Source organism: Staurois parvus, unplaced genomic scaffold (genome assembly GCF_062004578.1).
Source record: "Staurois parvus isolate SC_StPar_1 unplaced genomic scaffold, SC_StPar_1.0 ptg000287l, whole genome shotgun sequence".
NCBI lineage: Eukaryota > Metazoa > Chordata > Amphibia > Anura > Ranidae > Staurois > Staurois parvus.
Window position 1 is genome coordinate 21,288,522 of NW_028318083.1, and position 144,179 is coordinate 21,432,700.

A 144,179-nucleotide genomic window follows, 5' to 3' on the forward strand; every position below is an offset into this window, starting at 1 on the left:
AAAAAAGAACAGCTTAGAGCAGTCCTTTCTAAGCAATAAACAGGTCTAGATCAATCAAACAAAAACTATCATACCAAAAGCAGTTCAGCAGAGGTCACAGATTAATTAGTATATTTTTAACAAGTTGTTAATTAATGGCTTTATAATGCAAATTGTACACACAAGCTTTAGCTGGCTATTGTTCATTGGGAAAGAGTATAACCAATGTATAATATTTTTTATCCAAGTGGCAAAATCATATTCTCACAGTCCTAGAAATAAAATATCTACAACACAAACAGCCACTAAATACATAGTATACCTGATTGCCGATTTATTGATAAATAGGTACAAATCTCATTACACAGAGAACAGATAAAATAATTTCAAGCCGTTTTGCAGTAGTTTCATAACAATACATTTCATACATGATTAAAATATTCCAGTACCAATACATAATTAGATTTGAAAATGCATCCCAAAACTCATTGCGTTTTGTGAATCTCGGTTCGCTTCCTCAGGAGTAGATGCACATATAAATATCTGTAAAGTAGAACATCAATTTTAAAGTATATACAGTAGCATGACTGATAATGAATAGTATTGTTCAAACCTCAAGGACCACCAAAGGGACCCAATACTTACAAATCAGCTAAAATAGAATACACATGACCATATTTTCAAATAGCCATCGCCAGGGATGTCTATACCAGGAGCTGTGGATGTAAGACTCATGAGAAGTCTTACAGAAGGCAGGTGCAACATGAGCAGAGTAAAAGTTCATGCAATCCATAATATTGCCCTGAGTAGTTACTATAAAAAAAATATCTGTTAGACAATAGCCACAAATATTGGCTGGACAGTATGCAAGCAGCTTTTTCTTGAAATAGATATTAGACTATTATTTGAGAGACAATAGCCAGAAATATCTTTGAGTGCTGGAGTGTGATAAAACGCCACAATTTATTTTCTCAAAAAATTAAAAATAAAGACTTCAGGTATGTGTCTGTTAAACAATTACAATTTCTAAAGTTAATCTGGATAGCAGTGACCATAACATGAATTCATTTAATATAAGCTGTAAACAACAAGCACATATTGGAAATATAAACACTTGATTTTCAGAGAGCACATTTTCCAAGGCTGAGAACTGCTCTCCAAGATGTAGACTGGGAGGCTTTATTTTTATCAAAGAACACAGGTCAGGCATGGGAATGTTTCAAATTGACAGTATGCAAATATACTGCACAATATTCTCATTGGCCATACTTTTAAAGAGCTAAAAGTAAAACCTGTGACTTATGGACAAAGTTAAAACAGCTATAAAGAATAAGAAAATGACATTTAAAATATAAAGGGGAACACTGTCTGCACTTGAACATTACAAACAGTATAACAAAATATGTAAAAAGGAAATCTAGGTTGCAAAAATTCTAATCAACCCTCCCAAAATTCTTAAAATATGTTAATAGTAAGTAGGTTAGGTCTGAGTAGGTAGGCCCTTTACAAGATAACTGGTGACTGTGGACGAAGAGAAGGCAAATGTAATAAATACCTTTTTCAACACTGTGTATACAAAAAGGAAAATGGAGGAATTCAAGTCCATAATGGGAATAGTATTGAAATAGCCCTCAAAAGGCTCCACTGGCTCAAAGTTGATATGTTTCAGAAAACTTTGGATACAATAAAGGTGAATAAAGCACCTTGACCATATGCCATGATAAAATGAAACTGTCAGCTGATGTGGCAAAGCTGCTCCAGGCTCTGGAAGGATCGCAGTTGAGAGCCCAAGCCAGTTCCACCTGCCTCTTCTCCAGCCCCATGCTCCAGTGAGCATTTGAGGAGCAGAGCAGAGAGTGAGGACTGACTGTCATTGCTCTCTGCTCTGAGCTGACTGAGCAATCAGCAGTCATGTGATTGCTCAGTGATATGATTAGAGATGTGCGAATCGAACATGACGAAGTGGAATTCGTTTCGAAGATTAGGAAATATTCGATTCGCGCCGAATCCGAAAATTAGCAAACTTCGGATGCACGAATCGAATTTTCCCAAAAATGGCGGCGACATGTGTGGCGACGGAGCGGGGATCGTAATCTGCCATGGGCCCCCGTACCGACTCCTCATGCTGCTGCCAGGCCCGTAATCTGTCATGGGCCCCTGTACCGCCTCCTCATGCTGCTGCCAGGTCCAGAGTGTGTCATGGGTCCCTGTACGGCCTCCCATTGCTGCTGTCTCCATCGCCACACTCTACCATGTCCCACTTTCAGGTCTCCTCACACTGCTGGTGGGTTCCATTTTGTCATAGGGTGCTGTATGGCCTCCCATTGCTGCTGCCAGGCCCGTAATCTGCCATGGGCCCCCGTACCGACTCCTCATGCTGCTGCCAGGCCCGTAATCTGTCATGGGCCCCTGTACCGCCTCCTCATGCTGCTGCCAGGTCCAGAGTGTGTCATGGGTCCCTGTACAGCCTCCCATTGCTGCTGTCTCCATCGCCACACTCTGCCATGTGCCACTTTCAGGTCTCCTCACACTGCTGGTGGGTTCCATTTTGTCATAGGGTGCTGTATGGCCTCCCATTGCTGCTGCCAGGCCCTTAATCTGCCATGGGCCCCCGTACCGACTCCTCATGCTGCTGCCAGGCCCGTAATCTGTCATGGGCCCCTGTACCGCCTCCTCATGCTGCTGCCAGGTCCAGAGTGTGTCATGGGTCACTGTACGGCCTCCCATTGCTGCTGTCTCCATCGCCACACTCTGCAATGTGCCACTTTCAGGTCTCCTCACACTGCTGGTGGGTTCCATTTTGTCATAGGGTGCTGGCAGATTACGGGCCTCCCATTGCTGCTGCCAGGCCCGTAATCTGCCATGGGCCCCCGTACCAACTCCTCATGCTGCTGCCAGGCCCGTAATCTGTCATGGGCCCCTGTACCGCCTCCTCATGCTGCTGCCAGGTCCAGAGTGTGTCATGGGTCCCTGTACGGCCTCCCATTGCTGCTGTCTCCATCGCCACACTCTGCCATGTGCCACTTTCAGGTCTCCTCACACTGCTGGTGGGTTCCATTTTGTCATAGGGTGCTGTATGGCCTCCCATTGCTGCTGCCTCCACCGCCACACTGTGGCTCCACACTCTGGTTTTGGCCCCGTGACTGCCCAAATGAGTGAAGTGTGCGGTGATTCTAAGATCGACGGCACTCATCTGCATGTCATACTGACTGACAGTATTATTTCTCTTCCCCAGCAGACTCCAAGGGCTTTTAAATTAAAGGTACAGTGTTCTGCACTAATATAAAGGCTCTCTGAAGCCTAGAAACACCCTTTTTATAAGTTAAATTCGCAGCGAATATATTCGACTCAAATCGAATTTATTCCGCAAATTCGCCGAATCAGCCGAATCAAATTTTTGAATAATTCGCTCATCTCTAGATATGATGGCAACTCCCATTCTGTGCTTAACTAAAAATACTACATTCATTTCCTCTTACTTTTACCCCTCTAGTGGAGTCTTACACACTCAGTCCTCCAAATTGTAGGGTACTCGGATACCTATTGGGTATTTCCCTATAGTGCGATGACACACTATGGTTTTTTATACCCAATTTTATTATTATGGATATGTTTGAAAATACACTTTCTCAAAGGTCTCTTTGTGAAGACCACAAGGACATTGTAATGCATACACAAAATGTGTAGTGTCATACAAGATAAATTCATGAATCTTAAAAATTTTCATGCCCTGCCTCTAGAAGATGCTGCACAACTACTTTATCCTGCAGCATCTGCTTGCCCCCTACATCCTATTAGGTCTGACATTTTTAATAAAGCAGGTTGCCTAAATTTTTTTTGGTAGCTATGAAAATAGTGGGAATAAATATATAGGTGCTTTGGCGCACAATACTTTACTGCACAAGTATGTGGTGAGGTGCTGCAAACAAAGGGCAGCTTTGCCTGTGTTAGCAACAAGTATGTGCTGAAGACCCTCTTGAACTAAGGGGCATTGGCAAAATAAAATTAAATATACCTTCTCCAAAAAAATTAAACCCTGAGACACTAAACCCCAACCCAACTTTTATAATAAAGCAGAAAATAGTAAAAAATAAATGTATAAATATGCCTAGGAAAAAAAATTAACTCTAATAAAATGACAAAATAAGCCTGAAGGGAGAATCAGCAGCTAAGCACCAATTACAGTTGTTGCTGAAACACACAAAAAGATAGGTAAAAGAACTGTTGGGTTTCTAAACTGTGCCCTTGGGGATGGGGGATACACATAAATATGAAGCCCTCCACACTGCAATCAACAGTATTTAAGCAAAGTATAGCACATTATAGAGCTCAGCTAACTCTCTGTAAACAGACTGCCAGCTCTCTCTATAACGTAATACAACACACAATGACAAATAGCTGCTGGGAACCCCCCCTTTATAGTTAAGGGTCTGGCACACAACAAAGTATTCATTTTTAGCACTTCTATCCACCTGACCTAAGTTCAAAGGTTACATACAGCATTATGGTTGCAAAAAATTAGGCCCAGTGTTTCCCCACACTAGATGGCTAGGAGAGTGAACCTTAAACAAGCAGGATTCACCTAAAAGCCATAGCAGTGCTAAACCTGAGATCCATCCCTAGTCCTAAGTACCCTTATATTGCCTGTCTTTCATTCCTAATGTGTTAGCAATACCCCATGTGACTATGTAAGAAAACACTGAATGGGAGTAACAGATATTATATTGTGAATACTATATGGAGGAATTCCATAGAGTAAAACTATAATGCAGGCCATAAGATTCTAACATTAACTCTCTTATTCTTTTTAAACATTTCGGGCTTCATTACTCTTAGTAATTATCATGTTTCATTTTTTAAATAAAACTGATTGCAAAAGTTTAGTATTTCCTAACTACAGTCTTTAGGGACCTTTAAAGTATATGTAATGCCATGTAGTATTGGATAAAATGTTGTATTTTTTTTTGTCCCCATTGGGAAGATTCATCCTCATTATTTGTCCTTGCAACCATTATCTCTAGTATTATAAATTATTAGAACGCCAACATTTTTTTGAGTTGTCATGTGAGCAATAGGTCAGAGGAAGTCTTTCAGTGAAGAAACTGGTTCTAGTTACATCTGCACAAGTGGGGATATCACCTTGCATTAGAGATCCTTATTTCCATCTGTATTTCTGATGGAACATGCACAGAAAACAATTACAGGTATCTTAACCATTCCCCACTCTAGGCAAAAATTCAAAACTAAATATTTTTTTTTTGGGGGGGGGCGTTACACAATTTAATTGCACCTGTTTGCATGTCCTTCAGTAACAGCAGTAGTGAATTACCTAATAACATGCTAATTATTTTACTGGAAATTTCAGGCATTACTGCTCTGCAGATCTAGTGTGTTTACAAGTGTACCTTCTGTACTAATCAGGGGTGGACTGACAACTCATGGGGCCCCCGGGCAATAAGGGATCATGGGGCCCCTGTGTCCTTTCCCAAACTCAATAAAGCCTATGAAAAAGGTACCAGGGGCATCTCATGGGGCCCCCTACTGACTCCGGGCCCTCGGGCATTGCCCGAGTTTCCAAATGGTCAGTCCGCCCCTGATACTAATCAAATATAAAGATATATTTTAAAGGTTAATTTATAAAGTAATATGTGTATTACACTGTGGCAAACTTGCTCATCAGAATTGGAGCGGAGTTCCCCCTCAACCCTCGTTTTCGTGTTCTATCTGTTTATCTGAGGCATTTCTCAAATCACTCCTCACATCCCCCCTGCATTCCTGTAGGCAGACTTTATCTCCTGGCAAATGGTGTGGGTCAACCAGGTTAAGACATCCTGCGTCCAGCAGTCATAAAGGTTGTAAGTATTTCCTCCCCCATCTTAATCAAGATAAGAAAACTGCACCGTATGTTTCATATCATGGGGGATGAGTTGTAGTTAGTTTAGAGTTCCCCAATGACTACTCCCAAAACGTGTAGTCAGAGCCCCCTCCCTGCCCCTGAGAGGAACCTTTAAGAGAGTAAGTGAGTTAGAGAAACACACACACACACACAGGGATCTCCGAGCAACATCGTAACAAGGGGAGATCAAAGAAGCTTTCTGCTCACAACTTGAATTTGCTAAAACCAGGCAAGGCAAGTAACTTACCCTGTATTTTCTCGCTATTCTATGTTTGCTGTGTCTATATATACATATATATATATTTTTGTGATATCTCTTTGTACATATTTATTTTGCATCCAACGCTTTTAGTAATAAATCTTTCTTTCTGAAAGTGTTAAACTGTTTCTAAGCGCTTACTTGCAATTCACGAATCCCTGCCTTTGAAGAGACGCTACTGTGGTTATATTTCTGTATAGCAGGTCTGCGGGCCGTGCTATAGAGATCAATATTTCAATCATTATAGTGTATATTTGATAACGGGAGTTTCCCAGTCTCCAATAAAAGTGGTGGTGGCAGTAGAAGGGTTAGTTGCGTAACTAACCTGACCCAGTAACAAGCGCATCCAGGCTGCAGGCACCGATTGTAGTCCATTAGCTGGGCAATCGCTGTGTAGGGTGCAGCTGGGTGGGGCCTTGTTACGCGCGTCACACCGCGGTTTTGGATCGGCCGGCCCTTCGGTCACGAGTTTGGTGAGAAGGTCTGGGGTCTGACGCCGTGGGCGTGACGTATTACTGTTAGTCGCGGCTGTGCGATTGTCGCCTGTTGGTGGCGGCGACCGCGGGTTGTGACATATTGTTGGCAGCGTACGTGGGATAATTGCAGTAAGAGCTTCAGTGCAGTGTTAAAAATTGGCTCTGCACTGAAGGATTGTAACCTTTGTGGAAACAGTCCTTAGAAAACAAGCGGTGCATATTTTATTATATATGTGGGTATAGAGAGACACATAGCAACAGCTATTTTCTTTTCCAACTTTTCTCTTCTATCTTATCTTTGCTTGCAATTATGCCTGGTGAAGCAGATTACGAGAAAATGAGCAAAGCTGATTTGAAAGTTGAATGTGCCTCACGAGGATTGGACGTCGGTCGCAAAACTCGTGAAGATTTGGTTAGTGATCTTGTGGAGTATGATATCCGAGCAAATCAGAACTCGGGGGAACTTGAACATAGAGGGGTTCCCGTTACCCACATTGCCAGTGGTTCAGAGACAGCCTCACAGGATGGGCATACAGAGACTGACACTGGAGGATCACCAAAGGTTAACGTCACACCACCGCCTGAGTGCGCTAGCAACGTGGTGCCTGGAACCAGCAGAGACTCTTCTCAGATGCAGGAGGCCTTGAAACGCCTCATGGAGACAGATCTGGAGGCATACCTGCGGTTCATGGAACGCCAAGCAGCGGCTGACAGAGAAACTGCGGAACGCCAGGCTGAGAGAGAGGAACGCCAAGCTCAGAGGGAAGCTGATCGTCGGCACGAGATGGAGATGGCAAGGCTCCAGCAGCGATCGGGTCAGAACCTCGGGTCCCTAGATCACAGGGACGGCACTCTTTCCGTGGGCGCAGCCAAGTTTCCAGTGATGGAAAAGGACAGTGACATTGACACATACTTATTGTCCTTTGAAAAAACGTGCCGTCAGTACCATGTGCCCCAAGCTCAATGGGTTCGGTACCTGACACCAGGGCTACAAGGCAAGGCCCTGGAAGCGTTTGTTGAATTGCCAGAGGGGCAAGATGATAACTATGAACGTTTAAAAGAAGCTATTATCCGGAAGTACCAGATGACCCCGGAAGTGTACCGCAAGCGGTTCAGGTCCATGCAGAAAGGACCTGGGGACTCTTACCCGGATGTGGCAAGTCGCTTACGTACCACATTCCGACAGTGGACTAAGGGACTGAAAGTTGATTCTTATGAATCTTTGGAGGATCTCATGATCCGAGATCAACTCCTGCACATTTGTCCAGCAGACGTCAGACAGTTCGTCTTGGAGAGGGAGCCAGCATCTACTACAGCTGCAGCAGACCTGGCCGATACCTTCGTCCACACGAGAGTGCCTGAACCTCGCAAGGCTCCTCCAAACAGCTGGAAAGGGGGGAGATCGTCCCTAGCAACCTCTCCTACTTCGGTGAGTCAAGCTTCACCTCCGCCCAACCCTGCAGCGCTTGGAGCCAAGCCATTCCTGCCTGACACCCGCAGATGTTTCACCTGTGGGAAAGCCGGACATCTCAGGACGCAGTGTCCTGAGCAGAAGCAGATGACATCATCTGGCCAGCCGGCCAGCAACTCTTCTTCTGTGCTGTTCGTTCGCAGGAAGATGCGGGTAAACCCCGCCAACTTGCAGCCCGTTACCGTGGGCAACCGGTCTGCAACTGGTTTCCGGGACACCGGGGCAGACGTCACTTTGATCCGGCCAGAGCTGATTGAGCCACAGAACCTCATCCCAGGAAAGTTCCTGACCCTCACAGGAGTTGGGGGGACCCGTTCACGCACACCCTGTGCAAAGGTATTCCTAGATTGGGGTGCGGGGAGGGGGATGAGGGAGGTGGGGGTCTCGGATAAACTGCCCACCCCTGTTTTGTTGGGTGCTGACCTAGGCACTCTTCTTTCGTATTACGCTCCTGCCGAGAAGACCCGGAAGGGCCCTCTGGAACTCTCTGGACCAGCCAAGGAACTGGGGACAGATATTGGGGTAATGTCTGGGCCACCGGTGGATGGACAGAGGGAGGGGGCTGGGAATGGTGTGGGGCTACAGGAGTCTCCATTAGCTGGAGAACCAGAAGAAATCCCCTGGCCTGGGGAGGTATTGGACTTATGTGTCCCTGATATTATGAACATGACTGTTGAGGATCATTGTGGTGACACTGAGGGTGATCTTACTAATGTTAGTAACATTGGGAATACAGTCTGGAATGTCAGTAATAATATCAGTAGCATTGATAGGAATGTCATTGATAATGTTTGTATTGTTGACGGCAATGTTGGTAATGCTAACAATGAGATTTGTGCTGAAACAAAGAATGCGTTTTCAGTGTTGGGGGCTGAGGTACAGTCTCTGGAGGCTGAGCAAGGGGATTGTCTGGATAGGTCTGTCCCTTGCCCAGGCTCAGAAGATTGTGCCTTGATAAGTGCCCAGCCATTGGCCTTGCATAGGACTAGGCAGCTGGCTGAGACTTGTAGTCCCACGCCTCCGGCAGCACTGAAAAGCGATTCCCAACGGAGCTTCAGAGGCCCGCTAGCTGTGAGTTACCCTGCTAAAGAAGGCACACCACAGCTGGCTGGGACTTGTAGTTCCCCACTTCAGGCAGCCCTGAAAAGTGAGTCCCAAAGGACCTTCAGAGGTAAGCTGGCTGGGACTTGCAGTTTCACACTTCAGGCAGCCCTGAAAAGTGAGTCCCAAAGGACCTTCAGAGGTAAGCTGGCTGGGACTTGCAGTTTCACACTTCAGGCAGCCCTGAAAAGTGAGTCTCAAAGGACCTTCAGAGATAAGCTAAATGAGCTTTGTAGTCCCACAGGGAAGACTGCTCTGGAAAGCCATTCAGATGGAAATTTTAGTCCAGGGCTAGGTGTGAGCCCCCCTGCTGAGGAGAGTAAACAAACAAGCAAGGAGGCTAGAATGACTGGCCTAGTCAGTGGGGGCTGGGAGCCTGAAAGCCTGTCAGTTAATTTTACTTGTCAAGGTGTGTTCACAGGCAGACAGACAGAGGTCAGAGGCAGCAGGCCTGGATTACGAGTGGAAGGAAGGTTGATGCTTGGGTTACAGAGAGAGGGCCTCCGGGCCCAGACCCAATCACCCTTCCCTAGCACTCGAGGTCCGGAGCGGCTGCCCAGGCCTCCGATAGATGGTGTCTGGATTCAGAAGGTGGCGGCTGATTGGGCCACAGAGGCAAAGGGAATGGCACAGTCAGGAATCCAGGGATCAGCTAGAGTCTGGGCAGTCCTAATGGTCGCGGTCCTCCAGCAGGATACGATGACCAGGCTTTCTGAGAGCCTTGGGAAACTGAACACCAGCCCTGGGTTTGTGGCCTACCCCATGCCCAGGAGCCATGAGGCAATGGAGCATCCGGAAGGTGCCTACTGTTTTGCCATCATGGGCCTGAGCAAGGAGCCTGGGCCACCATCTCTAACCCAGCAAGCTCCAGACGAGCCAGCCTTCACTACCCCATGTGGCTTGCCTGAATCCTTGGGAAAGCTAGTTGGGGTTGAGAAGGCACTGACAGCCACTCCTGCGGTCAGGAGTGGCCCGCAATGCGCAGTGGACATGGGTGCAGTTGTCCACTTTAGGGGCCTCACGGTGCTCGGCCCTGTCTGGGAAGAGCCACTTGGGCCCCTGTCACTAGGCTCGAACAAACCGCCTGTGCCCAGTCCGACAGCCAAGAAGGGTAACTGTCAGAGGGGCATGTCAGTGGTTCAGTTTAGGAACCCATCAGTAAGAAGAGACCCCCAGAGGTCTGGGCATGGGGAGACCGAGGCAGTTGAGGCCTGGTCTGCTCCCCAGGCCAAGAAGCAGGTTACATCAGTCGCGGGTACAGCTGGCTATGGTAAGACGCCTGGATGCGATGATCATGGCTCAGCTGGACCTGTGACTGACCTGGCAGACAGGAAACTGGAGGAACTGGTATCCTGGATGCTAGCAGGTAACGAGGATTGTCCATCTTGGATGAAGGTACCTGCGGACACCACTGGGAGGCGAGGCCCAGAATTCGCCTGTCCGGTTCCGGTGCCCACGGGCGCTACTACCTTCAGGCATGATGTAGTCCTAAGCCTGAGGAAGAAGGTAGGAGAGGGAAATCTTCTTCTCTACCTTGATAAGAAGCTACATATTAATATGTTAGCAAAGGACACCCCTGAGCCAAAGTGTTTTGTGGACAGGTGGGCACCCCGGCAGTTGCCACGGGATTCGGATGTCCACAGCCGACTGGTACCCACCCGTGACCACTCACTTGGTCGGCCCAGCAGTGCTGCTGGGGAGAACGGCTTCCGGTTCAGACGGACTTCGGTTCTCCCGCCGTACAGCAGTACCACGACGTCCCAAGAGGAACCTCTGGACAGATGTCGGTTGCGTCAGGAGAGAACTTGTAGCTCACTCCTTGGCAACCACTTAAGGGGGAGGTGTGGCAAACTTGCTCATCAGAATTGGAGCGGAGTTCCCCCTCAACCCTCGTTTTCGTGTTCTATCTGTTTATCTGAGGCATTTCTCAAATCACTCCTCACATCCCCCCTGCATTCCTGTAGGCAGACTTTATCTCCTGGCAAATGGTGTGGGTCAACCAGGTTAAGACATCCTGCGTCCAGCAGTCATAAAGGTTGTAAGTATTTCCTCCCCCATCTTAATCAAGATAAGAAAACTGCACCGTATGTTTCATATCATGGGGGATGAGTTGTAGTTAGTTTAGAGTTCCCCAATGACTACTCCCAAAACGTGTAGTCAGAGCCCCCTCCCTGCCCCTGAGAGGAACCTTTAAGAGAGTAAGTGAGTTAGAGAAACACACACACACACACAGGGATCTCCGAGCAACATCGTAACAAGGGGAGATCAAAGAAGCTTTCTGCTCACAACTTGAATTTGCTAAAACCAGGCAAGGCAAGTAACTTACCCTGTATTTTCTCGCTATTCTATGTTTGCTGTGTCTATATATACATATATATATATTTTTGTGATATCTCTTTGTACATATTTATTTTGCATCCAACGCTTTTAGTAATAAATCTTTCTTTCTGAAAGTGTTAAACTGTTTCTAAGCGCTTACTTGCAATTCACGAATCCCTGCCTTTGAAGAGACGCTACTGTGGTTATATTTCTGTATAGCAGGTCTGCGGGCCGTGCTATAGAGATCAATATTTCAATCATTATAGTGTATATTTGATAACGGGAGTTTCCCAGTCTCCAATAAAAGTGGTGGTGGCAGTAGAAGGGTTAGTTGCGTAACTAACCTGACCCAGTAACAAGCGCATCCAGGCTGCAGGCACCGATTGTAGTCCATTAGCTGGGCAATCGCTGTGTAGGGTGCAGCTGGGTGGGGCCTTGTTACGCGCGTCACACCGCGGTTTTGGATCGGCCGGCCCTTCGGTCACGAGTTTGGTGAGAAGGTCTGGGGTCTGACGCCGTGGGCGTGACGTATTACTGTTAGTCGCGGCTGTGCGATTGTCGCCTGTTGGTGGCGGCGACCGCGGGTCGTGACATACACTAGTATCATTTTTTAATTATATTTAGTGAAGTGGATGTTCACTCTGTCTTTGACATTTGTGCTTTACCAGAGATTCGAACATATGATTTATTACTCTTTCTCAATATAATAAAACAGTACAAAGGATAGAAGCCTTTCAGGTTGTGCACTGTTATAGATTTAAATATATCTTATTGTGTCTATTAAATATTTACAATCATCATCTGATCTAGGCTTCTGTATTCATCTTGAAACCAATCTGCTGGCTGACAATTAAATTCACATGGAAACAACATTTTCTTCATGCCTGTCAAGGTCAATAACGTATACTTCTCCTGATGGCTTTGGCATCAACTTACATTGTAGTGAATTTGCTGCAGTTTGTTTTAAAGCCAAAATTTTACTGACAGATATATGAATGAAGAAATTAATGTATACAGACACATAATGATTTGTATAATATACTGTAGCCATTGTATGTAATGTACGTTACATATACAGTTATGGAGAAAATAAGCAGGCAGTTTAATTTTAATGTGTTTTTATTTTACTACATGAAGTTAATGAGGAAAGATGACATATACAGGATGTGAGTCCTTGAACATGAAGTCAGCATGCTGTGTAACCTGATGTATATGTGTATGGCAGATGCTTAATTAACACACTTTGTTGAGTCTTGGATTTAGGTTTTGCTGACAACTTCCTTTCCTCCTGTTACATGAATTAGATGGTGCAGCAATACTGTAAGCAAATGGCTTCCATTCCACCTCCTCTGACCTTCAACACCAGTACTCCAGATCTGACAAGTGAGTTACAAGAAGAAAACTAATAATATATTAATTGCCTTCTCATTTATTTTGCCCAGTGTAAGGTCTACTGGTATACTTACCGCTGGGAATCTGGAAATAAAGAGGTGTTAGTAAACTTAATAAAACTATAAAAAGTTTGATGAGAAAAAAGAGATAATAAAGATTAAAAGAAAACCCCTAAGACTGATACTTAACTAAGGCCTCTTCCACATGGTTTATTAGCTAAAAACTGCTCCAGCATAAAATCCCTGGCAACTTCCAGTGAATACAAATGCATCAGCGTTTATCCAAGCATGCATGTATGGCATATTTTCCCAAATGCACCACATTTGGGGAAATTAGGCATTAACCACAGAAGCAGAATATAGAAGGCAGCAGCATTTATGTGAATACGGCCACATATAGCCATTCACTTTTTGGCTGTATGCAGCACCCATGGCTCCCCAAACGAGGAAAAGCGACAAAACTTTTAAGCTGGAGAAGGTTTCAACTAATAAATGTCCACGTTCATGAGGTGTTATACTTGTGTTCTGTTAGGTCTTTTTTAGGGAGATACAGTGGCATTGGACAGAATTCTTTCCTGACACTAATACAAACATACTACACGTGAGTACTAAAGGACATTGATTAGGCACAGAATCTAGATATTCTTCTCATTCACTAGTCTGATTTGCTAGATGTCATGAAATTGTTTGTGGTTTTTCAGCTCTTTTCAGATCTGAGAAATCTTGAAACTGTTCTAAAATCCCCCAAAAAAGAAGTGCATCAGCCTTGTGCATCACCATAGGCAGCACTTTATTTGTAAAATTGAGTAGCATATTCACAAGCAAATTAAAATTACAGGCATGTAACTATCTATGACATCCTATGGGCAGGACCTCCTCACATCTCCATCCTCAGATTGATTGATGGGAGTATATCCATAGTAAAGTAGATGGTAAACCATAGCTAACTTTCCTGATGATATTGAACTATAAGGCTGAGCACGTGATAAAGCTGGATCTCCAGGTCCTTCTATACTCTGAAGAAATAAGAAAATTACAATTTGGGACACATACAACATTGGGCATAAAATATATTTAAATTACACCACTGAGGTTCATCCAAGCCAACACTACACCATCTTATTATTTCACACCTAAATCCTGAGTATACTCTGCATTCCAATGTATCATTGTATCATTTTTGTGCTAATTTGCAATTCAAGCTTTTTTTCCTCATTGGGCTACCACAACCCCAGTCTTGAGCCTCAGCATACAGTACATTGCAATAGCACAACATCTGTTTTGCACACATAACTGTAAATATATATACAAGTAAGTGTGTATATATATATATATATATATATATATATATATATATATATATATATATAAATAGATAGATAGATAGATAGATATACACTATATTGCCAAAAGTATTGGGAAGTCTGTCTTTACATGCACATGAACTTTAATGACATCCTAGTCTTAGTCCCTAGGGTTCATTATTGAGTTGGCCCACCCTTTGCAGCTATAATAGCTTCAACTCTTCTGGGAAGGCTGACCACAATGTTTAGGAGTGTGTCTATGGGAATGTTTGACCATTCTTCCAGAAGTGCATTTGTGAGGTCAGGCACTGATGTCGGGCAAGAAGGCTTGGCTCACAGTCTCAGCTCTAATTCATCACAAAGGTATTCTATCGAGTTGAGGTCAGGAATCTGTGCAGGCCAGTCAAGTTCCTCCACTCCAAGCTCGCTCATCCATGTCTTTATGGACATTGCTTTGTGCACTGGTGTGCAGTCATGTTGGAACAGGAAGGGGCCAGCACCAAACTGCTCCCACAAAGTTGGGAGCATGAAATTGTTCAAAAAGGCTTGGTATGCTGACGCCTTAAGAGTTCCCTTCATTGGAACTAAAGGGCCAAGCCCAACCCCTGAAAATCAACCCCACACCATAATCCCCTTTCCACCAAACTTTAAACGTGGCACAATGGAGGCTCAAGTACCGTTCCCCTAGAAACTGCCAAACCCAGACACGTCCATCGGATTGCCAGACAGAGAAGCATGGTTCATCCCTCCATAGAACACATCTCCATTGCTCTAGAGTCCAGTGGTAGCGTGCTTTACACCACTAAATCTGACGCTTTGCATTGCACATGGTGATGTAAGGCTTGGATGCAGCTGCTCAGCCATGGAAACCTATTCCATGAAGCTCCCTATGCACTGTTGTTGTGCCACACGAGGTCTTTAGCTATTGACTGCAGACAGTTGGCAACTGTGCACTGTGCGCTTCAGCATGACCCCGCTTTGTCATTTCACGTGGCCGACCAATTTGTGGATGAGTTGCTGTTGTCCCCAGTTGCTTCCACTTTGTTATAATACCAATAACAGTTGACCGTGGAATATTTAGTAGCAAGGAAATTTCACGGATGGACTTATTGCACAGGTGGCAACATATAACGGTACCACGCTTGAATTCACTGAGCTCCGGAGAGTGACCCATTCTTTCACAAATGTTTGTAGAAGCAGTCTGCATGCCTAGGTGCTTTATTTTATACACCTGTGGCCATGGAGGCAATTGGAACACCTGAATCCAATGATTTGGAAGGGTGGCCCAATACTTTTGGCAATATATTGTGTATATATATATATATATGTTTATATATATATATATATATATATATCACTACCCCCTTAGGAGTTGTTGAAGAATTGGGTCTCCCTATAGTCCTTCGCAGCTAGGCATCACACATGTTTCATTTAGACTTGTACCAGGAGACAAAAAACAGTCCTTGAGCTTTGTTTTGAAGTTTTATTAGGGATGTAGAACTTGGATGGGGTAAGGGGTATATGGGATACCCAAGGGAATGGCAACTGAGGACAAACTTCCTGAACTATATTACAAGTCCAAAATTAGAACTTCTCTTCTAGGAGAGCTCCCCAGCCTCTCCTGGTGTACCACCCCAGACCCCAGATACATTCCCTTCTTTCCCCAGCTGTCTGGAGAAATCCCTGGGCAAGGGAATCCAAAGTTGCCACTTGAAATGTAACAGTTCTGGGTGTAAGGCTAGTCAGGTTTCCCACCCAAATGCTCTCTCCCTTCTCTGGCCCTGGGGGTGTAGGTGTACTCACTGAGTTCTTCTCCCGTGCTGCTGTTGGGTAGGTTGCCACTTCCCTGCCACCAGGTGGACTTCTCTCATGGGGCTGGTGAAGTCCACAACTTTCTTCCTTTCAACGTCCTTCTGCCTGGAGGTGAGCCCCTTCCAGCCTGGGCTCTCTCCCAGGCTCCTGCATCTCAACCTCACTTCTCCATCTTCCACCTGCACTCTCCTGATACTGAGCAGGCTCTCTTACTTTTAAGGGTTGTCTGGTCCCTTTCCAACCTCCTGTTGGGGTTTGGCTAGGTTCCCTCAAAAGTACCCTCAAAAGTACAGGCCGAACACTCCTCAGATCCACCCACTGCCTCTACGCCTTCCTTCAAAGCTCTAGAACAGGAGGGGCTGGCCTGCAGAGCCTCTCAGCCCTGATCATAGTTTGACCCCACTCTGGCTATTACAGCTGAGCTGCTGCTCAGCCCCTATCCAACCATTGGAGTCTATCTCCTCCTAGCTAACTAGGAAGGTAATATATATATATATATATATATATATATATATATATATATATATATATATATTGGATGTTGTGTTTAAAAATATAATTACAAAAAATGTGTTGTAAGGAGAACTTTATAAATTGTTGCATTGTAGAAGTTGGAGAAGGTAAGTCTGCAAACTTAATTTTCTTCATGGCTGCCATCAACATATCTTCTACTGAAAATATTTGGGTCTCAAGAGAGTTTTCATGATCCCAGCATCGTTGCAATGCCAGCCAGAGTTTTAGATCTACTAAACACCATCAAAGTAACCCTGTCACTCTGAGGTCCAAAGTGAAGTAAAGCTAGCCTGTAAAAGAAGATGAAAAGAAGATGTCATCTTTTTAGTGACTCGTGTCCCAATGCTCCTGCAGATCTTTAACTGCTGCAGGTGTGTAAAATACCTGCTCACTCGCTATGCACTGTGGATCCTCCAGCCAGTTCTCACATTACTATCAAGCCAGAAGGAGGAACCATATCATGGTGGGCGAGTGGGAAACTGATACATCAAGAATGATCAAATACTTACAGTTCCAAAGGTCTACAACATAGTAAAATATTAAGACACAGATTGCCAGGAAAGGCAAGTATGCATCATCTTCTTTTGCAGGTTAGATTTACTTTACTCTGGACCTCATAATGAAAAGGTCCTAATCTGAATTGTATGATATTATTGGATTTTCTTGAGGCTTGCAAGTCTACTGCACATTGTAATTATTGCCTCCTAGTTTCTATTGTTGTTGGCAATGTTATTACTGGGAAAGAGACCACAACACCAGTATTTTTTCATTTAGAAAAGAAAGCAGCCTTATCACTGTATGCTTACTTGGAAATGTAATTTTCTTTACTTTATGTGCTAGGTTTCTAAAGTATTTATTTTTCTAAATTGTGTGTTTGTATGCAAGGACGGCTGAATAGGGATCCTCTTTTGATTTCAGACATTGCTGTGGGGTTAGTGCACAGTCAGTAATGTCATAGGACTATGCTAACTCTGCAGGGAGGATCAATGCTCATTCTGTCAAAACATTCTAATGAATATGTGTGGCTGTTTAGCACAACACTTACAATTCCATTTTAGACATGTAGAGGTGGGAGGGAGTTTAGATGCTCGTGATGTGAGGGATTCTAAAATGTGGATGTGGAATTACGGTTTGGATCGTGTTTAGGGTGTTGATGGAGAGAGATCATGTGGAGCCATGTGGAGGGATGCATGTCTATTTGCTTTGGCTTTTGAATAGATCCTCAATTATTGATTCTTATGAGTGTGTAATGTGGCAAGTGGTACAAAAAGTTATAACTGTGGGGGATGAGCTGATGGAAGTAATAAACCTTTAGTTGAAGACATGATAAAAAATTTTGTGGAGGCAGGCTTTCCTGAAGAGATGAGCTTTCAGGGATCACTTAAAGGCAGTCAGAGTAGGGGATAGTTAGGCAGATTGAGGTAGAGAGTTCTAGAGGATGGGAAAGGCTCTGGCGAAGTCCTCAAGATGAGCATGGGAGGGGGAGTCAAGGGAGCATGAGAGCAGGAGGTCATGAGAGGAGAGGAGAGGTTGGGTGATATTTGGAGACAAGATTGGTGATGTCGCTTGGGGCAGAGTTGTGAATGCCTTTGTATATTGTTGTTAGTATTTTGAATTTAATTTGCTGGGCAATCAGAAGCCAGTGAAGAGATTGGCAGAGAGGGGTGGCAGACACAGACCAGTTGGTGAGGTAGATGAACCTGGCAGCAGCATTCAGGGCTGATTGAAGAGGGGATAGCCTATGGAGAGGTAGGCCTAAGAGAAGAGAGCTACAATAGACAAGGCGAGAGATAACAAGGGAGTGAATTAGTAGCTTGGTGGTTTCATTAGTACAAAAGGGGAGAATTTTAGAGATGATACAGAGGTGATGTCTACAAGCTTTTGACAGCGATTGGATTTGAGGCTGAAAGGATAGGTCAGAGTCTAGGATTACACCAAGGTACCCAAGCTGGAGGAGAGGGACTGATAGTTGTATTATTGAGCTTGATGGAAAAGTCATGGAGGGGGGCATGTGAGGTGGGGAAACATTATTGGTTTGAGAGATATAGTTTAAGGAGGAGTTGGCATCCATGCTGATATGTCAGTTAGTAAGTTAGTAATGCAAGAGGAGACTGAAGGAGTGAGGTGAGGAGTAGAGAGATAAATTTGGGTGTCATCCGCATAGAGGTGGTATTTGAAGCTGTGTGAGGTCATCAGGTGACCAAGAAAGGAGATGTAGATAGAGAAGAGAAGGGGTCCAAGAACAAAGCCTTGGGGAACTCTTACAGAAAGAGGAAGTGGAGAGGAGGAAAAAGAATTATATGGAAACACATATGGAAACCTGAGCTGTGCAATAATCGTGAAATGTTATTGGGCAAAAAATAACGAGAACAACTTCTCAAAATGATCAAAAATTCTTAGTCTCAACAAGACTACAATTGCATTAAAGTATTAGAAAGCTATCAAAAGAAGTACACATATCTAACTGTAAAGTTACCTTAACAAGAATAAGTGATTAGTAGGAATTTAGTGTAGCTTTCCAAGGAATCAGTACTGATTGATAGTAGCGATTTGCTCCAGAAGTCCTATGCAGTATCGGGTTGTCAGGTTTGCCACAAGTGTGCTGAAGCCTGTGAAGTTCAGCACCATTCATACCATACTTGTGAAGTGGGCACTTGCAGCAAGTCTATTTAGGCATTTGTCAGGCTTTAGTAGGGGGAAGCTTTGATAGCTACTCCTGTAAAGTTCTTTTTTGCTTTTCACCCACAATTTTTTCCTACTGTTCCAATTGCCTGTCAGAATGATGAGAAAATGCCCTGTGTAAGCTGCAAGAATGTCTGATCTGAGCTTAAACATGTGATTGCCTGGGGATTTACTGCTCAGGGATGCAGCGCTGCATTATGAGAGGAAGCATCATGCTTCCCAACACATGAAGTATCAATGATTTTACTTTCTCTCCAGTGAGAGAATGGACCTGTGAGGAAGCCAAGGGAAGTGAACAGCAGACTAAAAAAAAATGGTCATAGTTCACAGGTTCATTTTAAGCATCGGTTGTTCTTCCTGGCATGACATGAGCTAAGGTGAGATAATGTGCACAACCTCAAGATGTGTTTGGTGAAGGCAGTTGGGCAGAGAAACTGAAAATATGCTGATTTTTGTGGGATCATGGTAAAATGCCAAGCATGGCAGCTGAGAATCCTTGGCACTTGCAGCAAGTTAGAAAGAACCTTTAAACCTATTCAGGACCATCTTCAGAGAGTGTACATTGTTATATAGGGGAACTAACAAGGACTGCGTTTCCGGAGAGTTGAACTTTCAGTGCCTAGTGATTACAGAGAGAAAGATTGATCATACACAGAGTATTGTTTCTATGAACTATATATTTGATACCACCTAACCCATTATGCAACTCACACACTTTTACACAGAGATGGAAAAAGAGGACCAGACTGAAACCTGGGGACCAGATTATGAGAGCAAATCTGGCACTTAGTGAATCTTTAGAAAAGCAACATTTATTTTATAATTGTAGTGCACATTCTGTAATATATGTAACAATTGTAATACACAGCCTAAAAAACTAATTTACAATATGTTTCATGTCACCAAGTAGTATACTGAAATTCATCCCACAGCACACCTGTCCCAAACACAAGACCGCGATTAGTATAACGTCTCATTTTGCTTAATACAATCACAGAGAAGAAAATCTTGTGTTTTTTATTCTATGCTCTGCAGCCAGATGGCACAGGCTATAATGTCTGAGCCCTGCAATAATAAAATACTGATAAAACGTAACAAGCCTTTTGAAGGCATGTGGTGGCTCCTGTGTTCTTCCCTATACCAGATTTTTTAATAATAGCAAGGATAATACTCCTTTCTGAAGTTTTGATCATGCAGACTTCACCATATTACCAGCCAACAGCCATGGAAATCTAACCTCGCAGAGCTTTCATGAGAGTCATTGATCATTTTTGTGAGAATCCAGAGTGCTTTAGCTTTGTTTGATCAATGTTCTCTTTTCCATGATGGCTGTTTTGGGGATAAAAGGAAAGAACTGTTGTGAATCATACTGTGAAAGGAAACAAAAAGATGAATTGTAAAACTTACAACAAATGTGAGCCCACATGGCACTGGCCTATTCAATCCCCTTTGCTCATTGCTCGTGGCTAGATTTCGCTCAAAGAGATACACGTGTTGATATATTTGGAATACTCAATGCCAGATGTTAGTCTTAATGCTTTAAGTCTGCTCTGACATTATTCTGTGGTTAAAAATATACAGCATCCGTTTACTATAATTTATATAAATGTTATAAACTAATACGGATCAGTGGCCATATGCCAATTGCAGCTGAAAACCATTGTATAAACGTGTGTCTGCCCTGTATCATTTCTAACTGAGATATTCCATAAATGAAGGGGGAAGTGAAGGTTTGGCCTATAGTAACCAATAAAGTTGTCTTCACATTTTTAAAACTTCTGAAATATGTACAATTTGGAATTGATTGGTTTTAATGAATAATACCAATCCTAATTGTAGCTCGGGTTCGATAACCCATTCACGCCTAAGGTTAAAACAAATCTAAATGCCTAAGCACAATTTTGCAACGTTGACATGTGTTAGTAAAACTGTACATATCATCACAACTACTTTGTACATCCAGGTAAATTATACCGCGTTTTTTTTCAGGACACATTGGGCTTTCATTTGGTGGTAAATGGTAATGGATATCTCCTGATTTTTTTTATTATCAAAGGAAAACTGGCCCAAAATAGTGAAAAAAAAAATCATTCTTTAAATTTATCTGTGTGTTTCTTGTTACTACCATAACCTACCACCAAAGAACAACCCAAAATAAAATACCATATATGTGTATGTTATTTGTTGTTTATACCCGTAGTACAGCCAAACAACAATAGTAACCATTTTGTTTTTGTCTTTTTTTTTTTTATCTAAAACACACTGACACTGACATTAACTGACACTGATACCACTTTTTTTTTCTTATCCTGACTTTTGACCCTGACATTTTGACCTTTACCTTTGACCCTGGCCTTGACCCACACACTAACCCTGGCGCTGAACTAGATCAAACCTTGATCTAGGTATTTTTTCTTTATTTTTTCTTTTCTTTTTTAATATTTATTTATTTATCTTTTTTCTTTTTTTTTTCTTTTTTTCCCCCTCTATGCCAGGAGTTAGAGAGATAAATGTATCTCTCTCCTCCATTCACAGGGAGAGAAAAAAAAAGGGGGCCGGGCCGTACAGTGACTGATCACAGTGAAAGCCAATCACAGTAATAATGTGACCCAGAATCAGGAGTCCTGGGTCCCAATCGTTAGAACGGGACATGGGGCTCTCAGTGACACTCTAGTCTTTTGTGCTGGGAGCGCGTGTGCGGCGCGCTCCCAGCACAAAAACAGGTACGCAAATATGTGGCCCTACGGAAAAAAAGCCGAGTTCTGTGAGGCCGCATATTTGTGTTACATCGGCATCAAGGGGTTAAATAATAAAAAAAAAAAGGTTTTAAAATGTGTTAATAACCTCAGTACTTATATGCATCTCATCAAAAAAATGGACTGCAGCTAAGTCTAAAGCCTCGTTCACATGAGCATATTTTAATACAGACCCACGTGAGGACCATGTTTGCCAAAACACGGGGATGCACAGGCAGTCCTGTTCATGTCAATTGGGATGCAGAGGCAACACAGACACAGCAGTTGCTCCCGACTTGACAGTCATGCTGGTATGCGGCCCTGAACAAACACTGTCTGCATCCCACCAGAACACTTGTGCATCCTCGGGTGGGCAAACATGGCCTAACAAATGTGTGAACAAGGCCTAACAAATGACTTAATTACCTTCTTTTAATACGTGTGCATCCTAATTTGTCTTGAAGCACCTTGGGTCCCACAAAAACTCAGGTTGCTCGGATATACAAATATGAACTTAGAGCAGAAAAAGGCAGTGCTCTCTCTCACCTCTTTTGCCTCAGTATTGGTTTTTAAATGTGATGTTCAAGCTAGTTAACCAATAGTGATGCAAGAGACAAAGAAGGGGATGGACCAGCATTTTTAAAGTGGTTCTAAAGGCAATTTAAAAATAAATAAATAAATAATAGTTTATACTTACCTGCTCTGTGCAACAATATTGCACAGAGCTGGTCCTTTAGCTTTCCTTTGGTGGTCCACCGCTGGCGATGTTTGATTCTTCTTCCTGTGGGTGCTCCCATAGCAAGGTGTGTTCTATGAGGGCATATCACAGTGCGGCTCGGCCATGCTCCCCACTCCCTCTTCACAGGCTCCCACTGCACTCACTGTGTCCTGTGAGATGAGGAAGAGAGAGCAGTGACACTGCAGATGGGCACATTACTGGGTTGAAAGAGGACTCAGGTAAGTGTTTTGGAGGAGGGGGGATAATTAGTAGGGTGTTTTTTACCTTAATGCAAGGAATGCATTAAACTTGCTGTTAACCTTTACATACACTCAGTGAAGTGACTGGCCTAAGGTGATACATAGAAATGAAACAAATCCTCCTACATAAGTTGTACCAGTTTAGCTGAAGTATTTTTTTGTCTACAGCCATTCAAAGTGCAGAATTTTTACAGGTTGTCTGAGCTTTCACAGAACAGGGGGCAGAGAGTTGAAATTACAGTCTGCATAGCTACGTGAAGAGAGCTTCGAGCTGATTGTTGATTGGAGGGAAGGGAACCCCCCCCCTTTCACAACACTCAGGCTGTCAATTATAGGCTGTGTGCTGGAGCCCCCTCCCCTGTCAACTTTTTACTTCTTGGTGTCAGGAAAACTCATCAGAAGTGATTCATGCTGATAACAGAGGAACGAGGCAGCAGAGAAAAATGACATTTAGTGCTCTGGATTGAAACATGTACACACGAAAGAGGCATATGCTTTGTTCATATTTCATGCCAGAGGTTTACAACCACTTTAATCACTTGCCAACCGCCTCCCATGGGAGCAGAGCTGCTGTCCTGTGCTGGATCACATATCTAGTACGTTAACCCGCACTGCCAGGTAGGGCATGCGTGTGCAGTGCTGGAGCGTTAGCTGTGCTGTGATTAGTCCCAGCACAAGCCAAATAGTGGTTGCTGGCCCACTGGTCAGTGAGGAGGAAGACAGGGCAGAAGTCTGTCAATGTAAACAATACATAGCTCTGCCCTGTTGGCTTTTGTTTCCCTGCAAAACAGGGAATAAAAATGGCACATCCCTTAGTGAAAGCACCTCACAGTACACACATAATTACTAGTTAGGCACACATTTAACCCTTTGATCGCCCTAGATGTTTAACTCCTTCCCAGCCAGTGTCACTAGTATAGTGACAGAGTATATTTTTAGCACTAATCTCTGTATTAGTGTCACCAGTTCCCACAAAGTGTCGAAAGTGTCAGTTATTGTCAGATTGCCCACCATACTACTGCAGTCGCGCTATAAGTCACTAATCACCACCATTACTAGTATAAAAAGTAAATAAATAAAAATTCCATAGTTTGTAGACACTATAACTTTCGTGCAAACCAATCAATATGTGCTTATGGGATTTTTTTTAAACAAACATATGTAGCAGAATACATAGTGGCTTAAATTTATGAAGACATTAGATTTTTCTTTTTTTTTTATTGGATATGTTTTATAGCAGAAAATTAAAAATATTGTTTTTTTTTCCAAAAATTTTCAGTCTTATTTAGTTTATATTGTAAAAATTAAAAAAACCCAGAAGTGATCAAATACCACCAAAAGTAAGCTCTATTTGTGTGAAAAAATGTATTTAAATTTCATTTGTGTACATCGTTGCATGACTGCGCAATTGTCAGCTAAAGTAACGCAGTGCCAAAAAGCAAAAAATTACCTAGTCATGACGGAGTAAATCTTCCGGACGTCAGGTTGTTAAGGTAAAAAACACAGACTTTAGAACCACTTTAATATCTCTTCAGGGGCGGACTGACAACTCATGGGGCCCCCGGGCAATAGGGGATCATGGGGCCCCTGTGTCCTTGCCCAAACTCAAAAAAGCCCATGAAAAAGGTACCAGGGGCATCTCATGGGGCCCCTACTGACCCCGGGCCCTCGGGCAGTGCCCGAGTTTCCAAATGGTCAGTCCGCCCCTGTATCTCTTCCAAGTTTGTATTTTTGTGTTTGCATATCAAAGCATTTTGGGTTTGGCTGGGTTCCTGGGGCACAACAGGAGCCATGAAGAGGTATGTGCAGGCATTGGAGGGTGCTTGCATTACTTTCCTCTTGTAACTTTACAGGTTTACTGTATGAATGGATTTGCTCTAAAGGGAATGATAGTTTTTCTTTTTTTTATTTATTATTTCATTTATTATGATCAGGATTAAAACGTTTTTAGTTAATATGATTGCATGGTAATATTTTGTACTTTTACAGCCAGCTTTTTGGAGTGTTATGCCCTTCTTTGTGTTTTTTCTAGCCTTTCCTAATCCCCCTTACTAAGAAAATGTTCATGCTGAAATTTACACAAACAAATGACTCACCCCTCAACCCACAGCTTGGGGGTTTCTTTTTTTTTTTTTTTTTTTTTTTTAATTTAAATATTTATTTGTTTTCAAATATAGCAATATAAATATCTCCAACACAAGATGTAATAAAATACAACATAACAAATTTCTTCTAAAAACACTTATTGCATATCATTTTCTCCCCTTAACCCCCATCCCTCAACCCCCCCCCCTCCCTCCCTCCCCTCTTCAATAAACCCCTGACATCTGTCCGATTCCCATCTTTATTCTTATTTACGGAGTAGCTTCTTTCTTCTTTGCTCTAAATTCCTCCCATTTCTTCCATTTTGTATAATAAACCTCCATCTTATCCTCCTGTATATAATACAGTTTCTCCATTCTAACAATCTGGTCCACTCTGGCTATCCAGTCATCTACCTCCGGTGCCTCTACTTTACGCCAGAACCTAGGTATCAACCCTTTAGCTGCATTTAAGTAGCACTCTATACCCATATTCTTAAATGTTTTCATTGATATTTCTGTGATATAAAAAAGGCATATCTCAGGGTCCAAACCAATCTCAATTTCAGTGATATTCCTAATTTGATTTATAACCTTCCTCCAGTAAACTTGTATTTTTGGGCATCCCCACCACACGTGATACATTGTGCCCTCCTCTCCACATTCTCGCCAACACCCAGATTGTTTCTCACCACTCATTTTGTGTTCTACTATCGGAGTGATATACCACCTACTTAAACATTTATAGTTCAACTCCACCTCCCGCATACTAACATTTCCATGTACCATTCTATATATTTTTCTTTGTGTATGTTCCTCCCACTCCACCCCCAAATCTCTTTCCCATCTTTCTATATATCTTAATTTTACCTTACTATCTAAATCAGTGAGAATTTTATATGTTTTAGCAGTGTTGTGTTTCCCATCACCTCGCACTTCAAAAAATTTCTCAAATAAATTCCAATCCTTTCTAATTCTAAGGGGCTTCGTCAGTTTCCCCACAAATTGTTTTAATTGATTATACCTCCATATATCTATTTTAGTGAAAATCCCTCCCTCTTCCCTTTTCAAATCCTCTAGTGTTCTTAAGTTTACCCCCTCCATTACGTCTCTCAACTGAGCATCCTCTTTCTTAATCCATTTACCCGTAATTTCCTCTTTACCTGGGGGGAAAAACTCAGAATTTCTTAATGGCATTAACAATGAGTTGAAATCCCAATTCCTCTGTTTGTGCAATCTATCCCATTCTTTCAAAACAGTCCTAGTGAATGGACTTGTGCTCTCAGCTAATTCTCTAAACTGTGTTGATACCCAAACAATCCCACTCAAATCTTTCCCACTAAGTGTATTTTCTATTGTAACCCAATTTTTACTCTTTATATTATGTTTCCAGTCAAAAATTCTTGATAGGATCACTGCTCTATAATATCTTTTGAGATCCGGCAGTCCCACCCCCCCCCCTTTTCTTTATTTCTACTTAGCACTTCATATGATACTCTAGGTTTTTTATTTTTCCATATATATCTTGTTACTATTTGTTTAATTGTTCTAAAGTATGTCTCTGGGAGTTTAATGGGAATCATTTGGAGTTTATACAAAACCTTAGGGAGAATTGCCATTTTTATTAGGTTAATACGACCTAGCCACGAAGGATTTCCTCCGATTCTCTTCAATTCCTCCCTAACCTCATTTAGCAATGGTATATAATTTGCTTTATAAAGATTTTTCTGTGAAGAAGTAAGTTTTACTCCCAAATATTTTATTTCTCTATCTTTCCATATAAAGGGGAACTCTCTCTGTATCGTTTCTTTTTCACTCTTTGGAAGGTTTATATTTAATATCTCTGTTTTACTCGAATTAATTTTTAGGTTTGCCAATTCCCCATATTCCTTCAATGTTTTCATTAGGTTAGGAAGCGTTATCCTGGGGTTACTAATATAGAACAATAGGTCTTCCGCAAATGCAGCGACTTTATGCTCTATCTTTCCTACATTAATTCCCTTTATATCTATATTTTTCCTGATTGTTAATAACAAGGGTTCCAATGATAAGACAAACAACAATGAGGATAATGGGCAACCCTGTCTAGTTCCATTTGTCATTAAAAAAGACTCTGATCTCTCTCCATTTACCATTATCATCGCGGACGGTCCTTCATACAGTCTTCCAATCCATCTCCTCATCCTGTTACCCAGTCCCAAGGCCTCTAGCGTATCCATCATAAAACTCCAATTGACCCTGTCAAACGCCTTCTCCGCGTCTATTGAGAGCAACATTACTGGATTTTTTCCCATTCGACTTTTCTGAATAAGCATCAGGGATCTCAACCCATTATCTCGACCCTCCCTTCCTCTAACGAAACCCACCTGATCCCCGTGTATCCATTCTGGCATCAGATCCTTCAACCTATTTGCTAAAACCTTTGCATACAACTTCGTATCTGTGTTCAGCAATGATATCGGTCTATAACTTGAGCACTGGGAGATATCTTTACCTTCCTTATGTATCAAAACCACCTGGGCCTGTAGGGATTCCTGTCTCATCTCCATCTCTCCTCCCAACGCGTCCATATACCTCTTTAATTTAGGTAATAGTAAGTCACTATATTTTTTATAGTATCTCACGGTATATCCATCTGGGCCCGGACTTTTCCCCGATTTAAAGCTTTTTAATGCTATTTTTAGTTCTTCCTGTGAGATTTCAGATTCTAAGGAGTTTAATAAATCTTCGCTTACTTTTGGTAATCCTGCTTTTCTTAGATATTCTCTTCTCCTCCTTTACCTTTTTGTTCTTATCTATAGGGTCGTTGGGGGCAATATTATATAGTTTACTATAATAATCCTTGAAAACTTTTGCAATTTCTTTAGTTGAGTGGACTAATTCTCCTTTGAAATTTTTTATTTTATCTATATAATTTCTATTTTTTTTCTTCCTCAGTGTTCTCATCAAATATTTACCCGGTCTATCTCCCCATCTATATCTTTCTCCCGTGATTTTATGAAAAATTCTCGTTTTTTCTTCCTCCAATACTTTCTCTAATTCTTCCCTCTTTTTTTTCATTTTTTCTTCTATCTCTTTCGTTATATTACTTTTATGTAGGAGTTCCAACTCAGCTATTTCCTTTAGAAGCTCACTAATCCTTTCTCTCCTTTCCCTTTTTTTCTTAGCCCCAATCGCAATTAGGATTCCTCTGATGTATACTTTGTGCGCCTCCCACACTGTAGCTCTTGACACATCTCCCGTTTCATTCTCCTCAAAAAATCTCCCTATCTCCTCCCTGATTTTCCGTTCAGTATCTTGATCCATGAGAAGTGCCTCGTTCAGCCTCCATGTCAGTCCTCCCGCCAACCTCCCTCCCCATCTTAATTTTAATACAACGGGGGCATGATCCGAGAGGGTCATTACTTCTATCTTAACACTAGACAGATCTTCGATGAGACGATGATCTATCAATATATAATCTAATCTGGAGTATGTTTTATGAATATTAGAATAAAAGGTATAATCTCTATTTCTGTTATTTACTATTCTCCAGCTATCCACCAGTTGGCTCTCTCTAATCACCTCCTTCAAAAATTTCATCGACTTATTTCCCTCTCTCGGCACTGTAGAAGTTGTGTCTATATGTGCATCCATACATAGGTTGAAGTCTCCGGCCACTATTAAATATCCCTTAGAAAAATCCATCAATTTCTTCAGAACCCCTTTCAAAAACATCTCTGGTTTCCTATTAGGGCAATATATATTTGCTAGCGTACACTCAATATCTTGCAATTTACCTTTCAAAAATAGAAACCTCCCGTCCGGATCGGTATTCCTATCTTCTAATTCAAACCTAACATTTTTTGCAAATCCTATAGCCACCCCCTTCGCTCTCTTAATTGGAGAATCTGCATAATACCACACCGGATGGTATCTAGATTTCAATTTAAGATTTTTTTTTAACTCGAGGTGCGTTTCTTGCAAGAATACCACTGAGGCCGCTCTATGCTGTAGTTCTCTAAGTAACCTAAATCTTTTACTTGGACAGTTCAGCCCATTTACATTATGAGTTATGAACTGTATTTCCTCCATATTTTGTTTATTTGTCATCTTTCTATTTTACCATCTCCTTTCTTCTTCCATTTCCCTCTATCTCTCCTTTCATGCCAGATGTCAGTTTTAAAGAACCCCTCTCCCCCCTCCCCTTCCAATTCCCTCCCTCCCTTCCGCTTTAGGCCTATGGCTTGCCTTCCCCCCTCTACCTCCCTCCCTCCCACCCACTTTAGGCTTGTAGTTTGCCTATAAATCTGTTGAGGATCTAAACCCTCCATAGATTTTATACCTTGGGGTTGAGCTCCTCCCATGAACGGCCTCTCCCACCTCCCACCTCCCCAGATGCCCCTTGTCTATTTCATAAACTCAAGATGATTCCACTAAGATGTACTTCATTCGAGCGAACAGGAAATAGGAAGAGCGAGAAGAAAAAAAGCCAGAAATTTCTATTATTTGCAAATCAAGTCTATCACAAAAGTCCCTTAAATCCTCAGGAAATCTCAAGTAGGCTGTAACTCCGTTCTTCCATCCGATTAGACACTCAGGAATACCCCATCTATAGTGCACTTTTTGTTTTTTCAATTGCTCTAACAGGGGTTTCAAAGATCTTCTTCTCCTTAGTGTCTCTGTTGTCAAATCTGCAAATATCTGTATATTTACTTCTCCATATTTAATATTTGATCTTCCCTTAATCTTTCTCCATATCTCTTCCTTATCACACATCTTTTGGAATTGGACAATTATGTCTCTGGGTTTCTTTTCACCATTTCCATGTTGAATCCTTCCAATTCTAAAAACCTCTTCCAGATTCACCTGTTCTATTTCTGGTCTCTCTCTTATGGAGTTTAGTATTTTACAGATAAAGTCTCTCATTTCCTCTCCCTTCACGGATTCCGGAATACCTTTTACCCTAAAGTTCTTCCTTCTCTCCCTGTTTTCCTGTATTTCCATTCTATACAACAGTCTTTTTTGCTCTTTCTTAATATCTTTTGTCCTTTTTTCTAAGTCAGAGATAGATTGGGCGTGATTTTTAATTCTTTCCTCTGTCTCCTCCATCCGCAATAACACTTGCCCTAAATTACTCTGTATGATTGTCAGTTCTTGTTTTACTGTTTTTTCTAGACTTTTGAACATATCTGCTATCTCTTTCTTATTTGGTACTTGTAGTTCACTTTCCAGATTTTTCCTTTCCACATTCTCTAATATTTGTTGACTATTATGCTTTGTTCCCAGGGAGAGTCTCGGGCTAGCTTCCAAGCTTGTTTCCAGCTCACTTTTATCACCGATATCTTGAGATCTTTCTGGGGTCACATTACCTTGAGATGTATATTTTTTTATCGTGCCTACTTGGGACCCCTTTAGCCCACTACTTTTAGCGTTTTTATTCTTCATCTCTTCTGTGGTTTTATTCAGTTAAACACAGGAACCACCTTGGTTTAACAGCTTCAGACCAGGTACCTAGATTTCAACACGTGCTTAATTATCCACTTTCCCACTATGCACTCCTTCTTCTTCCAGGGCTGCTAGTTTCACTTATACTCATCTTCCCCAGGGAGTCTACCCCACTTTAAACATACAGTCACCATATAATCACAATTTGTTTGGTCATGCTGCTCACACTCACCCTCTGGTTGCTTTTCTTCTGGTGAGGCAGCCCCGAACCACCAGCTGCTAACTTCAGCTTCCAATTACTCTCTTCAGGGGGACTCCTCTGGTTCTTCTTCCTCAGCCCCTACTCCCCTGTGTATAGACTCAACACACACTGGGAGCGGGCCATCCATTGATCGAGTGTCTTCTCCTGTATGTCTGCAAGGGGGGAGCGAGAGGGGGGAGCGAACCGGCGTCCTCACTCTCACTGCAGATGCCGGCCGGCTTTCTCCCCTTCCCAGTAATGCTCTGCGGTTTCCCACTTGTCAGCTCCGTGGGTCTCCGCTCTCTCAGCTGCCCCGCACTTCCGTCCGGACCTCCTGCAGCAAGCCCCGTCTCCCAGCACACCCTCCACTCTCCGCTTTCGGGCCGCCGGTCCCGCTCCAGAGCCGTCGCTCGTGGGTAAGTCCCCGGGTCAATCCTGCACAGGCATCCGGGATGGTAGAGGTGATTCGGAGAGCACCCGCTCCGTGCTCTCCTACGCCGCCATAACAATGCTCCTCCCCCCCAAAGGGATTCTGATCTAATGAGGGGGCTACCAGCTTGGGGGTTTCAATCAGACAAAATGAGACAAAAGGCAGGCAGGTTCTGTACTATAGTGATTTTGTTTTGAGAATCCTCTATATTAAATGTTTGCTTGTAAAACATACATTGCATTATTAAATAAAAAAGCAGATATAAAACATCAGTTTAAAAACAGAACATTTAAGTGAATGAGACTAACCCAAAACCATTTTGGTTTTCCTTCAATGCTGCAATTTTCTTTATTAAAGGCCTTCTTGGTTTATATTCATCCATGGCTTTTACACCTTATTTATAACATCCTCTTTAGGATAGCATATAAAATTGCTTAATACTGAATTATGCTCAGCTGGTATATCTTTTTTTCATTATGAGAAAAACAGAAGTTCCTGCACTGTTAAGTACAGTTCCCAAAAAGTGGTCAGGTTTGCTGAATGGTTTTCTGGGTAGTAAGAAGAAGTGCTGATTTTGGGCAGATCTAAAAAAAAAAAAACAGTAGATGCCCGTCATTTCCTGAACATGATTCAAATGTTTCTAAAATTATTTTTTCTGAGGAGACTCAGGCGGCTCTGTTTATAGGGGTGCAATAGGAAGTATTGTGACATAACATGCCACGTTGTGGGAGGGCATGTGTATGGCGCAGTAAATTAGTGTAGAACAGAGAGAAATAAAGATTGCACAAAATATTATAGGCACTGAGCTGCCAAGTATTATAGACACTGGAGAGGAAAGGAGCGCTCATTGAAGCACATCATTTTAAACAAATAGCACACATCCAATTTAAATTTTTATTTAGCTACCGTCACGGGGGCACTATAGAAGTGTTAAACTTTTACAAGTGGATTTGAAAATATTTTTTCCTTGCGTGGTATGGCTTTTTCATTTAGTAAGTTAAACATTATGGAGTAGGGTAGGGTGATATGATTTAAACTGGTTGTAAAGGCTAGGGCTGCTTTCACACTGCTCAGTTGCAAAAATGCTGTAAAAATGCATGTGCATTTTTTATGCTTTTTTAGTGTTTTTGCCACATTTTCAGTACATTTTTCACCTGACATATGACTATGAAAAAAATAAACGTGGGTACATTTTTGATGCAGTTTCCATTCATTTCGATGGGGAGCTGTGTTATTAGTGAGTTTCTGCTTAGGGTAAGTTTTTGATGCATTTTCTATTAATTTCAATCGGTATGTGCGTTTTTGTTTTCAGCACATGCACCATACATGCATACAAACGTGCACCAAAAATGCAGCAAGGAGGACTTTGAAAAATGCAACCCACCTACAACTGACCAGTGTGAACAGGTCCATAGAATTTAATGGTCTTGCGCTTTTCTTCAGCTTTTTTTTTAAGCAAAAACAGAAAGGGGAGGATCAGTGTGAAAGCAGCCTAAGGTTTTGTTTTTTTTACCTTAATGCATTCTCTGCATTGAGACAAAAAAAACTTCCAAGATTAGCTCCCCCTAGCCCCCCTTAATACTTATCTAACCTTGATCTTGATCTAGAGCTGTGCCCAAGAGCAACATTGCTGCTCTCTCTCTTTCCTCACTGGACATGGAGACAGCAGTGGGAGCCATTGGCTCCTGCCACTGTCAATCCAAACCAGTGAGGAGGGAGCAGGGGGCCGGGCTGAGCCATGCTATATGTGTCTATAGACACACACAGCCTGGCTTGGGAGCAAGCCCTCCCATCTGCCCCCATAGCAAGTTCTTGTAATGGGAATAGACACAGAAGAAGAGGAGCCCAGAGCGCTGGTGGGGGACCTGAGTAGAGGAGGTTCAGGGCCACTCTGTGTAATACCATTGCACAGAGCAGGTAAGCATAACATTTTTTTTATTTTAATAATCAAAAAAAAGTAGTAACACTGTAAGCTTTATATATATATATATATATATATATATATATATACAGTTGTGTTCAAAATAACAGCAGTCAGACATCACTAACCTGATCAATCACTGTTTTTGGTAGAAATGATATTTCTACACGGCAAATAATTTACTGGCAGGTGTAGTAGAGTAATAGAAATCCAACAGACCCAACAGTCATGACTAGAGATGAGCGAATCGAAGTATCCGAAGTGGAATTCGAGTCGAATATCGGAAAAATTTCGATTCGTGCCGAATCCGAAAAATAGCCTAATTCGGACGCGCGAATCGAAATTTTTCAGAAAATGGCGGCTGACATGTGCGGCGACGGAGCGGGGATGCCTGGGAAGGCGCGCAGACAAGGCGCGCTGACCCATAATGCATTCCTCAACGACATGTGATCGCATCAGCCAATCAGCAGCCAGCCAGCCAGCACTGTGTAATGGTCGAGCTATAAATAGCGGCCATTTTGGAATTCTTCATTTGCCTGCAGTCATTGAACAGAGGCAGACCGCTCTGTACTAGGGACAGGGACAGAGTTAGGGCCACAGAAACGATAATTGGGGACAGAGAAAAGTTACTTAGGGACAGAGAACCATTACTCAGGGACACAGACTTGTTAATGAGGGCCACAGAATCGTTATTTAGGGACAAAGAAACGCTAGTTAGGGCCACAGAATTCATATTCAGGGACAGACAGAATTGTTACTCAGTGCCAGAGAATTGTTACTTAGGGCCACAGAAACGTTATTAGGGCCACAGAATTTTTACTCAGGGACAGACAGAATTGTTACTGAGTGCCAGAGAATTGTTACTCAGGGACAGACAGAATTGTTACTGAGTGCCAGAGAATTGTTACTTAGGGCCACAGAAACTTTAATTAGGGCCACAGAATTTTTACTCAGGGACAGACAGAATTGTTACTGAGTGCCAGAGAATTGTTACTCAGGGACAGACAGAATTGTTACTGAGTGCCAGGGAATTGTTACTTAGGGCCACAGAAACTTTACTTAGGGCCACAGAATTTTTACTCAGGGACAGACAGAATTGTTACTGAGTGCCAGAGAATTGTTACTCAGGGACAGACAGAATTGTTACTGAGTGCCAGAGAATTGTTACTCAGGGCCCCAGAAACTTTACTTAGGGCCACAGAATTTTTACTCAGGGACAGACAGAATTGTTACTGAGTGCCAGAGAATTGTTACTCAGGGACAGACAGAATTGTTACTGAGTGCCAGAGAATTGTTACTTAGGGCCACAGAAACTTTACTTAGGGCCACAGAATTGTTACTCGCACAGACACAGAATTGTTACTCGCACAGACACAGAATTGTTACTGAAGGCCACAGAACTGTTACTTAGGGCCACAGAATTGTTACTCGCACAGACACAGAATTGTTACTCGCACAGACACAGAACTGTTACTGAGGGCCACAGAACTGTTACTTAGGGCCACAGAATTGTTACTCGCACAGACACAGAATTGTTACTCAGGGCCACAGAACTGTTACTTAGGGACAAAGAAACGCTAGTTAGGGCCACAGAATTCATACTCAGGGACAGACAGAATTGTTACGGAGTGCCAGAGAATTGTTACTCAGGGCCACAGAAACTTTACTTAGGGCCACAGAATTTTTACTCAGGGACAGACAGAATTGTTACTGAGTGCCAGAGAATTGTTACTCAGGGACAGACAGAATTGTTACGTAGTGCCAGAGAATTGTTACTCAGGGCCACAGAAACTTTACTTAGGGCCACAGAATTTTTACTCAGGGACAGACAGAATTGTTACTGAGTGCCAGAGAATTGTTACTCAGGGACAGACAGAATTGTTACTGAGTGCCAGAGAATTGTTACTTAGGGCCACAGAAACTTTACTTAGGGCCACAGAATTGTTACTTGCACAGACACAGAATTGTTACTCGCACAGACACAGAACTGTTACTGAGGGCCACAGAAACTTTACTTAGGGCCACAGAATTGTTACTCGCACAGACACAGAATTGTTACTCGCACAGACACAGAACTGTTACTGAGGGCCACAGAACTGTTACTTAGGGCCACAGAATTGTTACTCGCACAGACACAGAATTGTTACTCAGGGCCACAGAACTGTTACTTAGGGACAAAGAAACGCTAGTTAGGGCCACAGAATTCATACTCAGGGACAGACAGAATTGTTACGGAGTGCCAGAGAATTGTTACTCAGGGCCACAGAAACTTTACTTAGGGCCACAGAATTTTTACTCAGGGACAGACAGAATTGTTACTGAGTGCCAGAGAATTGTTACTCAGGGACAGACAGAATTGTTACTGAGTGCCAGAGAATTGTTACTCAGGGCCCCAGAAACTTTACTTAGGGCCACAGAATTTTTACTCAGGGACAGACAGAATTGTTACTGAGTGCCAGAGAATTGTTACTCAGGGACAGACAGAATTGTTACTGAGTGCCAGAGAATTGTTACTTAGGGCCACAGAAACTTTACTTAGGGCCACAGAATTGTTACTCGCACAGACACAGAATTGTTACTCGCACAGACACAGAATTGTTACTGAAGGCCACAGAACTGTTACTTAGGGCCACAGAATTGTTACTCGCACAGACACAGAATTGTTACTCGCACAGACACAGAACTGTTACTGAGGGCCACAGAACTGTTACTTAGGGCCACAGAATTGTTACTCGCACAGACACAGAATTGTTACTCAGGGCCACAGAACTGTTACTTAGGGACAAAGAAACGCTAGTTAGGGCCACAGAATTCATACTCAGGGACAGACAGAATTGTTACGGAGTGCCAGAGAATTGTTACTCAGGGCCACAGAAACTTTACTTAGGGCCACAGAATTTTTACTCAGGGACAGACAGAATTGTTACTGAGTGCCAGAGAATTGTTACTCAGGGACAGACAGAATTGTTACGTAGTGCCAGAGAATTGTTACTCAGGGCCACAGAAACTTTACTTAGGGCCACAGAATTTTTACTCAGGGACAGACAGAATTGTTACTGAGTGCCAGAGAATTGTTACTCAGGGACAGACAGAATTGTTACTGAGTGCCAGAGAATTGTTACTTAGGGCCACAGAAACTTTACTTAGGGCCACAGAATTGTTACTTGCACAGACACAGAATTGTTACTCGCACAGACACAGAACTGTTACTGAGGGCCACAGAAACTTTACTTAGGGCCACAGAATTGTTACTCGCACAGACACAGAATTGTTACTCGCACAGACACAGAACTGTTACTGAGGGCCACAGAACTGTTACTTAGGGCCACAGAATTGTTACTCGCACAGACACAGAATTGTTACTCAGGGCCACAGAACTGTTACTTAGGGACAAAGAAACGCTAGTTAGGGCCACAGAATTCATACTCAGGGACAGACAGAATTGTTACGGAGTGCCAGAGAATTGTTACTCAGGGCCACAGAAACTTTACTTAGGGCCACAGAATTTTTACTCAGGGACAGACAGAATTGTTACTGAGTGCCAGAGAATTGTTACTCAGGGACAGACAGAATTGTTACTGAGTGCCAGAGAATTGTTACTCAGGGCCCCAGAAACTTTACTTAGGGCCACAGAATTTTTACTCAGGGACAGACAGAATTGTTACTGAGTGCCAGAGAATTGTTACTCAGGGACAGACAGAATTGTTACTGAGTGCCAGAGAATTGTTACTTAGGGCCACAGAAACTTTACTTAGGGCCACAGAATTGTTACTCGCACAGACACAGAATTGTTACTCGCACAGACACAGAATTGTTACTGAAGGCCACAGAACTGTTACTTAGGGCCACAGAATTGTTACTCGCACAGACACAGAATTGTTACTCGCACAGACACAGAACTGTTACTGAGGGCCACAGAACTGTTACTTAGGGCCACAGAATTGTTACTCGCACAGACACAGAATTGTTACTCAGGGCCACAGAACTGTTACTTAGGGACAAAGAAACGCTAGTTAGGGCCACAGAATTCATACTCAGGGACAGACAGAATTGTTACGGAGTGCCAGAGAATTGTTACTCAGGGCCACAGAAACTTTACTTAGGGCCACAGAATTTTTACTCAGGGACAGACAGAATTGTTACTGAGTGCCAGAGAATTGTTACTCAGGGACAGACAGAATTGTTACGTAGTGCCAGAGAATTGTTACTCAGGGCCACAGAAACTTTACTTAGGGCCACAGAATTTTTACTCAGGGACAGACAGAATTGTTACTGAGTGCCAGAGAATTGTTACTCAGGGACAGACAGAATTGTTACTGAGTGCCAGAGAATTGTTACTTAGGGCCACAGAAACTTTACTTAGGGCCACAGAATTGTTACTTGCACAGACACAGAATTGTTACTCGCACAGACACAGAACTGTTACTGAGGGCCACAGAAACTTTACTTAGGGCCACAGAATTGTTACTCGCACAGACACAGAATTGTTACTCGCACAGACACAGAACTGTTACTGAGGGCCACAGAACTGTTACTTAGGGCCACAGAATTGTTACTCGCACAGACACAGAATTGTTACTCAGGGCCACAGAACTGTTACTTAGGGACAAAGAAACGCTAGTTAGGGCCACAGAATTCATACTCAGGGACAGACAGAATTGTTACGGAGTGCCAGAGAATTGTTACTCAGGGCCACAGAAACTTTACTTAGGGCCACAGAATTTTTACTCAGGGACAGACAGAATTGTTACTGAGTGCCAGAGAATTGTTACTCAGGGACAGACAGAATTGTTACTGAGTGCCAGAGAATTGTTACTCAGGGCCACAGAAACTTTACTTAGGGCCACAGAATTTTTACTCAGGGACAGACAGAATTGTTACTGAGTGCCAGAGAATTGTTACTCAGGGACAGACAGAATTGTTACTGAGTGCCAGAGAATTGTTACTTAGGGCCACAGAAACTTTACTTAGGGCCACAGAATTTTTACTCAGGGACAGACAAAATTGTTACTGAGTGCCAGAGAATTTTTACTCAGGGACAGACAGAATTGTTACTGAGTGCCAGAGAATTGTTACTCAGGGCCCCAGAAACTTTACTTAGGGCCACAGAATTTTTACTCAGGGACAGACAGAATTGTTACTGAGTGCCAGAGAATTGTTACTCAGGGACAGACAGAATTGTTACTGAGTGCCAGAGAATTGTTACTTAGGGCCACAGAAACTTTACTTAGGGCCACAGAATTTTTACTCAGGGACAGACAGAATTGTTACTGAGTGCCAGAGAATTGTTACTCAGGGACAGACAGAATTGTTACTGAGTGCCAGAGAATTGTTACTCAGGGCCCCAGAAACTTTACTTAGGGCCACAGAATTTTTACTCAGGGACAGACAGAATTGTTACTGAGTGCCAGAGAATTGTTACTCAGGGACAGACAGAATTGTTACTGAGTGCCAGAGAATTGTTACTTAGGGCCACAGAAACTTTACTTAGGGCCACAGAATTGTTACTCGCACAGACACAGAATTGTTACTCGCACAGACACAGAATTGTTACTGAAGGCCACAGAACTGTTACTTAGGGCCACAGAATTGTTACTCGCACAGACACAGAATTGTTACTCGCACAGACACAGAACTGTTACTGAGGGCCACAGAACTGTTACTTAGGGCCACAGAATTGTTACTCGCACAGACACAGAATTGTTACTCAGGGCCACAGAACTGTTACTTAGGGACAAAGAAACGCTAGTTAGGGCCACAGAATTCATACTCAGGGACAGACAGAATTGTTACGGAGTGCCAGAGAATTGTTACTTAGGGCCACAGAAACTTTACTTAGGGCCACAGAATTTTTACTCAGGGACAGACAGAATTGTTACTGAGTGCCAGAGAATTGTTACTCAGGGACAGACAGAATTGTTACGGAGTGCCAGAGAATTGTTACTCAGGGCCACAGAAACTTTACTTAGGGCCACAGAATTTTTACTCAGGGACAGACAGAATTGTTACTGAGTGCCAGAGAATTGTTACTCAGGGACAGACAGAATTGTTACTGAGTGCCAGAGAATTGTTACTTAGGGCCACAGAAACTTTACTTAGGGCCACAGAATTGTTACTCGCACAGACACAGAATTGTTACTCGCACAGACACAGAACTGTTACTGAGGGCCACAGAAACTTTACTTAGGGCCACAGAATTGTTACTCGCACAGACACAGAATTGTTACTCGCACAGACACAGAACTGTTACTGAGGGCCACAGAACTGTTACTTAGGGCCACAGAATTGTTACTCGCACAGACACAGAATTGTTACTCAGGGCCACAGAACTGTTACTTAGGGACAAAGAAACGCTAGTTAGGGCCACAGAATTCATACTCAGGGACAGACAGAATTGTTACGGAGTGCCAGAGAATTGTTACTCAGGGCCACAGAAACTTTACTTAGGGCCACAGAATTTTTACTCAGGGACAGACAGAATTGTTACTGAGTGCCAGAGAATTGTTACTCAGGGACAGACAGAATTGTTACGGAGTGCCAGAGAATTGTTACTCAGGGCCACAGAAACTTTACTTAGGGCCACAGAATTTTTACTCAGGGACAGACAGAATTGTTACTGAGTGCCAGAGAATTGTTACTCAGGGACAGACAGAATTGTTACTGAGTGCCAGAGAATTGTTACTCAGGGACAGACAGAATTGTTACGGAGTGCCAGAGAATTGTTACTCAGGGACAGACAGAATTGTTACTGAGTGCCAGAGAATTGTTACTTAGGGCCACAGAAACTTTAATTAGGGCCACAGAATTTTTACTCAGGGACAGACAGAATTGTTACTGAGTGCCAGAGAATTGTTACTCAGGGACAGACAGAATTGTTACGGAGTGCCAGAGAATTGTTACTCAGGGCCACAGAAACTTTACTTAGGGCCACAGAATTTTTACTCAGGGACAGACAGAATTGTTACTGAGTGCCAGAGAATTGTTACTCAGGGACAGACAGAATTGTTACTGAGTGCCAGAGAATTGTTACTTAGAGCCACAGAAACTTTACTTAGGGCCACAGAATTTTTACTCAGGGACAGACAGAATTGTTACTGAGTGCCAGAGAATTGTTACTCAGGGACAGACAGAATTGTTACTGAGTGCCAGAGAATTGTTACTCAGGGACAGACAGAATTGTTACTGAGTGCCAGAGAATTGTTACTTAGGGCCACAGAAACTTTACTTAGGGCCACAGAATTTTTACTCAGGGACAGACAGAATTGTTACTGAGTGCCAGAGAATTGTTACTCAGGGACAGACAGAATTGTTACTGAGTGCCAGAGCATTGTTACTCAGGGCCCCAGAAACTTTACTTAGGGCCACAGAAATTTTACTCAGGGACAGACAGAATTGTTACTGAGTGCCAGAGAATTGTTACTCAGGGACAGACAGAATTGTTACTGAGTGCCAGAGAATTGTTACTTAGGGCCACAGAAACTTTACTTAGGGCCACAGAATTGTTACTCGCACAGACACAGAATTGTTACTCGCACAGACACAGAATTGTTACTGAAGGCCACAGAACTGTTACTTAGGGCCACAGAATTGTTACTCGCACAGACACAGAATTGTTACTCGCACAGACACAGAACTGTTACTGAGGGCCACAGAACTGTTACTTAGGGCCACAGAATTGTTACTCGCACAGACACAGAATTGTTACTCAGGGCCACAGAACTGTTACTTAGGGACAAAGAAACGCTAGTTAGGGCCACAGAATTCATACTCAGGGACAGACAGAATTGTTACGGAGTGCCAGAGAATTGTTACTCAGGGCCACAGAAACTTTACTTAGGGCCACAGAATTTTTACTCAGGGACAGACAGAATTGTTACTGAGTGCCAGAGAATTGTTACTCAGGGACAGACAGAATTGTTACGGAGTGCCAGAGAATTGTTACTCAGGGCCACAGAAACTTTACTTAGGGCCACAGAATTTTTACTCAGGGACAGACAGAATTGTTACTGAGTGCCAGAGAATTGTTACTCAGGGACAGACAGGATTGTTACTGAGTGCCAGAGAATTGTTACTCAGGGACAGACAGAATTGTTACTGAGTGCCAGAGAATTGTTACTTAGGGCCACAGAAACTTTAATTAGGGCCACAGAATTTTTACTCAGGGACAGACAGAATTGTTACTGAGTGCCAGAGAATTGTTACTCAGGGACAGACAGAATTGTTACGGAGTGCCAGAGAATTGTTACTCAGGGCCACAGAAACTTTACTTAGGGCCACAGAATTTTTACTCAGGGACAGACAGAATTGTTACTGAGTGCCAGAGAATTGTTACTCAGGGACAGACAGAATTGTTACTGAGTGCCAGAGAATTGTTACTCAGGGACAGACAGAATTGTTACGGAGTGCCAGAGAATTGTTACTCAGGGACACATAATCGTTGAATTAAAGAGTATGTCAGACAACATGCAGAGGAGTGGCAGAGGAGGCAATTTTTTAGGAGCGAGCAGACGTGGCAGCAGAGGAAGGGGTCGAGGCAGCACTATTCGCAGCCAGAGGCCAGTGCTCCCGGTGTCATCCAGCGGTCGTGTCTCCACCGAGAACCCTGCCGTCATTGATTGGTTGGCTCGGTCGTCTTCCTCTTCCCAGGTCACCTCTGACACCTACAGCCAACGGTCGGTGGGTACGTCAGACACAACCGTTAGTTGGCATGGCCCGGGAGCAAGCCCACTGAAATCACATGTCCTCTACCTGCCCCTGTCCTTTGCTGTTCCCTCACCAAGCGAAGTATCGCATGCTGTGGGCTCAGCCCCACTGTACAGTGAGGAAGAGCTAACAGAGGGCGGTCAGGAACGGGGGGAGACATCGGCCTTTTCAGCAGCCAGGCGAAGAAGTACTGGCGAGGAGAGTGGCTCTGTAGCCGGTCTAGAGACAGGTCTGTCTCCTGACCCAGACGCAGCCGAGGGGGCTAGTAGTGAGGCGGAGACCGTACCTGATGATGAGGAAGTTGATCGCACTTGGCTGCCTCGTCGTCATCAGGCAATTTCTTCCGCATCATCAGGAGAAGAGGGTGCCAGCTTGGCAGCGAGCGAAACAGTCGGTGGGTTGCCCAGGAGGCAGCAGGGTCGCATCAGTGTCAGTGGAGCCAAACGGCCACGGAGTAGAGCACCAGCTCCACTGCAGCCTACCACCACGGCCAGTAGTGGTGCCGGTGCGCACGGAGGAAGTAGCAGTCAGCCAGTGAGGAGTAGCGGGGGCAAAGTTTCCTACTCGGTGGTGTGGCAATTTTTCGTCAAGCCGCCCGAGGAAGTAAACGTAGCCGTATGTCGACTATGTGGCCAGAAATGCAAGCGTGGCCAGGGGGCCCATGTTGGGACTACAGCGTTGCGTCAGCATATGCAGCGTCACCATTCGTTGGCCTGGGAAAACCGTGATAAAGATACGGCGGTTCTGCCTGCCCCAGCCCCCGCTCCATCACCCGCTCCGTTATTTGCTCCGTCACCCGACGTCGTCAATCACCCTCTATCAGCCAGTCAAGGCTCCAACACCTCTGCTGAGGGGAATTGTCGCTCGTTGGCATCTTCCGCTCGTTCAGATGCTCCTTCTCCTGCTACTCCTCTTCTCGGATTCCGTCAACAGTCTTTCTTGGAATCCGTTTCCAAGAGACAACAGTTTGCGAGCACGCACCCGACGGTGCAAAAGCTGAACGTCCTCCTGTCCAAGTTGCTGGTGCTGCAGTCCCTCCCTTTCCAACTGGTGGACTCAGCACCTTTCCGAGAAATGATGGCTTGTGCCGCGCCGTGGTGGAGAGTGCCAAGCCGTCATTTCTTTGCCCAAAAGGCAGTGCCAGCCCTGCATTCACATGTAGAAGACATGGTGGGCCAGTCTTTGAGCATGTCGGTCTCTGCCAAAGTGCACGGCAGCGCCGACGTGTGGAGCTGTAACTACGGTCAGGGACAGTACATGTCATTTACGGCCCACTGGGTGAACGTGGTGCCGGCACAGCCGCACCAGCAACTTGGACAGGTCACGACGCTTTTGCCTCCACGTTTGCACGTCCTTGGTCCAGCAAACATGTCCGCCTCTACCACCTCTTTTTCCGCCGTGTCCTCAGCCGCCACCCCCGTGCCAAGTCCCATTACCCGACCGGCATATCACATGTGCAGGGCGCAACGGTGTCACGCTGTGCTGCACCTGGTATGCCTTGGCGAACGTAGTCACACAGGGGAGGAACTTCTCAGTGTAATGAACAGAGAAATCGACAGATGGCTGTCTCCGCGCAAACTGAAAATCGGAACCATGTTGACCGACAACGGAAAGAACATGGTGTCTGCTCTGCGTCAAGGAAGGTTGTGCCATGCGCCATGCATGGCTCACGTGTTCAATCTGGTTGTCAAGCGGTTCCTAAAATCCACCATCCCACTGCAAGACATCCTTAAAATGTCACGTAAACTGTGCATGCATTTCAGCCATTCCTACACCGCAAAGAACACCATCATTGAGCTGCAGCAGCAGAACGGAATTCCACAGCATCGCCTGATCTGCGACGTTGCAACAAGGTGGAATTCAACCCTACACATGTTAGACCGCCTTTACGAGCAGCGAAAGGCCATCACCGATTTCCTGATGTTACAAGCGGATAAAGGTACTCCCCTGTGTAACTTAGATGTCAGCCATTGGCAGCTCATGCGTGACACCTGCCGCTTGCTCAGGCCCTTTGAGGAGGCCACGCTATTCGTGAGTCGGCAGGACTATGGGATGAACGACGTCATTCCTCTGTTGCACGTCCTGGAACAAATGCTGTTAACAATGGCTGGTCAGGGTGCGGTAGACGTGGCGCACAGATCTCAACGCCACATGACCCCTGTGGGGGCAGGACAGGAAGAAGAGGAGGAGGTAGAGGAGGACATTTGTGCTCAGGAATTATTGAGTGAAATGGGTGGTTTTTCCACTCAGCGGACAGGAGTGGAGGAGCAGGAGCATCTGGTAGAGGAGGAGGAGGAGGAGACAGAGGACCCAGACGCACCGTGGCAGTATGCTGTGGAGATGGAGGCAGGGAGTCCCTCGCATTCCTTGGCACAAATGGCCCATAGCATGCTCGGTTGCTTGCGTAGCGACAGCCGAATAATAACCATCAGACAGAGGGATGACTTTTGGCTGTCCACCTTGTTGGACCCTCGCTACCGGTCCAAAATGGTGGCCTTTTTCACACCTGCTGAGAGGGAGGCCAAAATTACGTACTATAAAAACCACCTATGTAGTCAGTTGGTCTCTGCCTTTGTGCGCCAACGTCCATCCTCAGACACTGTGGGCCCTGTGCGCTCGCGTTCCGCTGGCATGGCAGCAGGGGAGGGGTGGGGTGGTAGGAGCAGTGGCAGCTCCACCAGCAGCGGCTGCCTCAGTCTGCAGTCGATGATGAGTAGCTTTCTTCACCAGCGCAGTGAAGAAACTACTAACCAGCCGCAGCAGCAGCAGCAGCATCAGGTGGACCTGGAGCAGGAGCTCAAACAACAGGCTTAGGCCTACTTGGACAGCACCCTGCCAACCGAGGTAGACAATCCCCTTGACTACTGGGCAACGAAACTTGACCTTTGGCCCCAACTAGCTGAATTTGCCCTTGAAAGGCTGTCATGCCCGGCCAGTAGCGTGGCATCGGAGCGCGTGTTTAGTGCGGCAGGAGGTATTGTAACTCCGCGGAGGACACGACTGTCCACCCAAAGTGTGGAGAGACTCACGTTTGTGAAAATGAATCAGGCGTGGATTAGTCTGGATTTCAAACCACCAGTTCCTGACACAACTGACTAAATCCGCCATGAATCATGCCTCAAACATGTGCTACTTTCAGGTCTCCTCACACTGCTGGTGTGTTGAATTTTTGGACATATGGTGCTGCCAGATAACGGGCCTCCTATAGCTGCTGCCAGCCCCCTAATCTGCCATGGGCCCCTATATACCGCCTCCTCATGCTGCTGCTAGGTCCAGAGTCTCTCATGGGTCCCTGTACGGCCTCCCATTGCTGCTGTCTCCATCGCCACACTCTGCCATGTGCCACTTTCAGGTCTCCTCACACACTGCTGGTGTGTAGAATTTTTTGACATAGGGTGCTGGCAGATTACGGGCCTCCTATAGCTGCTGCCAGGCCCCTAATCTGCCATGGGCCCCTATATACCGCCTCCTCATGCTGCTGCCAGTTCCAGAGTCTCTCATGGGTCCCTGTACGGCCTCCCATTGCATCTGTCTCCATCGCCACACTCTGCCATGTGCCACTTTCAGGTCTCCTCACACTGCTGGTGTGTTGAATTTTTTGACATAGGGTGCTGGCAGATTACGGGCCTCCCATAGCTGCTGCCAGGCCCCTAATCTGCCATAGGCCCCTATATACCGCCTCCTCATGCTGCTGCCAGGTCCAGAGTCTCTCATGGGTCCCTGTACGGCCTCCCATTGCTGCTGTCTCCATCGCCACACTCTGCCATGTGCCACTTTCAGGTCTCCTCACACACTGCTGGTGTGTAGAATTTTTTGACATAGGGTGCTGGCAGATTACGGGCCTCCTATAGCTGCTGCCAGGCCCCTAATCTGCCATGGGCACCTATATACCGCCTCCTCATGCTGCTGCCAGTTCCAGAGTCTCTCATGGGTCCCTGTACGGCCTCCCATTGCATCTGTCTCCATCGCCACACTCTGCCATGTGCCACTTTCAGGTCTCCTCACACACTGCTGGTGTGTTGAATTTTTTGACATAGGGTGCTGCCAGTTTACGGGCCCCCTATAGCTGCTGCCAGGCCCCTAATCTGCCATGGGTCCCTATATACCGCCTCCTCATGCTGCTGCCAGTTCCAGAGTCTCTCATGGGTCCCTGTACGGCCTCCCATTGCTGCTGTCTCCATCGCCACACTCTGCCATGTGCCACTTTCAGGTCTCCTCACACACTGCTGGTGTGTAGAATTTTTTGACATAGGGTGCTGGCAGATTACGGGCCTCCTATAGCTGCTGCCAGGCCCCTAATCTGCCATAGGCCCCTATATACCGCCTCCTCATGCTGCTGCCAGTTCCAGAGTCTCTCATGGGTCCCTGTACGGCCTCCCATTGCTGTTGTCTCCATCGCCACACTCTGCCATGTGCCACATTCAGGTCTCTTCACACTGCTGGTGTGTTGAATTTTTTGACATAGGGTGCTGGCAGATTACGGGCCTCCTATAGCTGCTGCCAGGCCCCTAATCTGCCATGGGCCCCTATATACCGCCTCCTCATGCTGCTGCCAGGTCCAGAGTCTCTCATGGGTCCCTGTACGGCCTCCCATTGCATCTGTCTCCATCGCCACACTCTGCCATGTGCCACTTTCAGGTCTCCTCACACACTGCTGGTGTGTTGAATTTTTTGACATAGGGTGCTGCCAGATTACGGGCCCCCTATAGCTGCTGCCAGGCCCCTAATCTGCCATGGGCCCCTATATACCGCCTCCTCATGCTGCTGCCAGTTCCAGAGTCTCTCATGGGTCCCTGTACGGCCTCCCATTGCTGCTGTCTCCATCGCCACACTCTGCCATGTGCCACTTTCAGGTCTCCTCACACTGCTGGTGTGTTGAATTTTTTGACATAGGGTGCTGGCAGATTACGGGCCTCCCATAGCTGCTGCCAGGCCCCTAATCTGCCATAGGCCCCTATATACCGCCTCCTCATACTGCTGCCAGGTCCAGAGTCTCTCATGGGTCCCTGTACGGCCTCCCATTGCTGCTGTCTCCATCGCCACACTCTGCCATGTGCCACTTTTAGGTCTCCTCACACACTGCTGGTGTGTAGAATTTTTTGACATAGGGTGCTGGCAGATTACGGGCCTCCTATAGCTGCTGCCAGGCCCCTAATCTGCCATGGGCCCCTATATACCGCCTCCTCATGCTGCTGCCAGTTCCAGAGTCTCTCATGGGTCCCTGTACGGCCTCCCATTGCATCTGTCTCCATCGCCACACTCTGCCATGTGCCACTTTCAGGTCTCCTCACACACTGCTGGTGTGTTGAATTTTTTGACATAGGGTGCTGCCAGTTTACGGGCCCCCTATAGCTGCTGCCAGGCCCCTAATCTGCCATGGGTCCCTATATACCGCCTCCTCATGCTGCTGCCAGTTCCAGAGTCTCTCATGGGTCCCTGTACGGCCTCCCATTGCTGCTGTCTCCATCGCCACACTCTGCCATGTGCCACTTTCAGGTCTCCTCACACTGCTGGTGTGTTGAATTTTTTGACATAGGGTGCTGGCAGATTACGGGCCTCCCATAGCTGCTGCCAGGCCCCTAATCTGCCATAGGCCCCTATATACCGCCTCCTCATGCTGCTGCCAGGTCCAGAGTCTCTCATGGGTCCCTGTACGGCCTCCCATTGCTGCTGTCTCCATCGCCACACTCTGCCATGTGCCACTTTCAGGTCTCCTCACACACTGCTGGTGTGTAGAATTTTTTGACATAGGGTGCTGGCAGATTACGGGCCTCCTATAGCTGCTGCCAGGCCCCTAATCTGCCATGGGCACCTATATACCGCCTCCTCATGCTGCTGCCAGTTCCAGAGTCTCTCATGGGTCCCTGTACGGCCTCCCATTGCATCTGTCTCCATCGCCACACTCTGCCATGTGCCACTTTCAGGTCTCCTCACACACTGCTGGTGTGTTGAATTTTTTGACATAGGGTGCTGCCAGTTTACGGGCCCCCTATAGCTGCTGCCAGGCCCCTAATCTGCCATGGGTCCCTATATACCGCCTCCTCATGCTGCTGCCAGTTCCAGAGTCTCTCATGGGTCCCTGTACGGCCTCCCATTGCTGCTGTCTCCATCGCCACACTCTGCCATGTGCCACTTTCAGGTCTCCTCACACACTGCTGGTGTGTAGAATTTTTTGACATAGGGTGCTGGCAGATTACGGGCCTCCTATAGCTGCTGCCAGGCCCCTAATCTGCCATAGGCCCCTATATACCGCCTCCTCATGCTGCTGCCAGTTCCAGAGTCTCTCATGGGTCCCTGTACGGCCTCCCATTGCTGCTGTCTCCATCGCCACACTCTGCCATGTGCCACATTCAGGTCTCTTCACACTGCTGGTGTGTTGAATTTTTTGACATAGGGTGCTGGCAGATTACGGGCCTCCTATAGCTGCTGCCAGGCCCCTAATCTGCCATGGGCCCCTATATACCGCCTCCTCATGCTGCTGCCAGGTCCAGAGTCTCTCATGGGTCCCTGTACGGCCTCCCATTGCATCTGTCTCCATCGCCACACTCTGCCATGTGCCACTTTCAGGTCTCCTCACACACTGCTGGTGTGTTGAATTTTTTGACATAGGGTGCTGCCAGATTACGGGCCCCCTATAGCTGCTGCCAGGCCCCTAATCTGCCATGGGTCCCTATATACCGCCTCCTCATGCTGCTGCCAGTTCCAGAGTCTCTCATGGGTCCCTGTACGGCCTCCCATTGCTGCTGTCTCCATCGCCACACTCTGCCATGTGCCACTTTCAGGTCTCCTCACACTGCTGGTGTGTTGAATTTTTTGACATAGGGTGCTGGCAGATTACGGGCCTCCCATAGCTGCTGCCAGGCCCCTAATCTGCCATAGGCCCCTATATACCGCCTCCTCATGCTGCTGCCAGGTCCAGAGTCTCTCATGGGTCCCTGTACGGCCTCCCATTGCTGCTGTCTCCATCGCCACACTCTGCCATGGGCCACTTTCAGGTCTCCTCACACACTGCTGGTGTGTTGAATTTTTGGACATAGTGTGCTGCCAGTTTACGGGCCCCCTATAGCTGCTGCCAGGCCCCTAATCTGCCATGGGTCCCTATATACCGCCTCCTCATGCTGCTGCCAGTTCCAGAGTCTCTCATGGGTCCCTGTACGGCCTCCCATTGCTGCTGTCTCCATCGCCACACTCTGCCATGTGCCACTTTCAGGTCTCCTCACACACTGCTGGTGTGTAGAATTTTTTGACATAGGGTGCTGGCAGATTACGGGCCTCCTATAGCTGCTGCCAGGCCCCTAATCTGCCATAGGCCCCTATATACCGCCTCCTCATGCTGCTGCCAGTTCCAGAGTCTCTCATGGGTCCCTGTACAGCCTCCCATTGCTGCTGTCTCCATCGCCACACTCTGCCATGTGCCACATTCAGGTCTCTTCACACTGCTGGTGTGTTGAATTTTTTGACATAGGGTGCTGGCAGATTACGGGCCTCCTATAGCTGCTGCCAGGCCCCTAATCTGCCATGGGCCCCTATATACCGCCTCCTCATGCTGCTGCCAGGTCCAGAGTCTCTCATGGGTCCCTGTACGGCCTACCATTGCATCTGTCTCCATCGCCACACTCTGCCATGTGCCACTTTCTGGTCTCCTCACACACTGCTGGTGTGTTGAATTTTTTGACATAGGGTGCTGCCAGATTACGGGCCCCCTATAGCTGCTGCCAGGCCCCTAATCTGCCATGGGCCCCTATATACCGCCTCCTCATGCTGCTGCCAGTTCCAGAGTCTCTCATGGGTCCCTGTACGGCCTCCCATTGCTGCTGTCTCCATCGCCACACTCTGCCATGTGCCACTTTCAGGTCTCCTCACACTGCTGGTGTGTTGAATTTTTTGACATAGGGTGCTGGCAGATTACGGGCCTCCTATAGCTGCTGCCAGGCCCCTAATCTGCCATAGGCCCCTATATACCGCCTCCTCATGCTGCTGCTAGGTCCAGAGTCTCTCATGGGTCCCTGTACGGCCTCCCATTGCTGCTGTCTCCATCGCCACACTCTGCCATGTGCCACTTTCAGGTCTCCTCACACTGCTGGTGTGTTGAATTTTTTGACATAGGGTGCTGGCAGATTACGGGCCTCCTATAGCTGCTGCCAGGCCCCTAATCTGCCATAGGCCCCTATATACCGCCTCCTCATGCTGCTGCCAGGTGCAGAGTCTCTCATGGGTCCCTGTACGGCCTCCCATTGCTGCTGTCTCCATCGCCACACTCTGCCATGTGCCACTTTCAGGTCTCCTCACACTGCTGGTGTGTTGAATTTTTTGACATAGGGTGCTGGCAGATTACGGGCCTCCTATAGCTGCTGCCAGGCCCCTAATCTGCCATAGGCCCCTATATACCGCCTCCTCATGCTGCTGCCAGGTGCAGAGTCTCTCATGGGTCCCTGTACGGCCTCCCATTGCTGCTGTCTCCATCGCCACACTCTGCCATGTGCCACTTTCAGGTCTCCTCACACTGCTGGTGTGTTGAATTTTTTGACATAGGGTGCTGGCAGATTACGGGCCTCCTATAGCTGCTGCCAGGCCCCTAATCTGCCATAGTCCCCTATATACCGCCTCCTCATGCTGCTGCTAGGTCCAGAGTCTCTCATGGGTCCCTGTACGGCCTCCCATTGCTGCTGTCTCCATCGCCACACTCTGCCATGTGCCACTTTCAGGTCTCCTCACACTGCTGGCGTGTTACATTTTTTGTCATAGGGTGCTGGCAGATTACGGGCCTCCCATAGCTGCTGCCAGGCCCCTAATCTGCCATGGGCCCCTATACCGCCTCCTCATGCTGCTGCCAAGTCCAGAGTGTGTCATGGGTCCCTTTACGGCCTCCCATTGCTGCTGTCTCCATAGCCACACTCTGCCATGTGCCACTTTCAGGTCTCCTCACACTGCTGGTGTGTTCAATTTTTTGACATAGGGTGCTGGCAGATTACGGGCCTCCCATTGCTGCTGCCAGGCACGTAATCTGCCATGGGCCCCCGTACCGACTCCTCATGCTGTGACGTTGCAACAAGGTGGAATTCAACCCTACATATGTTAGACCGCCTTTACGAACAGCGAAAGGCCATCACAGATTTCCTGATGTTAAAAGCGGATAAAGGTACTCCCTGTGTAACTTAGATGTCAGCCATTGGCAGCTCATGCGTGACACCTGCCGCTTGCTCAGGCCCTTTGAGGAGGCCACGCTATTCGTGAGTCGGCAGGACTATGGGATGAACGACGTCATTCCTCTGTTGCACGTCCTGGAACAAATGCTGTTAACAATGGCTGGTCAGGGTGCGGTAGACGTGGCGCACAGATCTCAACGCCACATGACCCCTGTGGGGGCAGGACAGGAAGAAGAGGAGGAGGTAGAGGAGGACATTGGTGCTCAGGAATTATTGAGTGAAATGGGTGGTTTTTCCACTCAGCGGACAGGAGTGGAGGAGCAGGAGCATCTGGTAGAGGAGGAGGAGGAGGAGACAGAGGACCCAGACGCACCGTGGCAGTATGCTGTGGAGATGGAGGCAGGGAGTCCCTCGCATTCCTTGGCACAAATGGCCCATAGCATGCTCGGTTGCTTGCGTAGCGACAGCCGAATAATAACCATCAGACAGAGGGATGACTTTTGGCTGTCCACCTTGTTGGACCCTCGCTACCGGTCCAAAATGGTGGCCTTTTTCACACCTGCTGAGAGGGAGGCCAAAATTACGTACTATAAAAACCACCTATGTAGTCAGTTGGTCTCTGCCTTTGTGCGCCAACGTCCATCCTCAGACACTGTGGGCCCTGTGCGCTCGCGTTCCGCTGGCATGGCAGCAGGGGAGGGGTGGGGTGGTAGGAGCAGTGGCAGCTCCACCAGCAGCGGCTGCCTCAGTCTGCAGTCGATGATGAGTAGCTTTCTTCACCAGCGCAGTGAGGAAACTACTAACCAGCCGCAGCAGCAGCAGCAGCATCAGGTGGACCTGGAGCAGGAGCTCAAACAACAGGCTTGGGCCTACTTGGACAGCACCCTGCCAACCGAGGTAGACAATCCCCTTGACTACTGGGCAACGAAACTTGACCTTTGGCCCCAACTAGCTGAATTTGCCCTTGAAAGGCTGTCATGCCCGGCCAGTAGCGTGGCATCGGAGCGCGTGTTTAGTGCGGCAGGAGGTATTGCAACTCCGCGGAGGACACGACTGTCCACCCAAAGTGTGGAGAGACTCACGTTTGTGAAAATGAATCAGGCGTGGATTAGTCTGGATTTCAAACCACCAGTTCCTGACACAACTGACTAAGTCCGCCATGAATCATGCCCCAAACATGTGCCACTTTCAGGTCTCCTCACACACTGCTTGTGTTTTCAATTTTTTGACATAGGGTGCTGGCAGATTACGGGCCTCCCATAGCTGCTGCCAGGCCCCTAATCTGCCATGGGCCCCTATATACCGCCTCCTCATGCTGCTGCCAGGTCCAGAGTCTCTCATGCCATGTGCCACTTTCAGGTCTCCTCACACACTGCTGGTGTGTTCAATTTTTTGTCATAGGGTGCTGCCAGATTACGGGCCTCCTATAGCTGCTACCAGGCCCCTAATCTGCCATGGGCCCCTATACCGCCTCCTCATGCTGCTGCCAGGTCCACAGTCTCTCATGGGTCCCTGTACGGCCTCCCATTGCTGCTGTCTCCATCGCCACACTCTGCCATGTGCCACTTTCAGGTCTCCTCACACACTGCTGGTGTGTTCCATTTTTTGTCATAGGGTGCTGGCAGATTACGGGCCTCCCATTGCTGCTGCCAGGCCTGTAATCTGCCATGGGCCCTCGTACTGCCTGGTCACGCTGCTGCTGGGTCCACAGTGTGACATGGGTCCCTGTACCGCCTCCCATTGCTCCCACTCTGCCATGTGCCACTTTCAGGTCTCCTCACACTCCTGCTGGTTTCCATTTTGTCATAGGTTGCTGGCAGATTACAGGTCTCCCATAGGTGCTGCCAGGCCCCAAATCTGCCATGGGCCCCCGTACCGCCTCGTCACGCTGCTGCTGGGTCCACAGTGTGACATGGGTCCTTGTACCGCCTCCCATTGCTCCCACTCTGCCATGTGCCACTTTCAGGTCTCCTCACACTCCTGCTGGTTTCCATTTTGTCATAGGTTGCTGTATGGCCTCCCATTGCTGCTGCCTCCACCGCCACACTGTGGCTCCAAACACTGGTTTTGGCCCCGTGACTGGCCAAATGAGTGAAGTGTGCGGTGATTCTAAGATCGACGGCACTCATCTGCATGTCATACTGAGTGACAGTATTATTTCTCTTCCCCAGCAGACTCCAAGGGCATTTAAATTAAAGGTACAGTGTTCTGCACTAATATTAAGTCTCTCTGAAGCCTAGAAACACCCTTTTTTAAGTTAAATTCACAGCGAATTTATTCGACTCGAATCGAATATTGTCCACGAATTCGCCGAATCAGTCGAATCGAATTTTTCATTTCTTCGCTCATCTCTAGTCATGACATGCATGCTGCTGATTCTGTGTAATTGAATCACTAATTGAAAGGGGCATGTTCAAAATAATAGCAGTGTTGAGCTCTATTAGTGAGGTCATTCATTCTATGAAAAACAGGTGGCAATTATTGCCCTTATTTAAGGAAGGAAGGCAGCAAATGTTGTACATACTGGTTACAATGCATTTCTCTCTGAAATTCTGAGGAAAATGGGTCGTTCCAGACATTGTTCAGAAGAACAGCGTACCTTGATTAAAAAGTTGATTGGAGAGGGGAAAACATATAAAGAAGTGCAGAAAATGATAGGCTGCTCAGCTAAAATGGTCACAAATGCTTTAAAATGGCAACCAAAACCTGAAAGACGTGGAAGAAAGCGAAAAACTACCATTTGAATGGATAGAAAAATAGCCAAAATGGCAAGGACTCAGCCAACAATCAGCTCCAGGAAGATCAAAGAAGGTGTAAAGTTACCTGTGAGTACTGTTACAATTAGAAGACTCCTATGTGAAGCCAAGCTATCTGCAAGAAGCCCCCGCAAAGTCCCACTATTGAAAAAAAGATATGTGCTGAATAGGTTACAATTTGCCAAAGAGCACATTGACTGGCCTAAAGAGAAATGGCGCAACATTTTGTGGACTGATGAAAGTAAGATTGTTCTTTTTGGGTCTAGTGGCCGGAGACAGTTTGTCAGACGACCCCCAAACACTGAATTCAAGCCACAGTGCACTGTGAAGACAGTGAAGCATGGTTGCACAAGCATCATGATATGGGGATGTTTCTCATACTACGGTGTTGGGCCTATTTATCGCATACCAGGGATCATGGATCAGTCTGAATACATCAGAATACTTGAAGAGGTCATGCTGCCTTATGCTGAAGAGGAAATGCCCTTGAAATGGGTGTTCCAACAAGACAACGACCCCAAACACACCAGTAAACGTGCAACATCTTGGTTCCAGACCAACAAGATTGACGTTATGGAGTGGACAGCCCAATCCCCGGATCTTAATCCAATAGAAAACTTGTGGGGTGACATCACCAATGCAGTTTCTGAGGCAAAACCAAGAAATGGAGAAGAACTGTGGAATGTAGTCCAATCATCTTGGGCTGGAATACCTGTTCACAGGTGCCAGATGTTGGTTGACTCCATGCAACACAGATGTACAGCAGTTCTCAGAAACAGTGCTTCTACAACTAAATATTAATTAAGTGATTCAAAGGAAAGCAAAATCTTCAAACATTTTTCAGTTTATATAGTGTATGTTTGAGTTTGTAAAGAAGAATACAAACACTGCTATTTTTTAGAACAGTCTGATATTCACTTTTCTTCAATTTGTTTGATATAATAAAAATTTGATATATTTTTCTTCATGTTTTGATTTGGAATAGAATGTGTAGTGTTCCCAATGCATTTGTGTGTATGGAAATAAACGCAATTAGAAGGATTTTGAGCTTTATTCACATTTTTCAACACACTGCTATTATTTTGAACATAACTGTATATATATATATATATATATATATATATATATACAGTATATACACATCATCTTTTCAGGTTTAGCTCTACTTCCTTCTAAATTCAAGCCTCCTGTTGACCATTAAGGGATCTGCAGAGGCAGTATGGCTGTATGAAGCTTGCCTTTTACAGGAAAAGTTGGCATTTGCACAATATTCAGCTGCTTTGATATTCTGGATAGCTAATTCCGATCATTAGCCAGCTGTGGTTTTGCAAAACAAACTGGCTTTTTCTCCCAAAAAAGGCCAACAAATTTTGGCTCACTACCAACATGAACTTGTCCTACAACATGGTTTAAACTCCCTACCTGCTCAAGGGGTGCAGAAAAGGTCACAAACAGTCCAGCATCATCTCAGCAGCCAAACTGTCAGAAGCTTATAGCACTCCTGTTCATATCAGCTGCTGATCTCATTCCAGCATTCTAGTTTTGGCTGTGATGCATATTTCCTGTTTGTCTCCTAACCTGCAAGGTAAGTGATGTGGTCAGTCTCTGGGTCAGGGGCATATCTACCATAAGGCAAACAAGGCGTTTGCCTAGGGCGGCAGTTTTTAGGGGGGTGGCACCGCCCCCCTTTCGGAAGAAGGGACCTGGTGAGCAGAGGGGGACAGAGCCATGCAGGACCACCATCAAAGAGGTGCCACTGGTACTCCTGTAGGTGGCCCGGATAGCAGGATGATTGGTGTGGTGGGGAAGAGCAGTTGCAGAAGGATGCGCTGTGTATCTCTCCCTCTAGCAGCTGAAAGCCAGTTTGAGGTTTCTCCCCTTGTCCCTCCCGTCGGCTTTCTGCTGCTGGAGGGAGAGACAGACCTGGCTGGATGGAGGGGGTGCCCTGGTGTTCCCGAGTGGCCGCTCTCTGCTGAGCTCCTACCCTCACCCGCAATCAGAGTTGCGACCAGGGGAATGCCTGGAGCAGGGAGAGGACAGTGGCGGAGATGAAAGAGCCCGGAAGAGGTGAGCTGTGATGTGTTCTCTGGGATCTCCCTCCTGTCATCCATCCAGCACATTATACACTTATAGATCGTATGGGACTGCACACACACACAGTATGATTACTACCCCCTGCCCACATTTCCAGCAGCCCTTTGAGGAAGGGGGGGGGTAATTATACTGTGTGTGTGTATACAGTCCCATACCAACTGAGAAAGAGAGAGGGAAGAGCAAGACAGAGGGAAGAGAAAGAGGGAAGACAGAGAAGAGAGAGACAGGGAAGAGAGAGACAAGGAAGAGAGTAGAGAGAGAGAGAAGAGAGGGGGGGAGAGAGACAGAGAAGAGAGAGACAGGGAAGAAAGGGAAGAGAGGGAAGAGAGAAATAAGGAAGAGAGGGAGGGGGAGAGAGGGAAGAGAGAGAGAGAGGGGGGGAGAGAGAGGGGGGGGAGAGATAGAGAGAGAAGAGAGAGGGAAGGGAGAGAGGGGGAAAAGAGAGAGAAGAGAGGGAAGAGAGAGAAGGGGAAGACAGAAGAGAGAGAGAGGGAAGAGGGAAATAGAGAAAGAAGAAGACAGAGAGGGAGAGAGAAGAGAGAGGGAACAGAGAGAGAGAGAGAATCATACACACACACACACACACACTGAAGTCTCTAGCTCTTTCATTGGGGGAGCACAATGTCTGTGTTGCATAGGGCAGCACAAAACCTAAATACACCACTGCTCTGGGTGAAGACCAAACCTGATTTAGTCCAGCCAAGCCTGCAGTCACATGCTTGTGATAGCGTTTTTAACACATATTCAAGCTCCCTGTTTGTCTGCCCTGCTGCTTGAATTTCACTGTGTATGACCTCGGATCAGAACTTGGACTATTCTCATGAACTCTGTCAGCCTCTTTGACTATGGATTTGGCCCTGACTATTTTGAACCTTGACTGCTTTGTACCTGGACTGTCATTGAACCATTTCTCCTATCTGCCAACTGTAAATACCTGTTTTCTGTGTTTAGCTTGCGTCTGGCATGGTGGCCAGACACTATAGCATTGTGTATAAGATCTGGCGTCCTGCTTGCCTTATGGGAAAGGGGGCTGCTATAGGTGAAGAACACAGAAGCCAGCTATAGTGTCTGACCGCCTGTGCAAGGGCTCATTCACACTTGGCTGTTTTACCAACGCTTGCCAAACGTCCCTATAGCGTTTGGCAAGCGTTGGTCCGGCGTTTGCGAAGCGTTTTTTAACGCTCGGCAAACGCTCCGCAAACGCCGCATGCACGGTTTAGCGGCGGTTGCTAGGCGTTTGCCAAGCGTTAATAACGCCCCACAAACGCCTATAATGCAGTTTGAGTGGTGTTACCACTCCGCAAATGCCCTGCAACCGCGTCGCAACCGCACCGCAAACGCCGGCCGGGCGTTTGCAGAGCGGCACCATAGACGAGAATAGGAGGCTTCAACGCCTCCTGACTCAACCAGAGGTATCCGTTTTGCTGCAACGCGACGCAAACGCCTCTCTGCCGCCTGCACACAGCGCTAGTGTGAACGTAGCCTTAGGGGTAAGAGTGACATTATCACAAATCTTCAACAAGGTAATTTTTCTGTGAAGTTGCACTCTACAAAAGCTTGTTTATTTGCTGAGAAGCTTTGCAAACTGACTCACCAAGTCCAGGAACTGTCTGCACATGTGAACGTGCCTCCAGAAGTAACACAGGAACCAGCGCCCAAGGTTAATCCACCTGACCATTTTTCTGGTGACTCCCATATGTTTTCTAACTTAAAAACAGTTGCATACTATATTTTAAGCGTAAGCCATGCTCTTGATTATTACATAGTTGCAGGGGGACCCCCAGTCTTGGGCTTTTAGTCTCCCTGCAGAAGATCTAGCCTGAGGGTCGGTTGAAGCACTTTTCAAAGCCCTGGGTTTACTCTATGATGATCCTGACCATGCCCACTCAGCAGAAACTATTTTAGGTCACCATGTCAGAGTAAATGCACCGCTGAACAATACTGTTCTGATTTCCTCCACTGGGCACCTGACTCAGGGTGGGACGACCAAGCTCTTGGAAGCCAGTTCAGGTTAGGATTATCAGACTCCATTAAGGACTCCTTGTACACTACCCTGAACTGAAGTAATTGAATGAAGCCATGCATGTAGCTATCCATATAGATAAGCATTTACGGGAAAGGCGTACAGAGAGGTTTGTTTCTTTGTTCTTAGTACACTGCCCACTTCTTCTTCATCAGACCTTCCAGGGTCCTCTCAACCTCTCCAGGAGGAGCAGCTCATGCAAATTGAGCTACTCATTTATCCTTTGGGGAAAAGGCTAGAAGAAGATCCCAGGGACTCTGCTTATACTGTGGTGACCACAGCCACTTTGTTGCCAGCTACTCCAATAAGCTGGGAAATGCCAAGAGTCTAGTGTGGGTGGGGTCTGCTTCTCTAGACCATAGAGTGCCAGGTAACCCCTGAGACAAGCTATATGTTCCTGTGAAACTTAGTTTTGCCACGTTCTCTCATCACCTCTCAGCTTCAATAGATTCTGGTGCCACTACCAATTTCATTGATCGTGACCTAGAACACTGTCTACAGATCCCCTTGACTAATGTGCACAAACCCTTTTCAATCCTAGCTGTTGATAACTTTCCTTTATTCAATGGTCAAGTCACTACAGGCTACAGGGAAAATTAGGTCCTGGTCCAAGACCTGCCTCCAGAACTGCATCTAAACAGCTAACCAGTTGCCTATTTGTAACTCTTTTGTGGCCAATACCAGCCATTTGTCTTTTTTATGACTATAGCAGAAGACACTGACAAGCATTTTGAATTCTCTACAGGTCACCTCTCCAGCCAATTGTCACAGTCTGAATCTTTTCCTCCTAGAGGCTGAACGTATCCTCTGTCTTACAGCCTCGAGCCCTGTTTGGAAACTTCCTCTAAGTTTCACAATATCTTACCTCCAGCACAAGTAATGGGGCCCTTTACCCTGGCCCCCAGGGATTACTAAAACTTTTTCTTTGGTTTCCCATGGGCTTTGGTGGCCCTCTCTGCATAAGGTTCCTGTTTCTGTAAAAGCTTGCAAAATCTGTGCTCGCTCTAAATCCTCAAAAGTCAAACCCTCTGGATTAGCCCTACCTTTGCCTGTCCCTAGACACCCTCAGATGTACATCCAAACTAATTTGTCTTCAAGTTCTGCTGCCTCAACATCTGCTGATGCGGTCCAGTCTGTCTCTACACCTGGCGATGTGGTTCAGTCTGTCTCTATTCCTGCCGATGTGGTCCAGTTTGCCTCTGCACCAGTTATTCCAGTCCAGCCCATGCCAATTGAGCCTCCTGCTTTTTCATATTCAAGACTTTCAGTAATCTGGCCTCACCCTGTTGCAACTACATCTGCTCAAACCTGTCTAAGAAGTTCCATTCATCCTTGGATAGACTACCTCATTAGGCCAGGTGGGGCTCTTGACCTTTTCTTCAAGCCACTCAGCATCCAACCTATGCTCCATCTAACCAACCTGACCTTGCTGATCCTCTGACCATTGCCCATTCTGATGGTCCTGTTCCAGATTCCCAGCATGATGGTCCTGTGCCAGATACCCAGCCATGCCTCTAAGGGTCCAGGGTCCCCTCCTTAGGGGGGGTAATGTCAGGACCTTGTAGCACTCCTTTTTATGTCAGCTGCTGATCTCATTCCAGCATCCTGGTTTTGGCTGAGCCTGCAGTCTCATGCTTCTGATAGTGTTTGTAACACATGCTCAAGCTCCCTGTTTGTCTGCCCTGGTGCTTGGATTTCCCTATGAATGACCTCAGATTGGAATTTGGACTATTCTCTGAACTCTGCCTGCCTCTTTGACTAGGGATTTGACCCTGACTATTCCAAACATTGCCTGCCTTGTACTTGGAATGTCGTTGAACAACTCTTCCTGTCTGCCAACTGCAAGTGCTGTGTTTTATTTGCACCTGCTCTGGCATGGTGGCCATGCACTATAGCATTGTCTATAAGACCTGTGAGCAAACGAGTGCTGGTAGGCCTGCTTGCCTTATAAGAAAGGAGGCTGCTATTGGTGAAGAACACAGAAGCCAGCTATAATGTCTGACCACCTGCGTTATGGGTAAGCATGAAACAAACAGCCTACAACTCTCTCAGATCTGTGTCTTGTTCCCCACAGCACCTCATTGACACCTACTGGCTGCTTTTATTGCCTCTTGTTTCAAACCCTCTTGTTGGGGTTAACCCCTTCAGGCCCAAGGTACCTCTAGTCAGGGATGAAGGCTCTTTCCCACCCATGATCTCTCAGAGCCTCTGAATTCAAGGACTTATATCAGGCCCTAATAATCCTGGGAAAACTGCAAATCAATCTTCCCTATTTAACAGATCTCTCCAGAGCCCCTCAGCCTGCAAGGGTGAGATTACCTCAGTACCTGCTTCCTTGGATGCCTACCTTAAAGTGACCACAACCCAAGCAATAGTCACATATATCTACCATCCAGGGTCTATCCCTGTGTTCTGTACACTGCCTACAGTATATCTCTAGATCTACAGATACGTTTGAGATGCATTTTCCTCACTACTTATTTATTTTTGTATGCATACATAATTTAAATTGCCCATTTTGTGGTTTACTCCTCGTACATTGCCCATTTCATATCACAAAAAGTCACTTAAGGTACTTCCATTCTGTGCTTGCTTGTGTATTTTGGCAAACCATTCCATTTTCATCTAGTTTCAGACAATGACAGGCAACTTCATATCCCGTATTGATTTTTCTGCTCTTCGGGATCATCTCCTTTACAGACAGGAACAAGCTCAGAGAAGGATTTCCTCCATTAGAACAAATTATGGTCTAATTGCAATAATAGTTATCATGCTGTTTATCTTCTCCTGGGATATCTGTGTTCTAGCCCTTATGCTTGCTTCAGGCAAGATTCTTCTGGTGGAGTATAGCAAAATAAATTGCATTCAGGCCTTTTATTGTTTGCCAAGTCTCCATGTAAGCACAGCTTTTTTAACAATAAAAATAATGATAGGAAGAAGCATAGGTTGTGTATGAAATTACGTAAAACCAGTTTAAGCATTCAAACAAAATTGTCCATTTAAACAGCACCAATGTGTAATTTGAACTAATGACAAAAATGAATATGTAAAATTGTTTTTAAATCAAATCCTTTTAAATGTTTTTTAAAGGATCAGAGATCAAAATGGCTGATCCTCCCCTTCAATAGAGATTGTAGAGATCATGTGATCAAATGCCTTGGGTTTTGGTTTTTTGAGCAGCAGTAGTCAAACTCAGAGCAGCAAATCCTCTCACAAAGACTTTGTATTCATTTTTTTAGAGCAAATGTAAAAATCACAATAAAACAGAAACCATTAAATTGGCATAATAATATGAGGATGAAATCTGGAACAACATTCTTGCCAGGAACTGTAAAGGATTTTGGATAGAGTAAGGATGTGTTAGGCTTTTATTGATAGAGTATGTCATAAGTCTTCAGCACACCAGGTTGCTCATCAAAAACAATTTTAATGATCACATATAAGCAACGCTATGTATCGCTTTTGATGAAGACGTTATTCTTGTAGCTCTGAAATATCACTTACACCTGAGTATTAAAATTGAATTTGAACAAGCAACCTGGTATGCTGATGATGGACCACATACTCTAGATTTATATTGAAAGCATCATCTGTCATAGTCATTTCAAAACGCTTTTTCGCGCTGTAAGGAAGTGCACCTAAAATGTCTTCATTTATTATTATTATTATTATTATTATACAGTATTTATAAAGTGCCAATAGTTCGCTCAGCGCTGTACATTGCAAAGGGGATTAAGGATTTTATTGTTGTCAGGGCAGGAAGATATGGTTATTGCCTCTAATGGAGACAAAAACAGAATCATATTTTTGTAGAACAAAGAAAGGATAGACAATGAAAAAGGGTTCTGATAATGTTTATATTGCTGTTTATACTTTTCTGTCTCTATGACAACTGCTCCTTTCGTTTAAATATACACATCACAGCTGATAAACAATCTCTCTATGGGGTTCACAGCAAAGAATACAAACTTAACAGAATTTTGACTCTTCCCCACTCTATCAATAAAAAGTCCAGTACTTAAGTTACTAGTGTTTTAGCACTTCTTTTACTCTTTATACATCAATCCCAGCAACAGAGTTAACATAGCATTAAAGTCCAATTGAATTCTCAGTCTAAACTGAAAATAATAAAAATAAAAGCCTATACTATTCAAATCCAGTAATACACTGTCTCACCCAGTTGTGTATTGAGGTTTTGTGCTGCCCTAGGCAACACAAAATTCCCCCCCCCCCCCGGAGAGAGCCATCGCCCCCATACACCGGCAACTCCCCTACCAGTGAGAGAGAGAGAAAGACCCTCATCTTCATAGCTCTGGACATCCCCGGGAAGGAGAGTCAAGCAGCCCGCAGCCTCTCTCAGATCCCACCTGGTCCCCAAGCCACATGTGTCCCCTCTTCAGTCCCTTCTTCCAGGGGGGAGGTGCTGCCCCCCTGAAAAATGCCGTCCTAGGCAAATGCCTTGTTTGCCTTGTGGTAAATACGCCCCTGGTCTCACCCTGCTCTGCAAATGCTCAGTTGCTCTCTATTTTTAGGCATTGTGCCAAATTTGTAGAGGCCGATCTGCCTAAAGATTTAATGCCACTCAGCACTCTGGGCTTCAGCAAAATGGCCACCTCCAGCAAGAAGAAACAGGAGCAATGCTGGAGGCAGTTTACAGCTCTCACTAATTCTGGTAGCATAAATATTAGTGTGGAATAAATGTGCCTTGCTAAAGAACATTATTTTTTTAGCAAGTTGTTATGGGTAAAGTTCCACTTTAGATGAGCTAAATACATTCTAGGTGCAATAAAACAAAAGGATTGAAAAGTATTACAGCTTGTTTATCATGAAATCAGCCACAGCCTGATTAGAAAAACCGGTTCCCTGCTAGACTGCTGAAGAGTACAACGCTTTCTCTCTGTGTGGAAGCAGGGATCTCTCTGACACACCTCTTGTTGAGTCAGAGCCTGAGCTCTCTGATCAGCGGGTAGCATGAATATTTCTGATTGTAAAGCTATAAGTCAGACTCAGCAGGAGGTGTGTTGGACCACTGCAATGGCATAACTCTTCCATACAAAGAGAAGGTCCCACTCTGCTGCTGCTGGCAAGGAACAAGCTTTTCTACTCTGTAGTTGCTGCTTTAGAAAGAAGACAAACTGTAAGACTTTGAACACCTTTTGTTTGATGCATCTGAAATGTATTTAGCTGATTTCAACTGATGGTTCATTTGGGCTTTAAGGTAAATGAAAGCTGTAGTAAGAGAAATATGTAGGCCTCCTGAAAATGCTAGTCATCTGGCTGTCTTATTAACCCCTTGGTGCCAAGCATACACAAATTAGGGGCCCCACTAGACTGGGCTTTTTTCCTTGGGGCAGCTAATTTGTGTACATGTCTTTGTGCCAGGAGCATGCCGCATGGCGTGCTCCCAGCAGAAAGACCGGAGTGTCAGTGAGAGTGAGAACTTCCGATCTGGGTCACATGATCTCTGTGAAAGCCTCTGATTGGATATCACAGTGATCAGCCACTGTGAAGCCCTTCCCCCTTGTTTTTTCTCTTTGAGTGGAGGAGAGAGATCATACTTTTTCAGAGAGAAAATTTTTTTTTGTAAAAAATAAATAAAATAAATTTTTTTGTACAAAATAAAGAAATAAAGAAAAATAATAATAATAATTGAAAAAAAAAATAAAAATACCTAGATCAAGGTTTGATCCAGGTCAGTGCCAGGGTTAGTGTTTGGGTCAAGGTCAGTGTCAAAGGTCAGGGTCAAGGGTCAGGGTTTTTTTTTTCGTCAGGATTTTTTTTTTCGTCAGGATTTTTCTTTTTTTTTTTTAATTTAGTATCAGTGTCAGTTAGTGGCAGGATTAAAAAAGCAAAATGAGCACTATTGTTTCTGGGCCATACTACAGGTACAAACAACAACTAACATACACATATTTGGTATCACTGCGATCGTCAGGAGGTATTCTTTGGTGGTTGGTTATGGTAGTAGCACGAAATATACAACTAAATTAAAACAAATATATTTTGGGTCAGTTTTCCTTTGATAATAAAAAAAAATTAGGAGATATCCATGACCATTTACTACCAAATGAAAGCCCAATATGTCCTGAAAAAACAAGGTATAATTCATCTGGATGCACAAAGTAGTTGTGATATGTACAGTTTTGTTAACACATGTCAAAGTTGCAAAATTGTACTTAGGCTTTAAGATTTATTTTACCCTTAGGCGTGAAGGGGTTAATTTCTGAGACTCTGACTTGAAGCCACTGGATCAGTATGGCTATCAGGCAATTCACATTTTCAGCAGAAAGAGTCAGCAATAAGAGCCTACATTTCTCATGTGATTTTTCATTAACATCTGAGTACAGTCTTAAATATACATTTTAAAAGTAGTTTTCCCATTTTGCATTTGACATGCCAATCTTTTGGAAGCTGCGATCTCACAGATGGAACTTTAAAAAGATCTTAAAGTGTGAGTTCATGTCAGGTCAAGTGATATCATAAGCCTGACTCATACTGCTCCCTTTATTCTAGCTGTGGAGCTATTAAATCCTGTGAAAAAATTGTTAATACAAAAAAGTCATGTAGAGAGTAAAAAGCTGTTCTGTCTTTGTCTGTTATACAAAGTAAAAAAAAAACTAAATTACAGATGTATTTATGCAATAACTAAATTCTCTTTTTTCTTAATTTTTTGGTGAGCCATGCTAAGGACCAGGGGCGGACTGACAACTCATGGGACCCCCGGGCAATAGGGGATCATGGGGCCCCTGTGTCCTTGCCCAAACTCAAAAAAGCCTATGAAAAAGGTACCAGGGGCATCTCATGGGGCCCCCTACTGACACCGGGCCCTCGGGCGTGCCCGAGTTTCCAAATGGTCAGTCCGCCCCTGCTAAGGACTCATCTGGTCTATAATAAAATAAATTGAGAAGCCATTATAAAACAGGTGCTTGCCTAAAATAATTGTATTACGAAAAAGACTGCAAAGACTTTTGTCTAAAAGTAAAGATATAGAATAGCTATTTGGCTATATATGAATGCAGCAGAGAAATATCCATACTATACAGCAACTGTGCAAGATGTGAGATACAAAAAGTGTACAGCCATTCCTCTGGCTTTTCAGTCAAGCGTATACGTAAAAAATATTTTTACATTATATTTTATGCTCTAACAAGCAAACTATATACCCTAGTGATCTTAAAGCGGAGTTACAGTGAAAAAATAAATAAATAAGAGTCATCAGCTACAAAAACTGTAGGTGCTGACTTTTAAAAAATGGAAACTTACCTGTCCCTCGATCCCGCGGTGTCCTCTCCGCAGCAATGGCTTCCCTGTGTTCGCGGCGCCAGCATTTTCAGTGTGGGCACATGCTGTGATAGCTTGCGGCTTCACAGCTCACTGTGCATGCATGAGTAGCACTGCGCTTTGTGAATGGCCCTGTAGTCTTCTGGGACCTGTCATGTGTCCCAGAAGACTACGGGAGGGAGGGGTGGAGGACAACTTCCGCTTCCTTTTGCCTAGGCAATCGCAGCGGAAGTGGGAGTGGGTACCTGTCAATTTTGGTTACCCGCTCCCCCCTGCTCCCCAAAGGAGACAATCCTTAATGGGGAGTGGGCAGGGCCATCTTTAAGGAGGGACAAAAGGGACAGCTGCCCTGGGCCCAGTCAATGTTGTGGGGCCCAAAGCAGCTGCCCCATACTTGCCAACTGTAATGCTTTACACTCCCTTGTGCCTAGAAGTCTTTGTCCCAGGCTGTGTCTGATATCTCAGGTGTGCAGAACATAACTCAGGTGTGCAGGCAGTGTCAGCATTCACATGTAAATAACAGCAGCATTCATATGCAAATAGTGATGACAATGTGGCATTCATATGTAAATAGTCACCCCAGGTTCCCTCCAAGGTTCCAGCCACCAAAACCTCTGCTGGTGGTCAGTGTAAATTCCCCCCTTACATTGGTGGCCAGCGTAGAAATGTATTGGTTGTTTTGTAAAATCCCCCATTACATTGGATGTCAGTGCAAATTCTTCATTACATTGGTCATCAGTTTTAACCCTCCCAACATTGGTGGTTGGTATAGAAATGTCACCTCCCATCCAGCACTGCCACTGATCCCATTCACCCCAAGTACTGCCATTGATCCCATCCCTCCAAGCACTGCCACTGATCCCATCCCCCCATCAGCCCTGTCACTCATTTCATTCCCCCAGCACTGCTCCTTATCCAGGGGCGGACTGACAACTCATGGGTCCCCCCGGCAATAGGGGATCATGGGGCTCCTGTGTCCTTCCCCAAACTCAAAAAAGCCTATGAAAAAGGTACCAGGTGCATCTCATGGGGCCCCCTACTGACCCCGGGCCCTCAGGCAGTGCCCGAGTTTCCAAATGGTCAGTCTGCCCCAGCCCTTATCCCAACCTCCCCACCACTGCCACTGATCCCATCAACCCCACCCCCAGCACTGCCACTGATCACACCCTCCCCCCAGCACTGCCCATGATACCAGGAGCGCTGGGAGTTTTCTGTCTATTGGTGGGTCCCCTAACCTTCTCAGTCCATGGTGTGCAGGCAGTAAGAAGATAATGTGCTGTGAGCTGTAATGTGTGCTGTAACATCTATCAACAAGTCAGTGAGCGGTAATGATATGCTGTAACCTCCAGCAATCAATTGCAATTGCTGCCTGATCTGCTGGAGTAAACTGATTTTGAGTGTAGCTGCTATTTATAGTATATCTCAGAGCAGGTTTAGAGTGAAATTTCATTGGGGGGGGGGGAAATGTTTGCCCAGGGTCCCCCCAATATTAAAGATGGCTCTGGGAGCGGGGGACCAGTCCTTAAAGTGGAACATCCCCTTTTGGGTGGAGCTCAGCTTTAAAGTAAAGTCTGGAGCCAAAACTTGTTTAATATAAAGGCTAAGGTCACCTTTTTATAAAATGTTATAATCACACTAATGGTATTGAAACAAAAATGCATTTATAAAATGTAACCATTTCAGGCTGGATAGCATTGCAATTGCAGTTAGTGCACTGTGGTTGCAATGCTGAGGCTTCTTCAGACCCTATCCCCCAGTTCACATATATGCGGCCATTCATTTGAATGGACTCCTGTGCCCGTGAAACGCTGGGAAGAAGTCCCTGCACTTCCTTGGAAAACGCAGCCCGCACAGGAACCTCGGTTCCCAATACAGTTGCGTTTTCCATTGCGGGCTGCGTGACATTAGAACTAATGGCACCTGCCCGCGGGTCCACATTTCTCTGTGCGGGTGGAGCGGCTGCACCAGAGGCGGACCGACCATTTGGAAACTCGGGCACTCGGGGTCAGTAGTGGGCCCCATGAGATGCCCCTGGTACCTTTTTCATAGGCTTTTTTGAGTTTGGGCAAGGATACAGGGGACCCATGATCCCCTATTGCCGGGGGGCCCCATGAGTTATCAGTCCGCCCCTGGGCTGCATGGATTTTCATGCGGATCCGCAGCAGCACCACCTGCACAGATGTGAACCTTACTTTAGACCCTAGACCTCTAAGCTGATGTGTGTACTGAAAGTACAGACTTTCAGTTAAAAGAGTTCAGGAAGGTCGGTTGGACTACAAACTATATGACATTACCACAATACTATGTCCAGATATCCTTCTGAAACCTGACACAGCTGAAAGTATTTGTGGAGAACGAGCTCTGGAATACTCACAGTCACTTCAGGAAGCCTTTACTCACTGGCTGCACACAGGTTATTTACTAAATTTGCATGGTGCAAAATATGGTGCATAGAAACCAATCACCTTCCAGGTTTTATTGTCAAAGCTAATTGAACAAGCTGAAGTTAGAAGCTGATTGGCTACCGTGCACAACTGTACGAGATACTAAGTGCACCAGTTTTAGTAAATCTCCCCCAGTAAATCTCCCCCAGAGCATGCACAGGGAGGAGGAAGGAACATGTGCATGCTCTGTAACACTCATGTGCCAAGGTGGCAGATGGGTATTGTAGTTTTTGCATGGGACCGATGGCAGTTGCAAATGATGTGGCTGTGTGGAGCATAAGGACACATGGCCACGCTAATTTTAAAAACAGATATGAGACAGAAGGTTCAACCTAGGATTCTGGTAAGAGTTCAAATATTAGCTGATTTCTGGGGTCACGTATGCTCTCAAACACACTTCTTTTATTTTGGTGTCTGTATTCTAATGGGAACATTTTGAAATTTTCCTTTACTTCCTGTTTCTGAGACTGAACAGCAAGTCACAGGAAATTTCTCCAAAGTTAAATGCTCTCTTAGACAGTTGTTACCAGGTCAAATGTCCTAATTGTAAGATTTTCCCTGCATTCCATTGAAAACTCCTGGCCAACAAAACAAATAGGTTCAGTCTCTCCAGAAGAGACACTGAAAGCAAGAAAGACCGAAAAGAAGCGATAACCCTTCCATACTCTATCCAAAACAAAAAAAAATTAAGTTTGAACTTTAGATGCACTTCAACATTGATAGATGCTGGAACACTTGATAATTGGTAGCTTAGGTCACAATTAATAATGTCAGATTGTAATGTGACAGCGGAAAAATATTAATAATGGAGATGAGCACATTTTTTCATTTTTACTTCACAGTTAATTTTTTGCACAAATCTTTAACTATTCCACTGTGGAATTTTCTAGAAAATAAAAGTTTTTTGTACAAGAACCTGGAGTTTGCATGTTCTCTCTGTGCCTGCATGGATTTCCTCCGGGTACCCCAGTTTCCTCCCACACTCCAAAGACATGCTGGTGGGTTCATTGATTCCTGTCTAAATTGGCCCTACTATGTGTATGTATGAATGTAAGTTAGGTACTTTAGATTGTACGCCGCTTGAGGGTTAGGGACTGATGTGAATGTACAATATATATGTAAAGTGCTGTGTAAATTGACAGCACTATATAAGTACCTGAAATAAATAAATAAATAAACAAGAAAGAGGGACGAATACACCTTATTGAGCTTTCACACACTTTCTTCCTTTTTAAGCTGGAAGGCAAACTTAATGAATTAAAAATTATATCTAATCCCCTGCACTTAGCAAAAATTTGAAAAGTAACACTCTTAGCCTCTGGTCAAACAATAACACCGCTAGTGTTAAAAAGAAATTGAAAATTAACAACCAGCACTAACAGCAATATTAATAACATATCCCACTAGGTAATAGTGCAAACATCACAGTATATATACGCATATAAAAAAATTATATGAGTGCAAAAATAAAATGAATAATACAACAGCGATTTTACATCCTGAGGACGTTGGATGACAAAACGCGTTGAGCAGAAGTCACATCACATGCATGTGCACATGCATTTTAAAGTGGATTCATTTAATTTTATCTTTGTAAGAATATTTAGCAATGAAGTGCTTTATTTATTAATAAATTGGTTAAACTATGGAGATGTCTTTGTTTGTATGCAAGTCTTGAGTGGAGTAGGAGATAGAGTGAGTTGTTCCAATACTGAGCTTTCGGGATGAGTGTACCTGGAGTACAAAATTGAGAGCCATATGCTATCATCCTAATGAGGATGGAGTAATTTCAGGTATATCTGAAAATTAGAGCTGGGCAATATATGGTGGTTTCCTGGTGAAGACAGGGAAAACCTGGATGTCCTGCATATTAGCATTCCTTCATAAGTGTCCGATGAGCCTTTTATACACTCAGAGTGCCTGGGGTATGTTTACTTAAAGGGATGGCCATACAGCAGCATGCTATGATAGTATATGAATTTATGATTTGCCGTTCTGGATGTTTAATATGCTACACTATGAGTTTGTTTATTTTTTAATGATGACTCTGAGCAGATCGAGAGTAAAGTTATGAATTCTGTATGCATGAGGAATTTCCAAGAGAGTGAGAAGCAACATTTGCTGAATTTATAGAAAGTGTGCATTTCTGACTTGTTTACCACTGGTGCTCCACAGAGGGGAAGTTGATGAAAGGAGATGAGTTGGAAAATGCTATAGTGACCTGTCAATGCCTGGTGGAAAAGGGATACCTTGGATGACCTTCCATATACAAAAGAGCTATTTTACCAAGAGCATGTAGCAGAATACATTTTGGCCTACATTTATGAAGACATTTTTTTTTAAATTTTTCATTGCATATGTTTTATAACAGAAAGTAGAAAATATTGTTTCAAGATGTTCAGTCTTTTTTGTTTATCTATTAAAATTAAATACCACCAAAATTAAGCTCTATTTGTGTGAAAAAAATGATATAATTTTGTTTGGGTAAAGTGTTGCATGACCGCACAATTGGCAGTTAAAGTAGCACAGTGCTGAATAGAAAAATAATGGTCAGGCAATGAAAGCTATAAAACCTTCTGGAGTTAAAGTGGTTAGGCAACAGAGGTGCCGTGTTTCTTTAACCGCCTCCTGCCCTCCATATAAGGGAATGACGGGTGGGCGGCGGCTCTCTCCTCTTGGGAGGATGTCATATGATGTCCTCCCACTCTAACTGCGTATGCGCACCCCCTGGGACACAGCAGATCACCAATCACTGTAAAGAGCCGATGACATCGGCTCTGTCATCTGATCAGCTGTGTCCAATCACAGTGATCGCATGTAAAAAGGAATGCCAGTTATCGGCAGTCCTCTCCTCACGCTGACAGCGTGTGAGGAGAGGAGAGCCGGTAAGCGGCATTCCTCAGAGGGGACATCTACATTGATCATCAGGGCACTGATGATCAGTGTTGCCCCATCAGTGCCACCTGTGAGTGCCCATCAATGCCACCTGTCAGTGCCTATCAGTGCACATCAATGCAACATATCAGTGCATACCAGTACACATCAATGCCACATACCAGTGCCAATCAGAGCTGCCTTTCATTGCCCCCTATCAGTGCCGCCTATCAGTGCCACTTATTAGTGCCAATCAGTACCGCCTACCAGTGCCACCTATCAGTGCCTGTCAGTGCTGCCTAACAGTCCCAATCAGTGCTAACTATCGGTGCCAGTCAGTGCTGCCTATCAGTGCCATATATGAGTGCTGCCTTTCAGTGCCCATCAGTGATGTCTGTCAATGCCAACCAGTGATGTCTGTCAGTGCCCATCAGTGCCACCTACCAGTGCCTCCTCATCAGTGCTGCCTATCAGTGCCCATCAGTGCCCATCACTGCAGCCTCATTAGTGCACATCAGTGAAGGAGAAAAATTGCTTATTTACAAAATTTTATAACATAAACTAAGAAATAACTTTTGTTTCCAAAATTTTTAGTCTTTTTTAGTTTGTTTAGCAAAAAGAAAAAAAAACAGTGGTGAATAAATATCACCAAAAGAAAGCTCTATCTTTCTCAAAAATATGATACAAATTTTGTTTGGCCACAGTGATGCATGACCGCGCAATTGTCATTCAACGTGCGACTGCGCTGAAAGCTGAAAATTGGCCTGGGCAGGAAGGGGGTAAAAGTGCCCGGTAGGCAAGTGGTTAAAGGAAGTGTAACATATTAAGAGGGTTTTTGTTCAAGAAAGAATGAAGAGTGCTCTTTATTGAGTTCTCACAAATCCTTTTTTGTCTGTGACTCTAGAAGGATTCAGAATTACAAAGAGCTCAGACGTGTGTTGTGCAAGAGCACATGGTTCTGTTGTACAAAATGCATCTCTGCTTCTTGTGGTTCAAAATAAATCTTCACTAAGTAACAGAGGAAGGTATGCAGTGTTCCTTTAAAGAAAGTGTAAAAAAAGTGCCTGTTGAGCAGTGTGCAGGCTGGAGTGGGATTATATTTTTTAAAATATGGAGAATAAAAATGTATTTCTTTCTCCGATGTTTGGGGGTGCATGCAAAAAGAAAGAACTGTATTTTTTCTTAGACCATTCACCACCAAAAGCAACTTTACTGTAGTTGTTACTTGTATATTTTCGAAAAACTCTTTAACATTCAGACACTTAAAGCACATTTGATTGATGGATGGATTGATTGCTGACAGTAAATTCTTGAACTTTGGTATGTGGTACTTGTATGTGGAGGAGCTATTTTCGGGGAGGGATTCCAGTCACACCTGATCTAACACAGAAGCGGCATCATCACCTTGTGGATGGCTCCTGAAGATGAGCAAGCAGCCCTCCCACAAGTGTTGAGTTTGGAACTCTAAGAACACTCCTATCCAGTGGCGGACTGACAGCTCATGGGGCCCCCGGGCAATAGGGGATCATGGGGCCCCTGTGTCCTTGCACAAACTCAAAAAAGCCTATGAAAAAGGTACCAGGGGCATCTCCTGGGGCCCCCTAATGACCTCGGGCCCTCGGGCAGCGCCCGAGTTTCCAAATGGTCAGTCTGCCCCTGCTCCTATCATGTTGGATTACAAGCAGATTGGACCAAAACCTAAATGCATTTTTGAGCTGTAAAACTGATATGATCAATAATCTGAACTTCATAGCGAGGTACATTGCAGTTAAGTAACTTACAGGTCCTTGGTGATCATATAGAATATTCAAAAATAAATGAAGAGTGAGCAACATTTTTTTTGTATTGTAATATCATTTTAAATGGAGTTTTTCCCCTTAGGTTAGTGAATTTGAATGTGAAAATATCAGTTTTTGAGCACCCAAGCTATCACTGTCACAGGGGTTATAGTATCTGTATTTATCTTTTTGGTATGTCCCCATATTTTCTGATTTGGAGAAGGATTTTGTACATTTTGGTTAAATCTTCCTTACACAACAGAACTTTGAACAGACCATTTTACCTGAATCTCCTGCTTCTGTTCCTATATTTAGTTTTTGCTCAAAAATACTCTACCTAGAATACCATAAGATTGACCACTGATATGAGATGACAGACATTTTTTGCTGGATCAGATTACCATCTCATGTTTATGATAGTGGCAGACATCCCTTTGTTGACTGTTCTGAAGGAAAAAAAGATTGATTATATAGGTTTAAAAACTTTGTTTGATCTCTATACCTTTCATCAGTATACATGGTGGTGGCAGATGTCTCTCCATCTCTTTACCTCCTCACTTCTCTCCTTTCCATTCAGTAAAAATGTACCTTCTTTGATAAAATAAGGAAGGTGTATAGCCTTTGACAGTTGTTTTATTGTTATGCATGTGTCTGATGGGGATTTTCACCCTTTATCCATTTGCATTTAATACCACCTGGGCATAAAATGATGGGAAATCCAGTAATCATTAATAGAACATGTGGTGAGAAAAAAAACTTTCAACGAGGACACCTGTTCCCATGACAGCTGTCTCAGTTCTGGGAGATTTCCACTCAGGTTATGCCCGCACATAATGTGTATCCTGTATCCTGTATCTGCCATAATAAGTGGCAAGGAGATATCTTTGCATCTTCCCATAGTTTGACTGTGACCTGGGATGAATTGTTATACTTCCCCCTTGTACAGTAAGTGCAGTTCTTTAATCCCCTGCACTGCTCTGTGCTTTTCATTACCACCTAGGTGGTCAGAAATGGCTTGGTAATTGACAGTGATGCTCAAAATAGGGAGTATTGCTTGCAATTACTGGTCCATTCTTCATCAGCCTTAAATGCTCTCTGCCTGATGGGCTTTGTGCATTTGCATCAAACCAATAATAATAGAAATGTAAGAGTTACCCCTTTCACTGTGGTGATAGGCAGCTTTGAGAGAAGACCTCTTCTAACACAGAACAAGCCCTGCCTTCTAGCTGGATAAAGCCATTTGGTGTGTATAGCAGTAAAGTTGTTTGGCTTTGTACCCTGGGGTGGTCAGTAGAAGAGAATAACAAAATTACATTACTGATGATCAGGCAGTGGTGCATGTGCTCTGTCCCATAGGATCTGATTGTGGGCTGCAAGGTGAGCTGAATATAAAAGTGTCAATGGGCCTTCAAACTGATTGAATGATTTGTTCCTCCACCTTTGCAAACTGGTATTGACTAGTATCCTAGCATTTATCTTCTCCTTCAGTTTCTCTCCCTCTCTCTGCTAACATTACCCCAGTGCTGACAAAGAGGGGCAGGGGAGAGGAAAACAAGGATGCTGCGGGGGGGGGGGGGCCTTTAATGTCCTCCTTATCAACTGATGTAATTGGCTGTTAGGATGTCACTAGCTTTGTGTAACGAAAAGGCAGGCTTGATACACTCTCTGGTTAGTTGTCAATTTTTTGGGCAATTTGTGTCAATTTTTGGAAATTTTGCCAAGACACTCCTGAATAACCTAGAAGGTTTTCCCATTATTCCATAATAAATCCATTAGATGTGTTGCAATGCAAACAGCATTGCAATACATCTTTCCCTGGCTATTCTAGCTGGGAAAGTGACAGCCGTGACCCGGAAGTGACGTCATGGACGTCGCCTTTCAGGTCACACAAAGAAGGGGAGGGGAGCAGAAGTTCATCTGCTCTCCTGTCTTCCATCCACCCACCAGCACCCACCATGGCTGTCCCTGGGCCCTTGCAAATGGGCAAGCTGTGCCCATGGGGGTACATGGAAGCAGCGAAGCCACCTGACTGCTTCCACCTAACAGGCAGGAGTCTGTCTGTTAGTTTTATACACAATCCTGGTGCCTGTAGCCACTGGATTGTGTACAAAACCCGCTGCTGTCAGGTCCGTATGGTGTACGGACATGGCATTGGAAGGGTTAAAATCGTCACTAGAGTAGTGTCATCTGTCACTTATACTTGCATGCCAGCAAACTATGGGGTTGATTTACTAAAACTGGAGAGTGCAAAATTTGGTGCAGTTCTGCATAGAAACCAATCAGCTTCCAGGTTTTATTGTCAAAGCTTAATTGAACAAGCTGATGTTAGAAGCTGATTGGCTACCACGCACAGCTGTACCAAATTTTTTACTCTCCACTTTTTGTAAATCACTGTATTTGTGTTGAAGCTGCTTGTGAATTAAACAGTATTTGTGGTCTCTGCTGTTAAAAAGTATCCAGCATTCAGATTTTTCTAGTCTGCAGAGAATCATACAATTTATGTTTTCCCTGGATTCTCTAATTACATAGGTCTAGGCAGATTAACCAGATCTGCTGCTGATACTTAGGAGAATAAAAACGTGATGAATCACAGATTTTCTTGATTCTATCATCTTTAATTGCTAAGCTTTTAAATATGATTTTCATTTTTATTTTCAACTTTATATGGATTGCTTCAAACAGATATAGCTCAGAGCCAGATGGAGGCAGAGGCAGAAGAAGTACTTGCCTTGGGCACCATGCTGCAGGGTGCAGCTGGGAAGGGACCCTCTCCTGCCTTTGCTATACCTGGCTTTGCTATTGAAGATTACACAGGGAAATCAGCAGCACTTTGCTCCACTCTCAGCTTTGTGTGCTCCTGGTAAACAGAGGACAGTACCCAGCTTTTACAAAGCTCTGATGATTATATAGGAAGAGTTGTATTCTCCCTGTGTAAATTGCAGGACTTTGCAGTCACTTTCTATTTATCCCTTAGCAATTTTATGCCACTTTTATATTAGTTATTTGTATATAGACTTCTTATGTTTACACGCATTCTTGTTTGTAGCACCAACTAAAAAATGTTTTGTACCAGATACGTGATTCTAATGTCATTATAAAATGGACAAATCACAGGAAGCCCAGCTCAGTTTAGAGAGGCCTGACCAATCCTGTACACTGCGATGGTTCACTCCTTTTTGCATACACAGGAATCCCGCACCGATCAATGAAGATGGGCAAAACCTGGCACACAGGAGAGGATGTCATAGTTACATAGTCAGTCTGGCTGAAAAAAGACAAAAGTCCATCCAGTTCAACCATTACAAAAAAAAAAAAGTTATAATCCTATACCGACAGTTGATCCAGAGGAATGCAAAAAAACCCAGCAAAGCATGATCCAATTTCCTCCTGCTGGGAAAAAATTCCTTCCTGATCCCCTGAGAGGCAATCGGATATTCCCTGGATCAACTTTACCTATAAGCCTGGGTTCAAATATGTGCGGTGCAGTATATCGCATGTGATTTGAACAGGAACCGCATTCCTGTGCAAATCACATGCAATTTTGTATGGCTCTAATCGCACTGCACCACACCAAAAAGGAGCAGGACCCTTTTTCGGGTCTGCACTTTAATCGGATTGCATGGGTATTCACACCTATGTGATCCGATTCTGCACATCACGCCGCGTTTTGCGGACCACTTTTGGGGTGTTGTTAATTAACATACACACCCGTAGTGGTTCCCATGAACAGGGTGCAATTGTGATGCGGTGCGGAATTCGCACAGAAAACGCTGCGAATTTCGCACTGCATCAGTGCGAACCAGGGCTGAATGTTAGTAACCAATTATATTCTGTGTATTCAAGAAAGAATCCAGGCCTTTTTTTAAGCAATCCACTGAGCTTGCCAGAACCAACTCTTGAGGGAGTCTATTCCAGTGCCAGGAAGGTGAGTATCCTCCCTTTATTTCCACTTTAACATTTTAGTTAAAGGTAAATAAACCACAGACAGACTTGAAATATATTGCAGTGTACCGGCTTTAGATGTGGTGACTGGACTAGTTTGCTTTTTTTTTTTCAAGCTAATAATATTTGTACCGAATGCAGAAGAAACATGTTGATCTTGCCGAATGTAGTGTCTTTGTTCCTTATTGTAAGATGCACCAAAGAATATATTCGTTTCCTAGCTAATTTTTGTAAACTAGCATCCACCCTGCTCCCCTGGCCTTATGTAATTCAAATGAAGAGATATGGAAATGAACAGTATGTAGTTCAAATCTGGAGAGCAGTCTAGACTGACAACCTTGGCTCCCACCATAGATACAGTGAAGGAGTGACATAGCCAACCAGGAATAGGAAATGTATTATTTGCAAGATTAAGGGGTGAAAATAAAGCAAAAGAAGCTTGGAAAAAGAAAACAAATGCAACCATCTCACCAAGCACTAGTAAGCTCCAATATATTACATTTCAGTATTGGATTTTGATACAATTTTGCCAAATTGTTTTAATTAACTCCTTAATTTCCTTCTCATAACCTTTTTTCTTTTACTGTTTTTATAGAAACATTTTCATTTTATCATTCCAAATAAAGAGCTTGGATTGAAGGGGGCACTTTGGCATCCACACCTTGGGTACCAGAGGACCTTGTCCTGGCAAGGATACCATTAAGGTAAACAAACCTTTTAACCAATTAAGTATTCATACTATGCCCTACAGTCCTTCCCCACCAGGTAAACACCTGTGATTGTAAATTTTGGAATCCACTGTCAATTTGACAGTTAGCCCTGCTTCACACTGAATACGACTTTGAAATCATGTAACTTCACATGAATGCACAGATGTCAATGCAAGTTGCACCAGAAATCAGCAAAAGTGGTGCAGGAACTACTTTTCAAATCGGTTTGACTCCAATGAAGTAAGAGTCACACCGATTAGAATGGATTTATTGCTGATCTTAGGGAGCAATGTTTCATGTGATTTCAACCAGAGGCGGCCTGACCATTTGGAAACTCGGGCACTGCCCGAGGGCCCAGGGTCAGTAGGGGGCCCCATGAGATGCCCAAGGTACCTTTTTCATAGGCTTTTTTGAGTTTGGGCAAGGATACAGGGGCCCCATGATCCCCTATTGCCCGGGGGCCCCATGCGTTGTCAGTCCACCCCTGATTTGAACTGTCAAATTACATGACAAGTCGCATCAATGTGAATGGTGTAAAGGACACCTGGTCTCAGCAGCTCTTGCTATTGATTGCTGTAACAAAATGATACACCATTGCTTGTTAAAATGTAAAATAAAAAAGTTACATTGTAGTTAGTTGCTGTTAGTGCTGTTAGTTATTGTGCAACCATTGTTCAACAGGAATCACTGCAGCAAAGCAAGAAATATATATTTTTTAAACTATAAAGTCATTTTGATGTTACTTATTGTTAGGCCCTAGTGATCTCTAACTAGCTGAAAATGACTCCTGCCTCTCTTGTTCTAATTTTAACATTATTTAAAGCATTTTTATATCATTTGTATGATTTTTTTTTTACGTTTTCAACAATTCTTTAGTGTTAGTGTTTCAAACTCACAAAAGATTTAAAATTCCTGCATTCAATTTCAAAAAAGGTGCTATGCTTTGTTATAAAAACATAAGCTGATTTTTATAGTAGCACTAGTTATTTAAAATGATCACTTACCAAAATAGAACCCCCTCATATTTTTCTATTACTTCTTTTTGCCTTTAAATGATAAAGAATAATTCTTAATAGAAATTACTACCAAAAGAAAGATTTTTTATCTACAAAAATGGAGATGTGAAAATGGCTCTGGATCATATTTGGTTAAAAAAAATCATCCAGTTTAAGTATATTAGAAGACAGCATTGCATCCTTTTTAGAAGATGAGAGATGTACATTGATCGCTGTCATTAAAAGACAGGAACAGGGTGTCAGGAAGATAATATATCCTGTCTCAAAGTGAGCAGAGATTGCTTTCTTCCAACTAACAGTTACTGTTTTATTGTAAAGTATGGATTAACTTCTGAGTTCACACAGCTTAACACAGGATCCAGATGGCTTCCTACAATGTTGTAATCTGATTTAATATCTCAATCATGGGGGAAACAAACATCTAAATACTAGCATTTACCATTAGTTTTAAAACGCAATGTCATTTAAAGGTATACTATATTGCCACAAGTATTGGGACACCCCTCCAAATCATTGGATTCAGGTGTTCCAATCACCTCCATGGCCACAGGTGTATACAATCAAGCATCTAGGCATTCAGGCTGCTTCTACAAATGTTTGTTAAAGAATGAGTCGCTCTCAGGAGCTCAGTGAATTCAAGTGTGGTACCATGAAGTCCTTCCGTGAAATTGTCTTGCTACTAAATATTCCTCGGTCAACTGTTTTTTTATTATAACAAAGTGGAAGCAACTTGGAACAACAAATGACAGAGCAGGGTAAGCACATGCTGAAACAGACAGTGTGCAGAAGTCATCAACTGTCTGCAGAGTCAATAGCTAAAGACCTCCAAACTTTGTGTGGCCTTCAGATTAGTACAACAACAGTGTGTAGAGCTTCTTGAAATAGGTTTCCATGGCCAAGCAGCTGAATCCATGCTTTAAATCACCAAGTGCAATGCAAAGTGTCGGATGCAGCGGTGTAAAGCACGCCACCACTGGACTCTAGAGCAGTGAAGACATGCTCTGGAGTGACAAATCGCACTTCTCTGTCTGGCAATCTGATGGACATGTCTGGGTTTGATGGTTGCCAGGAGGACAGTACTTGCTTGACTGCATTGTGCCAAGTGTACAGTTTGGTGGAGGGGGATTTTGGTGGGAGGTTGTTTTTCAGGGGTTGGGTTTGACCCCTTAGTTCCAGTGAAGGGAACTCTTAAGGCATCAGCATACCAAGACATTTTGGACAATTTCATGCTTCCAATTTTGTGGGAACAGTTTGGTGATGGCCCCTTCCTGTTCCAACATGACTACGCACCAGTGCACAAAGCAAGGTCCATAAAGACATGGATGAGCGAGTTTGGGGTGGAGGAACTTGGCCTGCACAGAGTCCTGACCTCAACCCGATAGAACACCTTTGGGATAAATTAAAGTGGGCACTGTGAGCCAGGCCTTCTCATCTGACATCAGAGCCTGACCTCTCAAATGCGCTTCTGGAAGAATGGTCAACCATTCCCATAGACACACTCCTAAACCTTGTGGACAGCCTTCCCAGAAGAGTTGAAGCTGTTATAGCTGCAAAGGGTGGGTCAATCAATATTGAGCCCTACAGACTAAGACTGGGATGCCAATACATTTCATGTGCGTGTAAAGGCAGGCGTCCCAATACCTTTGGCCATATAGTGTATCTTTACATTCAATAAGATGTTGACTTCACATTTAATTTTATATTATTTCCTCTTTAATGCAGCATGGATACACATACACACTTAATATTGCTCAGCTTATGCAGGGCTAAAATGCAATAGGTTCAGTTAACAAAGCTATCAAGCCTGGGTAAGGATCCCTATTTTATAAAACCAACAGACACTTTTTTCAGCTGAGTCCAGTTAAATCTGAAAATTGCAGGCACATAACTAAAATAAAGATACTTAGCTTTGTGCTAAAGCTTTGTTCTTTAAAGGTTAAGTTCACCTTTTACAAAAATACATGCACTTTTTTTGGAGGTAAAAAAATTTGCTTTTTTTTCTGGAGCCTGCAGAGCATTGCATCCATGATTAGTTGATCACAGGTGCAATGCCAGGCTCCAGCAGACATTCAGTATAGCTGTCTACCTATACCTTCTGTATAGACAGACAGTTAATGGAGAGCAGGAAGATAAAGGAGTGCACTTGCAATTCGCTGGGAACTACAAGACATCTGCCACCATGGCAGTTGGTAGTTATAGTTCGTTCATTCACAGAACTCTGTGAATGAATGATACGGCTGTGTGGGTTGACCCCCACATGTCCGACTCTTTTTAAATTGTAACAGCAGGTGCGAGGAGAAGATCCCCCAACTGCTGCCACAGCGGGGGATCAGAGCGGTGTGGTCAGGTGCTCTTTGGTAACATGTTGCATGTTACACCCTAAGTATGGGTGTAAATGAAGTGAACTTATTCTTAAAGTCCAATCTGTGGAGCCAGTGCTGCTTTAAGGGTTCCCAAAGGACAGAAGGGCCCAAGAGATGAATGGGGGGCACCTGAGGTATTTAGGTGCTCAGAAGAAAAAGGTATTTGGCATTCTCCTCCTCCATGTATAAATATTTTTATAGAAGTGCCTTATATTGATTTAAAAAATGGCTACTCGGAGGTTATTTCATAAGGTCTGCAGATACTAAAACAATAGAATAAATGGGTGTTGGCTGCAAAGTTCTATTGTGGCATTTTATGCTTGGTGTCTGGAGACAAGATGCTTGGTGCCCTCAAACAGTATATTAAATGTCTAATAAAAACAAAATATCTTAAGCCACACACTGAACCAACAATACAACATAACATTACATATAATTTGTAACCATAATATGATGCATATTGATAAACAGAGACTTCCCTATCTGATCATTTTGTTGAAGGTTGTGGGTCCACTGTGCTAATGTTTGTATTGTCAGTTTTTGATGGTGCATATTTAAATATAGGGTATCCTCTATTGTTTTACTTAGGTTGTAGTCCTCATTTACTCCCTCTGAAATTAGTGATCCGTTTCTTTTAATCAGCTTCATCCTCAGTTTGAGACAGGAAACATCTGGAAGCATCTAATACAGAGGTTTTACAATTTGATAGTGTGATCCTTTGGCTTTTTGCATTATGACCCAGTCTCCCTCCTATAAAGCAGTACAATTCAACTGAAATGAAAAACAGAGTGGGGAAAGGGTATGATTTGTGTATGCATTTTTTCTGGCTTCACTGGGGAGATTTTTCCATTATGGTTTATGGTTTACCAGAGCAAGAAATGAATAAACTGGGTTATTGGCACAGGAAGACTAGCACCTCACAAAGGGTATAATCTTTCTCCATTTTCCTTTAAATAGCTATCTTTTTGCAGTCTCTTTTGTCATTTGTACATCAAAAATGAGTAAGCATATTACAACCACAAGAATGGGATTTCTATTATAGTTATAATTAGAAAGTTACATAATGTATACAGGTTGTATGCATACATAAATCTTAGGAAACACAACAATGACTATAAACAGTACAAAAGCAGTAAAACAGTTTGCCCACATTTGGGAAACTACAAGCACTGTAACACCAATTGTGCACTTGAACATGATAAACTAGAGCATGCTAAAATACTCCTATCAACACTGTACACAAAATTGAGTGAAAACAGTACAAAAGAAAATTGTAAAACAAGAAAAAGCTCATACTTAGACCCCAGGAATACAGAAAAACTGAAACAACAGAATACAGAAAGACAAATACAATTTAAAAAATGTTTTTGGGGTCCTATCACCGAGGCTATGTGTTCTATTTTTTCTGCAATCTTGTGTGCAGTGTTTCTAGGAGTATTTAAAGTATAACTAAAGGCAAAACGCTTTTTTTTTGGGACCTAGTGGAGATGCAGGGCCCTTGAACCCCTCGTGTATTGTATTGTTTCTGTATTGTATCATGTACTGTCCCCCACTATAATGTACAGCGCTGAGAAAACTTATTGGCGCTATATAAATACTGTATAATAATAATGTATTAGAACAAGTGTCAGTTTTTTGTTGTCTGTGCCCCCATCAAGGAGATTCACTTTCTTTATTGTTTTGTTTACCATTATCCTTCAAAGTGACAGTAAAAGAAAATCCCAAATTTTGTCCCAGGGAAAGTAATTGAGGGGAAATCTTCCATTAGAAACACTAGTTCTGTGACCTGGAGGTCCCCAATGAATTCCCTAAATTTCTAGGGATGTCCTCTCACTTCCTGTTTTGGCTATGGGACAGGAAGTGAAGGGAAATCTCCACAGTGGGACATACATGGTGAAAAAAAATGACAGGGGTTTTAACCCTCTCTTACTCTATCCAAAATAAAATAAAAAAAGTTTTGCCTCTAGTTCTGCTAGGTAAATTATATTTAAGTGAGTGGATGGTGTCTGCATTGTGGTAAATGGAGGCAGGCTGTACTAACAAAATATTGATCATTTACATTATTTTTTAAAAATCAGATTTTATTTACCACTGCATTATTACAAATGTTATAACAGTGCAAACCATAAATGAATGGGAGGAAAGCACATAAAAAACAGCAACCACTGTCTTTTTTTAACCACTTGCCAACCACTCTATAACCAAATGATGGCTACAGTGCGGTTGTCCAGTCATATGATATGACACGGGCGTCATATGTCATCCTCCCAGAAGCTGCTCAGGTGATGAGGTAAAAGGCCAATCACAGCGGCCTTTTACCACATGATCAGCTGTGTCCAATGACACAGCAGATCACTGAGTAAATACAGTTGCCGGTTACCGGCTGCACTTTCCTTACGCTGTCACAGCATGAGGAAAGTACTGCCGATAACCAGCAACTGTCAGAGAGCAGATCGGCGCTGATCATCAGGGCACTGACTGATGATCAGTTACTTGATGATCAGTGCCCAGCAGTGCCACCAAGCAGTGCCACCCACCAGTGCCCAACAGTGCCCAGTAGTGCCTCCCACCAGTGCCCAGCAGTGCCACCCATCAGTGCCCAGTAGTGCAGCACAACAGTGCCCAACAGTGCCGCCAGTCAGTGCTGCCCATCAGTGCCACCTATCAGTACCCATCATTGCTGCATATCAGTGCAGCATCATCAGTGCCTCCTCATCAATGCGCACCAGTAGCACCTCATTAGTGCCACCTCATCAGTGCAGCCTATCAGTGCCCATCAGTGCCGCCTATTTGTGCCACCTCATCAGTACTCATCAGTTCTGTGTATCAGTGCAGCCTCATCAACGCAAATCAGTGAAGGAGAAAAATTACCTGCTTGCAAAATTTTATAATAGAAACAAAGAAAAACTTTTTTTTTTGCTCTTTTCTTGTTTATAGTGCAAAAAATAAAACACCCAGTGGCAATTAAATACCACCAAAAGAAAGCTCTATTTGTGTGAAAAAAATTATTCAAATTCCATATGGGTACAATGTTGCATGACCGCGCAATTGTCATTCAAAGTATAAGAGCGCTGAAAGCTGAAAATTGGCCTGGGCATGAAGGGGTAAAAGTGCCCGGTAGGCAAGTGGTTAAAGGTGGATCACGCACTGCTCAAAACAACTGCTCTAAAGACTGTAGTAGGCCAAACATTATAATATGATATACATTGTAGACACTCATACATAACAGAACAAAGTACCACAACTTTTAGGGAATAGAGAGCCAGGTATAATTTTGTGGTGCTAAATAATTTGTTTGGAATTTGTAAGTGATAACAAGAAAAGCAGAAAAATAGATCCCCCACAACCAGTAGCATTAGACCCCCCCCTATCAGCAAAAGATTCCACCAGCAACAATGGACCCCCAAAACAAAATACCACCCTAGCAACCATACATTCCAGCATCTACAACAGATCTCTCAGCAGCCAGCATCAATAGACAATAGACTCCTCCCTCAACAGTAGCACCATTCCAGGATCAATTGACCCCCACCAATAATAAGGCTTGGTTCACATATGTGCGGGTGGTGCTGCCGTGGATCCACATGAAAATCCGTGCAGCCGTACCACCTGCACATAAGAATGCGGACCTAATGGCACGCCGCCCGCACTAGAAAACGCAACCATACTGGGAACCGAGGTTCCAGTGCGGGCTGCGTTTTCAGAAGAAGTGCAGGGACTTCTTCCCTGAGTGTCACGGGGCACGGGAGTCCATTCAAATGAATGGGCTCTTGTGCCCACGCAAAATGCGTCCTGCACGGCCGCATATATGTGAATCAGGGTTTAATCCCCACCAGCAACAATAGACCACCACACAAAAATAGATCCATTCAGTGACAATAGATCCCCCAGCAGCCAGCAAAAACAGATCCTCCAGCACCCCTTGCCTTTACAAACTTTCAGTGCTGGAGGTGCCGAAACTGCGTTCCCCTGCATCCCCACTGAAAAAAAGCCCTGGGTGTACAATAAGTGTGTTCCTGTTCTCCAGAATGGAAGTGTAGAATTTTACTCTACTCAGTTTGGTTCTTTCAACATGTTCCTTGGTAGTGAGCAGGACTGAAAGTTATATGCTTATATCCTAAACTTAAGTAAACCTTTTCAATTCTGTTCAGGAAAATGAAGGTTCATTGTCAGATGTAAACGTCTTATGTTTAATGCCTTAGAATATTGACTTGCAGCACCTCAATGAAAGTGGACTGGAACAGTGATCCTGTAGACAAAGTGAGCATTTAAACACTATTTCCTCAGTTTGAGCATTCATTTATTCATGGCAAACAGATACAGTAAATCTCAGGCTCTGCTTCTAATTAGCTGTGTGATCATTGAGTTCTTTCAATTATATGTATTTCTCCCAAATAATTAAATGTGCCTGATTCTCAAATGCTTCATCAATATTATCCTTGGCTTGGCAGTCTGCTTAGAGTGTAAACAATGTGGATCTTGTTGCCAGGCTTGCAACTCACACCAATGTCATACTTCCGTAGCAGGGGTGGACTGACAACTCATGGGGCCCCCAGGTAATAGGGGATCATGGGGCCCCTGTGTCCTTGCCTAAACTCAAAAAATCCTAGTCCGCCCCTGTTCCATAGTCTTAGCTCCATTCTTGGTAACCTAGTTCAGGCAGTTGCAAAACTTCTTAATGTTTACTTCCACTGTCTACTAATTGGATCCCATAGTTACATGTTGCCCATTTATGGACTGATGAAAATGTTTTTACATCACCTTTTTATTTGGGTTTGGAGCCAATTCACACCTAGGTGTACGTTTATCAAGCAGTGGTAAATGACCGCTGCTATGTTCTCTGGCATTCTCAGAGGAGACAGTTCTCCTCTGAGTGCCTGTTTATGAAGCGGTGTAGATCACTTCTCCTGATGAGGAAAGAAGCGATCTACAAATGCTTTGAACTCTGGAAAACGGATGTTGTTGCCGTAATCTCGCAAAATCTAGCAAGATTACAGTAACAAGAGATCAGTAAAACACACAGCTGTCAGTTTATTAAGCAGTGGCAAATTACCTCTGCTGAGGTGGCAGCTCTCCTCAGTACACATGTACACAATAATAAAAAAAAGTTTATAAATATATATATACATACACACACAAATATATTTATAAACTGCTCTAATGTTTTGGGGGTGTTGTGAAAGACAAGGAGACTTTTCCACTGTCTTGGAGGCTCTGAAGGAAGAAGAAAGTCCAAAAACTCCCTCCTTCCTCCTCAGAACAATTCACCTTTTTCTTATTGATTCTCCACCTCTGGGCTGGAGACCTCTGGGCTGGAATGGGAGGGAGAATTTTCACACAGATCGCCAGTGAAGGGCTGACATCGCTCCTTCATAAACTAGCCATTTCTGTGTCTGTTGATTGCAGATTCTCTGTGTGCAGAGCAGATTAGCAGAGAACATGCTCTTTGCTGATCTCTGTTTCATAAACCACTAATGTACCGAAATCAGCAGCAATCCCCAGGATCGCTGCTAATCTCGGTTTCATAAACGGACACTCTATTGTGCTGACTGGCAGTTTTTCACACTGGAAAATGCAGGTCACCGCTAGGACACACAAAAAGTAACTATTTCTATGTGTTCTATTCACTGTACTGCAGTGATCACAGAACAAATGCATTTTATTGCAAAGCACTGGACAGGATCACATGTCACTGTACAGCAGCACAACAAACCACTATATAGTGACATTTTTGTGCACTTCAAATAAAGTCTGTTTGGGAAAAAAACTGCAGACTGTTGGCGACTTATGCGCACTGTGCGCTTCAGCATGCGCTGACCCTACTCTGTCATTTTATGTGGCCTACCACTTTTTGACTGAGTTGCTGTTGTTCCCAGTTGCTTCCACTGTGATAATACAACTAACAGTTGACCGTGAAATATTTAGTAGCAAGGAAATTTCACAGATGGACTTATTGCACAGCTGGCAACCTATCATGGTACAATGCTTGAATTCACTGAGTTCCTAAGAGCGATCCATTCTTTCACAAATATTTGTAGAAGCAGTCTGCATGGCTAGGTGCTTGAGTTTTACACCTGTGGCCATGGGGTTTATTGGAACACCCGAATCCAATGATTTGGAGGGGTGTTCCAATTCTTTTGGAAATATGGTGTGTGTGTGTGTATATATACAGTTGTGTTAAAAATAATAGCAGTGTGTTGAAAAAAGTGAATAAAGCTCAAAATCCTTCTAATAGCTTTTATTTCCATACACACAAATGCATTGGGAACACTACACATTCTATTCCAAATCAAAACATGAAGAAAAATATATAAAATTTGTGTTGTTCCTCTAAAAAATGTGATGCACTGAATGGTGCACCACACCACCACCTACCTCCAGCTCTCTACCTTACCACCAGCTCGCCAGTAAAATGCTGCTTTTTACTGTGTGGCAGCTGTTTGTTTATGTGTGGATGGACCCTTAGTTGATCGACACTTCTGTCAGTGACTTAGAGGCATAAAATATAAAACTTAGTCCTTCTTTGGAAGCATCAACCTGAATTGTCATTTGTTTTCAAATGTCATACTTTGCTACCCCTTCTTCTGTATTTGCTTCATTCACTGTCCTTTGAAATGCTTTCTGCGTGTATTATGGTGTCCTTTTATGAAACTGAGATCAGCAGCAATCCTAAGGATCATTGCTGATCTCCGATCATTAATGGTTTAGGAAACAGAGATGATCAGTGGAGAACATGTTCTTCACTGGTCATCTCAGAACACAGAGAATCTATCAGAAATACCCAGTGTATGAAGGAGCAATGTCAGCCCTTCACATCTGTGTGAAAATTCTCCCTCCAGATTCTCCAGCTCAGAGGTGGAGAATCGGGAAGAGAAGAGTGAATCCTGGGAGAATTGAGGAGGAAGGAGGAAGATTATTGACTTCCTTCTTCTTCAATCAGAGCCCCCAAGACAGTGAAAAAAGCCCCCCTGCCTTTCACAACCTTGATGGGGTAGAGTAAGTTAGAAGAACGATGTGTGTGTGTGCAGTATAGTGAGGTACTAAGCGGTCTCCTCTGAGACAGCCACAACCGAAGCAGCGGTAATTTACTGATGCTGAGTAAACTGTGTGTTTGATTGATCTCTTACTGTAATCTTGCAAGATTACAATAACAGCGGACGTTTTCTAGCATTCAAAGCATTTGTAGATCCGCGTCTCTCTTCATTAGGAGAAGCGATCTACACCACTTCATAAACAGGCATTCGGAGGAGAACTGTCTCCTCTGAGAATGCCAGAGAACTGAGCAGCGGTCATTTACTGCTGCATGATATATGGACACCTGAATGCCAAATGCTAGCCTGGAAATGTTGTACGCATTAATTGAACTCTCCTTGTCTAGCTTCTTCTGCCAATATCTAGCATCCATAACAGTAAAGTATTTTGCATCATAAAACATCTAAAGAAAAAAATGGCTTTAAACATATTTAAATCCCCCCCAAAAAAATGTTATATGTTGTAACTTGTAATAATGATAGTATATCATTAATACATTAATAATAAATAACTTAGGGCTCATGAATATGGGTATCTGTTTACTTCTGAACTGCTGCTGTTCCCCATATAAAGCTGGCCATAGATGATTAGATTTGTTTTTGGGTTTTTTCCCTCATCCACAGGCTGAACAAAAAAAGCAAACAGATTCCTGTATCCACACAAACAAGGTGGATGGAGGAATCCCCCCAGCCTGGACATTTAGCACTGTCAGAATGGAGTATCATCACAGCGGGATTTAGCACTGTCAGAATACACTGATCAGTGGCTGTAGCCTTTTGATCAACAAATGTGTTCCGACTTGCTCATTTGAGAGAAGTTGATCTAGCAATTGACTTTTGTCAAACAAAAATGACCACTAACTGATTGAAATTTGCTTGGTTCCTGATGAAACGGTCGAATTTTGATCTATCTAGAGCACGGGTGTCAAACTGGCGGCCCTCCAGCTGTTGCCAAACTACAAGTCCCATGAGGCATTGCAAGATTGACAGTTCAAATCACATCTCCCAAAGACAGAGGCATGATGGGACTTGTAGTTTTACAATAGCTGGAGGGCTGCCAGTTTGATACCCCTTATCTAGAGACACCTTAAAGCGGAACAAACCTATATTTGAGCACCACAAACCAAAAATGTGATTTCATTCATTTTTATTATTCAAAGCAAACTCAAATATCTATCCATCTATCTCCATGTTTTATTTGTGTTGAGCAATCACTACTTTCTGGCATTTGTCTGCCCTTAGCTCAGGCATACAAGCAGAAGGGTGTATTTAAACCTTTTCTCCCCTCCAGATGAAAATAAATGCCCATGAAGACTCTAGGATATATGACATCATTTTTGCTTAGGCCAAACACTGGTAAGTAACCGAAGAAACATGAAAAAAAGGTTATAACAAGTAAATATAACAGAGCTTCCGATTTACTAGTGCTAACAGCATAGTGGATAAAAATAGTTAATGTTGATAGTTTAGAGAGTTTAGTTCTACTTTAACCAGCTGCAGACTCTGGGTATGTTAGACATGGCACAAAAATGTCATCATTGTGCACAGGGTATATGTAACAAGTCCAGTCCTCCTGCCCTGCTTCCAGGACCTCCTCTGTCACAGTACTCAGCAATTCAGCTCTGATTAATCAAAGCAGCATTGCTGAGTTGCTGAGTACACAGAGAAAGTTCTGACAGCTGGAGCTGTCAAAGAAAAGCTGTCTGGCAATGTTTATCAACATCATTGCTCAAACATGAATACAGAAACGTACAAAGAAACAATGTTTCCGTTTGTATCTTTTTGTTTATTCACCTACAGATCAAAGAGATCAACTTCTCAATCTGCAGATGCAGATGCAGTCAGTTAAAGCGACCTGAAAAAAAAGTTTTGTTTGTTTTTTTAATTATACGTTCCTCTGTTTAACCCCCTTTTATAGTATATATTGCCAAACGTTTTGGGATGCCTGCCTTTACAAGCACATGAACTTTAATGGCATCCCAGTCTTAGTCTGTAGGGTTCAATGTTGAGGTGGCCCACCCTTTGCAGCTATAACAGCTTCAACTCTTCTGGGAAGGCTCTCTATGGAGTGTGTCTATGGGAATGTTTGACTATTCTTCCAGAAGCGCATTTGTGAGGTCAGGAACTGATGTTGGACGAGAAGGCCTGGCTCGCAGTCTCCACTCTAATTTATCCCAAAGGTGTTCTATCGTGTTGAGGTCAGGACTCTGTACAGGCCAGTCAAGTTCCTCCACCCCAAACCCGCTCATCCATGTCTTTATGGATCTTTCTTTGTGCACTGGTGTCATGTTGAAACAGGAAGGGGCCATCCCCAAACTCTTCCCACAAAGTTGGGAGCATGAAATTGTCCAAAATGTCCTGGTATGCTGGTGCCTTAAGAGTTCCCTTCACTGGAACTAGGGGGTCAAGCCCAACCCCTAAAAAACAACCCCACACCATAATTTCTCCTCCACCAAACTTTACACTTGGCACAATGCAATCAGGCAAATACAGTTCTCCTGGCAACCGCCAAACCAAGACATGTCCATCAGATTACCAGAAAGAGAAGCGTGATTCATCACTCCAGAGAATACGTCTCCACTGCACTGGAGTCCAGTGGTGGCATGCGTAACACCACTGCATCTGACATTTTGCATTGCACTTGGTGATGTAAGACTTGGATGCAGCTGCTCGGCCATGAAAACCCATTCCATGAAGCTCTCTACACGCTATTGATGTGCTAATCTGAAGGCTACACAAAGTTTAGAGGTCTTTAGCTGCTGCCTCTACAGACAGTTGGCGACTTCTTCACACTGTGCACTTCAGCATGTGCTTACCCTGCTGTCATTTTACGTGGCCTACTACTTCGTGGCTGAGTTGTTGTTGTTCCCAGTTGCTTCCACAGTGATATTACCACTAACAATGATCATGGAATATTTGGTAGCGAGGAAAATTCAAAGATGGACTTACTGCACAGGTGGCAACCTATCATGGTACGATGCATGTATTCACTAAGCTCCTGAGAGCAACCGATTTTTCACAAATGTTTGTAGAAGCACTCTGCATGCCTAGGTGCTTGATTGTTACAGCTGTGGCCTTGGGGTTTATTGGAACACCTGAATCCAATGATTTGGAGGGGTATCTCAATACTTTGGCAATATAGTGTGTGTGTGTATATATATATATATATATATATATATATATATATATATATATATTTACATTACATTTTTATCTTAAGTAATGACAAAGTTATCGCCAGGCCCGTAGGGGAAATGTAACAATTGCTCTCGTCCTTAGGGGGTGATCAGGTGCGAGAGGCAAAGTGGTGCGTCGGATGCAGTTGTGTAAAGCCTGAAGGTTTTTTACCTGCATTCATTCTATGCATGAAGTTAAAAAACCTTCAGTAGCAGCTTTCCCTTGAGCTCCCCTAATACTTACCCGAGCCCAATCCTGATCCTGATCCCAATCCAGTGATGTGCAAGAGATGCTGCTGTCCAGACTCTCTGCCTCCTCATTAGCTCAGAGAGAGCATTGGCTCCTGCTGCTGTCAATCACAGCCAGTAAGGAGAGAGTGGGGCCAAGCTCGGGAGTGAGCACCATGAGTGTCCTCATAGCAAGTGTCCTTTCTGAGGGCACTTGGCTGGGGGAGAAGCCCAGAGTGCCAGCAGGGGACCTGAGAAGAGGAGGATCTGGGCTGCTCTGTGCAAAACCCTTGCAAAGAGCAGGAAATTAAAACATGTTTGTTATTTTTGTTTTAAAATGTAAGCCTTTTGTATCACTTTAAGCCAATGTGAATGCAAAAAGCTGCTTAAAACAACTTAAAAGCAACCTGCAACAACTCCTTGAGATAAATTGGAGCACCTAAAAGCACACCCCATTGGACATTTTTCTCAGTCTTCCATAAGCTCAGTGATTCACAGTGAACTGCTGCTGGACAAGTTGTACATTGGTAAAAAACTAATGATAGAAGATGAATAGGGTCAACCTTGTGCAGTCTCTGTCCACTGTATCAACACAATGCATAATAAGCAACTACATGCAAACACATTTGATAGGAAGCAAATTACTGGCAGCAAAAAAGGGTAGGCTAAAAAAAAAACCCAGTGAACCAGAAAAAACAAACATTGTGAACAGTCCAATAGAAGACTGACTGAAAATACACAAACCTTTCATTCATAGTAATGGAGAAAAAAGGATAATGTTTAAATTCAGGTTCATTTTCTGTACATAGTTTTATGTGATACAGGCAGATTCACATTAACACAGTAGAGGTGGTATGTTGCTGTTCAATGATTACCTGAACACCAGCTGGCAGCTTCCTGGCCAATGGGATACTGGTTCATTAAACTATCAGACACAGAGAATGCATTATTTCTTTTTCATTGCAGCCATTACTATGGCAGGCAGCTTGTAAGCTAACTAAAGCCATAAAATGAGTCTGAAGTCATCACACTTTATTGGATTTTACTGCTGACTGACCTGAGGCAAAATGCAACACCAAGTGTTCTACCTATTAAGCAACATGTTGTACCAGTGTTTAAAAGAAAATGCCAGCTAGGTAGAACACAGATCTATAAATTATTACAAGATTTAAAAAAACCCACAACTTTACAATAGGTATTGTGCAAATGTAATCACCTTATGGCCAAAGGGCCTATATTGTACTCAAGTCAACGCCTGCCTCTACAAGGGAACAGAATCATCTGCATGGCAATAGCAGTTATTACCTTTCAAAGTATTATTTAATGACTATGTTATTTCAAATTAATATTTTAGGAGATTAAATTCAAAGAGCCTAATGAATCACAAACAATCTGACTTTAAAAAGAACAATCCACGGCTTGTTTTCAGGTTGTCTGAGGTTTTCCATTGCAGGATGGAATTACATTAGTCAGAAACATCTAATGGCAGTAAATGTTTAATGTCATTACTTCCATATGCACAGGTTTGTGACTAACATGACGTTCATGATTAACACTAATAGGTGGGGGAAAAAACATGATGACGTCAGACAGGGACTTGTACATGCCATAGTTTTCAAGACATACAATTCCATCCTCACATTGTTCAGCAGATATTCCACTGAGGAAAACACTGCTCTCTAAGTGCATCATCCTGTTAATATGAAATATGAAAATCTAATTTGTAACTGCCAAGTGACTTCACAGCAAAAGCCAGAAAATCTCTGTGATTTTACATATTTAAACTTGATTCCGTCTTGTGTGAAATTAGCTCACGATGAGACTCCTCACTGTCTCTGTTGCAGTAATTGCAAGTGGAACATCGATACTCCCGCTTTGTTTATTCAGAAATGAATCTTCAGAAAACAATGGCACAAGATGGATTATGACTTTTGTACAGAAGGGTTAACAAATAGGAAACCAGTTTGCTTTTGGGCATATTTTCATTCTTTTATTTCTCATTGTTTCCAAAGATTTAGGTTCATGCATTTTTATTTTATTTACTTATAACATATTTATTAAACCAATAAACATTTATTACACAATGTACTTAGGGCTATTGTTGGGCTCAATGTTAGAGTCGAACGTAAGCTCTACTTGAATATCTGCTGTTCGTGTGTTCGCCAAACAGGGCGTTCGGAGGTCTGTTCACCAGTCGAGCACCCCACAATGCACTGCGCTCTCACAGTGCATTGTGAGAGCCATGATTGGCCAAAGCAATGCATCTGACCTGGCCAATCTGAGCACAATGCACTGTAAGAGCCATGATTGGCCAAGGTCACGGTAACTTTGACCAATTATGGCTCACAGGTAAGTTCACACCCCAAACTATATAAGGCTGCTTACACTGCAGATTTATGCAGTGTGTTGCTGGACACTGCTGAAGAAAGTGGGGAGAATAGTCTCCCCAAAAATAAATAAATAATAATTTAAAAAAACAAAACAAAAATAATACAAAAAATACACTAAAAAAGAAACAATGTGGTCACAACGGTGAGTGTTCCTCCCGACCGTCAATCTGCTATAGGCAGGGCGGGAAGGTGTTAAAGGGGTACACTGATGCTAATAAGCCCCCCTGCCCGCAGACCCTCACAACCACTGGGCATGAGTGCATACACAGGAGTTACATCATCCAATGGCCAAAAAGGAGTATTATGGGACCCATAAGAAGGGGAGATATTGTTGGTGGATAAAGTGGTGGCTGTAGGCTTTATGTTTGAATTGGGAGGAGGCACACTGAGAGATTAGTTGGCATAATGTCAATTTGCTCTGCATGCTTGTGTATTATGGCAAAAGCTCACTCACCCATACCAAGATATAGTTCTGTTTTAAAGCCCAAATGAACCCTCATAATTTATTACTGTAATGCAACCTGTTATTTTTTAACTGCTAAGTGTTTCAACGAGGTTTAAAATACTTTGTGTTGGCAGCATGTACTGTAGGAGAGTCAAACCGTGGCTCTGTAACACAAAGCAGCAAGTCACCTTTCCCATGGTCTTACATGCACCCCAAACTCTGCTCCAATCAATTGTACTGTTCAGGGTGTAGTAGAGGTAAACAAAATTCAGATGAAGCTGTCACATAGATTTTATTTCCACATTTATAATACATTTAAGAGAACTTAAAGGGAAATTCCAGTCAAATTCTGACTACGACTAAATGTACACCCACCCCAATCTAAGACTGTTCTATCTACCCTGTAAAAGAAAAGATGTCTATACTTACCTATTCTGAAGTCACTCCAGGCCAATCACATGACTGGCTTCCAGTGCCAGCTTCAGTGTAGAGGAGAGACAGCAACAACGGCTTCAGAGCTTGGGTGGTGACTTCACTTATAGGCTTACTATGGGGCAGCCATTGTCAACTATCCTTCCCACTGGAAGCCAGTCAGGTCATTAGGGGCTTCAGAATAGGTAAGTATAGACATCTTTTCTGTTGCAGGGTAGATAGAATAGTCTTAGACTGGGGGTGGAAATAGACTTAGTTTTATTTAGAATTTGACTGGAATTACACTTTAAGTTTTAAAGTCAGTGAGGACTGTGGGAATACATCACAAATTGAAGGCATAGTTTACCTTTACTAAAAAACTGCCTATGCAGATAAGGGACATCTGTAGATAAAACTCTGAGCTCAGAGTTTGAGAGCTCACTCCTCTGATAGTGAGGATGAGCAGTAAAAGCTGGGTCTTGCTTAGCAACACCCTAGCAACATCCTTGGAATTTTCAGGTCAGGCTTCATGAGGTACATTCAAGTAAGAAGAAATGAGGGGGGTGTAATCAGCGCAAGCACTGCTAGAAGTCCTGGGTAATCCTGGTATGGGGTAATGGTGGTAGCTATGGCTGTAAGATGAGCATGGGGGTCCATGTAGCACTGAGGGCAAGGCAGCCTGCTTGAAAAGGAGCACACATCGGCCTTCCACGGCCAGTGCATGCTCTGAAACGCGTCGCAGTGCACCTTGGGTATCTGACGTCATCACGGCCATGCCGCCGCTGCGTTCCAGCGTGTGTTCCACCCGGCTCTGAGGGAGGACGTGCACGCCGGCCGGCCTCACCGCGGTTCCCCTCCAGCCACCACGCTGCTCCAGCGGCACGTTGACCTCTCCATACCCTACACAGATGACAGCTCTTCACCATGGATACCCACCTTACTGTTGGTCACCAATTAACCACGGTATTTATGCTTCTAATTATCTTATCTATGCGAGTGTTCCTACCTATATACCTAAATAAAGAGACATATTGCACTTAGAGGCGCTTCTCTCCTTCTTTCATGAGGTACATAACTGGCCTACGCCTATAGCAAGGACATTATTTAAAGGATAAGTTGACCTTTTAAAAAAAAATAATAAATGCACATTTTTTGCAGGTAAAATAAATATGCATTTATTATTTTTTATTTCTGGAGCCTCTAAAGCATTGTGCCAGCGATTAGCAGATTGCTGGTGTTATGCTGGTCTCCCTCTGACCTGTCAGTGTATCTGCTTGCTCGTACATCCTGTATGAGCAAACAGATACTTACTGACAATGAACTACCTGTGGAGCACCGTGGTAGTTCATTGAGAACTACAAGCTGACAGCCGCAAAGGATGTCAGGACTTGTAGTGCTCTCATTCACAGAACACAGATCACAGGAGCCCCGCGAGGCCACGTTTTTTAAAATTGTGACAACTAGCGAGGGAGAAGATCCCCCACTAGCTGTCACAACGGGATCAGGGAGGTGCATGGGTTGGACTGATTGTAACATGTTACTTGTTGCACCCTAAATATGGGTGTAACGTGTTACGAAAGGTGAACTTATCCTATACTCCTAATCAACGCTGCACAGTTTGTTTTTATCTACAGATGCCCCTTATCCGCATAGGCAGTTTTTTTGGTAAAGGTGAACTTATCCATTACAAGTTATTACAACAATTATTATCAAATCAATAATTTTCTCACATATTTTGACGCTCATAATTAGAGATGAGCGAATCGAACTAGGCGAACCGGAATTCGAGTCGAATTTCAGGAAATATTCGATTCGTGTCGAAACCGAAATTTTGCCTACTTCGGGTGCGCGAATCGAACATTTCCCGATCAGCCGGCAAAAGTGTCCCTGCAGTGAGCTCCGCTATTTCTGACAGTTCTCTGACAGAAGGAACACATGTTTAGCGGTTGAAACATTGTATCTATTAGTTTACATTTAGGATACAGATGTTTCAACCACTGTACATGTGAAGAAGTTGTGAGAGAACTGTCAGAAATAGAGGAACTCTGCACATACACTTTTTGCCGGCTTGGAATTATTCTTCTTTTCATCCTACTTCTTCTTCTTCTTCATCCTCAGAAGAAGAGGATGAGGATGAGGATGAAGAAGAAGAAGAAGAAGAAGAAGAAGAAGAAGAAGAAGTAGGATGAAAAGAAGAATAATTCCAAGCCGGCAAAAAGTGTATGTGCAGAGTTCCTCTATTTCTGACAGTTCTCTCACAGCTTCTTCACATGTACAGCGGTTGAAACATCTGTATCCTAAATGGAAACTAATAGATACAATTTGTATCTATTAGTTTCCATTTAGGATACAGATATTTCAACCGCTGTACATGTGAAGAAGCTGTGAGAGAACTGTCAGAAATAGAGGAACTCTGCACATACACTTTTTGCCGGCATGGAATTATTCTTCTTTTCATTATACTTCTTCTTCTTCTTCTTCTTCTTCTTCTTCTTCTTCTTCTTCTTCTTCTTCTTCTTCTTCTTCCTCATCCTCATCTTCTGAGGATGAGGATGAAGAAAAAGAAGAAGAAGAAGTAGGATGAAAAGAAGAATAATTCCAAGCCGGCAAAAAGTGTATGTGCAGAGTTCCTCTATTCTGCAGATACACTTAGAGGAGCTCTGCAGATACACTTAGAGGAGCTCTGCACATACACTTTTTGCCGGCTTGGAATTAATCTTATTTTCATCCTACTTCTTCTTCTTCTTCTTCTTCTTCATCCTCATCCTCATCCTCAGAAGAAGAAGAGGATGAGGATGAGGATGAAGAAGAAGAAGAAGAAGTAGGATGAAAATAAGAATAATTCCAAACCGGAAAAAAGTGTATGTGCAGAGCTCCTCTAAGTGTATCTGCAGAGCTCCTCTAAGTGTATCTGCAGAATAGAGGAACTCTGCACATACACTTTTTGCCGGAAACCGCTGTATGGAGTGAATGTCCCAGAACTGTCAGAAATAGACTATTTATGACAGTTCTGGGACATTCACTGCATACAGCTGTTTTAACCGCTGTATGGAGGGAATGTCATGGAACTGTCAGAAATAGACTATTAATGACAGTTGTGGGACTGTCCTTCCATACAGCGGTTGAAACATTGTATGTATTTGTTTCCATAAATGGATCCATTTATGGAAACAAATACATACAATGTTTCAACCGCTGTATGGAAGGACAGTCCCAGAACTGTCATTAATAGTCTATTTCTGACAGTTCCATGACATTCCCTCCATACAGCGGTTAAAACAGCTGTATGGAGTGAATGTCCCAGATCTGTCAGAAATAGACTATTTATGACAGTTCTGGGACATTCACTGCATACAGCTGTTTTAACCGCTGTATGGAGGGAATGTCATGGAACTGTCAGAAATAGACTATTAATGACAGTTGTGGGACTGTCCTTCCATACAGCGGTTGAAACATTGTATGTATTTGTTTCCATAAATGGATCCATTTATGGAAACAAATACATACAATGTTTCAACCGCTGCATGGAAGGACAGTCCCACAACTGTCATTAATAGTCTATTTCTGACAGTTCCATGACATTCCCTCCATACAGCGGTTAAAACAGCTGTATGGAGTGAATGTCCCAGATCTATCAGAAATAGACTATTTATGACAGTTCTGGGACATTCACTGCATACAGCTGTTTTAACCGCTGTATGGAGGGAATGTCATGGAACTGTCAGAAATAGACTATTAATGACAGTTGTGGGACTGTCCTTCCATACAGCGGTTGAAACATTGTATGTATTTGTTTCCGTATGTATTTGTTTCCATAAATGGATCCATTTATGGAAACAAATACATACAATGTTTCAACCGCTGTATGGAAGGACAGTCCCACAACTGTCATTAATAGTCTATTTCTGACAGTTCCATGACATTCCCTCCATACAGCGGTTAAAACAGCTGTATGGAGTGAATGTCCCAGATCTGTCAGAAATAGACTATTTATGACAGTTCTGGGACATTCACTGCATACAGCTGTTTTAACCGCTGTATGGAGGGAATGTCATGGAACTGTCAGAAATAGACTATTAATGACAGTTGTGGGACTGTCCTTCCATACAGCGGTTGAAACATTGTATGTATTTGTTTCCATAAATGGATCCATTTATGGAAACAAATACATACAATGTTTCAACCGCTGCATGGAAGGACAGTCCCACAACTGTCATTAATAGTCTATTTCTGACAGTTCCATGACATTCCCTCCATACAGCGGTTAAAACAGCTGTATGGAGTGAATGTCCCAGATCTGTCAGAAATAGACTATTTATGACAGTTCTGGGACATTCACTGCATACAGCTGTTTTAACCGCTGTATGGAGGGAATGTCATGGAACTGTCAGAAATAGACTATTAATGACAGTTGTGGGACTGTCCTTCCATACAGCGGTTGAAACATTGTATGTATTTGTTTCCGTATGTATTTGTTTCCATAAATGGATCCATTTATGGAAACAAATACATACAATGTTTCAACCGCTGTATGGAAGGACAGTCCCACAACTGTCATTAATAGTCTATTTCTGACAGTTCCATGACATTCCCTCCATACAGCGGTTAAAACAGCTGTATGGAGTGAATGTCCCAGATCTGTCAGAAATAGACTATTTATGACAGTTCTGGGACATTCACTGCATACAGCTGTTTTAACCGCTGTATGGAGGGAATGTCATGGAACTGTCAGAAATAGACTATTAATGACAGTTGTGGGACTGTCCTTCCATACAGCGGTTGAAACATTGTATGTATTTGTTTCCATAAATGGATCCATTTATGGAAACAAATACATACAATGTTTCAACCGCTGCATGGAAGGACAGTCCCAGAACTGTCATTAATAGTCTATTTCTGACAGTTCCATGACATTCCCTCCATACAGCGGTTAAAACAGCTGTATGGAGTGAATGTCCCAGATCTGTCAGAAATAGACTATTTATGACAGTTCTGGGACATTCACTGCATACAGCTGTTTTAACCGCTGTATGGAGGGAATGTCATGGAACTGTCAGAAATAGACTATTAATGACAGTTGTGGGACTGTCCTTCCATACAGCGGTTGAAACATTGTATGTATTTGTTTCCATAAATGGATCCATTTATGGAAACAAATACATACAATGTTTCAACCGCTGCATGGAAGGACAGTCCCACAACTGTCATTAATAGTCTATTTCTGACAGTTCCATGACATTCCCTCCATACAGCGGTTAAAACAGCTGTATGGAGTGAATGTCCCAGATCTATCAGAAATAGACTATTTATGACAGTTCTGGGACATTCACTGCATACAGCTGTTTTAACCGCTGTATGGAGGGAATGTCATGGAACTGTCAGAAATAGACTATTAATGACAGTTGTGGGACTGTCCTTCCATACAGCGGTTGAAACATTGTATGTATTTGTTTCCATAAATGGATCCATTTATGGAAACAAATACATACAATGTTTCAACCGCTGCATGGAAGGACAGTCCCAGAACTGTCATTAATAGTCTATTTCTGACAGTTCCATGACATTCCCTCCATACAGCGGTTAAAACAGCTGTATGGAGTGAATGTCCCAGATCTGTCAGAAATAGACTATTTATGACAGTTCTGGGACATTCACTGCATACAGCTGTTTTAACCGCTGTATGGAGGGAATGTCATGGAACTGTCAGAAATAGACTATTAATGACAGTTGTGGGACTGTCCTTCCATACAGCGGTTGAAACATTGTATGTATTTGTTTCCATAAATGGATCCATTTATGGAAACAAATACATACAATGTTTCAACCGCTGCATGGAAGGACAGTCCCAGAACTGTCATTAATAGTCTATTTCTGACAGTTCCATGACATTCCCTCCATACAGCGGTTAAAACAGCTGTATGGAGTGAATGTCCCAGATCTGTCAGAAATAGACTATTTATGACAGTTCTGGGACATTCACTGCATACAGCTGTTTTAACCGCTGTATGGAGGGAATGTCATGGAACTGTCAGAAATAGACTATTAATGACAGTTCTGGGACTGTCCTTCAATGCAGCGGTTGAAACATTGTATGTATTTGTTTCCATAAATGGATCCATTTATGGAAACAAATACATACAATGTTTCAACCGCTGCATGGAAGGACAGTCCCAGAACTGTCATTAATAGTCTATTTCTGACAGTTCTATGACATTCCCTCCATACAGCGGTTGAAACCGCTGTATGGAGTGAATGTCCCAGAACTGTCAGAAATAGACAGAAACTGTCACAGAACTGTCCTTCTTCTCATCCTTCTCCTTCTTCTCATCCTTCTTCTCATCCTTCTTCTCATCCTTCTCCTTCTTCTCATCCTTCTCCTTCTTCTCATCCTTCTCCTTCTGCTCATCCTTCTTCTCATCCTTCTCCTTCTTCTCATCCTTCTCCTTCTCCTTCTTCTCATCCTTCTCCTTCTCCTTCTTCTCATCCTTCTTCTTCTGCTTCTCCTTCTCCTTCTTCTCATCCTTCTCCTTCTTCTCATCCTTCTCCTTCTTCTCATCCTTCTCCTTCTCCTTCTTCTCATCCTTCTCCTTCTCCTTCTCATCCTTCTCCTTCTTCTCATCCTTCTCCTTCTCCTTCTTCTCATCCTTTTTCTTCTCATCCTTCTCCTTCTCCTTCTTCTCATCCTTCTCCTTCTTCTCATCCTTCTCCTTCTTCTCATCCTTCTCCTTCTTCTCATCCTTCTCCTTCTTCTCATCATTCTCCTTCTTCTCATCCTTCTCCTTCTTCTCATCCTTCTTCTTCTCATCCTTCTCCTCCTTCTTCTCATCCTTCTTCTCATCCTTCTTCTTCTCATCCTTCTCCTTCTTCTCATCCTTCTCCTTCTCCTTCTTCTCATCCTTCTCCTTCTTCTCATCCTTCTCCTTCTTCTCATCCTTCTCCTTCTCCTTCTTCTCTTCCTTCTCCTTCTTATCATCCTTCTCCTTCTTCTCATCATTCTCCTTCTTCTCATCCTTCTCCTTCTTCTCATCCTTCTTCTTCTCATCCTTTTCCTTCTTCTCATCCTTCTTCTTCTCATCCTTCTCCTTCTTCTCATCCTTCTTCTTCTCATCCTTCTCTTTCTTCTCATCCTTCTCCTTCTCCTTCTTCTCATCCTTCTCCTTCTTCTCATCCTTCTCCTTCTTCTCATCCTTCTTCTTCTCATCCTTCTCCTTCTCATCCTTCTCCTTCTTCTCATCCTTCTCCTTCTCCTTCTTCTCATCCTTCTCCTTCTCCTTCTTCTCATCCTTCTCCTTCTCCTTCTCCTTCTTCTCATCCTTCTCCTTCTTCTCATCCTTCTCCTTCTTCTCATCCTTCTCCTTCTCCTTCTTCTCATCCTTCTCCTTCTCCTTCGTCTCATCCTTCTCCTTCTCCTTCTCCTTCCTCATCTCCAAGGGCATTTAAATTAAAGGTACAGTGTTCTGCACTAATTTAAAGGCTCTCTGAAGCCTAGAAACCCTTTAAATAAGTCATCTTCGTAGCGGAGAAATTCGCATCGAATCGAATTTCACACTGGAATTCGCCGAATCAGCCGAATCGAATTTTTCATTTCTTCGCTCATCTCTACTCATAATACACCCGCAGTACAGCTGGCTTGACCGAAGCTATACTCTCACAAGCTGAGCTGCCACTAGGGACTGATTCCTACTTCCAGTCGCTTTATCAAAAATAACCACAAGCTGGAACATTTTAAAATGTTGTTTATTAGTGGAGGCATGGTTCTGAAGAAAAATAATGTTTTCTATGAACATATAGCAGGAAATGAAGCCTGTTTCTGACAACATCATCCTGTGATTTTTTTTAGACAGCCTACTATTATAGAAAATGTAGTTCTCTCCAACTGTGAACTTTTCCATTAACTAGCTGCTTTCACTAGAAAAAAAATGAATTGGTCATAAGCTGATATGCTGTATGTTTTGTCTAAATCGTCCCCACTCTAATAAAGAAACAACAACAAAAACATACAAAAAAGTACAAGATGTGAACCACTGTCTGCTAACATGTCTGCTACCTATATTAAAATATTAATTATGATTTGTTTATTTAATAATTAATTACAGGTACTTATATAGCGCTGTCAATTTTCACAGCACTTTACGCATGTGCCCTGTGCATTCACATCCGTCCCTAACCCTCAAGGGGCATTAGGTCCTTAACTCACATTCATTCATACACATACTAGGGCCAATTTAGACAGGATCCAATTCACCTACCAGCATGTCTTTGGAGTGTGGGAGGAATCTGGAGTACTCGGAGGAAAACCACACAGGTGCAGGAAGAACATACAAACGCCAGGCAGGTGGTGCCATGGTTGGGATTCAATCCAATGACTTTAGTACTGCCTGATAAACCACTTCATGCAGGCCAACAATAATGTGAAAATGTTTCTTTCTTCCTCTATTTCATCTTTCAGTCTCTCCCATTTTCCCCCCTTTTTTTCTACTCACTTCTGTCTCTCTCTCTTTGCCTTAAGTGGAACCTTCATATTTTTGGGAGCAGTGCTCCCGGTCTGTTGCATACTCAGATCCTAGCTTTCCTTTTACCATTGTATCCCCTCATATTTTTCCATGGTTCCTTGTAACATGTTTCTATCTGATACTCCCCCTTTCCTTTAGGACATTTTTTCCTGTATTCATATATGCCTGTATATGTACATGGATTCTCCTAAGATTGTTTTTTTCTTTTGTCTATGAAAATTATTAAAATGTTTGAACAAGAAAATGTTTCTTAGACCGCCCAAAGACAGTTAGAATGAACCAGCCAAGATTCGAACCATGTACAGTATGGGCAGGCTGAATGTACCAAGTTGATTGATTGATCAGCTTGGGTACAACCAGTCTGACAGATTTTACATGCAATTATAACTAGCGGCTAGTATAGCAACTAGCAATACTCACTGTCTACTCCCGGCTTGGATGACTCCCTCCCGCCCCCCGTCGGGAGAAAATAAAATAGCTTGGTGGGAGGGATTCCCCGTCAACACTGTAAACCTGTGGTTGCAAGAAAGAAATTCTCTCTGTGTATGCTTTAGTGTTGGATAGAGTAGGGAAGTGTTAGCGCCTCTGTCATGTTTTATTGACTGTCCATCTTCCTACTAGAGACATGTTCCCTCACTTATTGTTCTGCTGGCACCATGAGAACCAAATTTCCCCCACAAGCTTGAAAGAAAATCTTGCAGAGCTTCCAGCCATTCCTTAATCCACTAAAAAAGTTTTCATTGTTGCCCATTGGAGAGTATACTCTCATTTCCTGCTATTGCGACACCACAGGAAGGGAGGTAAAATCTCTCCCCTGCAAAGCAATAAAAACTCAACAGAGGTAAATGTGCTTTTATATATATATATATATATATATATATATATATACATACACACTGTATATCCTACTTTCTTATCTAATGTACAAATGTGTTTTGCATTTAAAGAATGTTTGTTCACTACCAGGGGTGGACTGACCATTCGAGTACTCGGGCACTCGGGCACTCGGGCCCGGGGTCAGTAGGGGGCCCCATGAAATGCCCCAGGTACCTTTTTATAGGCTTTTTTTTTAATGTGGGCAAGGACATAGGGGTTCCATGATCCCCTATTGCCCGGGGGCCCCATGAGTTGTCAGTCCGCCCCTGTTAACTACAACATATAATGTACATTTTCATATAGACAACTGGTTTTCTTCTGTAGTAAGTGCTGTTCAGCCCTACAAATTTTAAATGTAATGTGCACTGTTTCCTACGGTAATGCGTCCTTTACTTAATGTAACATAAGTCCGAACCATAAACACCTTAATATGCCTGTTCCTTTCTGTACATCCAGCTGAATATTTGGGACAACTTGTAATACTATATCATAGAATTAACAGACGTTAAACAGGTCATGTATGTGTGTCAGTTATTAGGTTACATTGCAACCACATTAGTAAGCATTACATGGGCTATAGGCTGGCAGAAAAAAAGTCACTGACATTGAGAAACAGGGGTTTATGGATTAAGAGTCTTATCATAGATTACAGGGATGAAAATTCCTATGCAGAAAATATTTTATTAGCACACACGAACCATCTACAGTTTCATTTTAATTAGGCTTGCTAAGAATGTAAAAATAATAAAAAATATGTTTTAGTACAGCAATGGTTCTCATAGATGGATTACACATATAAAGAATTCATAGATGTAGCCTTGACAACATGCAAAGTACAGCAACACACAGAAACCAATAACAAGTTACCTTTTACCAGCTCCATTAAATAGAAATCAATTTCATTGCAATGACTTGCCCTTTACAGTTGCTTTTTAAATAAAGTCCAGTTTAACCACCTCAATACCGGGCACTTTTACCCTCTTCCTGCCCAGACCAATTTTCAGCTTTCAGTGCTCTCACATTTTGAATAACAATTACTCAGTCATTGTACCCAAATTAAATTTTTATCATTTTTTTCACAGAAATAGAGCTTCCTTTTGGTGGTATTTGATCACCATTGGGTTTTTTATTTATTTTTTTATATAAGTGAAAAAATAGTGAAAATTTTAAAGAAACCCTGATACTTTCTACTTTCTGTTATTAAAAATATATCCAATAAAATTTTAGAAAAAATTTAGCCCAGAATGTATTCAGCTGCATGTCTTCGGTAAAAAAAAAATAGATGTATAAAATAAATGATCAAAGACTGAAAATTAAAAAAAAACAACAATAGTTTCTACTTTATAAAACATCACCAATAAAAAAAATCTTCAGAAATTTAGGCCAAAATGTATTCTGGTACATGTCTTTGGTAAAAAACAAAAATCCCCATAAATATATTAATTGGTTTGTGTGAAAGTTATAGCTTCTTCAAACTATGGTATAGATAATGGAAGCTATGCAGCTACATAGCTATGCCACTATACTAGTGATGGCGGTGATCAGCAACTTGCAGCAGGACAGTGATAGCGTGGCAGAAATCAGGTACTCTCACATTTTGAATGACAATTAGTCATTGTGCCCAAATTAAGTTTTTATAATTTTTTTCACAGAAATAGAGCTTCCTTTTGGTGGTATTTGATCACCATTGGGTTTTTTATTTTTTTTTTATATAAGTGAAAAAATAGTGAAAATTTTAAAGAAACCCTGATACTTTCTACTTTCTGTTATTAAAAATATATCCAATAAAATTAAATTTTAGCATAAATTTAGCCCAGAATGTATTCAGCTGCATGTCTTTGCTAAAAAAAAAATCCCAATAGGTGTATAAAATAAATGATAAAAGACTGAAAATTAAAAAAAAAAAACATTTTCTACTTTCTGATAAAACATAACCAATAAAAAAAAAATCTTCAGAAATTTAGGCCAATATGTATTCTTGTACATGTCTTTGGTAAAAAATAAAAATCCCCATAAATATATTAATTGGTTTGTGCGAAAGTTATTGTATCTACAAACTATAGTATATACAGTCAGGTCCATAAATATTGGGACATCGACACAATTCTAACATTTTTTGCTCTATACACCACCACAATGGATTTGAAATGAAACGAACAAGATGTGCTTTAACTGCAGACTGTCAGCTTTAATTTGAGGGTATTTACATCCAAATCAGGTGAACGGTGTAGGAATTACAACAGTTTACATATGTGCCTCCCACTTTTTAAGGGACCAAAAGTAATGGGACAGAATAATAATCATAAATCAAACTTTCACTTTTTAATACTTGGTTGCAAATCCTTTGCAGTCAATGACAGCCTGAAGTCTGGAACACATAGACATCACCAGACGCTGGGTTTCATCCCTGGTGATGCTCTGCCAGGCCTCTACTGCAACTGTCTTCAGTTCCTGCTTGTTCTTGGGGCATTTTCCCTTCAGTTTTGTCTTCAGCAAGTGAAATGCATGCTCAATCGGATTCAGGTCAGGTGATTGACTTGGCCATTCCACTTCATTCCCTTAAAAAACTCTTTGGTTTCTTTTGCAGTATGCTTTGGGTCATTGTCCATCTGCACTGTGAAGCGGCGTCCAATGAGTTCTGAAGCATTTGGCTGAATATGAGCAGATAATATTCCCAAAACACTTCACAATTCATCCGGCTGCTTTTGTCAGCAGTCACATCATCAATAAATACAAGAGAACCAGTTCCATTGGCAGCCATACATGCCCACGCCATGACACTACCACCACCATGCTTCACTGATGAGGTGTAGGCTTAGGATCATGAGCAGTTCCTTTCCTTCTCCATGCTCTTCTCTTCCCATCACTCTGGTACAAGTTGATCTTGGTCTCATCTGTCCATAGGATGTTGTTCAAGAACTGTGAAGGCTTTTTTAGATATCGTTTGGCAAACTCTAATCTGGCCTTCCTGTTTTTGAGGCTCACCAATGGTTTCCATCTTGTGGTGAACCCTCTGTATTCACTCTGGTGAAGTCTTCTCTTGATTGTTGACTTTGACACACATACACCTACCTTCTGGAGAGTGTTCTTGATCTGGCCAACTGTTGTGAAGGGTGTTTTCTTCACCAGGGAAAGAATTCTTTGGTCATCCACCACAGTTGTTTTCCGTGGTCTTCCGGGTCTTTTGGTGTTGCTGAGCTCACCAGTGCGTTCCTTCTTTTTAAGAATGTTCCAAACAGTTGTTTTGGCCACGCCTAATGTTTTTGCTATCTCTCTGATGGGTTTGTTTTGTTTTTTCAGCCTAATGATGGCTTGCTTCACTGATAGTGACAGCTCTTTGGATCTCATCTTGGGAGTTGACAACAACAGATTCCAAATGCAAATAGCACACTTGAAATGAACTCTGGACCTTTTATCTGCTCATTGTAATTGGAATAATGAGGGAATAACACACACCTGGCCATGGAACAGCTGAGAAGCCAATTGTCCCATTACTTTTGGTCCCTTAACAAGTGGGAGGCACATATGCAAACTGTTGTAATTCCTACACCGTTCACCTGATTTGGATGTACATACCCTCAAATTAAAGCTGACAGTCTGCAGTTAAAGCAAATCTTGTTTGTTTCATTTAAAATCCATTGTGGTGGTGTATAGAGCCAAAAATGTTAGAATTGTGTCGATGTCCCAATACTTATGGACCTGACTGTATATTGGAAGCTTTGCAGCTATGCCACTATAGTAGTGATGGTGCTGATCAGAAACTTGCAGTAGGACTGTAATAGTGTGGCAGAAAGCAGGTGCTAGCTGACGCTGGCTTGGAGGTACGACAACTGAATAACTGACACTGACATCAATAGTGACACTAATACAGTGATTAGTGCAAATAAGTGACCTCATCGCGGCTCAGCCATTCAAACAACTGAAGGCAGTAAACTTGGAAAAAAGACTGTGTGAAGATTGAAGCCCTGTCAGGGCTGCTGGAGGGCTTCGTTTTAAGGTAAGTCTTTAACCTCTTCACGCCGGCCGCACACAAATGTGCGGCCTCCCGGCATCTAGGCCTAGACACTGAGTGGACGCACATTTGTGTGCAATTAAGAAAAACATATATCCTGAGAGCGCGCGCTCTGCGCGCTCCCAGCACACATGTCCGGTACTCACAGAAAGGTCCCGATCTCCTCATTCGATCGGGACCTTTCCCGATCATGTGACCGCTGTGACGGCGAATCACGGCGGTCACATGACCCTAAAACCCCGCTACTTGCTACTACCCACTACCCTAAAACCCCTAAAATACCGTACTTGCAAGAAAAAGTTATGTTTTCAGTAACATGGCCTGAAAGGATCCTAAAATTGAATTTTTTTTCTAGGCTCTTACATGTGGTCTAATCTTCTAATCTAAAAGTATTATTTAGCAAAGAATACATACAGTATCTTACACAGTCGTAGCTTTATTGAACAAATGGTTTCAATTTTCCTTGATTGTAAAACCGTGTGAAGTATGACATCTTGAATGTAGAGTAATGAGAATCAATTATTTTAATCAATGAAATAAGATTAGAGGTGTGGTTTGAATATGCCCTCTCCTATAGCAAAGGAAACTCAGAGTTTGATAACTGACAGAGTATACCCTTGTCAAGAAAAGTTTTCAATAGACCTTTCTTGTGAACCTTTACCCAATCAAAAGATTTTTCATAGGAACTTAGAAGAATTATATTGATGTATAAAGATGGAAAATTTTACGAAAAGAATTTACTAATCCACGATAGGACAAAAGGAGGACACATGTCTGCTGTGCCTGGAAGTGGCCGTTCTGCAAGTATCACAGTAAGAGTTAAAGCCTGCAATGCTGAAGCTGATGCATATGAAAACTAGGTTATGTTCCTGAGGATGCATATCAGCCTCATTCATCACTTCCGGTTTTGCCCCTGACGTCACATCCGGCCTGTTGGAACGTACGCTGGCCACAGATGATAGCAGCGGTGTGAAGAAGGGACCCCCCTAATGAGCTATATGTGTTGGTGCCCCCTTTGGCAGCTGAATCATGTAAGTGCATATTGATCACTTTCTTATTCCCTATTTTTAATAAAAGCTACTGCACTATGAGCATTCTCTCTGGGATTTTTTTCTGAGATGGAGATTTACTAATGGTATATGAAGTGGAAGTGATTCAAAAAGTCTTGGCAGAAGAGAGTGGACATCTGCTCTGATATACAGAAGATCATTTATGCTCGCTGACTACTCTGTTGGCTGACTACTCTATTTGGTGAATGCACATTTTTTTCTAGGCACGGAGGTGGAGCACTGGTGAACTGTGGAAGACGTTTTGGACATGAACACAACATACATGGTGTTTGAGAACTTTTTATGAACACTTGAATGTATTTATGGACATTTAATAATATATTTCACTGTTTATTTTATACAGTATATTTGTCATTTCTTCACAGGTTGATTTATTGGGTCTCGACGAGTGCCTACTCTTATTTTGTTTTTATATGAAAATTAGGGTAACAGCAAAAAACCTGCAGAAATCTCTTCAACTTTGCAAAGTCACTGTTCTTATGCTGACTAAAAAATCAGAGCCCGAGAATGTTGTTCGCTAATAGACACTGCAGAGGAGAATGTTCCTCAACTTTACAAAATACCACTTGGATCTTCAATGGTGCACCTGGGGCAATGTCCTGTGGTGGAATGAGACAAATATTGAAGAGCAGAGGGGTTGATTTATTAAAACTGGAGAGTGCAAATTCTGGTTGCAGCTGTTCATGGTAGCCAACCAGCATCTATCTTCTGTTGTTGTTCACTTAAGTTTTGGCAAAAAAATCTGGAAGCCGATTGGTTTCAATGAGCAGCACCAGATTTTGCATTCTCCAGTCTTAGTAAATCAACCCCTATGTTTGAAGAGAAAAAAAGCACCAGCTGTGGAGCATGGTAGAGGGAGCATTACAAACATTTGGCATGGTTTACTATCAAAGAGCCTGCACAGATAGCTATCATAAAAGGAACAATAAACTCAAAACTGTATTGAGAAATATCATCGCTAAATGCTAGGATGGGTGGTACATCATCTGAAGTTGGGTAGTGAAACCAAAAATTAACAGCATAACAGGCAAGAACGCTACCAAACCTTATAAAATACAGACTGTCACTTTGTTCATTCAGCAGTGTGGCAAATGTACTGAATCTGTGGTTAATAGAGTGACTCTTGTTGATGCAAAATGATACTGTATTTTTTTGCTGGCAGTTTAAAAAATAGGAATGATAATGAGAACATGTTGAGCACTAGAGCAGCAGTCTCCAACCAATTTTCACAATTCACAACACATGAAATTGCAGCCTGCTGCTAGGTGTAATGGTCTTTTTTTTACGAAGGAGTGCATACACACTTCACCACTGCTGAATGGCTGAGCTGAGAGTAGCTGATGGATGTTTTCTGGGTCAGCAGAGATGCTAGGGATGATGAAGAGGCCTGCCAATAACACAGAAAAAGCTTATATGGCAGTAATTGATGCAAACTAAGGCACTGGTCACCATATACATTAAAGCAGTATTAAACCCAAAACCAAAAATGAAATATATTGCTGCTTACCAATCATTAAATGTGGTGGCTGCATTTCTTTTCTTTTCTTAGGTCTTCTTCTATTTCCACCTGGTGATCTGACCAGTAACACACCGCCTGTATTAGAGTGCCCCCACTTCAGATAAAGGTGTACAGGGGTACCTTTGGACAGCAGCATTGCTAGTTTGGGAAGAGGGGAGTGTTAGATGTACTAGCAACAGGGGCGGACTGACAACTCATGGGCCCCCCGGGCAATAGGGGATCATGGGGCCCCTGTGTCCTTTCCCAAACTCCAAAAAACCTATGAAAAAGGTACCAGGGGCATCTCATGGGGCCCCTTACTGACCCCGGGCCCTTGGGCAGTGCCCGAGTTTCCAAATGGTCAGTCCGCCCCTGACTAGCAGATTTAGATATGCTAACAAATTTTAACCAAACTCCAGCTAATACTTTGTAAGCTGTTACAGCAAACAGTTTATTTTTTGCCTTTTTGAAAAAAAAGTTTTACATAAAGAAGTAAAAGCTGACCATTGTAAGCACCCCTGTCAGGGTCAAATGGTTTGTTAAATATTTTGTCTCATCCCTGTGACTGTTACATCTGCAGGCGAGCACGTTCTTTTGAAAAACAACAGACTTACTGGGTGGATAACCAGGGGAAAATAAAAGAAAGAAAGCCTAAAAAAGAAAACTAATGCAGCCATCACATCCAAGAATTGGTAAGCTGCAATATAATAAAGTCTTGCTTTTGGGTTTAATACTGCTTTAATGCCTCACGCTAATGATCTATTTTAAATAGTTCATTCATTCCTGCCTCTCAGATAAGTTGGGGAAGCTTCACTTAGCCTACTCAAGACAGATGGGAGCTCATGGTCACTCAGCCACCAGATCCTAGTAGCATCTTATCACCAATGTTACTGCTGCACCTTCAATCCATAGGCATTCTATAGAACATAGCTCACACCACCACCAGGACCTCCGCATCCTCGGCTGCTCATCACTGAGCCTTATGCAGGCCATAGACAGGGAGAAAACTGGCCGATTTTTTGGCCGGAAAAAAAATCAGCCGATTTTCGGATCATTAGTGGGGTAATCGGTCGGCCGCTTTTTGGTGATTTTGACACTTTTTTTTTTCGGTCATGTTGGAAAAAAAATCGGCCAATTTTGTCGTTCGGACGATTTTCGCAGCAATGATGGACAAATCGGCCGATCTTTTTAACAATTTTAAAAAATGCACATGAGCAGTGATCAGCAAGAAGAAGGAAAAGCAGGAAAAGAAGAAATAGAATATGAATAAGAAGAAGAAAAAGAAGAAATAGAATATGAATAAGAAGTAGAAAAAGAAGAAATAGAATATGAATAAGAAGTAGAAAAAGAAGAAATAGAATATGAATAGGAAGAAGAAATAGAATATGAATAAGAAGAAGAAAAAAAAAGAATTTCAGTCTGATATTATAGTTGACATTTAAAAGTATGGCAACATTGTATCTATTTGTATCTGAATAGAAACATCTGTATCCGAAATGGATACAAATAGATACCATGTTGCAACTTTTTCTTCTTATTCATATTCTATTTCTTCTTCTTATTCATATTCTATTTCTTCTTTTTCTTTTTCTTCTTCTTATTCATATTCTATTTCTTCTCTTTCTTCTTCTTATTCATATTCTATTTCTTCTGTCAAATATAATAGCGGAGCTCTCTGCAGGGAGACCACTATTATATTTGCTCGCCGTAGACGGGACGGAAATCAGCCGACTTTTTTTTACCAATGGTGGTAACGTTGGCCGATTGAACGACCGATTTTTCGTCTTTCTAAAAAAAAAAACATCCGGTTTTCTCCCCGTCTATGGCCTGCATTACTGCTTAATCAAGGGCTTTTCTCTAACACAGTGGGGCTGATTTACTAAAAATGGAGAGTGCAAATTTGCTGCAGCTGTGCATGGTAATCAATTAGCTTGTTCAGTTAAGCTTTGACAAAAAAAACCTGGAAGCTGGTTGTCTTCTATGCAGAGCTGCACCAGATTTTGCACTCTCCAGGTTTAGTAATTCAACCCCACTGGGTCTGAAAAACAAAAAGCTTCAAATGTACACTGTATTGATCGTTCATAGACAACCAAATTGTACCCTGTATTTACTATTTAGATTACTTCCTTTATTGCTTTTAGGACTAGCTATTTTTTATATATGATCATATATAGGCACATAACGGGATGAAGTGTAGTGCATACTGATACCATTACATTTTAATTGAAATCTTGGTTCATATATTTGTTATGCAGCCAAGTTGCATAAGAAATAAAGGATATTTTTTTTTTACCATACTGTGTGATTTAGCCCCCATTCACACTGCATGTGAATTAAAAATCATGCAATTTCACTTGAAATCGCACAATTTCAAAGCCGCATGTCAGTGTGATTTTGGGTGAAGACTATGCAAGTTGCACCCAAAATGGGCAAAAGTAGCATAGGAACTACTTTTCAAAACGGTACGACTGCAATGAAGTTAGAGTCACACCGATTAGAAAGGTTCCATTGCTGATCATTGGATGCGATTTGTCATGCGATTTGAATGGTCAAATCGCATGAGAAGTTGCATCAGTGTGAACCAGGGTTAAAACTGTAAGATGCTGGCCCATGCTGGCAGCACATTGGAAAGCCTAATAACTGCTTTCACGCAGGTGGAATATTGGACTGCTGGGGGACCAAACCACTGAGCATTGAGTGAGATCTGATCAGTTTGGCTGTCCCTTGGGCTACCAATTTATAGCAGATTCCATTAGATCTAATAACATAATTAAAGTGGTTCTAAAGTAAAATGTTTTCCATGCATTAAGGTAAAAAACTCCCCACCACTTGTCCCCCCCTAATCCCTTAACACTTACCTGCCTTCTCTTATGATCCGGCATTGTCCCATCTGTAGCAGTGCGCTCCTCTTTTCCTGGTCTCATGGGAAACTCTGATAGCAGTGGGAGCCACAGGCTCTTGCTGCTGTCAGTCAAATCCTGTGATGATGGAGTGAGGGACATAGCTAAGCTGTGTTATGTGTGTCTATGGACACAAACCTCCCAGTTCGGGAGCATGCCCACTTGGATGCCCCCCAGTACATGGCTTGTTGAGAGTTCACCTGAAGGAAAGAGGAGGAGGCAGTGCCAGCCTGGGACACCAGATGAGGAGGTTCAGGGCTGAACTGTGCAATACCATTGAAGAGAGAAGGTAAGTATTACTTCTTTTTTTTGTATTTATTTATTTATCAGGAGTTCTGTATTAACCACTTGCCCTCCTGAGGATTTACCCCCCTTCCTGACCAGGCCTCTTTTTGCTACTCACTGCTGCACTAATTCAACTGATAATTGCGCGGTCGTGCCATGCTGCACCCAAATGAAATTTACGTCCTTTTTTTCACACAAATAGAGCTTTCTTTCGGTGGTATTTGATCACCTGTGCGCTTTTTATTTTTCACGCTATAAACAAAAAAAGACCACAAATTTTGAAGAAAACGATATTTTTTACTTTCAGCTATAAAAAATATATAGTAAACTCAAAGTTGGTTATAAATTTAGGCCAAAATGTATTCTGCTACATGTTTTTGGTAAAAAAAAATCCCAATAAGTGTATATTGATTGCTTTGTGTGAAAGTTATAGCGTCTACAAACTATGGTATGGATACTGCAATTTACGCCATTTTTTTGCTATACAGCGCTGCGCTAGTTTAACGGACAATTGCGCGGTCATGCAATATGGTACATAAATGAAATTAAATCCTTTTTTTCCCACAAATTGAGCTTTCTTTCAGTGGTATTTGATCGCCTGTGTGTTTTTTATTTTTTGCGCTATAAAAAAAAAGGCTGACAATTTTGAGGAAAAAAAACAATATTTTGGACTTTTTGCTATAAAACATGTCCAGTAAAAAAAAATGTAAAAATCAAATTTAGTCATAAATTTCTGCCAAAATGTATTCTGCGACATGTCTTTGCTAAAAAAAAAACCAATACAAGTAAATTAATTGGTTTACGTGAAAGTTATAGCGTTTATAAATGGCGGGAAAGATACTGGGATTTTTAATTTTTTTTTATACTAATGATAAGCGACTTATGGCGGCGATCAGTGACTTATGGTGGCGATCAGCGACTTATGGCAGGACTGCAGGACTGCGGCAGACATTCTGACACTGGGGGGGAACTGACTTGGGGTCACTGACAGTGATCAGTGCAAAAAAAACCAAAACACTGACACTGTACTAATGGCAATGGGGAGGAAGGGGTTAACTTTTTTATTTACTGAAAGGGTTAACTGTGTGAGAGGAGTGTTTTACTAGGGGGCGGGGGTGTGTACTGCAAAGGAACGCCGCTGATCTGGAGAGATAAACTCTTCTCTCCGGATCAGCATGTCAGGAGCTGACAGGGGACTGACAGAAAGCAGAACCACTGCAGCCCTGCTCTCTGTCAGTGATTACTGCTAATCAGCGGGACACGAACGGTGGAGTCTCATAGGGGTATAGTATATGCAATGGAGAAATTTAGCCTGGATTTGTTTATCCCTAGAATAGACCACTAGTTTAGGGCATTGTTTAAAACAGTCCTCCCAACCATCTGTATCCAGGGATGGAATAACCCCGTACCACAGGTCCCACAACCTGTCAATTTTGGGAGAGTCAGTAATGAGCAAGGTCCTGTATAGAGCAGATAGTGGCTTATCAAAAGCACCCTAAGATAAAAGGTCTTCCACAGGATCCATCCAGAGGAGGGGCCGGGTAGGGAACTGAGATCTGGCAGCATGATGCAATTGGACATAACAAAAAAACATTCAAAATGGCAACTGAAACGATTGAAAGAGCTGAGAGAAGGACAGCAAGGTGCCCACAAGAACAATATCATGGAGAGTCTTTACCTCATATCTTGCCCATAGCTGGGGGTCAGGTACAGACAGAAAGTATGGCAGGTTGGGGTTACCCCGGAGAGGCTGAGCAGGGGACCAACCCATTTCTCATTGAAACTGGTGTCTAGCCACCATCCAGACCCTCAAAGTCACTTTAGTCGGACACGGTACATCATCATATGCCCTAACTCCCCTATAGACCAAATTATGGAGGTCTGTCAAGGAACCCAGACAGGAAGCCTCTACGCACACTGTGGAATTAGAACAGGAACTCTCAAACCACCAATTCACCGTCACCAACACTGCCGCCCAGTAATATACTTGGAAATTGGGTAAAGCTAAGCCTCTCAACTGGGTAGGAAGGTATAGGGTAGACCGGGCCAAGTGGGGGAGGGCACCATTCCATATGAAGCAGCTCACACATCGCGCTATATCCCAAAATAAAGAGGGTGGGATGCATACTGGGCAGTTACAGAACATGTATTTAAATTTAGGCAGGATCATCATCTTGATAAGATATATACACCCCAAAAGATTAAGGGGGAGCCCAGCCCACAAGGCGTATCGTTCCTTAAGTATCGAGAGGAAGAAGGTTGCATGTAAAATATTGGGATATATCTCTGGTCACCTGGACACCCAGGTACCGAAACTTAGCCACCCACCTCAACGGGGAGGGGGTAGCCGAAGCCAGTGCCTGATCGTCGAGGGGAAAAAGGCGGGAAATAAGGCAGACTTGGACCAATTAATGCGAATTCCAGAGTAAGTGCGAAATTTGTCAAAAATACCCAGAGCCGATGTAAGTGACGGGCTTGCATCATTCAGATATAATAAAGCATCATCCGCATAAAGGGACAGCTTCTCCTCCAATCGCCTGATGTGCAAGCCTCAAACCACAGTTTCATAAAACTTCAGTGCAGCAGGTCATTGCCTCAACACCATAAGGGATCAAGAAAAAGGTAACAATAATAGTCCAGACCGTCCGGTAGTAAAGCACAGCAATCAAACATTATGGCAGGTGAGGCATTAACAGAATGAGGTTTATATAGGCTGTATGAAGGCACTGAGGCACAACAGGTGAAAGCAAGGCAATAGTGGTAAAACTCACAAATATCAGTGACTCAGCGATGAGGAGGCAGCATATCCAGCCAGGAAGCAGCCTCACAGGGAGGTGGTAAAGAAGTGGACAGTCTCCCCATCCTGCACTCGCAGCTTTGCAGGAAAGAGCATGCTGTAGTGGATAGTGCGCACCTGCAGTGCCATCTTTATTTGGTCAAAATATTTACGGGAGCTTTTGTGTTTCAAGTGAATAATCAGGGAATAGAAGCAGCTTGACATTTTGGTATTTCAGCTCACCTACAACCCGAGCAGCCTTGAGAGCCTCATCTCGTTCCCTGTAGTTAAGCAGTCTTAAAATTAAATTAAGTGGGAGATCCCAAAGGTCCTGGGATAGGTGGGATGAGATGCGCTCTCTCCACAGTAAAAAAGGGAGAAAACGGGGCTACAGGTAGCAGGGTATGGAGTAACTCCTCCACAAAGAACGTACGTTTTTTTCCTTCCAGCCCCTCTGCTAGTCCCACAATCAGCAGATTGTTCTGCCTGTTGTGGTTTTTCCACATCGTCCACTTTATATTCCAGGGCCTGGACCTTGGACTAGAGTGTGCGGAGGAAGGTGGTGTGTACCGCTCCCGTGTCCTCCATCGGATTGATTCGTTGCTCTGCCACCAATAGGCAGGTACGGATCTTGTCCAGGTCCTGCCGGGCAAGGACCACATCGAATTGTACTGCCTCGATCTTGGTGGTGAGGTAGGCCTGACAAGAGGCAATCGCTGTCATAACATCCTGAAAACGAGGCCGCGAGGTGTCCGCAGGATCCCCACCCTCCGTCTTGGACACAATGTTAGCGACAGAGCGGGGGGACGCAGCCCTGTGGTGGGCAGGGTCTGGCATCTCCACTTCAACAAACGGTATGAAACTAAGCCTCTTACCCCTCTGCTGCGTAACAGGGATCTTATGTGGCATCAGGAGCCAATCGACGTATCTCCCAGGGGGGAGAGAGAAGTTGGAGACAGTACAATCCGAAGTAGCAGAGCTCTAAAACATGGAACTGCTCAGGCCGCCATCTTGACATCTTTTTTATTTTAAGAAAAGAAATTTGTCTTTGCAGCCACTTTAATAAAACCAATATTTCAAATGCTCTTTAAAGGTAAAGCAAACAAAAGTCATAGCATACACTGTGCTGGAGGTATGCAGGGGTTGGTATGCATATTGTGCCTAAGGATGCATGTGTACACAATTTCATATGTTACCCCTCGGGATTAGGCTTCCAATGAAAAATACGCACATATACATTGCAGTGCAGCTTAAAGGTCTTTATGACTTGCTGCTTTGCTTTGTACCTTTTAATTCACCTCTATTTAGCAATCATGGTGCTTGTCATTAGCTTTTTTGGTGTGTTTTTTTAGTTACAATGTTGACATGTGCATTCCTTAGTGCACTTTACTGAAAGAAGAAAAACAAATGCAGCATTATTTGGATATTTAACACACATTGCAATATGGGATGACAGCTTTGTATGCATTGAACATCGGTGTATGATTTGCCTGTTCATTTTAAGAATTTGAATTGCTACGCTCATATACACCTGTACGCTCATACAGTTGTACAATACAGGGATACTAATGCTATTAGTGCCTGCCATTTTGTTTTTTTATCCCTTTAGTAAATCAGGCCCACCTGAAAGCCACTTCTTTGTAGCTGCTGGGATGAGTAACAGCAGAAGCTGAAGCAGGATTCTTTCTTATGCTTACCGCAAAGTTTACTTTTCGAAAGTGTCACACCTATATTCTTCTATACAACCATTTTGACTAACTTTTTACTAAGCCATCGGATATAAATAGCCATACTGAAATTCTATCATTTTGTTTTCTGATGTGTAAACTTTGCACTATTTTACATTTCTACCACTTTTGCTAGTTATTTAGTGTTCACAATATAATATTGAATAAAAATACTGAACCATATATAATGATACAAAATTTGAACTAGTTAACAATCTTTAGGATTTTTAAAAAAATAAAGATAAGAACTATAAATAATCTAAAGAAATATTTTACATATACGAGGGTAATTCAAAAGGTTTCTTCGCTTTTTATAAACTCTATTATATATATAAAAGTGGAGAAACCTTTTGAAGACCCCTTATAATATAAAAATACTGGGTTAGAGCATTAACTCTGGGTATCTAGTTAAAATCATTAGTAATATAAACTGTGTTTAATAATGAGTACTTCTGAGCTGCAGAAAGTACCAAGAATACTGTGAACCATAAGTGCAATGAAAAGAGGTTAATTAAATTACTTTAATCAATGCTAAGCCACCTGTTGAGAAGATTATTTGCTCCAAAGGGTACATTTTAGACTTTACCCATTTAAACGTTAAACAGATTTGTAAAACCCAGGAACTGGGGTGAATAAACTATCTAGATCTATTTACCTTTTTTAATACTTTAAAAAAGGAAAATTAAAAATAGATTCAGAATCCCAGAGCTGTGGTGGCCTAAAAAGAGCTTAGAAGCTCCAACCACACTGGCACAAATTAGAAAACCAGTACATTATTTACTTGTAAAAAGAAAGGAGGATGAGGATATTAGGTGAAAAGCTGCTATGTTTCAATATATATTTATGAAATGTATCAAATATATGTCAAATTATGATACAATATAACAAAAATTATAGTCATCAATCTTTCTGTCCACAGCATTTATTTATGTAATGATAACAAAAACACATAATCTGTACCACCGGCCTTGTTTCTCTTATACAATGGTCACAACAAAGCTTGTTTACTTAAAGTTGGTACTGTATTCCTATTTGTATATAGGCAAAAACATGAGATCTGAAGGGTTATGAAATACGTGTTTTACAAAATAAAAGAAGAAAAAATTAGTAGGGCTATAAGTAAGAAAGAAAAAGAGTATGGAAATGAAATAAAGATAGGAGTATGTGGTAATAACCCCCCAAAAAATGTAGATATAGCTGTTAGTTTCGAATAAGTGATTTATAACCAGGTGATAAATCATGCTTCTCTGTCTGCCAATCCAGTGGAAGTGTCTGGGTTTGGCATTTGCCAGGAGAACAGTACGTGACTGACTGCATTGTGCCAAGTGTAAAGTTTGGAGAAGGGGGGATTATGGTGTGGGGTTGTTTTCGGGGGTTGGGCTTAGCCCCTTAGCTCCAGTGAAGGGAACTCTTAAGGCGTCAGCATACCAAGACATTTTGGACAATTTCTTGCTCCCATCTTTGTGGGAAGAGTTTGGGGATGGTCCCTTCCTGTTCCAACACGACTGCACACCGGTGCACAAAGCAAGGTCCATATAGACATGGATGAGCGAGTTTGGGATGGAGGAACTTGAATGGCCTGCACCTCAACCCAATAGAACACCTTTGGGATGAATTAGAGCTGAGACTGCAAGTCAGGCCTTCTTGTCTGACATCACTGTCTGACTTCACAAATGAGCTTTTGGAAGAATGGTCAAACATTTCCATAGACACACTCCTAAACCTTGTGGACAGCCTTCCCAGAAGAGTTGAAGCTGTTATAGCTGTAAAAGGTGGGTCAACTCAGTAATGAACCCTATGGACTAAGAATGGGATTCCACTAAAGTTTATGTGCGTGTAAAGGCAGGTGTCCCAATACTTTTGGCAATATAGTGTAAATCTGATGCCAGTGGGTACGTTTTTTCATTTTTGTAGAAGTATACAAGTATACAAATGGGTAAGACATTTATAAGAAGTTTCTTGTAATCGGGTGCTGATAGAGCATTTATGCACTAACATGCAAGCTTTTTCCCATTGTTTTTCAGAACATTTTACCTGTAGAGCATCGTCCTATATATTCTTATATCTGTCTGATTCCCTACGTTCAATATCATAGAATAGACAATAAGTATATTAGATTGAATGTGTAAAAATAAACAATTCAAGGCCAATATATGATTATAATTTGATCTAAAGGAAAATGATTGACTAGAGTAGGTCCCATTAAAGGATGTTGTATAAGGAAAAGACGTAGGTGACCAAGTTATCCAAGGAAGATATTTGAAAGGTGGTTGTGATTGTACACATTCCAAATGGACCCAATCTTTCTTAACATAATGACAATTCAAATCTATAATTCATGTTAAATGTGTGACAAGGTAATAATTCTGAAATTCAGGTAAACCCATATCTGCTTGCAGTTTACCTTTGCTAACTGTTTTGAGTGTAATTTTTAGAATTTTATTAGCCCAAAAGAATTTGTTCTCTAGAGACTGAAGTTTTTTTTTAAAAAAAAGAACATTGGTGTTTTAATAATAAACATAATAATTTAGGTAACACCGCCATTTTAAGTTTGGCGTCTCTTCTAAAACAATAGAAAAAAACAAATTTCCCTTCTCTTTAAATCTGTTTCTATTTCATTTAATAGGGGTTGTAAGTTTTTGTAAAAAATTTGGGTCATATTTGGTGTGAGCCAAACTCCAAGATATCTTATTGCCCTAGAGACCTATTTAACTAGCTGCCGACCGCAGATAGCCGAATGACGGCTGCACTGCGGCCGGTCAGTTCTGAGTGGACGTCATATGACGTCCTCCCAGAACGCGCTCTCCTGCGCGCCCCAGGGGGCTCGCACCCGGCGATCTCCATGATCGCTGTGTCCTACGGACACAGCTGATCACGTGATGTGGTAAAAGGCCAATCACAGCGGCCTTTTACCACGTGATCAGCGGTGTCCAATGACACGCTGATCAGAGGGAAATGCAAGTGCCGGTTCTCGGCTGCACTTTCCTCACGCTGTCAGATCGTGAGGAAAGTACTGCCGAGAACCGGCAATTGTCAGAGCGGGGATCGGCACCGATCATCAGGGCACTGATGATCAGTGCCCTGATGATCGGTGCCCAGCAGTGCCACCCGCAAGTTCCGCCCACCTGTGCCCAGCAGTGCGCCCACCAGCTCCGCCCACCTGTGCCCAGCAGTGCACCCACCTGTGCCCAGCAGTGCACCCACCTGTTCCACTCTGCAGTGCCACCTACCTGTGCCCAGCAGTGCCACCCACCTGTGCCCACCCACCTGTGCCCACCAGTGCCACCCACCTGTGCCCACCCACCAGTGTTGCCCACCAGTGCCACCCACCAGTGCAGCCCAGCAGTGCTGCCAGTCAGTGCCCAGGGGTTGTGCCAGTCAGTGCCGCCAGTCAGTGCCCAGCAGTGATGCCAGTCAGTGCCGTCTATCAGTACCCATCATCAATGTCACCTATCAGTGCCGCCTATCAGTGCTGCATATTAGTGCCGCCTATCCGTGACAACTCATTAGTGCTGTCTATCAGTGCCGCCTATTCGTGCCACCTCATTAGTACTGCCTATCAGTGCCCTTTAGTGCTGCCTATCAGTGCCCATTAGTGCCGCCTATCAGTGCCCATTAGTGCTGCCTCATCAACACACATCAGTGAAGGAGAAAAAATACCTGTTTGAAAAATTTTATAATAGAAACAAAGAAACTTTTTTTTTTCAAATTTTTTACAATTTTTTTATTTTTAGCGCAAAAAGTAAAGCGCCCAGTGGCAATTAAATACCACCAAAAGAAAGCTCTATTTGTGAGAAAAAAATGATCAAAATTTCATATGGGTACAATGTTGCATGACCGCGCAATTGTCAATCAAAGTGCGGCAGCGCTGAAAGCTGAAAATTGGCCTGGTAAATAAGGGGGTATAAGTGCCTGGTAGGCAAGTGGTTAAAGGGGCAGGATTGTTTAACAGAGGATAAAGACTCACCTGTTAGTGAGAGGTTAAGTGTTTCCAATTTTTTATTATTTATTTTCAAATTAGATAAATAACCAAAAGTATCAAAAGTTGAAAGCAAGAGTTGTTACTTTGCTTTTTGCAATTAAAATAATCCTCATAATTGTCTTTCAGCTCGGTAAACTTTCTCAGTTTTTGTATGTGTTGTACTGTGATTTTTGCTTGCAATGATACTTTGGATATTTATACATCGTACATTTTGGTGATCATACCTACAGATCTTAACCATTGTGTGTATCTTAAAATTTTGAAAAAAATATGCATTTGACCGAAAAGGTGAAAGCAAATTTGGAATGTAAATGGTTGATATGTAAAAAATATCATATCATCTGTACAAGATGCAATCTTTATATACTGTATATGCAATATTCTCTAGCTGAAAATTTTGAACCCTTTTGGAACCATTAGTTTAATAGTTCTGATAAAAGGTTTAAGAGTGATATTAAATAGCAAGGGGGACATTGGACAACCCTGTCTAGTGCAGTTATTTATTATTACAAGTGCTAATAGAGAGCCATTGATCATATGAAATACAGTTTAATTTTTTTTTTAATATGACTTCTGCATATGCTAGTAAATGTTCTTTGCTTTTGGGAATGTTAATTAACATCTGACACACAGTACACCAAAGATAACTTAAACCATTCAATTGACAGTTGCAAATTGAGTTATTTCTGCAGTATCCCATGGCATCAAGGGTGCTGAGTAATTTTCTTAATATTGATTGACTGGCAAGCAAAGGTAACTTTACACACAGTAAAAAAAATCTCAATTGTCTCTAAGACATAAAGATTATTGCAGAGAATATTCCCAAATATATAGTAAATGTTTTGTATATTTCAGCTTGCACAAATGTTGACCATGTAACACTATGTTTATTTTAAAGATTTTCAGACACAATTCCCACAGTTTTCTCCCACTTTTCTAATTTGATTCAATTGGAAAAATGTCAGAAATCTTGGATAAAGTTGTGTGAAAACCTCCTCACCACGGCTGGTTTCACCGGCCGTCTTCTCTCCCCGGTGCCGGCATCTTCAGTGTGGGCACCCAGCTGTGACAGCTTGCGCCTTCACATCCGGGTGCCTGCTGCATATGCAAGAGAAGCGCTGTGCTTTGTGAATGGCCTCGTAGTCTTCTGGGACCTGTCACGTGTCCTGGGACCTGTCACGTGTCCCAGAAGACTATGGGGAGGGAGGGAGGACACCTTCCGCTTCTGATCGCCTTAGGCCAGTAATGGCGAACCTTTTTGAGCCCAAGTGCCCAAACTGCAGCACAACCTTATCACCGACAGTGCTGGGGGTGCGCCACTGGGTGACGCACAGGGGGCATGTTCTGGGAGGACGTCCATGGACGCCCTCCCAGAACTAGACAACCGCGCTGTAGCCATCTTTTGGCTATAGCGTGGTAGGGAAGCAGTTAATCTCACCTCTGGCAGTGTCGGTGGGGCTTCCAACCCAGCAGCTCATTCCCATCCACACTGAACATGTAGCCCCTGGCCCCAGAACAGTATGGGAGTCGCTTCCTTTCATTGATGCTAGACACATCACCACTGGCCCTAGAGCAGTGTGGGAGCCGCTTCCTCTCATCCACGCCCATCCCCAGATATATGTCACTCCTGGCGCCAGAGCAATATGGGAGCCGCTTCCTCTCATCCACGCCCACCCTGGCCCAAGAGACATGTGGGAGATGTAGTTCGAAGGGGGAGTGTGGTGTGGATGAGATCTGGATGGCTGGTCAGTGTGCATGGTTTGTGTGCGCTCATCTTCCTCTTCTTCCTGGCGTGCCCACTGATATGGCTCTGCGTGACAGCTCTGGCATGCGTACCATAGGTTCCCCATCACTGCCTTAGGCAATCGCAGCAGAAGTGGGAGCGGGTACCTGTCAAATTCAGGTACCCGCCCTACAAAGGTGCCAATCAGGGGCAGACTGACAACTCATGGGGCCTCCGGGCAATAGGGGATCATGGGGCCCCTGTGTCCTTGCCCAAACTCAAAAAAGCCTATGAAAAAGGTACCAGGGGCATCTCATGGGGCCCCCTACTGACCCCGGGCCCTCAAGCAGTGCCCGAGTTTCCAAATGGTCAGTCCACCCCTGGTGCCAATCCTAAATGGGGAGCAGGGGATAAAGCCTTAAAGCAGAACTTCCCCTTTTAGGTGGAGCTCTGCTTTAAGGATCAGAGCAATTTTACATTCCCGCTATGAGCAAGTTTATGTATTTTGATTAATGTTATTTTTTAAAAAAATTACTGTTACATTTTGTTCTATAAATTGTTACATTTAAAATTTTACTAAAATTATGTTACTTATATAAATCATAGCAAAGTTATTTGCAAAGTTATTTGCATTTTTCAATGCGACACTGAAAAACTTCAAAACAAATAAAATGGAAAAACATAAACATTACAGGGAACTCTAAAAAATCAGCAGAAAAATAATAGCTAAGTGGAAAAGGGGAGGAAATAGCTAATTAGGGCTAAGACCTAAGAGGTAATAGAGGTTATATAGTAATATACTTTTGGAAATTTAATTTTGTTACTTGTAAGGTTTCTTAACTATGCAGATCAAAGGTCTGTATTACTTAATGATGCTTACGAACTATTTCCAATTGTCATTTTACACATCAGTGGCATTTTGACTGCCACTCCTGCTGTGTAATACACAACAATCCCTGGCTCTCATTTTGACAGCCTGTAATTGCTGGCAATAGTGGCAGGGGAGGGTCAGCATGGGGAGAAGAGCTGAGCATAGGAGACATACCCTAAAAACGTCATTACCTTCTTTTTAGGGCATATCTCCTACATTTCAAATCCTCAAGTAGTTAAAAAGAGCTTGTTGCACCCTCCCACTCAAGTTCTGGGATTTTGCAGAGTTCTATCAGGAATCATAACTCTTTTTAGCAGCCAACAGCATACAAAATTTCTGAGACAAATTGATTACTTTCTTGCACAAAGGAATGTAGGTAAGCTCCTACAGGTGCTTGAACCATAAAGATCAAATATGCAAAAAACTTATTGCACTTCTACCATTTTAACAGCACACCACGTACCAAATATTGCTGCACTTATATTTCTGGGTTATACGGTACATTCCTCCAACTTTGCATTGTTCATTTATACTACTAGGAATTGTTTTAGGAATTCCTTGCTTCATCCCATTTAGTAAAGAGGCACAATTAGTGGCACTTAGTACTGCTGTTCATCATGACAAAGTGATTACATGTATTGTGTATATAGATATTTTAATATTTAAAACGTATTTGTGAACATATGTACTTCTACTACAAATTACAAATCCATATGGCTTTATATTTAGATTTCCAAATATGTATACTGTTACTGCAGCAACCACTTTCTATTCTGTTTAAGATGGTCTCACACCATGCAGCTAGGCTGGGAGAATTTGATTTCCTTTGAAATGTTATTATGCTTATAGCATAAAAACACAACATTTAACAAGTAGAGCATGACATGATTGTAACAGTGGACATTTAATGTACCAGCATTCAAACTGTGCTCTGACAGTTCATATAGTTCCTCTTTCATTATTTGATATTAAATTGGAAATAGTTTAAATGATGTCCTTGAACCTACCGTATTTTGTGGATGTTATTATATTAAATTGCACATGGCTACCATTAGTATGCCATGATATATTGGTAATACAGTAATAAAATGGCTGATGCAGTCTTTAAGACTATGTAAAGTCATATAAAATTGTCTACAAAATCCAAACATACAGAATAATGCTGTGTTCAGAATGAACAGTGCCAAAAGCATACAAATATGAGTGCATATATACATGCAAACATGACTCAGGGGCTATAAAATACAGTATTTAAAGAGATTAAAAAAAATATTTTTAGGAAGTGAAAACTGTCAACACAAGTGTATTAATTATTCATATAATTTTAACTCAAAAACAATCTAAAGCCTTTTTAGTTTTGGACAGTGTGAAGAAGAATTCAAAATGCTTAAAATTTTATTTCCCAAGGGTGTTCATTGGGGAGATTTCCCCTTACTTCCTATTTGGGTGATGTCAAGAATGTAAATTTGTCACTGGGAAAAAATGGCACAGAGAGCAATAAAAACAATGCTATAAATTCTTTTTCTAAGTCATTTTGTTTTGTCAGTGTCTGCGTTGGTGACCAGAAATGAGGGAAAATCTCTCTAATAGTAATGCAGATGGCAGTATAAACTCTGTAACTGATCGATTCAAAAAGTTTTAGTTCAAGTTAAATTTTAAATTTAGCTAATCTCTCAAGGACTCTGGTGATGAGATTTTTTCACTAGATCTCTTGAATCTTCAATGTGGCAAAGGGTTCCAATTTCTGTGTTTTACAGTGCTTTTATATTATGAAGTGCAAAAATACAGGCCCTCTTTAAGACATTTCAGACTGACAATTCAAAAGCATACTTGAGCACAAATGTCACTGAGTGTGATTTATTCCATATTTAAAGAGAAATCGACTTTTGTTGAGCACAAAACCATCCCCTCTGAGTGATCAAGGATTTTAACAAACTTTGTTGCAGACTCCTGCTTGTTTCTGTACTGAAGGAAAAGCTTTTCTCCCACTATGTCCTTTGGCTGATGATTATGAATGAGAGTGACTAATTAATTTTAATCAGCTGATGAACTTTCTGCATTGTGATGAGAAAAGTTGCAGTGTCTGCATTGTTTTAAAAGTACCTAACCCTTAGGGAGTATTTCACCAAAAATTGCATTTTTGTTTCACAGGATGTCTAAAATCTGAATTGTGTCTTAGTGCAGAGTGTAGCAAGCGTACACACAGAGATGGATGCGATTCAACCATCTTGCTCTAACCCTCCATTTTGTTAAGAATTCTCCATGTTCTCCCCTCATTCTCCCCCTCCCTCTCTGAGAGTCACAGTGACATTTGGCCGGTGTGTGTGTTGGAAGTGTCACAGGCAGGCCAGGGCCCAGCAGGGAGCCCGAGCTATAAAACCTCTCTGAGCTGAGCGCCTGGCTGTCTAAGAAAGCTGTGCAATCTAGCACATCGTAAAAGATAACGCAAGCCTTCCCAGGAGTTAAAAGATATTCCAGAGGAGAACGAACCAGATAACACTTTTAAAATTCATTTTTTCCCCTATGCCTCATATCTTGGAATATGAGAGACTGACATAAAAACCAGGCCTATCTTCAGATTGCTCACGCGAAGACAAACAGTTTGATAGATCATACTCCCTGACTGGAATACCTAGGAAAGCAGAAAAGTACATCTCTTGACCCATTTAGTATATAATTTCATATTTCATATCTACCCGTTCCTCAGATGCATCTGCATAGTAATCTACCCACGGGTGGAATGTCACTTATGCATAGGAAAAGTTATGAGCCAAAATATGAACTAGAAGAGATTTTGGCTCTAGTTTAGGTCTATGCCCAGACCTTCCCTCCCTAAATGGGGCATTGGTCCTTTACTTCAGAGACACCCCCTGCTAGGAAACCACAAAATGGGCTGTCAGGCTTAAGAGAGGGACGTTGAATAATTCTCCCAATTAACATCAGAACCAACTTGGGAGACAGCCCTTTCGCTCTGAAACTTGATCTGCAAACCCAAGGCTGATTGGCAAGTACTTTAACCCTATAACCTCCTTTATGTTACTTTTTTTCTGTGCTGTTGTTCTCTGTATATTTATATATATATTGGTTACATCTTTTTTCTGTAAATATTTTTATTGCACCCTTTTGACCTTTTAGTAATAAATCTTTCTTTCTGAAAGTGTTGAACTCTTTCTAAAGCTCCTTAATGCAATTTACGAATTCCTGCCTCTAAAGAGCGCTACTGTGTTTGTTTAACCCTCTGTATAACCGGTCTGTGGTGATAGTGTTATACAGATGATTATCTCAACTAATATAGTGTTATTGCTGATATCACTGAGTTTCCTCTTTCTCTGTACAAAAAGGAGGTGGTGGCAGTGTGAAGGGTAAATTGCGTAATTAACCTGACCCAGTAACAAGCACATTCAGGCTGCCGGACATCGATTGGTGATCCATTAGCTGTAAAATCTTTGTGCAGGGTGCAGCTGGGTGTGGCATTGTTACGCACGTGACATTGCAGTTTTAGATTGGCTAGTCCTTCGGTCACGAGTTTGGTGAGAAGGTCAGGGGTCTGACGCCGCGTTTGTCACACAGAGTTCTTCACACAAACAGAAAATAACATTTTTTGGGGTGTTCTGTACACCAACTGTGTACAGAATGCTTTCAGGAGCTATATTGCATTGGATTTACAGAAAATTACACAGGCTGCAGTTTGAATAGAAAAGATAATTTTTAATAAAAATAAATTACTATATGGCTTGTATAGCAATTGTATATGCTATACTATTTTTTTATGGACCTTATTTTTTCCCTTAATAGTAGAATTTACTTTAAATGAAGGCTTGTGTCTTGATGACTCGTTCAATGCTCCAGCTGCTAAAGCAGTTGTGATTGCAGCTAGATCCTTTTGTGCAGCATATCTTCAAAGTGTGAGTGCCAATAGTTGTTGGGGCTGGAACATCTATTAATTCCAGCACCCAGCCCAGCAATGGATTGGTCATGCCCAACAGCCATAAGAGTCTGTAATTGGGGAAGTTTGCCTTTTTTAAGGTACACACAATGGTTCTAATTGTGGCAATAAGCTGCTGCTTGGTGCATGTAATTCAGCTTCTTGTAAGAGATGATGTTAACAGGCAGAGGAGGTAATTTGTATGGTAAGCTAATTTGTTCAAGCAGGCTGAAACAAGCATCAGGAATGAAACACCATCATTTTCAATAGGTACATAACACAAAAAATAAGGTATGCTAATCAGTCATGAAATATTAATTTATGTTCTCAGACACCAAGGGGTTTATTTATTAAAGCTGGAGAGTCCAAAATCAGACTCCCTTCTGCATAGAAACCAATCAGCTTCCAGGTTTCATTGCCAAAGCTTCATTGAACAAGCTGAGGTTAGAAGCTGATTGGTTTCTATGCAGAAGGGAGTCTGATTTTGGACTCTCCAGCTTTAGTAAATAAACCCCCAAATGTCCTAATATTAGCAGCTATTATTCCCACACAAGAAATCTGCTTCATGTTCAGCAGCCTTAAAAATCCTGCATATATGATAGAATGCTGTGCCACTCTGACAAAGTTCCAACCCACTGTGAGTTGCTAGTTGTTAGGTTTTACCACCTCACATTTCTATTGACCCATTACTATGATGGACTGCCTCACTTGTAGGAATGTGCATGTAATAGCTCCTTAAGTCACTCTTATGCGTAGAATATTCCTGAACTATGAAGGATATTGCTAGCTGCCGCTGCAGCTAAGAAGGAGTTCCTGCCTCTAGCAATGGGTCAAGGGAGGAACTTGACTGACCACTGGGGCTGGGAGGACTTGCTATTGGTTGCCTTGCTACTAGACCAAGTATGCCCGCTCACAGCAAGGAGAGCGTTAGAGCAGTCAGGACCTGAAGACTAAGTGGGACAGCTGTAGAAGGCTGTGTGTGACCGTGAGAGCCAGACTGAGCCTGGAAGCCAGGTACAATACTCCAATTTCCACCAATGCTTACAGAGGTGCAGGCTGAAGAAGTAGGCTCAATGCCATATTGGCTACCTTTCTTCTGACTCCCTTCAGAAGCTGTGATTTTGTTCTTATCCATAACAAGCCTGAATGAGGGAGTGGTCTCCCAGGACAAGACTCCACCAAAGCTAATAGGGTGGTGGGAGGCCTGTGGGCCACATCGATGTGTTTATTTGTCTGTGGGTACCTTTTCTGTTGTCTGCTGAGGAGATCTGCCAGAGGGGACAGGAATGCTTGTTGACCTTGTGACCATAAATGCTCCCAGTGGGGAACAGTCCTTCCTGAATTGGCTTCAGTGCTGGCAGGTCTTTAGTTGTTTGTTTCACTTGCCAGTGAAACTATGTGAACAGTGAGACAAAACTGAGATTCTTAGACTATTATTCTTTTATATACAGTGCCTAGAAAAAGTATTCATACCCCTTGAAATTTTCCACATTTTGTCAATTTACAACCAAAAATGTAAATGTATTTTATTGGGATTTTATGTGATAGACCAACACAAAGTGGCACATAATTGTGAAGTGGAAGGAAAATGATAAATGGTTTTCAACATTTTTTACAATAAATATGTGAAGAATGTGGCGTGCATTTGTATTCAGCCACCTTTACTCTAATACCCCTAACTAAAATCTAGTGGAATGAATTGCCTTCAGAAGTCACCTAATTAGTAAATAGAGTCCACCTGTGTGTAATTTAATCTCAGTATAAATACAGCTGTTCTGTGAAGCCCTCAGAGGTTTGTTAGAGAACATTAGTGAACAAACAGCATCATGAAAGCCAAGGAACACACCAGACAGGTCAGGGATAAAGTTGTGGAGTAGTTTGAAGCAGGGTTAGGTTATAAAAATATATCCCAAGCTTTGAACATCTCATGGAGCACTGTTCAATCCATCATTCAAAAATGGAAAGAGTATGAAACAACTGCAAACCTACCAAGACATGGTCATCCACCTAAACTGAGAGGCCGGGCAAGGAGAGCATTAATCAGAGAAGCAGCCAAGAGGCCCATGGTAACTCTGGAGGAGCTGCAGAGATCTGCAGCTCAGGTGGGAGAATCTGTCCACAGGACAACTATTAGTTGTGCTCTCCACAAATCTGGCTTTTATGAAAGAGTGGCAAGAAGAAAGCCATTGTTGAAAGAAAGCCATAAGAAATCCCGTTTGCAATTTGTGAGAAGTCATGTGGGGAACACAGCAATCATGTAGAAGAAGGTGTTCTGGTCAGATGAGACCAAAATTTAACTTTTTGGACTAAAAGCAAAATGCTCTGTGTGGCAGAAAACTAACACTGCACAGCACCCTGAAAACACCATCGCCACTGTGAAACATGGTGGTGGCCGCATCATGTTGTGGGGATGCTTTTCTTCAGCAGGGACAGGGAAGCTGGTCAGAGTTGATGGGAAGATGGATGGAGCCAAATACAGGGCAATCTTAGAAGAAAACCTGTTAGAGACTGGAAAAGACTTGAGACTGGGGCGGAGGTTCACCTTCCAGCAATACTACGACCCTAAACATACAGCCAGAGCTACAATGGAATGGTTTAGATAAAAGCATATTCATGTGTTAGAATGGCCCAGCCAAAGTCCAGACCTAAATCCAATTGAGAATCTGTGGCAAGACTTGAAAATTGCTGTTCACAGACGCTTTCCATCCAATCTGACAGAGCTTGAGCTATTTTGCAAAGAAGAATGGGCAAAAATTTCAATCTCTAGATGTGCAAAGCTGGTAGAGACATCCTCAAAAAGACTTGCAGCTGTAATTGCAGTGAAAGGTGGTTCTACAAAGTATTGACTCTGGGGGGCTGAATACAAATGCACACCACACTTTTCACATATTTATTTGTAAAAAATGTTGAAAACCATTTTCCTTCCACTTCACAATTATGTGCCACTTTGTGTTGGTCTGTCATATAAAATCCCAAGAAAATACATTTACGTTTTGAGTTGTAACATGATAAAATGTGGAAAATTTCAAGGGGTATGAATACTTTTTTCTAGGCACTGTATAGTACAGTTATTTGAGAATGCTTTTATCCACACTGTATTCATGGTCTTTGCTATCTTTGCCTAACCTAACTTCTTTTTACAGGGCTTCCTAGTTTAATAAAAATAACTGTTTACAGGTTTGTCAATGTTATTTGGGTATAGGTACAGGGTGGGTCATCCTTGGTGCAGGGCAGAGGAATGCACACAAACCAGTGGCTCCTCTGGGGTAGAGCTACACCTGCAGATTATGCACAGTATATTTATTTTTTTTTACTTTAGAAACAAACATAGTACAGTATGATTTTAATATATGAAGATATTTGCTTTATGTTGCCTGTAATTTAAATGGTATATTCCTTAGTCTTTTCTAAGGTGGTTATCTCTTATGATAACAAATAATTTTAAAAATTAATTTTGGTTTTATTATTGGGCAAAAAAACCCTGTAATATTTGCAATTTCACTTGAATTTCATTATCAGGGTTGCTTGAAGTTACTTTTTGGCATGAGGAAAATACAACCATCATGGAAAAACTATAATGTATTATGGAGAAGCTTTAACTAATGGAGTAGAGAATGGTAAAACACCTGTCAGAGTTCCTTTTTGAGATCTCTGTCCCAATTTTCCTTTACTTCTTGTCCTATAGACACCACAGAAAATTTGAGAAAATCTCTCAAGAATGAGGGAATGCCATCTTAAAGATTTGTCAATGTAACAAGTGCCTCCATTGGAGATCTTCCCCTCTACCCCTGTTCTTGTGGCAACTGGTAAGAGAGTTTATCTCCCTAGCAGGTTCAGAGACAGTAAAAGATACAGTAGAACCTTATAGAGGTAATAAACCCTCACCACTCTATCCAAAACTAAACAACATATTTAAACTTGAGAAATACAACAATTCACAGATGAATGTAAAGCAGCACACAATGAAAAAAAAGGAATAACTGTATTTCTGTCTCTGTCATGGGTATTGTTCATTTTCTGATTCTCGGAATGCTCACAACACTTATGAAGCCAATTTTAGCAGAAAAGCTGCATCAGTCTACGTAACTTCACCTCCTCTAGAAATGATATTGATGCTGTTGACATGATTAAATTATTTACAGATAACTATTTTTTAATTAAAGAGTATTCCCAGAAAAAATTAAAAAGGTGATATGCAAGCATTCTATAATCTATACACATTCCTAGTATGCTAATTTATACCAGCATAAGCGAAGGCAAATAAACTACCTTGGAATCCTGTCTTCTCCCTTCTTTGAACCTGGTCTCTGGTGCTTGGTCAACAATGCTTCTCTGCTGATGTTTAAGTGGCTGATCCATTATGCCCAGAAGTTTCAGAGCATCAGTATTCACTCAGAAAATCTGAGGCCATCAGAGTTTTTTTTTCCGTTTTTTTTTTTTTGGGGGGGGGGGGGGGGGGGGTTGGCATACAGGCAGTATTCTGAGCTTCAACCACATTCAATTACATACAACTGTTTAACTATTTGGAATATTGTGGCGCCTAACTAACCAAACCATAAAAGCTGCCCATATAAAGTGACACACTTAAACACCAGGTGACATTTTATCCCACCCTGATTGGAATGCTTATCATTAAACCTGTGAGCAGCACAGCCCAGAGCAAGCTGAGGCTCAGTAACCAAATGTTGGCTTCCTGTTGGCTAATAACACTTCATCTTACTGGAGATACTTGGAGCACCACCTTCACTTTGAGGATACTCTCGAATCTATCTACTACTGACATATCCAGAAAGTATATGACCATCCAACCAGGGGCAGTTATCCTTGATTTCTTGGATCCTTATCCCCTACAAGGAGACTGGGAGGTTTGTTTTAGGAGATCCTGTTGTTGGTCGTCCACATCTATGATAACAAAGCCGATCTGACCACCTTAACCGAGGTCTATTTTTTCTGGTGAGTGAACCATTCACTTACTGCCTGCACGTGGTGAAAGGGCACATTTTCGGTCTACGGGACTACATCTTCATGGCACTGTCACTATAATGTTCATTATATATTGTTTTTTGTATTAGAACATCATCTGAAAGATGATGTAGAGAGTTCACTGCATTATTCATATGTTTTTTAATAATTTATTATATGCAATTGTTATAGCCCCTACCTATCCACATACAACTGTTTACTTCTTGGTCTTTGCAGATTGGCTATTGTGCATGTTCTGGTAATTTGAGCTTCTACAATGTACATGCATTGGTATTCAATCATCACTTTGTGCAAATAGGCATGTAGACCCCTCACTGTCACTTCCTGTCTTGACATCAGTGATCAAGGAAATCTCCACCTGCTGCTCAATACATGCTGGGCTAGAATTGGTGGGTAGCAGTCACATGATCACAGATAAAACAATGCAAAAAGGTATTTCCATGCAGATTATACTTAGCAAACATAAAAGGGACTACAAGCTAGGTGCATCAAAACAAAAGTTGTGCAAAGTCTTACAGAGACACTGCAGAAAAACACTCTTGTTCTCCGTGTGGAAGCAGTGAACTCTTAGCAGAGGTCTGATATGCCCCATGCTTAGTCAGACCTATTTTTCAGCAATCAGCAAAGCTCATTATTAGAGATGAGCGAATCGAACTTGGCGAAGTGGAATTCGTTTCGAATATTAGGAAAAATTCGATTCGCACCGAATCCGAAAATTAGCAAACTTCGGATGCACGAATCGAATTTTTCCCGATCGGCCGATTTTCATCCCTTCTACAGCCGGCAAAAAGTGTCCCTGCAGAGAGCTCCGCTATTTCTGACAGTTCTCTGACAGTTCCTTCACATTTACAGCGGTTGAAACATTGTATCTATTTGTTTCCATTTAGGATACAGATGTTTTTATTCGGAAACAAATAGATACAATGTTTCAACCGCTGTAAATGTGAAGGAACTGTCAGAGAACTGTCAGAAATAGCGGAGCTCTCTGCAGATACACTTTTTGCTGTACTGGAATTCTTCTTATTTTCATGCTACTTCTTCTTCTTCTTCTTCTTCTTCTTCTTCATCCTCATCCTCATCCTCTTCTTCTTCTTCATCCTCATCCTCTTCTTCTTCTTCATCCTCATCCTCTTCCTCTTCTTCTTCATCCTCATCCTCTTCTTCATCCTCATTATCTTCTTCTTCATCTTCTTCTTCTTCTTCTTCATCTTCTTCTTCTTCATCTTCCTCTTCTTCATCATCTTCTTCTTCATCATCTTCTTCATCATCTTCTTCTTCATCTTCTTCTTCTTCTTCATCCTCATCCTCTTCTTCTTCTTCCTCATCCTCTTCTTCTTCTTCTTCATCTTCTTCTTCTTCATCATCCTCATCTTCTTCTTCTTCATCCTCATCTTCTTCTTCTTCTTCTTCTTCTTCATCCTCATCTTCTTCTTCTTCATCCTCATCCTCTTCTTCTTCTTCCTCATCCTCATCTTCTTCTTCTTCTTCTTCATCTTCTTCTTCTTCTTCATCTTCTTCTTCTTCTTCATCTTCTTCTCCTTCTTCTTCTTCATCTTCTTCTTCTTCATCTTCTTCATCATCTTCTTCTTCATCATCTTCTTCTTCATCATCTTCTTCATCATCTTCTTCTTCATCTTCTTCTTCTTCTTCATCCTCTTCTTCTTCTTCTTCTTCTTCATCCTCATCCTCTTCTTCTTCTTCCTCATCCTCTTCTTCTTCTTCATCTTCTTCTTCTTCTTCTTCATCATCTTCTTCTTCTTCTTCTTCATCTTCTTCTTCTTCATCTTCTTCATCTTCTTCTTCTTCATCATCTTCTTCTTCATCATCTTCTTCATCATCATCTTCTTCATCATCTTCTTCTTCATCTTCTTCTTCTTCATCTTCTTCTTCTTCTTCATCTTCTTCTTCTTCATCTTCTTCATCTTCTTCATCTTCCTCTTCTTCTTCATCTTCTTCTTCTTCTTCATCTTCTTCTTCATCTTCTTCGTCGTGCCCCGTGACTGCCCAAATGAGTGAAGTGTGCGGTGATTCTAAGATCGACGGCACTCATCTGCATGTCATACTGACTGACAGTATTATTTCTCTTCCCCAGCAGACTCCAAGGGCATTTAAATTAAAGGTACAGTGTTCTGCACTAATATAAAGGCTCTCTGAAGCCTAGAAACCCTTTTAATAAGTTAAATTCGCAGCGAATAAATTCACATCGAATCGAATTTATTCCGCAAATTCGGCGAATCAGCCGAATCGAATTTTTGAATAATTCGCTCATCTCTACTCATTATCTCTGCCAAATAGCAAACTCTAGGTCTGATTTAGCATGGGGGTGTGTTGGACCTCTACAGAAGACTGGGCTCTTCTTTAAAGTCATGCTGGGGACAGGCTTGTCTACATCTCTCTCTAAAAAAAGTATACATTTGTAATACTTTGCATACATTATGTTTTGATCTACTTGTAATGTATTCAGAGATCTAAACCGAAGGACTTTAAATATAAACCACAATAGTTTTTTGGTCAATTGTATTTTGCAATTTTCTTTACTGTTTATAAACTGATGTTCTACGTTACTATGATTCATGTTAATAATTATTAGTATATTTTTATTTTACAAAAAAAGTTTTATTACAGTATATTTATGATACTCTAATTAGAGCCATCTTTATGCTTTCTGGAACGTGGTGCTAAGTCATAGAGGAGGGGATGAAGGCCCTCTCAGATGCATTTAGGTCTAGTTTTAGCAAAGCAACTACTTGAAAGCGTAGCGCTACCCCCCCTATTTTGTGATTTCTTTGCACCCCTTTGTGATTTGTTTGCACAAAATGACATACCTCACTCACTCAGCATTTATGGACACACCTTGAGGAATTTGAGAGGGTGATAAAAACAGCACAGAAGTTTATTGCAGGAGTTAGTCTACCGATTATTGATGGAATGTGGGAGGGGAGGTGTCCTCGGAGATTGATTAATATATTGGAAGATACTTCACATCCTTGTAATGGTCTGTATACATTGCTGCTGTCTGGTATATAAGTATTAGCTCTCGTACCACCAGGTTGCAGAATAGCTTCTTTCCTCCATCTGTACGACTCCTAAATGATAGAAGTCTTGTGGAATAAATGGATTGGGAGTTTTGTATTTATTACGGTATGTATTCTGATTTTGGTTAAGTGTTTTTTTATGTTGATGGTGGAATTCCTGTTTTAATGTGAGGGAGCTACAACTGTGTTTCATTTTATGATTGTTATTGCAAAATGATAATAACATTTCTGATTCTGGCTCAAAGAATTTATTCAGCCAAGCATAGCCTAAAAGAAGAGAGGATTAGAGAGTGTACTTATACAAACAATCAAGAAGACAAAAACTTTACTCAGAGATATATGGTTAAACACCTGCAGTATTCTGACTATCACTAATTAAAAGAACTGAATTGCTTTACCTAACAACAGTATATAAAAACATTTCTAACTTTTTATAACAGTTCCCGTTTTATTCCACTTGCCAGTGAATGATGAAAAAGCAAAAAACTTTGGCCGGCAAAGTTGGGGCCCTTGAAGAAAGCACAACAGTTCCCAGAGGAAAACAAATTAAAATGTGCAATGTTACACACACACGCACACAATCTTATATTTACATGCCTTTGGCTACAAAGAAACCAAAAATATGTTTACTTTTTTTTTAAATAATGAATAATGTAAATGAAGACAGTATATCAAAACAACACAATAGTTTCCAATAAGGTTCTCACATTCCTCTATGTGCAACTGAGCATTACTGATTTTTGCTGTGTCATAAAGCAGGACTCCATTCAAAAAGCTAAAAATAATGTTCAAACAAATATTAGTGAACTGTTTTAAAGCTAAACTATAGGCTAACAACTAAGTGCAAAAGGAGTGAACAGGCGCATAGAATATGCAATCCACATAGCCTTGTTATAGATGGATATGTTATCCAAGTTCAGGCGGAGGGTAATCAGTCTAAAATACCAGGGCAAGCTGTGGCAAAGTGAAGCAGAACTCTAAAGTAGAAAAAACAGAGCAAGAGACACAGCGCCTCTAAGTGTAGACTGTGTGACAGCTTTAATGTTTAAAAAGGTAAGTTTAACAAATCACATCTTCAAAATGACAAACAGGCTCATATGGGTAAGTGTGCAGTACGCCTTGTCGCCAGATGGTGAATCCGCAGTAGGAGTAAGTGCCAGCTGATCAGTAGGAGAGCTGTAGGGAGAAGGAGCGCTGGTAGTAAAGCCTGGCAAATTGTCCAGCATGGCCAAAAGGGTTTTAGTACTGAAGGCAAGGAGTACAAGCTGAATGATTTTTTCAACTGTTCATCCAGTTTTGTAGTTTACTGCCTTACTTGTCCACGTGGTCTTCTTTACGTAGGTCGTACTATCTCTACCCTCCATTCTAGATTTGGCGAGCACCATCACCTAATAAAAGGAGGAAAAGCTGAACAAAGTGTCCCTAGACACTTATTAGAGGTCCATAATAAGTCCACCATTGGACTCTGGGTTTGGGTGATTGAGGCCATGCCCTCTGACCTCCCTGAGGCAGAGCGCTTCCATAGGCTCTGCCACAGAGAAACTTTTTGGATCCATGCCCTTGATACCCTGTCTTCAGCTGGTCTCAATGAGGAGCTGAAGATAACCACCATAATAGAGCAGGCATTGCTATCTCTGTGCTATATACTACATCATGATGACTTCCCACTAAAAGTATCATGTTCTTTTCTTTTACAGGTTTTTTTCCTTTATCTTGGGGGTGGTCCACATCCTACATTTATACTATTCTTTGGTGGTCATACAGTGAAGAAAAGAAGTATTTGATCCCCCGCTGATTTTGAATGTTTGCCCATTCACAAAGAAATCATCAGTCTAAAAATCGAATGGTAGGTGTATTGTAACACTGAGAGACAGAATAGCTACAAAAAATTCAAAAGAATGCATATCTAACAAATTATACACTGATTTGCATGTTCATGAGGGAAATAAGTATTTGATCCCCTTCACAAAACATGACTTAGTATTAGGTGGCAAACCCCTTGTTGGCAATCACAGAGATGTTTCCTGTAGTTGGCCACCAGGTTTGCACACATCTCAGGAGGGATTAAGGCGCACTCCTCTTGGCAGATCCTCTCCAAGTTATTGAGGTTTGGTGGTTGTCGTTTGGCAACTCGAACTTTCAGCTTCCTCCACAGATTTTCAATCGAATTAAGGTCTGGAGACTGGCTAGGCCATTACAGGACCTTAATGTGCTTCTTCTTGAGCCACTCCTTTGTTGCCTTGGCCGTGTGTTTTGGGTCATTGTCATGCTGAAACACCCATCCACAACCCATTTTCAATGCCCTGGCTAAGGTAAAAAGGTTCTCACCCAAGATTTGACGTTACGTTGCTGCATCCATTGTCCCTTTGATGCGGTGCAGTTGTCCTGTCCCCTTAGAAGAAAAACACCCCCAAAGCAGAATGTTTCCACCACCATGTTTGACAGTTGGGATGGTTTTCTTGGGGTCGTAGGCAGCATTCCTCCTCCTCCAAACATGACAAGTTGAGTTGATGCCAAAGAGCTCGATTTTGGTCTCATCTGACCACAACACTTTCAACCAGTCCTCTGCATCATTCAGATGTTCAGTGGCAAACTTCATAAGGGCCTGGACATGTGCTTTCTTGAGTAGAGGGACCTTGCGGGCACTGCAGAATTTCAATCCTTGTTGGCATAGTGTGGTATCAATTGTTTTCTTAGTTACTGTGGTCCCAGCTGCCTGGAGATCATTGACAACATCCTCACGTGTAGTTCTGGGATGATTCCTTACAGTTCTCATGATCATTGACACTCCACAAGGTGAGATCCTGCATGGTGCACCAGATCTAGGGAGACTGACAGTTGTTTTGTGTTTTTTCCATTTGCGAATGATTGCACCAACTGTTGTCACCTTCTCACCAAGCTACTTGGCGATAGTTTGTTAGCCCAGTCCAGCCTTGTGTAGGTCTACAATTTTGTCCCTGACATCCTTGGTCAGCTCTTTGGTCTTTGCCATGGTGGAGAGTTTGGAATCCGATTGTTTGATTGCTCCTGTGGACAGGTGTCTTTTATACAGGTAACAAAATGAGACTAGTAACACTCCCTTTAAGAGACTGCTTCTAATCGCAGCTTGTTACCTGTATGAAAGACACCTGGTAGCCAGAAATCCTGCAGAATGATAGGGGATTAAATACTTATTTCCCTCATGAACATGCAAATCAGTGCATAATTTGTCAGACATGCAGCAGGGGATCAAATACTTATTTCCTTCACTGTACAGATATATATATATATATATATATATATACAGTCAGGTCCATAAATATTGGGACATCGACACAATTCTAACATTTTTGGCTCTATACACCACCACAATGGATTTGAAATAAAACAAACAAGATGTGCTTTAACTGCAGACTGTCAGCTTTAATTTCAGGGTATTTACCTCCAAATCAGGTGAACAGTGTAGGAATTACAACAGTTTGCATATGTGCCTCCCACTTGTTAAGGGACCAAAAGTAATGGGACAGAATAATAATCATAAATCAAACTTTCACTTTTTAACGACTTCCCGTCCGGCCGCTGTTTATAAACGGCAGGACGGGACACCTACAGGAGCGGGTTGCCGTCTCTAAACGGCACCTTGTATCTGAGGCTCGTGCGCGGCTCCTAGAGCGCGCACCCGCGAGCCCGATGATCGCCGAGTCCGACGGACACGGTGGATTACGTGACATGGTATGGGACTAATGAAATCGGTCCCATACCACGTGATCAGCTGTGTCCAATAAGGACACAGCTTAAGTGTAAACAAAAGCCGCATGGTGCGGCTTCCGCCTCCTTCTCCTCTCAGGGAGTTGTCTGTGAGAGGAGAAACAGCGAAGAAGAGGGTTGTAGCTAACTGCCCTCCACCTCAGTGACACCTGATTGCCCCTAAAGTGTCCCTGATTGCCCCTAAAGTGTCCCTGATCGCCCCTAAAGTGGCCCTGATTGCCCCACGTGTCCCTGATCACCCCAATAAGTGGCCCTGATTGCCCCAACAAGTGGCCCTGATCGCCCCCACAAGTGTCCCTGATTGCCCCCACAAGTGTCCCTGATTGCCCCAAGTGTCCCTGATTGCCCCAAGTGGCCCTGATCGCCCACAAGTGGTCCTGATCGCCCACAAGTGGTCCTGATCGCCCACAAGTGGCCCTGATTGCCCACAAGTGGCCCTGATCGCCCAACAAGTGGCCCAGCAGTGTCCCTGATTGTCAGTGTCCCTGATCACCACATAGTGGCCCAGCAGTGTTCCTGATTGCCACAGTGTCCCTGATCATCACAGTGCCCCTGATCGCCGCAGTGGCCAAGCAGTGTCCCTCATCGTCACACAAGTGGCCCAGCAGTATCGCCGCAGTGGCCAAGCAGTGTCCCTGATTGCCACACAAGTGGCCCAGAAGTGTCCCTGATTGCCGCAGTGGCCCAGCAGTGTCCCTGATCACCGCAGTGTCCCTGATTGCCGCACAAGTGGTCCAGCAGTGTCCCTGATCGCCGCAGTGGCCCAGCAGTGTCCCTGATCACCGCAGTGTCCCTGATTTCCGTACAAGTGGTCCAGCAGTGTTCCTGATCGCCACAGTGTCCCTGATTGCCGCACAAGTGGTCCAGCAGTGTCCCTGATTGCCGCAGTGTCCCTGATTGCCGCAGTGGCCCAGCAGTGTCCCTGATCGCCACACAAGTGGCCCAGCAGTGTCCCTGATCGCCGCACAAGTAACCCAGCATTGTCCCCGATTGCCGCACAAGTGGTCCAGCAGTGTCCCTGATCACCGCAGTGGCCCAGCAGTGTCCCTGATCACCGCAGTGTCCCTGATTGCCGCACAAGTGGTCCAGCAGTCTCCCTGATCGCTGCAGTGGCCCTGATTGCCGCAGTGGCCAAGCAGTGTCCCTGACCACCACACAAGTGGCCCAGCAGTGTCCCTGATCACCGCATTGGCCCAGCAGTGTTCCTGATCACCACACAAGTGGCCCAGCAGTGTCCCTGATCACCGCGTTGGCCCAGCAGTGTTCCTGATCACCACACAATTGGCCCAGCAGTGTCCTTGATCCCCACATTGGCCCAGCAGTGTTCCTGATCACCACACAAGTGGCCCAGCAGTGTCCCTGATCGCCGGATAAGTGGTCCAGCAGTGCCCCTGATCACCGAAGTGTCCCTGATCACCGCAGTAGTCCAGCAGTGTTTCTGATTGCCACACAAGTGGCCCAGCAGTGTCCTGATCATCGCAGTGGCCCAGCAGTGTCCCTGATCGCCGCAGAAGTGGTCCAGCAGTGTCCCTGATCGCCGCAGTGTCCCAGCAGTGTCCCTGATCAGCGCAGTGTCCCCGATTGCGGCACAAGTGGTCCAGCAGTGTCCCTGATCACCGCAGTGTCCCTGATTGCCGCAGTGGCCCAGATCACCACACAAGTGGCCCAGCAGTGTCCCTGATCACCACACAAGTGGCCAGCAGTGTCCCTGATCGCCGGACAAATGGTCCAGCAGTGCCCCTGATCACCGCAGTGTCCCTGATCACCGCAGTTGCCCAGCAGTGTTTCTGATCGCCACACAAGTGGCCCAGCAGTGTCCTGATCATCGCAGTGGCCCAGCAGTGTCCATGGTCGCCGCACAAGTGGTCCAGCAGTGTCCCCGATCGCCACAGTGTCCCTGATTGCCACAGTGTCCCTGATCACCACACAAGTGGCCCAGCAGTGTCCCTGATCACCGCAGTGGCCCAGCAGTGTCCCTGATCACCATACAGTGGCCCAATCAGTGTCCCTGATCACCTTACAGTGTGCCTGTTCATAAAGTGTCCCTGATCTCTGCCACACCAGTGGATCCTGTTCACTGCCATCGTCTGTGAGGAGAGAGATCCAGTACAGCTAACTGTGAGTAATTTTCAGCCTTTGCACAGAGTTTACACACACTCACAAAACATTGCCAGCCACCTCACTGTATCTCTGATTTTTGCCCAACAGTGACTAGTGTGAACCAACTGCAGCCAGATATCTGTCCCTCACTGCAACACCATCCTGATCACTGCCATACCAGTGGGTCCTGATCAGTGTCAAAAATATGGCCAAAAGATCATATACAAGCGAGGAGGCATTTCAAATTCTGAGTATGACAGATGAGAGTGACGGAGAACTTAAAACATACCTTGGGGTGTTTGCTTTCCAAAATGGGGTCTTTTTATGGATAATTCCATTGTCCTGATGCTCCAGGACCTCCAAAACAGCAATAGGTAGTTAAGAAATTAGATGTGCGATCTTTGCCCTTAGAACGCTAACAGGTGCTTATTGGATGTGGAACCCCTCTATGTGGTCAGACTGTGAAAAAGTCTCACACATTTGGTATCACCATATTCAGGAAGAGTTAGAGAATGTGTTTTGGGGTGTAATTTTAAGTATGCCTATGCAGTGTATTAGAAATATCTCATAGATTGACAACTTTGTGTAGAAAAAAATACATTTTCATTTTCTTTTCGCATTTTCCAAAAACTTGTGGAAAAAAATGAAGTCTTCAGAAGACTCTGCATGCCTCTTAAAACATACCTTGGGGTGTTTGCTTTCCAAAATGGGGTCATTTTGTGGATAATTCCATTGCCCTGATGCTCCAGGACCTCCAAAACTGCAATAGGTAGTCAAGAAATTAGATGTGTAATTTTTGCTCTTAGAACGCTAACAGGTGCTTATTGGATGTGGAACCCCTCTATGTGGCCAGACTGTGAAAAAGTCTCACACATTTGGTATCGCCATATTCAGCAGGAGTTAAAGAATGCGTTTTGAGGTATCATTTTAAGTATGCCTATGCTGTGTAACAGAAATATCTCATAGATTGACAACTTTGCGTAAAAAAAAATACATTTTCATTTTCTTTTCACATTTTCCAAAAACATGTGGCAAAAAATTAAGTCTTCAGAGGACTCCCCATGCCTCTTAAAACATACCTTGAGGTGTTTTCTTTCGAAAATGGGGTCATTTTGTGGGTAATTCAATTGTCCTGGTGCTCCAGGACCTCCAAAACTGTGATAGACAGTCAAGAAATTAGATGTGTAATTTTTGCCCCTAGAACGCCTAAGGGTGCCTATTGGATGTGGGGCCCTTCTATGTGGTTAGGCTGTGAAAAAGTTTTACATATGTGGTATCGCCATACTCAGGATGAGTAGCAGAATGTGTTTTGGGGTGTAATTGCAAGTATGCCTATGCCGTGTGAGAGAAAGAACTTGTTAAATGACAACTTTGTGGGAAAAAAAAAAGAATTTTTTTTACTTTCATCATTTCCTTAAAAAATTGGCAAAAAATGACAACTTCAAAAAACTCCCCATGCCTCTCATTAAATACCTCAGACTGTCTACTTTCCAAAAAGGGGTCGTTTGGGGGGTATTTGTGCTGTCCTGGCATTTCAGGGCCCCAAGAAATTATATAGGTCGTCCGTGCATCAGGATTGATACATTTTCAAATATATCAAATATATATACCGTGGTCTGTGGACTCTATAACTTTCACAAAGACTAAATAATACACACTGATTTGGGTTATGTCTACCAACAAAATGTAGCACAATGGATTTTGGCCTAAATTTATGAAGAAAGTATATTTATTTGCAAAATTTAGTATCAAATACTAAGAAAAACATGTTTTTTTTCAAAATTTTCAGTCTTTTTTCATTTTTCTAGCAAAAAATAAAAACCCCAGTGATGATTAAATACCACCAAATTAAAGCTCTATTTGTTTGAAAAAAATGATAACAATTTCATTTAGATACAGTGTTGTATGCCTGAGTAATTGTCATTCACAATGTGAGAGCGCCGAAAGCTGAAAATTGGCCTGGACAGGAAGGGGGTAAAAGTGTCCGGACAGGAAGTGGTTAATACTTGGTTGCAAATCCTTTGCAGTCAATTACAGCCTGAAGTCTGGAACGCATAGACATCACCAGATGCTGGGTTTCATCCCTGGTGATGCTCTGCCAGGCCTCTACTGCAACTGTCTTCAGTTCCTGCTTGTTCTTGGGGCATTTTCCCTTCAGTTTTGTCTTCAGCAAGTGAAATGCATGCTCAATCGGATTCAGGTCAGGGGATTGACTTGGCCATTGCAGAACATTCCACTTCTTTCCCTTAAAAAACTCTTTGGTTGCTTTTGCAGTCTTCTTTGGGTCATTGTCCATCTGCACTGTGAAGCGTCCAATGAGTTTTGAAGC

The 144,179-nt window shown here is 43.0% G+C and overlaps 1 long non-coding RNA gene across 1 annotated transcript; it reads left to right on the forward strand.

The window, feature by feature from the left end:
• The first annotated feature begins 12,803 nt into the window (after positions 1–12,803).
• On the forward strand, positions 12,804–108,592 carry LOC149458431 (uncharacterized). Its single transcript, XR_016313432.1, has 3 exons — positions 12,804–12,884; positions 76,653–76,761; positions 107,983–108,592. It is a non-coding gene; the product is annotated as an uncharacterized LOC149458431 (long non-coding RNA).
• The last annotated feature ends 35,587 nt before the right edge of the window (positions 108,593–144,179 follow it).